The sequence below is a fragment of the Mobula hypostoma genome, chromosome 1 (genome assembly GCF_963921235.1).
Source record: "Mobula hypostoma chromosome 1, sMobHyp1.1, whole genome shotgun sequence".
Lineage (NCBI taxonomy): Eukaryota > Metazoa > Chordata > Chondrichthyes > Myliobatiformes > Myliobatidae > Mobula > Mobula hypostoma.
Genome location: NC_086097.1, coordinates 195,903,369 through 196,028,796, shown reverse-complemented (window position 1 = coordinate 196,028,796; position 125,428 = coordinate 195,903,369). Strand labels below are relative to the sequence as shown.

At 40.4% G+C, this 125,428-nt stretch overlaps 1 protein-coding gene across 2 annotated transcripts; it reads right to left on the bottom strand.

The window, feature by feature from the left end:
- Positions 1–15,859: 15,859 nt before the first annotated feature.
- On the bottom strand, positions 15,860–86,526 carry yes1 (YES proto-oncogene 1, Src family tyrosine kinase). Of its 2 annotated transcripts, XM_063062568.1 has the most exons (13): positions 86,175–86,526; positions 84,758–84,838; positions 58,190–58,462; positions 46,722–46,821; positions 43,629–43,727; positions 41,912–42,015; positions 34,070–34,219; positions 33,464–33,619; positions 30,332–30,511; positions 25,089–25,165; positions 24,313–24,466; positions 23,361–23,492; positions 15,860–19,465 (listed from the first exon to the last, which is right to left on the bottom strand). In XM_063062568.1, exons 3-13 carry the CDS (start codon positions 58,452–58,454, stop codon positions 19,257–19,259), a joined length of 1,626 nt encoding a protein of 541 aa, XP_062918638.1. In that variant the 5' UTR covers positions 58,455–58,462; positions 84,758–84,838; positions 86,175–86,526; the 3' UTR covers positions 15,860–19,256. The 2 variants fall into 2 exon arrangements, with proteins under 2 accessions (XP_062918638.1, XP_062918629.1); XM_063062559.1 differs by lacking the exon at positions 84,758–84,838.
- Between the last annotated feature and the right edge of the window lie 38,902 nt (positions 86,527–125,428).

The following is a 125,428-nucleotide window of genomic DNA, read 5'->3' as shown; positions in this document are numbered from 1 at the left end:
AAACCTTAACATACATAAAAATCCATTTGCTGTGTATGCCTATTATTATTTTTCTGTTTTCTGATATTGAAATTGTCCTCTGCACATCTAGTCAAAAATATCAATATATTCACTACCTATTCTGGGGGAACATTAGTTTTCTCTCAAGATTTGTTAATGACCTCCAGACATTTGGTATACACAGTATGGCTGACTATTGGTGCATGAAGTTAAATCGCATATAGAAAATTAGTTAACCACTCACAGAGAACCATGTTTCTACAGCATTCCATTCATCCTGGTTGTGCTCCTCAGCACACTGTTGGAACAGGGCAGGTTGGAGCCTGCTGCACAATCACCAACTTTGGTTAAGGTGCACTGTTGCTTGCCTCATTCGTATCCCTTCACAATGGGATTTTCTGTGCTGTAAAATGAGCAGAAACAAAGACTCACCAACATCTTGAACGGCAAGGATAGCTTGCCTCCAGACAGCCAGAGTATGCAGTATCATGCAGTTTAAATTTCTAACTTGTTTGGCTTGTTGAACTTTGATTACAAGTATCTGATTTTGTTAATATCAACACATTGCTGTTATTTCTACACGCATCTAGTTATTATGTCTAGAAATGCCAATTTTAAAAGTATACTTAGGTGTCTCGATCACTGTTGAAATTGGAGACCTCAGAAGATGACTAAAATCAAATCTCTTCCCATTACTTTCAGGAATCACAACAGCAGAAATTAGTCAGTTGCTGCATATAAATAATTATGCAAACAAGAAACCATTTTAGTGATTTTCACATTGAGCATTCCAATTTAACTCAGGTCTTGCAGCTGCATATATCTATTCTGAAGTAAAGTTTTTCTGAAATGGTTTAAATCTGAAAAGAATCATGTGATGTTTGATAATGTGTGTTACATATGAAATATGACTGGTGTGGTGTTGTCAGTCTTTGCCTACTGCATGCTAGCAGTTCAGAACCACTTAGTAGAGAGGTAAATCTGCAATGCCTCACATTTTTGTATATGTACCTTTCCATCACTTTGCAGATGATAAATGAGAAGTAACATTTTTGAGCCATTTTCTAACTTCACATTTACAATGGGCAGTTTCAGTAATTAAAACTACATTGGATGCTTGGTAATGCTTTTCAATTCCTAATTAAGGGTTGCAGTTGTCAAACTTTCCAGTTGGTACTATGGGTAGTTGAGGCACGACCAAAAGCACACAAACACCAATCATTATTGTGTTATTCCATTTCCATCTCACAAGATTTACAACTCATTCAGTCCATAGTGTTTATCTAGTTTCCTGACTCTCAGCCTATATTACCTTGTATTGTAATTAATGGCTTACAGATCAAGTAGAATGATCCCAGTGCAAACAAAGGCCGTTCCCAACTGGTCCCTTTTCAAGCATACTTTTTGACTGTGAGTGCATCATTTCAGTGACAATTGCAGATGAAAAAATAAATGTCAGTAATACTGCTTTGAATTTGAGCTGCTTTATGTGCAACTATCATCTGCTTTAAATTAGCAGATTTGGTCATCATTACCACCTGGTGTAGACAGTGCTGGAGGGTAGAAGAGATTCTCAAAAAGTAAACATTTTTCAAAATTATTTAAATTAATTGAAGAAAGACTATCCACTAGTAACAACACATGAATCCTTGCTGCTGTTTTAATTTTCATATTTTGTCATAGGGAGCCCTTGGGACTAGCAAACTTATACCAGTTCATACATATAAACGTGACTGGAAACTACAGCTGTCAAGTATCTGCATAATACTCAAATGCGATGTTAATAGTTATAAAGGATGTTAACTATAATCTGATTACAGTTTGTCTAATGCATTTGAAGGCAGTCACAGATGTCATTGTGTACTATTTTGTTTTTGAAAAAAACTCTGAACAATTAGGAGACTGGATTTCCAAATATCGCTTGGGGCATTAGGGATAAAACATACAATTTAACTACCTGTGAGTTCAGTTTTATCATTAATGTCAGAAATAGATAGTTAGATGAGGCTCCTATACTATTTATTTTGAAATGCATTTATAGTCATATTACAGTACAGCAGCATAATCATTGTTCATCACTTGATAAACGTAATAAAGAGTTGTACTTCTACAAAGCTCCATACCCTTGGATTGCCCCAATGCACTGTCATAACGTCACTGTCATAATATGTCCACATACAGCAAAATCCCACAAAGAGTAAAATGATAAATAAGTAGTTTGTATTTATGACAATGAACGAGGGATAAATGCTGACCAATGCAATGGGGACAACTTGGTTCTTCAAAACGGTGCCATGATTTCTTCTACAAGACCACCTAATAAGAGACAGACATAAGTTTAATATCTCCTTTTAAATACTCTTGCACTGCAGCACTTCTGTGTCAACCTAGATTGTGTTCAAATCTCTGGAGTGGGTGGGATTTGATCTCAGAGTCTTTCAACACATCGGCAAGAAATAACCAACATTTTATCTTCCACTCAATTATCCCAAAGCTTATTATGTAATTCACTGTAGCAATCATATTTTAAAATATTTAATTCACTGAAAATGTTTTGGAATACAAATAATAACAACAGTTTAAGGTTTAACTGTTTAGAGGCTAAAGACATGTATCAATATTAGAAGCTAAAATCAGACGCATCAGTATTACAGTGGAGTAATGGGAATTACAGAGGCATGACAGGAGTTAGCCAGAATTGATTGGAAAAGAATACATACTGGCAGAGATGACGGCAGAGCAGCAATGGCTGAAATTTCTGGAAGCAGTTTGGAAGGCATAGGATATATACATAGCTAAGACGAAGAAGTATTCTAAAGGCAAGCTGACACTACTGTGGCTAATGAGAAGTCAAAGCCAACATAAAAGCCAGAGAGTGCATATAATAGAGCAAAAAATTTGAGGCAAACTTAAAAACCAACAGAAGGCAACAAAAAAAAATTAAGGAAAAGATGGAATACAAAAGTAAGCTAGCTAATATTAAAGAGGATACTAAAAGTTTCTTCAGATACATAGTATAAGTGGGATATTGGATCTCTGGAAAATGATGGAGAGGTAGTAATGGGGGACAAGGAAATGGTGGATGAACTGACTAAGTATTTAGCATCAGTCTTCACTGTGGAAGACACTATAGTGGAAGTTCATAGTCAAAGTCATACTCTATTGATCCCGGGGGAAATTGGTTTTTGTTACAGTTGCACCATAAATAATTAAATAGTAATAAAACCATAAATAGTAATATGTAAATTATGCCAGGAAATATGTCCAGGACCAGCCTATTGGCTCAGGGTGTCTGACCCTCCAAGGGAGGAGTTGTGAAGTTTGATGGCCACAGGCAGGAATGACTTCCTATGACGCTCTGTGTTGCATCTTGGTGGAATGAGTCTCTGGCTGAATGTACTCCTGTGCCCACCCAGTACATTATGTAGTGGATGGGAGACATTGTCCAAGATGGCATGCAACTTGGACAGCATCCTCTTTTCAGACACCACCATCAGAGAGTCCAGTTCCATCCCCACAACATCACTGGCCTTATGAATGAGTTTGTTGATTCTGTTGGTGTCTGCTACCCTCAGCCTGCTGCCCCAGCACACAACAGCAAACATGATAGCACTGGCCACCACAGACTCGTAGAACATCCAAGTGTCGAGGGTCATGAAGTGTGTGAAGTTACCACTACCAAGGAGAATGTTCTTGGGAAACTGAAAGGTCTGAAGGTAGGTAAGTCACCTGGACCAGATTGTGTCCACCCCAAGAGGTGGTTGAAAGGATTGTTGAGGCATTAGTAATGATCTTTCAAGAATCACTAGATTCTGGAATGGTTCCGAAAGACTGAAAAATTGCAAATGTCACTCCACTCATCAAGAGAGAGAGGTAAAAGAAAGGAAATACTTGGAATATTGTGAATAGGCCAGTTAGTCTGACCTCAGTGGTTGGGAGCATGGAGTCGATTGTTAAAGATGTTGTTTCAGTTTACTTGGAGGCATATGATAAAATAAGCCATAGTCAGCATTGTTTCCTCAAAGTAAAATCTTGCCTGACAATTCTTTGAAGAAATTACAAGCAGGACAAACAAAGAACAATCTGTTGATATTGTGTACTTGGATTTTCAGAAGGTCTTTGACAAGGTGCCACATGAGACTGCTTAACAAGCTATGAGCCCATGGTATTAAGGGAAGGATTCTAGCATTGATAAAGTAGTGGCTGATTGGCAGGAGGCAAAGAGAGGGAATAATGGGAGCCTTTTCTGGTTGGCTGCCGGTGACTAATAATTTTCCACAGGGTCTGCGTTGGGACCGATTCTTTTTATGTTATGTGTCAATAATTTGGATGATAGAATTGATGGCTTTGCAAAGGTTGTAGACAATACAAAGATAGGTGTAAAAACAGGTAGTTCTGAGGAAGTAGAGAGGCTACAGAAGGATTTAGACAGATTAGGAGAATGGGCAAAGAAGTGGCAGATGGAATACAATGTTGGGAAGTACATGGTCACGCACTTTGGTAGAAGAAATGAGAGGGTTGACTATTTTCTCAATGGAGAGAAGATACAAAAACATGAAGCGCAAAGAGACTTGGGAGTCCTTGTGCAGGATTCCTTAGAGGTTAACTTGCAGAATGAGTCTTTGGTGAGTAAGGCAAATGCAATGTTAGCATTAACTTCAAGAGGAGTAGAACATAAAGCAAGGATGTAATGCTAGGACTTTATAAAGCTCTGGCGAGGACTCACTTGGAGTATTGCGAATAGTCTTGGGCCTCTTATCTGAGAAAGAATGTGCTGAAACTGGAGAGGGTTGGACCTGAACCTGAGAGGAGACAATATTCTCGCAGACAAGTTTGTTAGAGCTGTTGGGAAGGCTTTAAAACAAATTTGGCAGCAGGGTGGGAACCAGGATGAAGCGACACAGGATAAAATGGATGGTTAAAAAAAATAAAGGTAGTGTGCAGTCAGACTGTCAGGAAGGGCAGACAAGATGATAGGACGAAATTGCGGCCAGTGTGGTGAGTATCAGTGCATTAGGGATGCAAAATCAAAAAGGGTAGCACATACAGTACTCAAAGTGTTATATATCAATGCATAGAGTATAAGATAAGGTGGATGATCTTGTTGCACTATCACAGATTGTCAGGTATGATGATGTGACGATCACCGGATCATGGCTGAAGGACGGTTGTAGCTGGGAGCTGAATGTCCAAGGTTACAAGATGTATTGGAGTGATAGGTAGGTAGGCAGATGGGCTGGCGTGGCTCTGCTGGTAAAGAATGGCATCAAATCAATAGATAGATGTAACATAGGATGAGAAGATGTTGAATCCTTGTGGATTGAGTTAAGAAACCGCAAGGGCAAAAGGACCCTGATGGCAGCTACATACAGGTCTCTCAATGGTAGTTGGGATGTGGGCCACAGATTACAACAGAAAATAGAAAAGGTGCACCAGAAGGGCACTGTTATGATGGTCATGGATCTCATGAGAGTGAGTCTGTTGACTGCCTATAAGATGGCTTTTTAAAGCAGTTTGTCATTGAGCCTACTAGGAGACCAGCTATACTGGATTGGGTGTTATGTAATGGACCAGTGGATTAGGGAGCTTAAGGTAAAAGAGCCCTTAGGAGCCAGTGATCACAATATGATTGAAATTTGATAGAGAGAAAGTAAAGTCTGCTGTAGCAGTACTTCAGTGTTTCATGACACATATCAGTGATAATAAACCTGATTCTGATTCTGAGTAAAGGAAATTAGTGTTATGAGAGAGGAGTTGGCCAAAGTAAATTGGAAGATGTTGGCAGGGATGACAGCAGAGCAACAACGGTGTGAGTTTCTGGGAAAAATAAGGAATGTGCAGGACAGAGGTATTCCAAAAATGAAGAAATACTCAAATGGCAAAATAGTACAACTGTGGCTTACAAGGTAAGTCAAAGCGAACGTAAAAACAAAAGAGCGGGCATACAATAAAGCAAAAAATTAGCAGGAAGATAGAGGATAGGGAAGTTTTTAAAAATCTACAGACAGCAACTAAAAGAACCATTAGAAGGGAAATGATGAAATATGAAACCCAGCTAACAATATCAAAGTGGATAGTAAAAGCTGTTTTAAGTATGTAAAAAATAAAAGAGACATGAGAGTGGATATTGGACTGCTAGAAAATGAGGCCAGAGAAAGAATAATGGGGGATGAGGAGATAGCAGATGAACTAAATGAGTATTTTGCATCAGTCTTCACTGTGGAAGACAATAGCAGGGTGCCAGATGTTGTAGTGTGTGAAGGAAGAGAAGTGGGTGCAGTTACTATTACAAGGGAGGTGGTGCTCAAAAGCTAAAAGACTTAAGGGTACATAAGTCACCCAGACCAGATGAATTGCACCCTAGGGTTCTGAAAGAGTTGTGTTAGGAATTGTGGAGACATTAGCAATGATCTTTCAAAAATCATTGAATTCTGGCATGGTGCGAGATGACTGGAAAATTGCAAATGTCACTCCACTCTTTAAGAAAGGAGGAAGGCAATAGAAAGGAAATTATAGACCAGTTATCCTGATCTCAGTGGTTGGGAAGATGTTGGAGTCAATTGTCAAGGATGAGGTTATGGAGTACTTAGTGACACAAGACAAGATAGGACAAAGTCAGCACGGTTTCCTTCAGAGAAAATCTTGCCTGACGAATCTGTTGGAATTATTTGAGGAGATTACATGTAGGATAGATAAAGGGGATGAAGTGGATGTTGTATATTTGGAATTTTAGAAGGCCTTTGACAAGTTTAGAGCTCATGGTATTACAGAAAAGTTACTAACATGGTTATAGTGCTGGGTGATTGATAGGAGGCAGTGAGTGGGAATAAAAGGATCCTTGTCTGGTTGGCTGCCAGTGACTAGTGGTGTTCTGCAGGGGTTGGTGTTGGGACTGCTTCTTTTTATACTGTATATCAATGATTTAGATGATGGAATAGATGGCTTTGTTGCCAAGTTTGCAGATGATATGAAGATTAGTGGAGTGACAGGTAGTGTTGAGGAAACAGGAAGGCTGCAGAAGGACTTAGACAGATTAGGACAATGGACAAGAAAGTGGCAAATGAAGTACAAGTTGGGAAAAGCATGGCCATGCACTTTGATAGCAGAAATAAATCTGTAAACTATTTTCTAAATGGGAACAAAATCCAAAAATCTGAGATGCAAAGGAACTTGGGAGTCCTTGTGCAGAACACCCTAAAGGTTAACCTGCAGGTTTAGTTGGTGGTGAGGAAAGGCACACCTTGAGTATTGTGAAGAATTTTGGTCTCATCTCAGAAAAAATGTGCTGGCATTGGAGAGGGTCCAGAGGCGGTTTGCAAGGATGATTCCAGAAATAAAGGGGTTATACAAGGTATGTTTGATGGCTCTGGGTCTGTACTCACTGGCCAATGGGCATCTTACTGAAGCAGTTAAAAAAAAAAGGAAAATATATCAAAGTTGAGTATTCCTCAAGAAGAAACAAGGAGTGGTTTGATGAAAACGACATTGAAATCTGGAACCTGCTCTGGAAGAAACGCTCCTCCTACCAAGTGGTGCTGTCTAGACCTGACAACCATGCGCCCAAGGCAGAATACAAAACTACATGCAGCACCCTCCAAGCCAAGCTGAGATGCAAAATGATAGGTGGACTGCTCTAGCTGAATAAACGCAGCACTATGCACACTGGCAACACTTGAGCCCTCTACGTATTGCTCTGCATAGTGTATGGTCCAACTCATCAGGTTCAAGCCCCTCTATCCTCATCCGATGGCTCCAGCCTGCTGCCAGACAAGGAAGCCATCATGAGGTGATAGACATAGCATGGAAGAGCATTTTCAGAGATAATTGCAGGTACAAGAAGCATCCATTGAAATGATCCCCCAGCATGAGGTCAGGCTTAAGCCTAATGGGCTGCCAACTCTGGATGAAGTCGAAGCCACTATTTCCAAGCTAAAGCACCATAAAGCCCCAGGCATTGGTGGATTCCCAGTGGAAGCATACAAAATGGGTGGAGACATTCTCCTGAGTGAACTCACAAACCCATTCACACTCTGCTGGGAGAAAGCTTCAGTTAAAAATGACCTATGCAACACTGTAATTGTCTCCCTGTACAAGAACAAAAGGTAGAAATCGGATTGCTCAAACTACAGAGGTGTTACTCTGCTGTCCACCTCCAGGAATATCCTCCCCAGAATTCTCATGGACAGAAGCACATCCGACATGGTCTTTGTCCTGTGCCAGATACAGGAGTGTCATGAACAGAACATGAGATTCTAAGCGGTATTCATTAACCTGACCAAGGCTTTGCTACAGTCAGCCACGATGGTCTCTGGAAGATCCTGTCAAAGCTCAGCTTTCCCCTGAAATTCCTCACCATCTTGCAGCAGCTCCGTGAAGGCCAAAGTGGACAGATTAAACACGACAGTGACCTGTCTGACCCATTCCCCATCAGTGCCGGTGTAAAACAAGGCTGCGTTTTGGCACCAACACTCTTTGCCATCTTTTTCAGCATGATGCTATGGGATGCAACAAAGACCACTTGGAGAACATCTACATTCAGTTCTGCACTGATGGAAATACCTTCAACAAAAAATCATGCAAGAGCCCATTCTCGAGCTACTATATGTGGACGACTGTGCTCTTCTCACGCACAAAGAGGACATAGAACATAGAATAGTACAGCATAGTACAGGCCCTTTGGCCCACAATGTTGTGCCGACCCTTAAACCCTGCCTCCCATATAACCCCCCACCTTAAATTCCTCCATATACTTGTCTAGTAGTCTTTTAAATTTCACTAGTGTGTCTGCCTCCACCACTGACTCAGTGCATTCCAAGCACCAACCACTCTCTTGAGTAAAACACCTTACTCTTATATCCCCCTTGAACTTCCCACCCCTTACCTTAAAGCCATGTCCTCTTGTATTGAGCAGTGATGCCCTGGGGAAGAGGCGCTGGCTGTCCACTATCTATTCCTCTTAATATCTTGTATACCTCTATCATGTCTCCTGTCATCCTCCTTCTCTCCAAAGAGTAAAGTCCTAGCTCCCTTAATCTCTGATCATAATGCATACTCTCTAAACCAGGAAGCATCCTGGTAAACCTCCTCTGTACCCTTTCCAATGCTTCCACATCCTTCCTATAGTGAGGCGACCAGAAATGGACACAGTACTCCAAGTGCGGCCTAACCAGAGTTTTATAGAGCTGCATCATTACCTCGCGACTCTTAAACTTTATCCCTCGACTTATGAAGGCTAACACTCCATAAGCTTTCTTAACTACCCTATCTACCTGTGAGGCAACTTTCAGCAATCTGTGGACATGTACCCCCAGATCCCTCTGCTCCTCCACACTACCAAGTATCCTGCCATTTACTTTGTACTCTGCCCTGGAGTTCGTCCTTCCAAAGTGTACCACCTCACACTTCTCCAGGTTGAACTCCATCTGCCACTTCTCAGCCCACTTCTGTATCCCATCAATGTTTCTCTGCAATCTTCGACAATCCTCTACACCAGTGGTCCCCAACCTCTGGGCCGCGGACCGATACATTGCCGTGAAGAATGCAGTGGTGCAGCGGTAGTCAGAACACACACAGCACATCTTTAAGGAAAAAAGCCTAACTAAACAAGCTAATTAATTAGGTGCCGCCCAGCACGTAAATGTCCCCAGATCAGAGGTGATTGCTGATTGCGTCGCCTCCAATCTGGGCCAACATTTACGTGCCGGGCGGCACCTAAGTAATTAGCTTGTTTAGTTAGGCTTTTTTTCTTAAAGATGCGCTGGGTGCATTCCAACTACTGCTGCACCACTGCATTCTTCGTGACAGTGTATCAGTCCGCAGCCTGGAGGTTGGGGACCACTGCTCTACACTATCCATAACACCACCAACCTTTGTGTCATCTGCAAACTTGCCAACCCACCCTTCTACCCCCACATCCAGGTCATTAATAAAAATCATGAAAAGTAGAGGTCCCAGAACAGATCCTTGTGGGACACCACTAGTCACAACCCTCAATCTGAATGTACTCCCTCCACCACGACCCTTTGCTTTCTGCAGGCAAGCCAATTCTGAATCCACCTGGCCAAACTTCCCTGGATCCCATGCCTTCTGACTTACTGAATAAGCCTACCATGTGGAACCTTGTCAAATGCCTTACTAAAATCCATGCAGATCACATCCACTGCACTAGCCTCATCTATACGCCTGGTCTCCTCATCAAAGAACTCTAACAGGCTTGTTAGACACGATCTGCCCTTCACAAAGCCATGCTGACTGTCCCTGATCAGACCATGTTTCTCTAAATGCCCAGAGATCCTATCTCTAAGAATCTTTTCCAATAGCTTTCCCACCACAGACGTAAGGCTCACTGGTCTATAATTACCCAGACTATCCCTACTAACTTTTGAACAAGGGGACAACATTCGCCTCCCTCCAATCCTCCGGTACCATTTCCATGGACGAGGACAGAAAGATCCTAGCCAGAGGCTCAGCAATCTCTTCCCTCGCCTTGTGGAGCAGCCTGGGGAATATTCCATCAGGCCCCGGGGCTTAACAACTCCAACACCTCCTCTCCCTTAATATCAACATGCTCCAGAACATCAACCTCATTCATATTATCCGCACCGTTGTCAAGTTCCCTCTTATTGGTGAATACCAAAGAGAAGTATTCATTGAGGACCTCGCTCACTTCCACAGCCTCCAAGCACATCCTCCCTTTATCTTTAATTGGTCCTACCTTCACTCCTGTCATCCTTTTGTTCTTCACATAATTGAAGAATGCTGTGGGGTTTCTCTTTACTCTACTCGCCAAGGCCTTCTCATGCCCCCTTCTTGATCTCCTCAGTCCCTTCTTAAACTCCTTTCTTGCTACCCTATATTCCTCAATAGACCCATCCGATCCTTGCTTCCTAAACCTCATGTATGCTGCCTTCTTCCACCTGACTAGGTTTTCCACCTCACTTGTCACCCATGGTTCCTTCACTCTACCATTCTTCATCTTCCTCACCGGGACAAATTTATCCCTAACATCCTGCAAGAGATCCCTAAACATCGACCACATGTCCATGGTACATTTCCTTGCAAAAACATCCCAATTCACACCCGCAAATTCTAGCCTTATAGCCTCATAATTTGCCCTTCTCCAATTAAAAATTTTCCTGTCCTCTCTGATTCTATCCTTTTCCATGATAATGCTAAAGGCCAGGGAGCGGTGGTCTCTGTCCCCCAGATGCTCACCCACTAAGAGATCTGTGACCTGACCCGGTTCGTTATCTGCTAGATCTAGTATGGCATTCCCCCTATCGGCCTGTCAACATTCTGTGACAGGAATCCGTCCTGGACACACTGAACAAATCTGCCCCGTCTAAACCATTGGAACTAATCATGTGCCAATCAATATTAGGGAAGTTAAAGTCACCCATGATAATAACCCTGTTATTTTTGCACCTTTCCAAAATCTGCCTCCCAATCTGCTCCTCGGTATCTCTGCTGCTACCAGGGGGTCTATAGAATACTCCCAATAGAGTAACTGCTCCCTTCCTGTTCCTGACTTCCACCCATACTGACTCAAAAGAGGATCCTGCTACATTACCTACCTTTTCTGTAGCTGTAATAGTATCCCTGACCAGTAATGCCACCCCTCTATCCCTTTTAAAGCACTGAAATCCAGGAATATTGAGAATCCTTTCCTGCCCTGGTGCCAGGTAAGTCTCTGTAATGGCCACTACATCATAATTCCATGTATGTATCCAAGCTCTCAGTTCATCACCTTTGTTTCTGATGCTTCTTGCATTGATGTACACGCACTTTAGTCTTTCTACCTTACTACCTTTACACCCTTTAGTCTGCTTCTCTTTCCTCAAAGCCTCTCTGTATGTTAGATCTGGCTTTACTCCATGCATTTCTTCCACTGCTTTATCACTCCGAGTCTCAACCCCCTTGCAAATTAGTTTAAACCCTCCTGAACCATGCTAGCAAACCTACCTGCAAGGATATTGCTCCCCCTCGAGTTCTGGTGCAACCTATCCAATCTGTACAGGTCCCACCTTCCCCAGAAGAGATCCCAATGATCCAAAAATCTAAAACCCTGCCCCCTGCACCAACTCCTTAGCCACATATTCAACTGCCATCTCCTCCAATTCTTACCAGCACTGTCACACTACAGGTTACAGGACATGCTACAGGTTGCAGTCACTCAGTTCACCAAGGACGCAAGGGCTTCTGGGTTAACGGTCAGTCTGAAGAAAACAATGATCCTCCATTAGAAGTCCCCTTGTGCGTTTACAACCCACCTCAGATTGCCATTGATGATCACCCCCTCACTACAGTTGAACAGTTCGCCTACCTGGGCAGTGTCATCGCCAACGATGCTACGGTAGTAAGGGACATTGCCAATCAACTCACCACAGCTGCCAGAAACATGTGTGGAAGAACCACCAGTTGTGTCTGTCCACAAAAATCCAGGTGTACAGTGCTGCCATCGTCACAACACTGCTATACGGCTCCGAAGCCTAGGTTTTGTACTGCAAGCAAATCTGGTTATCCAAGCACTGCCTCCGCTCCAACATGGCTATCAGCTTGCAGGATCGTGTCTCCAACAAGAAGGACCTGGAGAAGGCTCAATTTCCAAGCATTGAAGTCAATTTGTTGCTCAAGCAGCTCCACTGGTCAGGCCATGTGTCTTGCATGGACAACTCCAGGTTAACAAAAACAATACTCCATGGAGAATTCTCTAGCAAGGCAAGAGAGATCATGGTGCCCCGCACTGGAGATACAAAGGCCAAGTTAAACAGCAGCCTTTTCCGGCAAGTAATGAGGTCAATGAGTGGCGGGGACTGGCTCATGACAGAGACCATTGGAAAACGCTGATCCGCGGAGCAGCCAATAATTTTGAGGAATCCAGAAGAGCAACTGCTGAAGAGGAGACGCAGGAAAGATCCTCCTACCCAAGCACCCCATTCAAGCTGTTCCCATGTCCCTACTGCTCTAGAGTCTGAAGATCCAGAATTGGCCTCTACAGTCACCAACGATTGTGCCTTCACTCCTGAGAACTCTTCTTCCCTCCTGATCTTCACAAGTGAAGAATCAGCCATCATCATAATCTTGTGGTCTTATAAATTTGTCAGAGATCAGACATCTACTAAATTGCTCAGATTATTGAAAATATCAACTAAAATTATAAGGAATAATTAGAAACATCAAAACAAGATATTAAATGACATACCTTTTTCTATCTTTATTTCTGTGCTAACTCCGGTTGCCAATTCCAACGATGAGTGTGTTTGTTGAATCTCATTCTGTTAGTCACCTGGCCTCTTTCTAGAGAACGGGGTGTGGCAATTAGTGAGGGCTATGTACCTAAATGATTTCAAAAACATAACTGAGTAGAAAATCTTTTTTTCCTCAGTGGATGGATCAGGTGGCTTTGGTGAGTCATCTTAATCAGTTTGAAATTGTGGCTTACAACGGTATGCAACCAGGAAACATGAGTATGCACTTTATGAATGAAATATCACCAAACTGGTCAACAGCAAGGGGAAAAACTCTGGGCAAGTTTCTAGCAAAAGTTGAGGCAGCGCAGATTAATCTCAGGATGTGATCACTTGTGCTTACCTTCTTTGAAAATAATGATGGCTGTGTATCTAAATAAATAACATCCAATCACAATGCATGATAAATTTCTCTGGAAGTGTGTCGTAATTTGGATTTCCCAGGCATTTGGGGTTCACAGGTTAAACAAATTTTCAGCACCCTGCATATGCAAATTTGGGTCTTGCTCCCAACTTTATACTGTAACTCTTATGCAACCAACAAAATTGGTGGTGCACGGACTAATTTTCCTGCGATCTGTTTGATGTACTATGTTACTGAACCACCAAAGCTTTCACTGATGCAGAACTCTGAATATTTTCTACCTTGTTGGAGAAGAAATTCTGTGTCATCCGTCCTGTATGGCGAATTCCAGTTCTCTTACTGTGACTGTGGGTTCACATTTCTCCATATTATATTCCATCGGTCATGTCCTAGGCGAGTCAATTAGCCTGCCTATATTCTGCGAAGCCTTTCTGCATTCTTTTCCCAGCTCATACTGCCACCTGGCTTTGCACAAAATTAAGGCTCTTTAATTACATGAGTAAGTTTTCTAATGGTTGGCACTTTTTACTTACACATAACACATAGAAGACCTTAATTTCATAATTTACTGTCTTACAATTTTAATCTCTGGGATTTATCATCAACTGTTCATGTTTAGTGGGTATCCTTACTGGTTGTAATATGATCCATTATTATCCTGGACAATGGCATAGGTACAATCACTTGGGTATGAACATGAAAAATGTTGACCATTCATCAACAGAACTCGGTTAAGAAATTCACTACACAACTCTTAATTAATTAAAGCTTGTACTTCATTGTCTGCATAGAAACAACAATGTACTATGTTGACCCCAGGCCAACGACTTAAAACATTTACTCTACTGTTCCCTTTGTACCAATACTCACTCAGACCACTTTTCCAATTTATACCAAAATAGAGAAACTCCTGTTGGCCAGACAATGGATGTTTTCTTCTCCTAGCCCCCGGCATGGCAGTTCTTTCTTGCGATGGTGAATCTCTGAAGATATTGTTACCTTTGTATTCAAAATGTGTTTTTATATTCATTCCTTACCAGTTCAAGATGTTGCATTTCAGTGTAATTGGCTATGGGTCAGTGGATGAGTCCAAGGACTGTACAACTTCATGCCTTAGGTGATTTGTTTTGTTCCCTTCAATTCTGCTTCAAACCAAACAAGGTCACTCAGACAATGGACCGACATAACAAGATTACTTTTGTGAACCTGCCATTGTCTGAGATAACAGCTTATCTGAGAATGATCTCAGGTTTAGCAGGTCCATTGCAAACCTCTTGTGTCCACGTTCAATTGCTCTAATTAGATTATCCCAGAGCAAGAAGCAGGTGCATCAAACAGTTCACAAGTAGGAGGTTACAAAACAGCTTCACAAAATGGCAGGTTCCATCTCCTTCAAGTACATGGTAAGAACAAAGACAATTAGAGTTTGCTTACTTCCACTGACCTTGAACCATTCGAGTTTGATGTTTTCTTCCATATTTTAATTGCTCTATGGCCAACAAAACAATAACATTTATTTAGATACATCAGAGTAAAATAACTGTCATTATTAAAAAGGCACAAGGGCATTTGGACAATCAGGTCCATACGAACTGCCATGAGAGCAATCCTATCAATCACCTTACACCTCACAGCAACTTATCCTCTCTGACATACCCATCAATGCCCTTTATTTTGTCCACTTACTGAAACTAAGCGACAACTTCGTGATCAAATAACATGCAAGCATCTTTAGATGTGGGAGCAAATCACATTATACTGTCACAGGGAGAAGCAACACGCAAACTCCATGTGGACAGCACCTGAGCTCCAGATCAAATCAAAGTTCCTGAGGTTCTGAGGCAGCAATGCTCCCTATTATGTCAAAATTCCCATGATGTATTTTAGAAAGTTATAAGTTGAGATGTGTTTCTACTAGACTTTCCCCCCTGAATTCTGAAACTGGGAAACTTGCAACCAGCTCAGAGGCAAGTTTAGCCAAATTAATGGGATGCTTATATTTCCATCCTGATGAAGGGCCTCAGTCCCAAACGCTGACTGTACTCTTTTCCATAGATACTGCCTGGCCTGTTAAGTTCCTCCAGCATTTTGTGTGTGTTGCTTGGATTTCCAGTATCTGCAGATTATCTTCTGCTTAGATTTCAATGTATATTTTAAACAAAACAGCAGTTTATCTGATTGAAGTAATCTCCAGCCAGGGAATCAACTGAATTGTTTCAATTTACAGTATTAAAATTTATTTTATTCTGCAAAATACATCCCACTCCCTTGGCAAGATCTAAGAGAAAATGTGGGAGATAATTGAAACCAAGAATAAGAGAAAGATCCAAATTTCTGATCAGATGTTTATAACAAGCTGACTGGAATGATGTTATTTAAACACAAGATTTAATCTAGATACACAAATCAAAACACAACAGTTCTTAATATCAGATTTGTTGAGACAAAAATTGCAGACAATTGACTGATACTAGTTTAAAACACTAATTACGGTTTACATCTCCACTTGCAAGCAATTACCAAAAGCCCTTTAAAATTTCCTCCACAATTGAAATCAATATTCCTCACAATTCTCAAAGTCTTCAATCTATCTTTTCATGAAAGCTAAAAAGATGCAACCTTATCCAGTATTCAAGCTAAGCAGTTTGAACAGTTCACTGTGAAACCAAATCAAATGCAAGCAGAAGAAAAAGGGTTGTTTTAATCAATAGAAGAGATTGCTTTGTCAGTTTCTGAATCAAGTCTCCTAAATGGCTCTCTGGGTGAACTGGTAGCTGTGATATTTAGACAATAGCTGGGAGGTTACAAGTACACAATTTGTGTTTATGTTTCCCCTCACATGAATTCCATAACGGTGAATTTCTATTTCATATCTCAGATAATTTAGTAATTTGTGAATTCCATGAGGGTGTATCTCCATTACCCAAATTGTTGTAACCCAATGGTGGGGTGATTTGTGTGCAGGGGTACAGAGTGATGCAGGTCAATGGGAAACAGCCATGGTGGTGCTACAGCACTGAAAGTCAATGTTTGCTGTGAGAGACTATTTTGGCTTTAGGATCAAATTGAAAACAAAACTGCACATATGTAGCTCAAGATTGAAGATAAGTAACGAGATAATGTCAATGCAATGGTATTGTAGTTTTTTTGGTGGGAAGTCCCTACATTAGATTTTCAGGAATTTAAGAAGCACCATAGAGTAAATATTGGCACCATCACATGCAGTATCCTCCAAGATTGAGACACAGGATTATATTGTTACTCCTTTCATTACTGGGCTGAAATCCTGTAATACTTTACACGTGAGTGCATCTTCAACAGAAGGTCAGTAGCAATCCATGGCACTGGCTTGCCACCATCACCACCTCATTAGAAGTAACAGCTGATCCAGCAATAAAAGAATAATCTGTGCCAAGTACAAACTCCTGGATGCATTTATACATTAGAACCATTCATATCTTGAAATCAAGTACTAGGATTGAGTAACATGCAGTTCAATCTGGCAGTAAAATTGGTTATTGCAATACTATGTCATCTCTTCATTACATATTGAAACTGATGAAAATTAATGTCTATCACTTTAAGATCAATTACTGGATTCATATTGAGTTTCATTGTTTTTAACATGCTTTATCTTTCAACACTCTGGAACATACGTTGTCTGTGTGACATTATTTCACAAACAATTATTTTCTTTTGTGGTTAATTAGAGATAACTGTACTGTAGAGCCACTCTTACTAAGGGTATCTTTCACCTGAACAGTCTAAGTCTAACATGAGGAGCTAATACCCAAACTACAACCAACACACAATCGTGTTGAATGTTAGCCAAAGTCCACATTTTTACAAAAGCTTCAATTCAAGTCTACCCTGTAAAAAAAAACAGTACTGATTAATTTGCAAGGACAATTTTCAAAATAAAAACATGGTTTTCTTAAATATTGCAAAAAGGTGGATTTACATGCAATGCATGAAAATACACCTTTTACATTATACCACAGTGGTTATGGAGTTGATTTTATGATTCCATATTCTTTTCCCTCTTCACCACCAGCTGCACAACTCCTATCTTTTGATGGCAATACTTCAAAACCTAGGAATATATATTCATGCACAGAAAATTATGAGTATGGCAGTTTCAGAAAAATCCTTTGAGCATATTTCCCCACAAATTTGGAAATTGCTTTAAGAGATGGAAAATCAATTAAGCAGATTTTACAAGTGCACACTATAAATGAAACAGAATAGAAAATCATGTATTGCATTATATTTTGTTTGAGGGTACAGGAAATCAAAAAGATAACTGGGAAATAAGTCAAAACAAGCCACTTTTCCTCTTTTAGCAAAGTGGTAACACAAATTTGTGTTTATTTACTGAACAATTGTTACAGGAATGATTCTGTCCATTAATGAAAATAATCACTAGAAAGCTTTCTGCCAAAGGAAATCTGAAATTAGTACAGAAAACAAACATCCAGGCTTGGCTATTTTCAAAAAGGTTATGAACAAAAATTAGATTCTATGATTTCATACAGATTTAAAACTATCACAAAATATATTGAAGGAAAAATGTACTATTGATGGCACTAATTAAGAAGATATGCTCCGTAGAAAAAATTTCCATGGATGGAACAAGTTCTGTAAACATTTGGAAATTAGACTACGCAGAATATGCTATTTGCCCACCTTCAAGGAATTGTGCTTCAGTGCTGATAAGGTCATGACTAAATTTCAGCATTCTTCCCACAGTATATATTAACCTTACTGAAATGCTAAGTAGTTCTAGCATTTTTTTATTTATCCTTAATAAACTTAGTGTTGCTGTTCACACATGATAGACATTTCTACCTTGGTCAATATCACATTGCAGCAATAACACTGCGTCAATTATTGCTTGATATGTCTGAAGCTTCAAGTTATGCTTACTTTCCTTGCTTATGATTTCTAATTTTCTTTAGCAAAATAGCGATATCATAAATACCAAGCCTTTTACAGTCACTAAAGGAAATTTATTCTTTAGAAACCAACTTTTGCCAAAAATCAAAAAGCACCCCAAACCTACTTCCAAGCTAATATTACATGATTTCAAGTTTAAAAGATTGTAGTTTAGTTCATAGTTACAAAATGTGTTCATTATTTTCCTGCATTTCTGAATTAAACTCAAACTATGTATAAAATTTAAAATCTCATGCTGTATTTCCAGTTACATCAGTAGAAGTATTGAACACAGTGCAATACTCATGCTTACAGTCATCTGATTACTGAGGTCTGCCAAACTAGATCAACTCCTGCACGCACCCTATATTTAAAAAAATCCTGGGTAAACTTAACCCAAAGAGGCTTATCAGACATTGAAAATTTACTCCTTTTCAAAAATAGTGGATTTTAGTTAATATTTAGATTAGTGTTTTACATGATTGTATCTCTTCACATTTAAAAACATGGGCTAAAAACAATTAGTGTTCATAAAAAATTCCTTAGTACCCTGAAGTGAAATGGCAAATGATGATACATGTTCAAGAAACAAAAAGTGGTTCTGTGCAACTGCATAGTGGCATTCCAAATGGGCTATTAGTGTTGATTGTGTCAAGAAGCAAGACACCTACAATCTTGGCAGACCAACAGCCTACTGCAGTTGACTTGGCTTATAGATTATCTCCAGGTTGATACTGGGGTTCTGTAGCAGTAAAGTAATCTTCTAGGAAGGATTGTATGTATTCAAATGTTGGTCTTTCATCAGGATCCTTCTTCCAACACTGTTTCATGAGCTCGTGCAGAGACTCTGGACATCCCTGAGGACAAGGCATTCTGTAGCCTCGCTCTACCTGCTCCAAAACTTCCCTATTCACCATACCTGAAAACAAGAAGAGTAATAATTCAGTTAGATCTATTTATTGAATTAAAAGCATTTGTAATCCGTTACTCAGATTAGAAATAGGCAAACAGTTCTGAATATCCCGTAACCATCACAAACATGTACAGTGAAACTGAATAGAAACTAACACCAAGCTGTACAGATTTTATTAAGTACATTCAAGATTTCAGAAATCGATTTTGAATATATAGATTGCATTTTAATTTCTGAAAACTGCTTTTCATTATCATGAATGTTTATGCAAGACAATAGTGATTGTAATTTCAACCAGTGGAACTGAATTATTTTTCCTCACATATTTCCAGTCTACATATTGGTGCCAAGATGCAAAACAGTAATTTTAGCAAATTACCCCAATTAGTTTCTGAAAACATTTAATGATCATTTCCATAACAGGGAACGCAAAATACTCAACTCCTAAAAATGTGAAACTAATTTACATTTCACTACATAACTCTGCTGAGACCTATGAATTTCCCTTGTAGTTCTGAAGTAGTACCACACTACTACTAAGTGTAACTTTTTGAATGCTTCGCTGAAGCTCCAGAGGGAAATACCAAAATTGAAAGCAATTGTCTAATATCTGTCTGTACAACTTAGTTTTTTAAAAAAATAATATTTTCGTTTTTCATTGAATTGTGGGATGTGGGTTCAGTTATCAGGGCAACTATTTATTTGTACTGTTAAGGACATGTCTATGAGTTGCCTACCTAACCTCTGCAGGTTTTGTGGCAATGAAATTATAATACCAAGTTAAGTTTGTGTATTTGGTGATGTCAAAATAGCCTTGGTGAGTTGCTGCAGCACCACTTATAGAGCATGCAAACACGCTGGAGACATGATGTACTGCTAGTATAAACAGAAAACACTTAGGTTATGGAAGATGTGTCAATTAAGTAGGCTGCTTTGTCCTGGGTGACCATGAAACTCAATCATTGCTGAAACTGCATTCAAACAGACAAGTGCAGGGTCTTCCATAACACTCCAGCCATGCCTTACAGATGCCAGAATGGTTGTTAAACCAGGAAATGAGTCACTTGCTGCAAACCACTTGTTCCTTGCCAGTTCTTAAAGTCACAGTATTTTGTACAGTTTCTCCAATTAAATAGCAATTACAGGATTTTTAGTAGTGGAAGATTTATTTATATTAATTACACTGAACATCAAGGGAAGGTGATCAGACTTCCTTGGAGTTTCTATTGCCTCATATGTTGATTTCTACTTATGACCTTAAGAATAAATGTTGCCTCGGCTTTGCCACAGAAGGGCAATGACTGCTTGTAATCCAATGAGTAGCCAATTTAAACGTGCACTCAGTCAGCAGCACACTTTCAGCTTTGTGACAGCAAGCAGCTCAATGATGAGGCAACTGAAAAACTGAAAGCAGATGTGTGTAAGAAATTCCACTGATGAGTTCATATAATGATACCTTGGCTATTTCCTCATAGTCATAGTCATACTTTATTGATCCCGGGGGAAATTGGTTCTCATTACAGTTGCACCATAAATAATAAATAGTAATAAAACTATAAATAGTTAAATAGTAATATGAAATAGTAATCCTCAACAACCCTAACCACATTTATGCTAGATATGATTCTAGCTAATTGGTCCGTTGAATTAAATGAAGATTTTTTCAAGTATTTACAGTGACCAAACCAAGATACCTTATCTGTGAAGAAACAGGTGATAGCAAAGGCTTTGCAAGGTGGTACATGAACTAATTTTTTCTACCATTTAAATTTTATTTGTGGGTCTAATTAGTGGCAATGAATAGTACTGGGGGACCAATAGTCACAATTATACCATAAACCAATCTGTAAGTCAAATAGAAAACTAAATGTTCTGATTGTGTCTTTAATGGCACATTTATAGAATCATTGTTGTACAGGAAACTGTACGAGTCTATATGAGTTTTCTGTGTAGCAGCCCTAATTAATCTACCCCCTTGCTCTTCCTCTATAAACTTGCACCTTTAGTTCAAGTGTCCATCAAGCTCCTTTAGAAAGTCCTTACTGACTTTTTTCACCACCCTAATAGGCATTGAGTTGTAGATCATAACCATCTCCAACATAAGCTTTTCTAAAAACTCTGCCATTATATTTCAAACTCATGTCCCTTAGCCAGAGATAATCACTGATGGGAACAGCTTATATTGATTTTATCTAAACCCACCATGACCTTTCATGTTTCTATGAACACTCTTCTCAAAATTTTTTTAATCCAAGGAGAACATCACCATTTTTTCCATTCTACTCTTCCACTTGAAAACCCTCATCCTTGGAACCAGCAAACCTTTACTGCATGCAACCTTTTTGGAATCTTGGCAACCTTCTCAGTAGTAGGCAGAATTGTTCAATATACTCCTTTTGTTGACTGACCAACATTTAACCAATTCTGACAGGTACTAATTCAGTACCTGGAATTTAAAATTGAATCAATCAGTTAGAAGAGTGGTTCCCACATGTCAGAGATCTTGAAATCTTCTCTTGATCCAAATTCCAGAATGGGTAATAAATCCATTCCTGAACACTTGTAACAAGGAATTAACAAGAAAGATAGAGGAACTGATCTCACTACAAAATGATTTTGAGCTGAAGCCGAGGTTCAAAAAATTATATCAAGACCTTTGGTTGCAGAAAGAAATCTCTGAACGATATCCTGCACTGTGGAAAAAGGTTGATATGTTATTAGCTTTCCAACATTAACACTTAGTGGAGTACGGTTTCAGTGCAGTCACACAACTTGTTTCAAAGCAACAAAACAGTTTGCAAATTACTGAACACAAGGATCTGAGACTCCTGAGTAACATTCAGCCTGCTGTTGAGAAGCTGATATCACTGCATCAAGCCCATCCATCTCATTGAAAGGTGAAAAAACAATGAAGTAGTGAGTAACAGGAATTCTGCAGATGCTGGAAATTCAAGCAACACACATCAAAGTTGCTGGTGAATGCAGCAGGCCAGGCAGCGTCTCTAGGAAGAGGTACAGTTGACGTTTCAGGCCGAGATCCTTCGTCAGGACTAACTGAAGGAAGAGTTAGTAAGAGAGTCTTCTCCTATCATTTTGGATCCCCCCTCCCCCTCCCACTTTCAAATCTCTTACTAACTCTTCTTTCAGTTAGTCCTGACGAAGGGTCTCGGCCTGAAATGTCGACTGTACCTCTTCCTAGAGATGCTGCCTGGCCTGCTGCGTTCACCAGCAACTTTGATGTGTGTTGCTTGAAGTAGTGAATAGTTGGACTATTAATGTACACTCTAAAATTGATTTTTACTGAAATTAAATGAAATAATTTTACTTGTAGCTTTAAATAGACTGTATGTTTTTTGCAATGATTTCACTGCTTTGAATTTGCAGCTCCTATTTTCTTCCACTGTGCATTGTAAATCAAAACTCTTTATAGTGTTTATGTAATGGCTGGAAAGGGAGGAGGCTGCTGGGGATGTGGTCTGGGAGGCAAGATGGTGGTAATCCCAAAAAATTTGGAAACCACTGAATTAGAATCAGTTAATCTAAGGCAATTGTTTTTGCAGATGCAGGAGATGGTATTGAGGTTTCTGAGCATGGCACCTATTTTCACAGTCAGAAGTGCTTGCAATTGCATCATTTTGGAAACTTTCTAATATTCATTCACTCTTATCTATAGCTTTCTGGTGACATCTTTGGGACTGTAAAAAGCCTAGGATATAAAATAGCAAAAGCATTTCTGGTCCTTAAATTAAGTCTAGAAAGAAACAGGTACGGACTTATAAGAGTCTGCTCGATGCATTCTCTCAGAATGAACATTCCTTTATAAAATTAAATATTCACCCAATTGTTTACCCAACACTTCTGTTTACAAAAAGCAGTGATCAAGAATGTCGCCTTTATTTACCTGGATATGGTACTCTTCCCTTTGTAACCAGCTCTATCAGCAGAATTCCAAACGACCACACATCAGATTTGATAGTAAACCGTCCATATAAAGCAGCCTCTGGAGCTGTCCATTTGATAGGAAATTTAGCTCCTATACAAGAAGCACATTAGTTTTTATTGGAACAGTGTGACCAGACAAAATTGTACTTATTTCTAATATAAGTAATTGACTTAAGTTAATCTCGAAACCAAGGTGAAGGCCTGTAACCTTTGTGTTTTCTGCAGGACCAACATTCACTTCATTAGTTCTTTAAATATCCATAGAACCCCTTTTCTGCTTTTACACTTAGTGTCACAGGGTTATACAGCATGGAAAGATGCTCTTGGGCCCAACTCATCCAAACCATCTGTATTGCTCAGTGAGCTAGTACAATCTGCCCACTGTTAGGGATTATTGCATAATTATGGATTGACAAGTGCAAAGGATATAAATCTGTTGGAAGCTGTTCAAAGACTATTTACTAGAAACGGGTCAGTTGGCTTATGAGAAAAGGTTGGACAAATTAGACTTATACGCGGTGAAATTTACAAGTATGAGAAGGGACTTGATTGAAACATAGGATCCCGAGCCATTTTGACGGAGTAGATATGGAGAGGGCATTTTCTTAAGAAAACATTTCAAATTTGCACCTACTGATTAAAAGTAAGGTGGTTCCCACTAAAGGAACATAAAAGTGATTTTTTTCCCCCTCAACTCTTAAGAATCTTGAGTCTTTGAATATTACTTAAGGCAGAACTAGATAGGCAAGGAGGAAAATGGTTCCTCTGGGTTGATGGGAAACTGGTTTTGAAGTTAAAATCAGATTAGCCATGATCTTGTTGAATGGCAGAGTAAGCTCAAGAGCTCAGTGGCATACTTCAGTTCCAAACTTGTATGCGGAAATATTTGTATATAGAACTATAAGTTTTACCTTGTCTTGCTGTATATTCATTGTCTTCAATCAACCGTGCCAAGCCAAAATCCGCTATTTTACATACAAGATTGTCACCCACAAGGATGTTGGCTGCTCTTAGGTCTCTGTGGATGTAGTTCATTCGTTCAATATACGCCATGCCATCAGCAATCTTGTTAAACATAAGAGTTTTACACAATTAAGAAAATATTTTTTATGATCTTAACCAATTAAGAAAAATCAATGTCCTTCAGTAAAACTCAAAATGCATTAATGATTATTTGCTACTTATAAACTATATAAAATACCATGAGCATAAAGATTAATTACATGGTAACTTGAAAAAAAAAGCTAAGAAAGTTGAAATTCCCACTTTTAATTTACCACATTTAGAACAAGCATGGCACAAACAATAATGTGCATCTCGTGAAAGTACGGCCATCCATTTTAGAACCACAGGCTTTCCGGATAGTCAAAATAGGTGTCAGAATTGCAAAATCTAAAATTACACTGATTACTATCTGTAGGATAAAGCAAAAATAACAGAAAATCTCAAATTATATCTATTATTGTAACTGTATAATGCACATCAAAATCAACATCTTACTCAAAGAAGTTCAATTTACTTGCAGACTGAAAATACTTTCAGATGACTTGCAATCATACTGCATGGTCAGGGTGTTCTATTACTTTATAAGTATCCATCTAACAGAAAACTATCATTAGCACCAACAGTCCTATGTAATCTCAATTATGTGCTCTATTACATAATTAGATATTTTTTAAAAACTTACCTGTGCAGCCATATCAACAAGTTGCGGAAGTTTCAGGGACTTCCCATCGCCTTCCTTTACAAAATCCAATAAACTCCCTGTGGCAGGAAAATCAGTACTGTTCATTTGTATCATTATATTATTTTAGGACTGATTCTTTAATCTCCAGCACTACTCAGTGGTATTCCCTGCCAAAACACCTATTTCCTTCTTTGAGGATGATAAACCAACTTTTGATCTGCCCTACAAGGCTCAATGAATTTTACTTAATAACACTCATGTGAAATGCCTCAGAAAATTTGCTGTATTAAAAGGTGCTATGTGCAAGCTATTGATAACAAGAGACAATATAATGATCATAACCTCATGGACACAATTAGGACAGAGCAGTACTTTAGAAGCAATGAAGTTAGCAGCTAAGCAGTCAGCTGGCCATCAAAAGCTCTGCTGGAATTGCAGAAAACATACACAATCAGACATATTGCGTAAGCTACATTCCACATGCAGATGATTAAATGCAAATGCTTTAAATCTATTAGTTATTAGCATAAACCACCCCTATAGTGTTAGGCATCATTGAACAACAAAATAGGCTAGAAATCCTTGAGATAAAAAGAAATCAAAAGGTTTAAAAGGGGTGCAATCTGATTGTAAAATGAGATGGGGGTTGGTGGTTTCAGAATGAAACGTCAATATCTTACAACCTCTTCAGATAGAGGGGAAAATTAGAAGATGGTTGTTGCAGCAACTCCTTTCATTAAAAAAAGAGGTCAAGATTACCACTAGCTTTAGGAAAGCTTTAGAAATATAACAGGGGACATACAATTAGGTGCTTAGAGAATTTTTATTTGATGAAGGAAAGAAAGCCGGCATGGATCTGTTAAAAATCACATTAAACTACTCTAATTGTTTTTCTTTTGTTGAGGTACGCATTAAGTTAATGAAGGCATTACAATGGATTTCAGAAGAGGTTTGATATTATCCCACATAAAAACTCATTTGCAAATCTGAGGAAGTAAGGAGTCATCAGTAACAGTGAAAAGAAATCTGCTTTAAAGGGAAAACATAGCATGCAGGCAAGCATTTACTCTTCAGACAGGAGGATAAAATATAGTTGTCAGTGGAGGAACACTGTCTTTTCTTAAATTATTTTAATTAACATAGTAATGAACATGTAAGGTAAAGTTTCCAAATCTGTACAGGACACACACCTCACATAGAGAACAAGTAATAGGATGCCAGAAGACAGATGACTGGGTTGATTGGGCAAGCAAGAGGCAAGTGAAATCTAATACACAGAGTGTGAAGTGCTATACTTTAGCATAGTGGTCGCCAAACTTTTTAAGCCCAAGATCCCCTACCTCGGCCTTAGTGAAAGGCAAGATCGACCTACTAAATCGTTTAGACACACGCATGCGCACCAGGCAGAAGGGACCGGAAGTGGAGCCCCGCAGCCCCGGAAGCAGTCTCTTTTTGCAGGCAGCTTTCCGTAGCTGGAGTGTTGCTGTGTTACCAATATCTTAATTGGTATTACTTACTTTTATAATGCTCACATTACAACACCTCTAATTCTATGTTTCGTTATTTAATTTTATTTCAACACGAAAAATAAATGAATCAAAATTGGCTGTCGCACTTAGTGTGATGACTGGGGCTGAATACTTTCTGCTAGTTCCCTGAAATTTGGCTCGTAACTACAGACAGCCAGTCTGAGACAGTCTGTGAGCTGTCTGTCAGTAAGACAGCTCCTGTATTTAGATTTAATAATTTTCAACTGTTGCAGCACAGCGCCCTCGCAAACCTCCTGACAGACTGAATATTTGAATGGACAGTTTCCTTTGTTAGACTGAATGTTGAATCTGCCACGATTTCAGGTGTTTTGTATTGGTAAACTGTTACTGAGACACTAGTATAAGTTTCAGAGGTATGCAAGCTAATGACACCACTGTTTTTTGTTTCCCAGTTCTTTTACATTTGGGGAACGTTGGAATTTAAAGGGGGAGAAGTGTTGTAATGTGAGCATTATAAAGATAGCTTGATGTTGATTAGGATAATGGTGATGTAGTAATGCTCCTGCTGCTGACAGCTGTTTGTGGGGAGAGGTTGTTTCTGGGGTTGCGGGGTTTTGCTTCCGGTCTTTTCTGCCCGGTGTGCATTTTTCTTTTTTTTTCGGGATCTACTGGAAAAGTCTCAAAGATCAACTGGTCGATCACGATCGACTGGTTGGTGACCACTACTTTAGCAGAACAAGTAGGAGACAATGCAGTCTAGTAGGCACATGTCTAAAGGGTGTGCAAGACAGAAGGGAATTAGTATTTTTAAATACTCCTCAGTGGCACAGCACATCAAGAGAGTAGTTAGGAAAGCATAATAATTCACAAACAGTACAAGAACAAGGTTATGTTGAACATTCTCAGAACACAGTTTGAGAACAATGTTCACCTCTGATTACAGGATATTAAGAGCAATTGGAGAAGTGGACTGTTCTCTTTGGAAGCACAAAATGTTGAGGGGAGATTTAACAAGAACATGACTGATATGAATACAAAGATTATTTCCATTATTAGATGTTAGAATAGAAGGAATTCCCATTAGAATAGACATGAGGAGGAATTTCTTAAGCCAGAGAGTGGTTGAATCTGTGGAATTCATTGCCACAGAAAACAAGTAGTAAATCATTGCTGTGGAAGCCAAGTCATTAGATATAATTTAAAAAGGAGGTGATAAATTTAGTAAGAACATCAAAGGTTATGGGAAGAAGGCAAGAAAATGGGATTGAAAGAGATAACTCAACCATGATAGAATGGTGCAGCAGTCTCAATGGGCTGAATGTCATAATTCTGCACCTATGTCTCATAGTTACATAGTCTTATGTTTTAAGAATTAATGGCATTGATATAAAATTTAAAATAATGTATGTAATATAAAATTGATATAAAATAAATTGTGAGAAAACAGTGAAATTCACAGTCTCTAGGGACGATGGAAGCATAACCAATCAATAGATGTTTCAAATAGGAACTGGATGGGGAGAAAAATTAATTTATAGCACCATAGGTAAAAGAACAGCGGAATTGAATTGCTCTTCTCAGAGCCAGTACAGATTCAGTGGGCTGCTTCTTGTACTGTAACGATTCTAACATTAAAACAAATTTTCACACAGTACTGCAAAGTAGTGTCATGTATGCTGGGTATTAAATAAATTTTCAACTTATCACAATAAGAGCATGCTACTGATTGTTGAATTAGGTAAAATGAAAACTGAAGCACTGTTAACAGGTACGTTATAAGGGAATGGAAGTTATGTTGAACTTCTCTAAATGCAAGGGAATTCATAGCCATACAGAAAATGATCATCCTCCAAGGGAATACTCCGTCTAGAACCTAGAATCAACCTTATTAGCCATATTCTATACATTTACATGTATTAGGAATTTGCTGTGATGTGTTGGTCAGGCTGTGACATGCAATACAAAAAAAATCAACAATTATAAAGAATAAAGAATTATTTTTAAAAAGTTAGAGGTTAAGGTATGAATATGGAACAGAATGTGCATAAATACCAGCATGTATTTACAATGTAGTGTTGTGATGGGGACAGACAGATGGAGGGGGTGGGGTGCTAACTAGAAAGGTCAATCAGATTAACTACCTCAGGGAAGACATTTTTGAGATGAAGTTTCTCTTTTAATAGCCCCTGTCTAGGGATGAAGTAGATCAGTAGGATGATAACAATCAATTCAAGAAACAGAACCAGCAAAAAAGCAGCCAACAGTTAAAATGCTGGAGGAACTCAGCAGGCCAGGTAGCATCTATGAAAAACAGTAAGCAGTTGACGTTTCAGGCAGAGACCCTCCATCAGGACTGGAGAAAAATGATGAGAAGTCAGAATAAGATGTGGAGGGAGGGGAGGAAGAAATACACGGTGGTAGGTGATAGGTGAAATGGGGGACAGGATGAAGTAAAGAGCTGTGGTTGATTGGTTAAAGAAATAAAGGGCTGGAGGAGGGGGAATCTGCTAGGAGAGAACAGAAGGTCATGGAAGAAAGGGAAGGGGGAGGAGCACTAGAGGGAGGTCATAGGCAGATAAGGAGAGAGAGGAAAATGGGAATGGGGAATGGTGAAGGAAAGGGGGTCCCCCTTCACTTTCTTCCATGGCTTTCTATCCTCTCCTATCAGATTCCCTCTTCACCAGACCTTTAGCTCTTTCACCAGTCGACCTCAGTTCTTTACTTCATCTTACTCTGACCTCATCTTTTTTCTTTAGTCCTGGTGAATTGTCTCCGCCCGAAACATCGACTGTTTACTCTTTTCCATCAGTGCTGAGCTCCTCCACCATTTTGTGTGCATTGCTTGGATTTCCAGCATCTGCAGATTTTCTCTTGTTTGTAACACACAAACCGTTTAGATGAATTCTTCCATCTTTTACATCGTCTGAAATTCAGGAATCATGCCTATGGCAGTTATGATGAAGGCACCTCAACTTGAAACACCAACTCCTTTTCTCTTTCCACAGATGCTGCCTCACCTGCTGAATTTTTCTAGCATTTCAGATTTATAGCAATTGCAATGTTTTGAATAATATAACTCTTATACTTGAAATGAAAAGTAACACTCCAAATCATAACATGCATACATGTGTGCCTATATAAATATAGCACTCTAACCAATATCAGGAATGTTTAAGCTAACGAAATTGATGTTTTCTCTAAAATCTAATTTTGTGCAGGTTTATTCTGTGCAACACAATTGAATGAAAAGAAAACTTTTATACTTTTTCTTTATTTCATGATCTTTTTGTCACTCCCTCTACTTTGATGCATCACTGATTTAGACAACTCTTGTAAGGTTCTTCTTATTAAACTCTTGTTCCAGTGAAAAGAACATTATCAAAAGCAGGTTATTCAATGTACACCTTATACAATGAACCGTTCTATAAATAAAAGTTCTTGCCTTTAACCTTTGATGTTTGTTACAAAATTAGTTAATTGCCTTGTTTGCAAGTCAAAAAATATTTTTATCCAGAAATACTGTTTTTGTCAACTTCAGATTCTATTCCCCCTCAAATAATTCTTCTTTACTAGGTGACTGGAAAACTTCAATTAAACATTTAAAAAACCGTAACTATGTAAACATTGTAAAAAAAAAGACCTGTACAAGAAATTAAAGTGCTCAACTCAGTCTCCAAAAAATCAAGTACATAGGGCATGTACAATATAGTTACCACAGATATTTTACAAGAAAATTGTTTCATACAGTCTAACCTTTAGCCATGTATTCTGTTACAATGTAAATTGGCTCTTCTGAAACAACAGCATACAGTGGTACGAGTTTATCATGACGTAACTTCTTCATAATTTGAGCTTCCTGCAAAAATGCTTCTGGAGACATGGTACCAGGTTTTAGTGTTTTAATTGCCACTTTTGTGGTACCATTCCACGTTCCTGAAAAGAAAAGAACGATAATATGTTGGAATCATCTTCATAACTCTGTTGCAATTTTTTAAAACTTTTCCAACCTTACCATATCTTTAATTAATAACCACAAACTAATATTTCTGTTGAAAATTTAGCAACACTACATACAAATTTACACATTTTCTAAAGCAGGTTTTTGAACTAAGATAAAATTCCTACTGAACAGTCCTCTAACAAAAATTAATGAAATTACTTGAAAACAAGTATTTTGTGATATTTTTGCAAAAACCTACTGGGAGATCTAAATCATTTGCATGATAAACAATAGAAAATATATAAAACCACAGACATTAGCAAAGTCTGAATTGCCTTCAATGTATTGTATTCTTTTACAACTTGAAACAGTGCAGTCAGTTGTAAAGTTGTAAAGTGATTGCATTGGAAATATCACTGAATCCTGATGAGTTTCTCTTGGATCTGTTACTTAAGTGAAATCAATGCAAGTAATAGGAGAATGAGGAACTCTGGAAACTTGTTAAGTTTAACTGCAGTATAATAGGATTTTATAAAGGTAGAACACAATCTCACTTCTAAATTCAAGTAGCCAGTTTATCATATGCCTTCCAAACACACATTATATACCAGTGATTCCATTTTCAATATTCTCTGCACACAATGCTCTCCTCCAGTCAGCTTGTGAATAGGGTGGAGAATGTCTGATTCAACTAAAGGCTTTCCTTTCTCAGTGGTGGCAAATTCTCTCCCTCAGCATGCTAGTATCTTTTACTTTATTAGATAAAGGTGGCCTCAATTTCACTATTCTGGTAGACAAAACTGAGCTTTGCCAGTTAACGAGTCTCAAACCCATCACTCAATCAAGAGAAAATGTTTTTCTCTCCCAGATGCTCTCAATCTTTGAAGGGTTGTCCTGGAATGTATCAAAATACTAGCATAGTCTGTTATGAAAGCTCTCCTTTTTTTGGGGGGGGGCTCTAATTATTCATCTAATTGAATCTGAAAATTCTTCACGTCTTATTGGTGAATCTCAGGATAATGGTTTAGTTACTATGAGGAGGAAAAATGATAATATTCTTTGGAATTTTTTACCCTGAAGGGCTGTGGATGCTGATTCGAGTGCTAGTTAAGTGATGTCAACAGATTTTTGTATGCCAAATAAATCAAGAGATTCACAGTACTGTGCAAAAGTCTTAAGCACCCTAGGTTTTTAATATAAATTTTGTTCTACATTTTTTTAATGTCTTCTGCAAGTGTGTGTCAGTAGAAAGGAGCAAATTTTAGATTTCCAAACATTCATTTTCCAAAAAATTAAATGTTTAAGAGAAATTTTAGGATTTCATTAAAGACAGCAACATATTAAGTAACGGACCACTTTTCAAATAAAAACTTGATTACCTTGTAGCCCAGTCCATGATTGAACAAAAATAACGAACAGGTGCTAATGATTGAGAAATGGGAGTAAAAGGAATCAAACGGGGTGAAGGGCAACCAAACTAAAAGGTGAGGGTGTGGCAAATGAGGCAGTCTAACTTTCAAAATCATCAATTCTTACATCATGGCACAGCAACAAAACACAAGTTGGTCATTCTGCATCAGCTAGGTCTGTCCCATGCAGGAATTTCACGGCAGACAGGAGCTTCAAGAAGTGCTGTCCAAGCTCTTCTGAAGAAGCACAAAGGAGCAGGCAGGGTTCAGGAAGGACCAGAACCGCAGTGTTCGGCCATGGAAATTGAGTGAGTAGATGAGAGATACTTCAAACTGATGTTCCTGCTAAAAAGGCAGAAGTCCAGCACTGCTGTCATCTCTGAACTCACAGAAACCACTGGAACCCAAGTACACCTCTCTACAGTCCAGAGAAGTCTTGTCATAAGTGGTCTTCATATAAGATTTGCTGGCAAAAATTCATTTCTTCGAAGTGAAAACAAAGCCAAGAGACTCAGCTACGCACTAAACCACGAGGGTGCTGAACAATAGCAGCGAACTGACGAGTCAAAATTTGAATATCTTGGCTCAAGCAGGAGGAAGTTTGTCAGTTGGAGAGCTGGAGAGCGCTGCATGGATGAATGTCTGCAGCCAACAGTGAACCACAACAGAAGCTTGGGGCTGTAATTCTGCAAAAGGAATTGGTGATCTGGTCAGAATTAATGGAATTCTCAATGCTATACTCATCCATCATGCTATACAACCAGGGATGTGTTTGATTTTTTCCAACTTCAGTTTGCAGGACAATGATCCCAAACACACATGCAGAGTCATAAAGAAACATGACCAGCAAAAAGAAAAACAAGGAGTTCAGCAGCAGATGGTATGACCTCCATAGAGCCCTGATTCCAACATTATTGAGGCTGTCTGGGATTACCTGGAGAGACAAACAAATGAGACAGCCGAAGTCTGCAGAACCGTGGCAAGTTCTTGAACATGCTTGTAACAACCTAACAGCCGATTTTCTTATAAAACTGCATGACAGAGTATATAAGAGAATTGATGCAGTTTTAAAAGGAAAAAAGGTGGTCACACCAAATATTGATTTCATTTAGTGCTCTTTATAGTAATTCTTTTGCTATTTAGAAACTATTTTCAAAAATATGTTTGCTTTACAGAATATTTTTACACATGCCTAAGACTTATGCACAGTATTGCAGGTATAGTGAGGAAGTGTGTTGATCTTATTGAATAGCGGAACAGGCTTAAGACCAGTGTGAACTACTGGTGCACCTGTTTTTTCTGTTCGTATGCATACATATATATCTGTTACTCAGGGACAGGGATTCCAGGCATTTGGTATTGATTAAGAGGATATTAAACTTTGTTGAGATTCTGTTTAAATTATGAATAATGACTACTGGGATTTGGACATGTTTAAAATAAAGATAACTGATGAGTATCCTGATAGAACCTGTAATTTACAGATTTCACTAATTTAAACACCCCTTTGGTTCCCTCTTCTCCATATAAACTTACCCATCCAAACTTCACCAAAACAACCTTGTCCAAGTTTAACTTCCAGACGCAAGGAATCCCGAGGAATTTCCCATGCATCTTTAGCTAGTCCCTGGGTTTGTGGTTTCACAGTAGGACACACAGTAGTTAATCTATGGCATAAGCCATCTGCATGATCTGAAGAAATTGAGAATTTAATAAATTTCCGGAACAGTCAACATACTGAAGTGTGAAAGACATTAAAAACATGGAATATAAAATACTTCACAATGCTACAATCCATAAAGTCTTTCATAAGAGTGAGTTTGAAGGAACATTAATTGCTGTCTGTCAATTTTTCGTAATGCAGCATCGCATGGCTACAGTGGAAAATCAGATTAAAATAGTTTCTTTCTTCCTAGGTAATTTTAGGATAATGTTCCCCATTTAAACAATCACCAATTTTCTATATACACTTTTTAATATATACTTATTGTAATCTAAAGTTTTTATTATGTATTGCAAGTTAATTTTACCATAAAACAATACAATTCATGATATACGCCAATGATGTTAAACATCATTCTGATTTTTCAAACAAGGCATATATTTCTGAAATTCTAATTATCTGATTCTTTTAGAAAGTACCTGTGTAGTGTTTCACCAGCTTCTGTAGTGACTCGAACTGTGCTCTCGTTGTAATATAATAACCACCACTGTCGAGTTTTCTAATCTTGTAGTGTTTGACATTATCAGCTTTTACTTCATCCCAATCCCTTATTGAAAGGGAATACGCACCTGAAAGTAATTTAAACCATTTGGAAATATATCATTTTTATAAGCTAGTGTTTTTTATTTGTTAATCAACTAGATAAATATTTTGAACTTTCCTTCAAATGGTTCCTTTCTAATGTCAACACCAATTCAAAAGTACACAAGAACATAGAACAAAGATATATTTCTTTGCAATTATTCATCTTCCTATCCTGCTGCCACAGCATTGCTTTGAACAATTTGAGATTTATTTTCCAGGCATGCTGTTAACCGCACCACAAGCCTTCACTTCGTGCATTGTTGTTCTCGTCATTGAGTGCATAAACCCCCTGCTCATTTTATAAATCATAATCAAAAACATATTTTATCTTGTTAACAGTGTTTACACAGTACAAATTCAAATTTTGTGATAACATTGCTCAGTTCAAAAAAAGCCAAAATATTACATGGATACATATTATTAGTGCAAACTGGGAACCCCTTGTACTCATTTTATATTTTTAAAAAATATTTCAAAAATATACTTGCTGTTGTTTCCCATCATGTTTTTCCAAAAAGTGTTGGCAAAGCTCAGAAATTATATGCTGAAATAATATTTAAAGATTGTTACAGGGAATATTTTGTGAAGCCAGAATTGATATTACATGACCTTCATAAATTTAGAAAATCCCTACTTCTGTCAGAAACATCTCAAAAATGGGATGAGATTATGGAGTACCTGGAGGCACATGACAAGATAGGCCAAAGCCAACATGGTTTCTTAAAAGGAAAATCCCACCTGACTAACCTACTGTAATTTTTTTGAGGAAATTACAAGCAGGGTAGACAAAGGAGATGCAATAGACGTGGTGAATTTGGATTTTCAGAAGGCCTTTGACAAGGTGCCGCACATGAGGCTGCTTAGCAAGATAAAAGCCCATGGAATTACAGGGAAGTTACTAGCATGGGTGGAGGATTGGCTGATCGGCCGAACAGAGAGTGGGAATAAAGGAATCCTATTCTGGCTGGCTGCTGGTTACCAGTAGAGTTCCCCAAGGACCAGTGTTGGGACCGCTGCTTTTTACGATGTATGTCAATAATTTGGATTATGGGATTATGGGAATTCCTCGTGTTGGTGGATTATGAGGTTAATGGATTTGTGGCTAAATATGCCGATGATAGAAAGATAGGTGGAGGAGTGGGTAGTGTTGAGGAAACAGAGAGCCTGCAGAGAGACATAGATAGTTTAGGGGAATGGGCAAAGAAGTGGCAAATGAAATACTATGTTGGAAAGTGTATGGTCATGCACTTTGGTGGAAGAAATAAACAGGCAGACTATTATTTAGATGGGGAGAGAATTCAAAATGCAGAGATGCAAAAGGACTTGGGAGTCCTTGTGCAAGATACACTAAAGGTTAACCTCCAGGTTAAGTCAGTTGTGAAGAAGGCGAATCCATCGTGGGCATTAATTTCCAGAGGTATAGAATATTAGAGCAGGGATGTGATGTTGAGGCTCTATAAAGCCCTCGTGAGACCATACTTGGAGTAGTGTGTGCCGTTTTGGGCTCCTTATTTTAGAAAGGATATAATGACACTGGAGAGGGTTCAGAGAAGATTCACAAGAATGATTCCAGGAATGAAAGGGTTACCGTATGAGGAATGTTTGGTAGCTGTTGGGTTGTATTCTCTGGAGTTCAGGAGAATGGGGGGGGGGGGGGGGAATCTCAGTGAACCAAGGCCTGAACAGATTAGATATGGCAAAGGTATTTCCCATGGTAGAGGTGTCCAGGACAAGAGGGCACGACTTCAGGATTGAAGGACGTCCATTTAGAACAGAGATCTGGAGAAATTACTTTAGTCAGAGGGTGGTAAATCTGTGGAATTTGTTGCCACGAGCGGCTGTGGAGGCCAAGTCATTGGGTGCATTTAAGGCAGAGATAGATAAGTTCTTGATTAGCCAAGGCATCAAAGGGTATGGGGAGAAAGCAGGGGAGTGGGGATGACTGGAAGAATTGGATCAGCCCATGATTGAATGGTGGAGCAGACTCGATGGGCCAAATGGCCTACTTCTGCTGCTATATCTTATGGTCTAAATATGGAGAAAGAGAACAGAAACAGATTCAAATGTTGGACTTCAGTGATAGATCAACTGAAAGGACAAGAAGACTGCTAACTGAATGTAAAAACACACTCCTAACTTTATTTAAACATGTATTTTACCCCATTTTCAAAAGAACCAGATTTAAAAGGAAAACCAGGATTCAAATTGCAAACAACACACATCAAAGTTGCTGGTGAACGCAGCAGGCCAGGCAGCATCGCTAGGAAGAGGTATAGTCGATGTTTCAGGCCGAGACCCTTAGTCAGGACTAACTGAAGGAAGAGTTAGTAAGAGATTTGAAAGTGGGAGGGGGAGGGGGAGATCCAAAGTGCTAGGAGAAGACAGGAGTGGGAGGGATGGAGCCAAGAGCTGGACAGGTGATTGGCAAAGGGGATATGAGAGGATCATAGGACAGGAGGTCCGGAGAGAAAGACGGGGGGGGGGGGGGACCCAGAGGATGGGCAAGGAGTATAGTCAGAGGGACAGAGGGAGAAGAAGGAGAGTGAGAGAAAGAATGTGTGTATAAAAATAAATAACGGATGGGGTACAAGGGGGAGGTGTGGCATTAGCGGAAGTTAGAGAAGTTGATGTTCATGCCATCAGGTTGGAGGCTACCCAGATGGAATATAAGGTGTCGTTCCTCCAACCTGAGTGTGGCTTCACCTTTACAGTAGAGGAGGCCATGGATAGACATGTCAGAATGGGAATGGGATGTGGAATTAAAATGTGTGGCCACTGGGAGATCCTGCTTTGACTTCTCTAACTTCCGCTAATGCCCCACCTCCCCCTCGTACCCCATCCGGTCTTATGGTCATCAATGACAGGCAATTTGAAGAATTTCTAGTGGAACCGGAGAAAATCACATGGAAAGCATTCAAGGAAGTTGTTGAAATTTTTCTTGGCATCTACAGAGCACCAAAGTACATGCAGCTGGTTGAAAGCATGCTTCAAGTATATAAAACCATAAAATGCAACATGTCACTAAAGATTCATTTTCTGCATTCCCATTTAGACTTCTTCCCTGCAAATTTTGCTGCTGTTAGTGACGAGCGTGGTGAAAGGTTTCACCAGGACATTGCGGTCATGGAGAAAAGATACCAGGGCAACTGGAATCCATCAATGCTGACAAATAATTGCTGGACACTTAAGCAAGAAGCCTCAGACACTGAGTACAAATGAAAATCATTAACAAAGTATTTTTAATTTAGTTGAATTATTGCAAAGCATCAGCACCATTATGCAATTAAACACATATTCAGTAAAAGTTAATTTGTCGTTTCTCCAAATTCCTACGTGATACAAGTAGTCTGAAATTACATTTGTGTTCATCTTCAAGCAGTCTATCATAAACAAAAAAAAATTCTGAGGAAGCAACACTTTTGAAAAAATTTGTTGTCCAGTGTTATTATGAATACTACGTAGCAACAAGGAAAATCCACGAGTCCAACACCAAAGTCCTATAGGTGCCAAATAATAATTTTACTGTACTTTTGTCCCTCAGTTCATAATCACACAATTCTTATTTTTATCTATTTATTTGAACATACAAGATAGAAGATGAATTGGCACAAGGTACATTAATTCTGCCCTTTTGTTCAATGAGTTCATTGCAGAACTTCAAAAAGCTTGTTTTTAGTCCTATCTGTACATAGTAGAAGCAACAGTGGGCAAGTAAATGTAGCAGTCTATGTAAACAGTCAATATGCCATGGACAGTGTATAGAATGTAATCATATCTCATTGGAATGGTGACTGATAATTTGATAAAATTAGACAACACATGGCAGAAGTTATATTACAGTTATAAAAGCATTGATTGATCATACTTGAGTGACGTGACAAGCTCTGTGCATCAAACCATAGGAAAGGTATTGGCTTTCTTAAGAATGTGGCATAAATTCAGCAGAATTTGGAAAATGGCTGTTAAAAATGCTGACAAAAAAGGACAAGATTGGAAGTGTGCAATTTCATTCATTGCCCGGGATCTGGGCACTGCCTATTCTAAATCCTCATGAATTGACCAGTGTGTTCAATCATGGTGGAACACAATGGTGGACCTGGAGTCACACACAGGCAGATCAGATTAAATTCCTTTTCTAAAGGACATCAGTGAATCAGGGGTCTAATCCAGAGGCTTTAGGTCTTCATTACTATTCAACAATTTTCTTTAAATTTCACATTAAATGAATTTAAGTTAGTATTTGAAATCATGAAATGACTCTCTTTGACAGAAAGAATAAGGCAGTAAAAGAACTTAAAAGATAGTAAAATAAGTATTAAATGAGTAAAGGTTTCTTATCTGCAAATCAGAAGCTCAATAAGCAGTAGCGAGGGAAGGAGAAGGGGGAAAATGTTGTAAGATCTTTCAATGCAAGGATGTTGAATCACGATAGAGGAAGTCTTGCGCCAGGTATATAAGGTTTAGACAGGATGTACTTGAAGAACTGGGTATAATTATGGCCTATGGGAAGGCATTTGCCTTAGAAGCGGGTACATCAAAGTTGTACCTAATACGATACAGCAGCGGTCCCCAACCACCGGGCCGCAAAGCATGTGATACCGGGCCGTGAGGAAACGATATGAGTCCTAGAACATAGAATAGTACAGCACAGTACAGGCCCTTCGGCCCACAATGTTGTGCTGACCCTCAAACCCTGCCTCCCATATAAGCCCCCACCTTAGATTCCTCCATATACCTGTCTAGTAGTCTCTTAAACTTCACGAGTGTATCTGCCTCCACCACTGACTCAGGCAGTGCATTCCACGCACCAACCACTCTCTGAGTAAAAAACCTTCCACTAATATCCCCCTTGAACTTCCCACCCCTTACCTTAAGGCCATGTCCTCTTGTATTGAGCAGTGGTGCCCTGGGGAAGAGGCGCTGGCTATCCACTCTATCTATTCCTCTTATTACCTTGTACACCTCTACCATGTTTCCTCTCATCCTCCTTCTCTCCAAAGAGTAAAGCCCTAGCTCACTTAATCTCTGATCATAATGCATACTTTCTAAACCAGGCAGCATCCTGGTAAATCTCCTCTGTACCCTTTCCAATGCTTCCACATCCTTCCTATAGTGAGGTGACCAGAACTGGACACAGTACTCCAAGTGTGGCCTAACCAGAGTCAGCTGCACCTTTCCTCATTCCCTATCATGCACTGTTGAACTTGAACATAGGGTTGCCAACTGTCCCGTATTTGCCGGGACATCCTGTATATTGGGCTAAATTGGTTTGTCCTGTATTTCCCTTGCTAAGGTAGAACGTTCCTATGAAACCTTTCGTGCCGAAATGGCATGAAGCGAAGAAGCAATTACTATTAATTTATATGGGAAAATTTTTTGAGCGTTCCCAGACCCAAAAAATAACCTAACAAATCATACCAAATAACCAAAAAACAGTTGAGGCCAGTTCATTGGCTACATTTAAGAGGGAGTTAGATATGGCCCTTGTGGCTAAAGGGATCAGGGGGTATGGCGAGAAGGCAGGTACAGGGTTCTGAGTTGGATGATCAGCCATGATCGTACTGAATGGCGGTGCAGGCTCGAAGGGCCGAATGGCCTACTACTGCACCTATTTTCTATATTTCTAACACATAAAACCGAAAATAAATAACTCTAACATACAGCAAAAGCAGAAATGATATGATAAATACACAGCCTGTATAAAGTAGAAATAATGTATGTACAGTGTAGTTGGGAAGATGAAGGCAAAATCAATTTGTGGGAAAAAAAAATCGGCACGTACGCGCATGCGCACATAGGTGTCTGCGCAAGGCTTCATGGTCATGGTAGTCTCCTGGGGCAAAGTGTCCCGGGATTTGACTGCAACTTTTGTCCCAATATTTGGGAGTGAGAAAGCTGGCAACCCTAACTGTAAAAGACATGTTGAGGTGAGTTTAACCCTACTTGAACACCACCCCCCACTCCCGCCAGTCAGCAAGAATATTGACAATATTAAACCGGTCCGTGGTGCAAAAATGTTGGGGACCCCTGCGATACAGAATACAAGAGATAAATTATCATGTTACATAAACTAAGGTCTATTAACAGGAATTTAAATGGCGAAGGCAACTTGATCAAAGTTTACAATATTTAAGATATTAAGGGGAACTAAAAGATAGAGAGAAAGTATCTATGCTAACCGGGGAGATCTCTGTGCTCTCCATTAGCTATACTCTGTGGAACTTCGGCTAATTTCTGCCAACCAACGTGAATCACTTATTTCTACTATTTCCTTACATTTGTTTTATAAACTTACTAATTAAGTTCATAACTCCCATTAGACCCCAATTCCTTCCACTGAGAACAGATGCAAATTATTTAACATTTCTTCAATTTCCTTTAATTATAATTTTGTTTGTCTCTGCTTCTATCTTTGCTAATTTCTTCATATTTGTAGAAACTCTTAATCATCTTTTTTATTTAGTCACATATCCTACTTTTCCTTTCCATCAATTTTCTGGTTGTTTATTGCTAATTTTTAAAGCTCACAATCATAGGGCTTCCTTATAGACTCCTAACAGAAACAGGTCCTTCATCCCATTTAGCCTTTACCAACTTGATCTTCTGCCTAGAATCTACCTGCACCCGAACCATATCCCTCCAAACCCTTCCTATCTTAAATGTTACAACTGAACGCACACCTACCATTTCTGCTGGCAGCTCGTTCCACTGATACTACCCTCTGATGAATAAGTTCCCCCTCGGACTTCCCTTCAGTACTTCACCTCTCACCTAAAACCTATGACTTCTAGTTCTAGTCTCATCCAACCTGAGGGACAAAAGCCTGCAAGCATTCACCCTATCTACACCAATCAATTTTGTATATTTCTTTAAGATTATTTTGTAAATACTGTAAAGTTCTTTCAAAAACAGGTAACTTATGTAGTTAGCTACTTCTGGCAGAATTGGGGAGAAGTATATCTTCTAAAGTAAGTTTATCACTAAAAATTGTGAATTATCTAAATGTTTGCCATTGGTTCCTTAAATCTACCTTTTAATCTAATTTTTCACTCTACCTCAGATACATACCATGCCTCCCTATCTGATACACAATTTCAGACCTATCCCATCCCTTTCAAGTTTAATATGACATTCTTTCAATATTGATACTTTCCATAAAGAATTCTTTCCACTAATATAAACTTTTGTACTATTCCCCAGTTGGTTTCCACCGTATCAATTAGCTTGGGATAACTTGGCTCCATTTCATGAATTTGAAACTACATTTGCCAATTACATTTCCCCACAGAATTTAGCTGTCTCATTATTACTGGCATCTCTTATGACCCAATTTATTCACTACTTGTTTTGCTAAAGCTCCTGCATAATTATTAGGACCTCTGAATTATTTAGTGCCTTACTGGAGTAAAGTATGGGGGGGGGCGGGGTGGGCGGGGATGTCAGAGGTAATTTCTTCAGACAGAGTTGTAGATGTGAGGAACAAGCTGCCAGGAGTGGTGGTAGAGGCAGATACATTAGGGACATTTAAGAAACTCTTAGATAGACACATGGATGACAGAAAAACAGAGGGCTCTGTGGGAGGGTAGGGTTAGATTGATCTTAAAAGTTAGGCAACACATTGTGGGCCGAATGATACGTACTGTGCTGTCATGTTCTATGTTCCAAATTGTTCCTACCTTTCGTGGTTTCACTCTCTCGAACCAAGAATGTGCCACGTGGATTTCCTGCATGTAATAGCAATCGCTCAGCATCCTTGCGGCCCATTTTACCAAAATACCATCTATAAACATATCAGGAATAAAGAGCATTGCTGATTTAACACTATTGACATGAAAAATATACATCCTTTAACCAAACAGGAATCCAAAACAGGAAATTAATGTTGCTGATGTAAAATAGATGATACAAAAATATGCTATTGTTAAGCTTTTTATGAAAAAGACTTTGCAGTGTCGCTTGAAAGAGTGAATTGTTCATTCGAGGGCTAGTAACATTTTCCGCTTAGGTAGCTTACAACTCAACTGGCATAAATATTAGGTTCTCCTAATTCAGCTAACTTGCATGCAATTTTCCTTTCCCCAGTTCCACCTGCTCATCATTCCCCAACTTCTTGTAGTTCCACCCTCACCTAGTTCCTATCCTATCCACCCCATATACCTATATACCAACTATCCTTTTCTTCCACACCTTTCCCCCACATTCCTGGTGCAGGATTTCAACACAAAATGTCAGCACACTGCTTTTGCCTACACAGATACGGCTTGACCTATTAAATTTTTCCAACATTTTTTCTGCCTACAGAGAGGTGGAAGAGCTCGAGGCCTGGTACCAGGCAAACAACCTCTTCCTCAATGTCATCAAGACTTCAGGAGAACTTGCATCACTCACGTCCCTCTTTACATCAATGGCAGAGCAGTGGAAACTACAAGCACATCGCCCACAACCTCTCATTTTCCCAGAACACGCAATATACACAATCAGGAAAGCTCACAAATACCTCCACTTTCAGAAGTCTGAAGAGAAAGACTATGCACATCTATGCAGAAAGGCTGATCACCACCTTCACTCCCCCTCTACACATCCCAAACCACCATTTTATCATTTCCTGTCAGTCAACTTATGCACTCTTGTGCCTAGCGTCACTTTATGGACATACAGTCAATCTATGTATATAAGCTATCTTATGTAATTATACACATTGTATTTTTTCTATTATTATATTTTTATCTTATTGTGTTTTATTTTGTTACACTAAGAAATAACTTTGAGCTATGACTTTACTGCACTTGACTTCAGGAATCTAAACAAAATTATAGAACAACTTAGGTTATCATCCTGGTCTGCTCCAAGTTGGATATTAGAAGGCCCTGCAAGCATTCTGGGACAAGGCAGGCAAAAGTGAATTACTAAATAATAATATCTGATTGAAACGTATAAGATCCTAAAGGGATTGGACAGGCTAGATGCAGGAAGATTGTTCCTGATGTTGGGGAAGTCCAGAACGAGGGGTCACAGTTTGAGGATAGAGGGGAAGCCTTTTAGGACCGAGATTAGGAAAAACTTCTTCACACAGAGAGTGGTGAATCTGTGGAATTCTCTGCCACAGCAAACTGTTGAGGCCAGTTCATTGGCTATGTTTAAGAGGGAGTTAGATATGGCCCTTGTGGCTACAGGGGTCAGGGGGTATGGAGGGAAGGCTGGGGCGGGGTTCTGAGTTGGATGATCAGCCATATCATAATAAATGGCGGTGCAGGCTCGAAGGGCCGAATGGCCTACTCCTGCACCTATTTTCTATATGAGGTACATTAGCAAGATGTATTGTGTCAGCAAGCAGCTGAAATTTCAGACAGCTGTATCAACTTCCTGTAAGACTCGAAACATAAAAGCACTTACTCTTCTGCTTGGATGGAGTCAGCAGGAGCCACATAATTACTAGGAATGTAGCCTTTCTTTCCTGTAGTGATAGATCGGGCTTCCCACCAGTCACCTTCTCTGTGGGTCAGAACAGCAATAAGCACTCTGAATTATTAAACTTGTTTACAGTTGCACATTCAGGGAAACATTTTACATTAAACTAAACTGAATGATTAAAACTGGATTTTTAAATAATGCTAAAAAAAATTGACAAGCAAAGCAACATAGATTTCATTCAAACCAGTGATTGCAAGAAATATAGCACCAATTTATACTTGTGGATGTTTGTTGATACGTAGATGATGACAAGGAAACAGTTTTTTTCCTTAAAATAATTCTGCCAGTCAGCATAAGGTCCTTGACCATAGCCCATTCCAGACCCCAAGGTCTTGAATGACAGGCACAATTCATATTTGCAGCTATAAGCATTCCACTAGGATGGACTTCAGCATGTTACTGTAACCACCAACAACCCCCAGTGTTAGAATTTTAGGTGATCATATTCAAAGTCCAAACTGCTAGCATTCAAGCGAGATTTGTTGCGTAACATTTGCAAAATAACCAAATATATAACTGATACAGTCTTGATGCATGGTTTCAATACAAACATCATTTTCTTCACCCAACAGATGCTGCTTATTTCCTCTACCAGATTATCTTGACAGTACTTATTCCCACTGTCACTTGCAAAAAATGCTAATTTTTTTGCAAGTGACATGTTTGCTGTTGTGTGCTGGGGCAGCAGACAACAACAGAATCAATAAACTCATTCGTAAGGCCAGTGATGTTGTGGAGATGGAACTAGACTCTCTCACGGTGGTGTCTGAAAAGAGGATGCTGTCCAAGTTGCATACCATCTTGGACAATGTCTCCCATCCACTACATAATGTACTGGTTGGGCACACGAGTACATTCAGCCAGAGACTCATCCCACCGAGATGCAACACAGAGCGTCATAGGAAGTCATTCCTGTCTGTGGCCATCAAACTTAACCACTCCTCCCTTGGAGGGTCAGACACACTGAGCCAATAGGCTGGTCCTGGACTTATTTCCTGGCATAATTTACATATTACTATTTAATTATTTATGGTGCAACTGTAACGAAAACCAATTTCCCTCAGGATCAATAAAGTATGACTATGACTAATCCTGTTTCCCTGCCACATCTGTTCTTAGGATAAGGTTTACCTTTCTAAAATAGCCAAGATGTCGTCTTTTCTTTCAGAAAACAGTGTTTCCCTTGAACCACTAGTGATGCTATCCTAATCAGCACCCCCTCCATTTCCTGCATGTCTGCTCTCAGCCCTAGCCCCTCCCGGGATATAATAGGGATAGGGTTCCTCCTGTCCTACCACCTTACGAGCCTCCGTATCCAGCACAACATTCTCTGCACCTTCCATCATCTCCAATAGAATTCTACCATCAGGCACATCCTTCCTTCTGCGCACCCCTGCTTTCTGCAGGAACGCTCTCCTCCCTCCCAGCATTTATCCCTGCAACTGTGATAACTGCTGCACCTACACTTCCTTGCCCACCACTATCAGGAACCTAGATGCTGCTGAACTACTGAGTTTCTCCAGCATTTTGTGCGTGTTGCTCATGATTTCCAGAATCATGCAACACATTATTTTAAATTTCTTGTTGATTAATTCACCCCCATTCATTTGCCATATTTTCCATTTAAAGACTACAAATCTTGTAATAAAGACTACGAGTTAACTAATAGTATTAGGTAACGTAAGTACTTAGACGTAAAGAGGACACGGCAGGGTGTGACTATGAAAAATCTTCACAGAACTTAAAGAGCCTGATCAATTAAAATATGATCAATTTTTTGAACTATATAATGGGAACCAATCATGTTGATAACTTAAACAACAGGAATTCTGCAGATGCTAGAAATTCAAGCGACACACATCAAAGTTGCTGGTGAACGCACCAGGCCAGGCAGCATCTCTACGAAGAGGTGTAGTCGATGTTTCAGGCCGAGACCCTTCGTCAGGACTAACTGAAGGAAGAGTTAGTAAGAGATCTGAAAGTGGGAGGGGGAGGGGGAGATCCAAAATGATAGGAGAAGACAGGAGGGGGAGGAATGGAGCCAAGAGCTGGACAGGTGATTGGCAAAGGGGATATGAGAGGATCATGGGACAGAAGGTCCGGGGAGAAAGACGGGAGGGGGGGGGGGAACCAGAGGATGGGCAAGGGGTATAGTCAGAGGGACAGAGGGAGAAAAAGGAGAGTGAGAGAAAGAATGTGTGTATAAAAATAAATAACGGATGGGGTACAAGGGGAAGGTGGGGCATTAGCGTAAGTTAGAGAAGTCGATTTTCGTGCCATCAGGTTGGAGACTACCCAGACGGAATATAAGATGTTGTTCCTCCAACCTGAGTGTGGCTTCATCTTTACAGTAGAGGAGGCCGTGGACAGACATGTCAGAATGGGAATGGGATGTGGAATTAAAATGTGTGGCCACTGGGAGATCCTGCTTTCTCTGGCGCACAGAGCGTAGATGTTCAGCAAAGCGGTCTCCCAGTCTGCGTCGGGTCTCGCCAATATATAGAAGGCCACATCGGGAGCACCGGACGCAGTATATCACCCCAGCCGACTCACAGGTGAAGTGTCACCTCACCTGGAAGGACTGTTTGGGGCCCTGAATGGTGGTAAGGGAGGAAGTGTAAGGGCATATGTAGCACTTGTTCCGCTTACAAGGATAAGTGCCAGGAGGGAGATCAGTGGGGGGGGGGGATGGGGAGGATGAATGGACAAGGGAGTCGCCTAGGGAGCGATCCCTGCGGAAAGCGGGGGGGGGGGGAGGGAAAGACGTGCTTAGTGGTGGGATCCCGTTGGAGGTGGCGGAAGTTATGGAGAATAATATGTTGGACCTGGAGGCTGGTGGGGTGGTAGGTGAGGACCAGTGTTGATAACTTATTAGTTTCTGTGCACTGGAGCAAACTTAGAAAAATCATTTCAGTTTGACTGTCCTAACTTGTAAGAAGAAAACCTTTAAACATACACAGGAAAAAAAAACAAACTGAAAGCTTTTAAAAAACACTATTTTTCAAAAGTACTCACGTATTGTTTATGATCTGAAATCTTTCACCCTTTTTAAAAGACAGATCTTCTGTTGTTCTTGCTTCATAATCATACAAAGCCACAAAAATTGTTACACCACCTTCAATAAAACATATACTAGAGTTACTACTAAGCTCCAATTTTCCCATTTTTAACAATAATTGATAGAACTAAAATTCTTGGTACCTTTCTGAAAAATTAAATAATTTGATTTGAAGAATATCCCAATTTATGGAAAAAAATCTCCAGGAAGAACCACAAATTACTATTTTTTATAATGACATGTGAAAGCAAAATACAGAACGTCTCTGGGTTACCAATGGGATCCACTTTTACAAATGTTCATAATTTGATTTTGTCCTAAGTAGGAAAATACACAAAATCATTCAGTATGATAACTGTAGCTCCACAGTATTGACTGTTGTTGATGAGAATCAATTAGCATTAACTACCCCTGCCGAGCTACAGTTGTACAGAATCAGCATGCCCCACATTCAATGGTTGGTTTTGATGGATATAAAGCACCAGTTCATGTTACAGTGTGTAATATAGTATCATTGTAATATAGTATCAAGTTCAAAGTAAATTTTATTATCAAAGTACATATATGTTACCACATACAACCTTAAAATGTGGGCACAATTAATAAATCTAAAAAATAATAGCCATAAGAGAATTAATGAAAAACCAGTCAACTAGAGTGTTCAACCAGAGTGCAGAAAACAACCAACTGAGCAAATACAAAAATAAAATAATAATAAGTAATGAGCAATAAATAGAGAACATGAGATGAAGAATTATCAAAAGTGAGTCCATTGGCTGTCAGAACATTTCAATGATGGGGCAAGAGAAGTTGAGTGAAGTTATTCCCCTTGGTTCAAGAACCTGATGGTTGAAAGCTAGTAACTGTTCCTGAACCTGGTACTGAGGCAGCAGCAAGAAGAGAGCATGTCCTGGGTGGTGGGGGTCTCTGATGATGAACGCTGCTTTCCTACAACAGCGTTTCATATGCATGTGCTTAATGATTAGGAGGGCTTTGCCCATGATGGATGGGGCTGTATCCACCTCTTTCTGTAGGATTTTCCGTTCAAAATTACGTTTCCAGGCTGTTATGCAGCCAGTCAATATACTCTCCACTATACATCTGTAGAAGTTAGTCAAAATTTTAAACATCATGCTCGATCTCCACAAGATCCTAAGGAAGTAGCGGCGCTGCCATGTTTTCTTTGTTATTGTACTTACATACTGGGCCCAGAACAGGTTCTCCAAAATAAAACACTTTGGAACTTAAAATTGTTAAACCTCCTCAACACCTCTGATCCTCCGACAAGGACTGGCTCATAGACCTCTGGTCTCCTTCTCTTAAAGTCTATAATCAGCTCCTTGGTCTTGCTGACATTGAGCAAATTGTTGTTACAGCATCACTCAGCCAGATTTTCAATCTCCCTCCTATATGCTGCTTCATCACCACCTTTAATTTGGCCTACAACAGTGGTGTCATTGGCAAACTTGAATATGGCATTGAAGCCGTGCTTAGCCGCACAGACATAAGTGTAGAGAATTGAGCAGGGGACTAAGCACACAGCCTTGTGGTGTACCTGTGCTGATGGATATTGTGGAGGAGATGATGTTGCTAATCCAGACTGACTGGGGTCTGCAAGTGAGGAAATCCATGATCCAAATGCACAAGGAGGATTAGAGGCCAAGGTCTTGAAGCTTATTTATTGATTAGTTTTGAGGGGAAGATGGAATTGAATGCTGAGCTGTAGTTTATGAAGAGCATCCTGATACTTGCATCTTTTATTTCCAGATGTTCCAGGGTTGAGTGAAGAGCCAATGAGATGGCATCTTCTGTGGTCCTGTTGCTCCGGTAGGCAAATCAGTTCATATCTAGATCTCTTATGCAGGAGTTGACTGGTTTCATCACCAGCCTCTCAAAACACTTCATCACTGTGAATGTAAGTGCTACTGGATGATAGTCATTGAAGCAGGTCACTACGATCTTCTTGGGCGCCAATATAACTGAAGCCTGCTTGAAGAAGGGTGGTACTTCTGAAGCAAGAGGTTAAAGATCTTGGTGAACACACCAGCTAGCTGATGAGCACAGGTATTTAGTACTTGGCCAGGTACCCCAATTGGGCTGGATGCTTTTTGTGGGTTCACCTGGCTGAAGGTTGCTCACACATCGGCTTCGGTCTGAAATCCCAGGATGTGCAAGTTTGTGATGGTTCCTTCATGTTTTGATGGTCAGAGTGAGCACAAAAGGCACTGAGCTCACCTAGAAGTGAAGCTCTGCTGTCTCCTATGTTGTTTAACTATAAGAGGTGATAGTATTCAAGCACTGCTTGAATGGTCCAGAATTGCCACTTCACTTGTGGAATAGCTTTCCAGAGATCGTACCTAAACCTCTTGTAATTTTCTTGATCACCAGATTTGAATGTCTCTGATTTGGCTCTCAGCAGACTGCAGATCTCATGGTTCAGAGGGCTGCTGATCAGAGAAGACTTTGAATGATACAGTTGGGACACACTCATCTACAGTTATTTTAATAAAGTCTTTTACAACCATGGTGTGTATTCATTCAGACCCCTAAATGAGTCCTTGAATACAGTTCAGTCCACTGACTTGAAGCAATCCCACAGCCACTCCTTTGCCTCCCACGACCACCTCTTTTGTCCTAATCTCTGGAATTTTGCTGTTTAGCCTCTGTCTGTATTCAGGTAGGAGAAGGACAGCCAAGTGATCAGATTTCCGTGTGGTCTGGGCATGGAATGGTAGGTGTTCCTATTCTTAGTGGTCTAGTATGCTGGAACCGCTGGCGCTACAGATTTCGTGCTGATGGTAACAGGGCAAGGTTTTCTTCAAACAAGCCTGGTTGAAATGTGTTGGGATGGACTGCTTCTTGTTTGGAGATGGCATCATGCAGTATAGCGAGTGCACAATTATAATTGGTCGCTGGTGGTATGTAAACCAAGATCAGAATCATGGATGAGAACTCCATAGGTAAAGAGCAGTTGATCCTGAGTTTATCATGAAGAATCAGAAAAAGGTGATTGTTAGTCAATTTCCAAGCCAACATTAACAGCCTCCTGAGGTGAAGCTAGCTGCTTGGATTCCTAACAGGCAATGGTATCTGATTACAGGCCACCCCACCACCCAGCCTAGCCCTCCCAAGGACTGTTTCTTGTTAGAATTTCATATTTATGGAAGCCTGTTTCTATGTACGGGTGTCTGCAAGTCGGGTGTTTGTAACCCAGGGAAGATCTGTACATCGCCTTGACAAAAAAAAATGATAATTCATTTACTTAAAGTATTAGATTTTGCTCATGCTGATACAGATGATTATCAAGAGCATAGAACAAGAGAAAAAACAAAAGTCACATTTGAAAAAAAAACCTTGAAAGAGCAGCAGGACAGCTTGATAATTCCTGCGATTCTGGGCCAGAAATTTCTGCATCTCCTTTCCTTCTATTCATTCTTCTAAAAAGCTACCAGTTTCAGCTCCATTAATTTTTTGGCAGGATATTCTATAATTTAATCCCATTCCTATGAAAGGTGCAACTGTTGCCTAATCATCTACTTCAGCATTGTTAATATTTAATTGTGTTCCCTATTTTTCGAACTCTATATCAAACAAAACTGTTCAAGTGCAGTCGTAAAGGAGCATGAGCTTCCTCCTCCTTGGAGGATATTTCTATCTTGTATAATGATGGGAGCAATCATTGCAATTTTTAAACCAAAACTGAATATACAGTCCCCGATGCAGCTCTTTAAGAAGAGGTGCATTTTCAAAATTGACTTGTAACTTGAAAATGACAACCTTAGAAAAGAATCCATGTATTTTACTTGCTTTCTCACCACTTATGAGTATTGATTGCTAGTTTAAAGACCTATGCTTTATCTAATGTCTGACATCATATTTGTTTTGTTCTGTCTTCCATTATCTATCTTACTGGGCTTGCCTGTGTATATTAAAATATTAATTTTTAATAGCAATAGCACTGACATGGGAATGGTGACCACTTCTGATCTGCACTTTACACTTGTGATTCTAGCCTAAAACTTTGCCATTTTTGCATGGAATAGAATCTAAAGGTTAATCATTTTGATTATGATAGATCAAGAAAATGTATGAAATCTAGGTGGGCAACATTCACATGATCCTTAATCATTTGCAACATTAATTACTCCAATATAAATTACTCCACTAAATTGTAGCCCTATTAGAACTCATCCTAAATTAGTGCTGGCCTTCCATAAGACCTAGAAATTGATGTGGCTCCCAAAAGGCAAGAACACACCTGATACAGTAGGAATAGTTCCATTCCTGTGAACCCTGGATGTCTGCTGAGAATATACTCTTGAAAGTGCAGGTAGTCTGTTTGGTTGACAAGCCTATCGGTGAATATCTGACAGGAAAGGAGCTGGAAATCCCACCCTTACACTTCCTGTGAATACTCAAGAATATAGGAGAAAAAAGACAAAAATGGATAGACAATAAGGTTTTAAAGTGGGAGATGCAAAATGCAGTTCTCTACCCTGAGTTGCAAGCTAAAATAATATTTTTTGCCATAAGCAGTTGTACAAAAATACCACATCTGCTGGCATGTAGTATCATTGACTATATTATTCTGCATGTGTTCAGACATTATATGTGAATAAAGTGGAATGTGCCTTCACCAATTTGTACATTCACTTAAAACACAATGAAACAAACTATTTACATCAGGCCTTGACTCAGTTATAATTTGAAATCTACACAATGAACATTTGAAACAGGACACATAAACACTATTATCTGCAGTTCAAATTACATTCCTGCACAATGTAATCACAAAATTATTAGTCACTAAAGACTGTCATGAAGTATATTTTCTCTAACAGCATTCTGCTTTACTGCTTCAATTTACGCCATTCACCATTTTAAAATAAGCTTATTAAGTTTGGCAAAGGTAATTTTGTAATCTGAACATATACCAACAATAATTAAGGAACAATGGTGACCAGAAACGGCAGCAGTTTCTTGAAAGGACAGGGGTCTAGAACTTCTATTGCACCCAAACTAATTCACTAAACAATTTTCAGTGTGGCCTCCTGCAGCAAATCACTTGTTTTCAGTTGCACCAAGGGCAAGAAAGACTGGGACTTGTGCAGCAACTTGGGAAGTCGATCAGGATGTGATCTGAGTGGAGGGCAGGTGTAGGAGGATTGTGCTCCAGTTGGTGAGGGATGGTGGGAAGAAGGAGAATCATGGCCAAAGACTGGCAAAGGTACCAAAAATCACATCCATGAACGGAGGCCCAGAAACAAAGCCTATGATCGGAAAAGGGATTTCTTGGGTATGCTAGATCAGAGGAGCCTTGTGAAATTGAATAAAATGGAGGTTAAAGTAGGGGGGTAGGTAGGTAGTTTAGAAGGAACATCTCCCATAGGGGTCCCAGTACAGGAAGTTCTGGCTACCCCAGGAAAACCTATTCTATGTTCCCCTGCAATGTTCCAAAAGGAGCATTGCAAATGGGAATATCATCCCATGTGGCCTTTTCACACAGGGAAACAAAAATCAAATTTATTTATTTATTTATATTTACTTAGAGACGCTGCACAGAATAAGCCCTTCTGATCTTTCGAGCTGCATCACCCAGGAACCCCTGATTTAACCCAGCTTAATCATGGGACCAATTAACCTATTGGTACATCTTTGGACTGTGAGAGGAAACTGGAGGACATGCAGAAAACCTCATTCCACAGAGAAAAAGTACAAACACTTTACAGAGGATGATGGGATTGAATTCCAAACTTCGACACCTTAAACTGTAATAGCATTGTGCAAACTGCTACACTGCCATGGTGCCATGACACAGTATTACATGAATTGCCAGCATACTTAAATTTTTTCCTTCCGTTCTATAGCTTTTATACTTCAATTTTTATCCCTTGACATCATGCACATGTTACATCATGAAGGGCCCACTAAAGAGTCTTTAACTCAAAACATTAATTCTATTTCTCTTTCTGTGTTGAAGCCTGAATCACTCAAGAATCAATGATCAACATTATTCGCTGAATATATTTAGATGTATTAAGAATTTGCTCTGGTGTGTTGGCGTGACATGCAACAAAAAACATTCAACAATTATAAAGAATAAAGAATTATATAAAAATAAGAGGTTAAAGTACAGATGTGGAATAAAATGTGCACAAATACATACATACCAACATTTATTATGATGTAAACAGCATTATTAAAAAGTGGTTAAAGTGTATACAGTGCAGTATTAATGACTAAGATAATAGTAGGGATGGGGGCTAACGAGAATGGTTAATCAGATTAACTGCCTAGGGAAGAAACTTTTAAGATGGCCTGAGGTTTTATTTTAATAGCATTATAGCGCTTTCCAGAAAGAAGCTAGTGGAAAAGCTGGGCGAGTAGTGCCCACAATGATATTTCTGCCCACTGTTTTTTTCCTGGACACATGATGGGAACTGCAGCCAATGACTTTTCTGTTGACCTGAGAGTTCATTGTAGCTTTTGCATGTTGTGAGAGGATGTTGCACCAAACCAGACAGTAATGGCTGATGTGAGGATGCTCTCCACGATGGCAGTGTAGAATTGCAGTGGTATGCTCAGAGGAAGTTAAAATTTTATCAACTACCACAAGAAGTACATCTTCCACCAAGCCTTTTTGTTGATGGAGGAGCTAAGGTTTTCACACATTTCTTTTATGATTTTCAGACTCCATAATTGTTTAATTTTCAATGACTTATCTTGAGGCGCATAGACAATTATTGGCATGTGTAGGAACTGTAGTCAGAAAAAATTGATCTAACAGTTTCAGATTCTCAAGATTGTTCCACACTGGGAATCTGAAAAAAAGTACAAACATAATCTGCAAAATTTGCCGGTAGAAAACAGAATGGAGTCTAATGTAAATAATACCACAGATTTACCTCAGGAGCCAACATGCTGCAACTGAGTTGTTAACAAACAATCTGGGCCTTCCAACTTAACTAGTAATTCATTTTTGTCAAAACTGAATTGGTTGTAATGGGGAAGAAATTGCTAGCTTTTTGATTTTATTGCTTCTCTAGAAGTTCACTGTAAATTTATCAAACAATAACAACAATCTAAATAAGTTGCCTTTATTTGTAACATTGCAGCAAAAAAGAGATGTGGTCAATCCAATGTTTGCCTGCAAGATAAAACTCAATTATGTAAAATACCATGATGAATAATGGAATTCCATATTGAGAGGATGGAACAAATCCATGCTGGCATATATTTTAACTTGAGCCAGATCTTTCTTTGTTCATTGAAATTTAATAATGCAACTAATTAATTCCTTCTTCATTTGATTGTCAGTCTATCCTTAACTATACTACACTTGAATCACTTTCCTGTTAAAGCAAGTTCCACATTTAATATCACTTTTTGGGCAAACCTACGCCCATTTACACTACATTTGAACTGAAGATAATATTAAATATACTATAGGACAACCCTCCACAGAAGTGCTCTTAGTTGTTTTATATATTCATTCAAGGGATGAGGGCTTTGCAGACTGAGCCACCATTTTATTTTCCATCCCCAAATGCCCTTGAGAAGATGGTGGGTAACTACTGCAAGGATTGGGTATACCAGCCCAGTCAATATAGTATGGAAAACTAACTACCATTAGAATGAGAAAATGAATTCAATTTTATTTTGTTTCTATTGTAAAAAAAAATAAAAATGTGTTTTGGCAACGCTTTGTTAAAAAGGGAAAGGGATACAAATTTCACAAAAAGTGACAGCCTCTAGATGTCCTCTAAAGACAGCTCCTATTTAAATATCAAATATCGCTGTGATGATGGTATGATCTACTGTCTGGCGACAATAAAATATAAAGTTAAGTAAAGTATTCGCACGGAATTGTGAAGCCACTTTAGGAGTCTCTTAATGTCAGCAAAATATAGCACAACTAATGTAAAGTGCAGCTTTGAATATGAAAGTATGGATTCTAGGTGATTTTGGGTTCTAACACTTCATAAAATGCAAGAAATGTTAGCAAATGAAGATCGATTGCCCAAAAGACTGGTTGTTATCACAAGATAATTTTCTTTATTCCATTCAAATGCTTCACAATTTTGTTTTGTTACTTTTGTTTTAAGTATCAGTATTCAATGTTAGAAGCTCACTTTGACAACAATGCATGCTTTATCATCTGACTCTAAGTCATAGAGTCATAAAGCACTACAGCCCAGAAACAGGCTCTTCGGCCGATCTAGTCTGTGCCGAACTATAATTCTGCCTAGTCCTATTGACCTGTACCTAGGCCACAGACTTTCATATCTCTCCCATTCATGTAAGTACTTATGCAAATATTTCCTAAATGTGGAAATCAAACCCATTTCCACTACATACACTGGCAGCTTGTTCTACACACTTGTGGAAGTTGCGGTAAGGCAAGTTCACTATAAATCTCATGTTTAACATTACCTGGCTCATGTGGCCCACTTGTGACCAGTAACCTTTATCTTAAACAATGCAGTTGATTGGATAATACTATTCTAAAATGTATGGGTTTTAGAGTTCTTTGACCTAAGAAACATGGAAATGGGATGATGGAATCGGTAGGGGTAAACATGGGGATGCCCACAAGGGGTATATTTTTGCTTGCTGACAGCCTTGCCACTGGGCTCAAAGATGTGCTCGAGTCAAGGCAACTTTGATAACAGTTTTCCAATCTCCACCATAGAATACACAGTTTACTTTAAATAATCCATTCCTGAACTGTACTTAAGAATTTGTATGATCTTCATTCTGCCTGTTGTAAAATGCCACCCAACATAAGCAGGCATGTAATTTTTTCTCCATTGAAGACCTTTCCTCCTGATGATACTGAAAGAAAAATTAGTGGAATATTTTGGTGCATGTGCAGTGTATGCATATCATGTAACAGCTGAGGTGGCGCAGCTACCTTCTCTCCTGTTCTGCACTCGCAGCTGAACCGTTTTGCCTTAACAAAAGCCCGCATCCTTGTAGCCAATGTACTGAATCTTATTATGCCTTAGGAATAGCACATGATAAGGGACAATTATGAAAATTACATGGGTTTTTCACTGCTTCAGAACTCCAATAAAACATAGTGAACTATGGACCTTTTCCTGCTTTAAATAGTTACTGCAATTGCTGTTATAAACTATGCGGCTCATATTAACAGGAAAGATGAAATAACTAGAGGGAACAAATGAACTGACTCTTTTGCTAAGGAAGCAACAGCACATCATTTGGCCACATAGCACTCGAGTGTGATCAGGCTGCCTATTCTTTCCAGCTTCTTTTATGAACTAGCACAATTACAGCATGATACATCTGTGGCGGAACAGACTTTAAAAACTATGAAGGCTGACTGGTATAATTGAAAATGAAAGATTCTCGACCATAGCAAAAAATGTAGCAGCAACTGTATGATCTGCCAGAGATATAATCCCAAATGACATCACTGGTATTTGCACCGCCATAAGGCGGCAAACATCTGGCTGCTAACACAGCTTTAGTACCACTGGGGTGTATGGGGTGTCAGGGAGGGGTAGCACCTCTGGTGGGGTAACATGTCGCGTCCTTTTCAAGGCGGTTAGTCCACCGTTGGTCCCCACCTGGCACTCAGCTCTCACCTGTGGCTCCCCGTAGCTGTTTGCATGTGACAGCGGCCACACCCCAGGCAACGGCTTCGACAAGCCGGCTAAACCAGGTGAGGGTAGCTGACGGGTCTCAAACCCTCGGTGAGAAAGGGAGTTGTCTATCCCAGCATGTGAAGACAGACTCCGGCAGATTGAGCCGATGAGACCAATGGAAGGTCCAACGGTCAAGAAGGCGGTCTTTGCAAGCGTCGTGGAACGTGTAGAGCAGGACAAGACACAGAAGACGTCCTGGTCATCCACTGCGCCTAGTCCCATCTCCAGCCATCTTGACTCTGTCTTGCCACTGGATCCAGATGGGAATTGGGAAGAGAGAGTGAGGCTGACGCTGCGCAACTCTCCCTCACTTAAATCCAAATCATCCGCTAGTCTCAACACCATCAATAATGGTGTTGAGGTCCTCATCGACATACGATGGACGAACAACAAACAACAACTACACAACATGAGCCAGGACACCCAAAATCGACTAGCACCAGCCTTTCTGTTGTCTGAGAGAAGCGGTACTTGTGTCAATATTAGCCAGGAGTACTGCACGCACTTCCCTGATATCAACAGCCAACTGTCCCTGATGAAACTGTCATGGAGTTTCAGAGACTCTGCATTACTAAAATTTAATCAGATTTTTATTGTTTTCTATAGGACAAAGAGGAAGGAGTGTGAAAGTTGTGGTAAGGCAAGGTTAGCCTGAAGCAGTTGCAGTCAAGCAAGACCTTTGAAGTGAGACCACCAGAGTCACCTCTACTTACTAAAGATGAGATAGGCTGGAGTCACTTATGACCTCTAGTTCTGGTTTTACCTAAGTTTGGCAGAAAAAGTCTGCTTACATAAACCTTATCTATACCCCTCATAATTTTGCATACCTCTATCAAATCTCCAGTCTTTCCCCTGCACTCATTTTCAGGAAATGAAGTCCTAACCTATTCAACCTTTCCTATAACTCAGGTCTTGGCAACATCCTTGTAATTTTTTTTCTGTGCTCTTTCAATTTCATTGATATCATTCCTGTATGTAGTAACCAAAACTGCACAAAATACTCCAAACTAGGTCTCACGAACATTTTGTATAACTTCAATGTAATATTCTAACTCCTGTACACAATAAGTACTGCCGTACTTTGACTTATGAAGGCCCTATCTACCGGTGATGCTACTTTCAAGGAATAATAGATGTGTATCCCAGATCCCTCTGTTCTACTGCAGTCCTAGATGCCCTATCATCACTGTTTAAGTCGTACTCTGGTTTGTCCACCCAAAATGCCACATCTCACACTTGTCTGCATGAAATTCCACCTGCAATTTCTCTGTCCTTTTTTCAAGCTGAACAAATCCCTCTGCAAGCTTTGATAGCTTTCCTTGTCCCCCACTACACCCCCAATCTTGGTATCATCCGCAAATTTACATTATCATCCGCAGTTTTCATTATCATCCAGGTCATTGGTATGAATGACAAATAACAATGAACCCGGCACTGATCCTTGCTACACACTACTTGTCACAGGTCTCCAGTCAGAACGGCAACCATCTACAACTACTCTCTGGCTTCTCCTGCAAAGCCAACATCTAATCCAATTTACCACCCCATCCTGAATGCCAAGTGACTGAACCTCCTTAACCAATCTCTCATATAAGACCTTGTCAAAGTGATACATCTCAAGGTAACTTTAGAAGATAGGTATAAAAAATTAGGTCTTAAAATATTCCTGCAATGTAAAGATCCACAACAGTTGGACATTTAGAATCAATATAGAAGAGGAGACTGTATACTCTAAGGCTGGTGCTGCTACTCACCTGTAACACCACTTGTGTATTGGGTGGGAACAACAGTAAATGATGAAGAAGCACCTCCAAATGGTGCCATTCCAGCTGATCCACCAAACGGTGTTATGGAATGTTTGTTGAAGTTCCCAGATTGTCCCTTTAATGCTGGTGATTGTGTCATTTGGGTGGGATCAGGACCATACTGAGTAATATTTGCAGCAACAGTTCCAGCAGCGTCGCCTGGTTTATACTTCATAGCTGGCTCTTTGTCCTCCTTGCTCTTTATGCAACCCATAACTGAAGCTGCAAACAGGAGAGAACTGTAAGTAACTGTAACTGTAAAAATTAAACTGGCTTTAAACATGAAATAAAACAAAGCATATAACAGCAGGGTATAAACAGTGCATCTGTGCTCATACATGGTTACAAAAACAGAATGAGATCCTTCAACGAGATTAACTGGATTTGGGCTAAAGAGTTGTACGTCAGACAACAAAGGAATTATTTGTCATGCTTTTCTCCCAGTTACCTCCTCATGCCCCCCACTAACCCTGAAGATGGAAAAACTGAGGATCAGCTCTCAAAATGAAGGTTATCAAGCATGGACACAAGTGATCTTCAAAAAAAGCAACAATGATAACCATAGCAAGAGTGAACAACAGTGAGAATACAGCTGGTGACTGAGGTTTAGGTCAACAAGTTGAAGAATACGCTTAGTAGAGCATAATCACCTGGCCAAATTTTGAAGAATCTTTTTGTGTACAGATATTTAGTGTTTTAAGAAGAAAGGAATATGTTTTTAGTGTTGTGAATATTTTTGCACAAGCCTTGTGCTTTTGCAGGGTAGTGGAGAATCCACATGTGAAGTCTTAATGTAGAAGTACTTTTCTTCACATGAGAATTTAAATTAGAAAATCAAATGGTATGATGAGACAATGTCCAATCAGATTATCCCATCAGCAAAGAATTTGCTTTATAAAACTGCATCAGGACTTAAACCTAAATCATTTTTAAGGAATAAAGAATTAAAAGGAAATAAAACTAAAGAAATCTCTTGCAATGGATTTCGATATTTCCCCGACCCATTCTCAGGAATCTTGATTCCTGCAGAAACCTAACAGGCCAAAACAGCATGTTAATTCAGATGCATTTCAAGATGTAACACTTTATAGTAAATTCAATGAAAGGACTTGGATTACAGAAGAAACAAACAATCTGCAGGTGGATCTCAACACAAGCCCAGCAGCATTTGTGGGGTGGGGGGTGGGTGGAGGGTGGAGTGGTGGTGTGAAAGGAATTGTAAATGTTTCAGGTGAAAACCTTGTACATAAAAACTTTAAACCATTTTGAAAGAAACAGGTATGAGATGAATGCATGATTATCAAAATCATTCATACACTTAATGGCTCTAATGGCAAATCCCAACGGGGTGAGCCTGGTGGTTTATTAGCTGTCATAGCTGTTCTGTGCTTTGACAGCCCCTATTCTGCACTCAGTTATAATGCTTCGAGTAATTAGTAATGAAACCTTATTGCCTGCCATTTGTTTTGCATATTACCTGTGAGGTTTATACTTGCATCTGCATGTAGGCATGGACTGCTTCACTAAGAGCAGTTGTGAATGCAATAGAACACTGTCCAATCAGACACAATCACTTTTCTGCATTTATAACAGAAGGTTGTTGATGGAGATGATTGGAATAATGGACACCATCCTGAGAAATTATTATAGTGGCACCTGGGTTGAGATGATTGGTTCACACTTCCCTTCATGTTACAACTACAGAAAATATTAGAAAAACTCAACTCAGCTAAAAACTAAATTCCAGGTCTGTTGACCCCCTTTTCATCAGTACTGATTTAAATTGTTTTTCATTTACTTTTATCTTATTTTGTGCTATGTACTCTATCTGAAATATTACACAAACAGATGGATTATGAGCAAAAGCAGACAACTTGACTGCTCCCATTTGTACCATCATTTAATAAGGCTATGATTAATCTTATGTGCAACCTCAATTTTGCATTCCTGTACATAGAGTAACCTTTCAATTCCTCCTTGAAAGATTCCCTTTTAAAAGAGTCTGCTTCTATGACCCTTTAAGGATAGTTCCAAAGACTCAGATAAAATGAATGATATTCAATATAACCAGTGGTCACTAGTCTAAATTCTCTCAAGGAAAAAAACATTCTCACATCCACGCAATAAAGGCGACCCAAATTTTTTGTTTCCTATAAGGCCCAACTCACTCTTCCACACACCAGAGAACAGCCTCACCACTCCAATCTTTCCTAGTGAGATCAAGGATCTATGTCAGATATTCATTGAAAAACATCTCTCTGAAATGTTTCCAATGCATTAATATCTTGCCTTAAATAAACATTTACAATACTTCAGATGTGGTCTCACTAATGTCCTTCATAAATGAAGCATAATCTCCCTTGTTTTGCATTCAGTTCCCCTACCAATCAATACACAACCGGATTGTAAGTGTTTTCCTAACTTATTTCCATAACTGAATAATGAACTTTTGCAAATCACACGCCAGAATTCAATACTTTCTCAGTTAAAAGGCTTCTATAGCTTTTCAAATTATAACTTCTAGCATTGTCCTTATGACAAATCAAAGTTTTCTCCTTAATGACCATTAACCTTAGTTTTACTGAGTCTCTTGGTACCGCATTTGGTTCAATCCTGTTTCCTAAGAAAACTGACAAGTTCACATTTTCCCACATATACCCAATTTGCCAGAACTTTTCTCACTCAATTTATGTACAATCTTCATGGCTTCACAACATACGTTCTTACCTATCCTTGTGTCATCAGCAAATTTACATCTTTGGCACCTTTATCAGCCATTAACAAATGATGTAGAGGCCCCACCACCAATCCCTATAGCACACCACTTACAACATAGAATCTGGAAGTTGTTACAGTTTGCCAACCAGATAAAGACCCATTAATGTTCACTGTTTCCTATTTGCCATCCAACTTTCTATCACAACTATGTTACTGCCTGTACCATTAGGTTTTATTTTCCACAGTACCATTTAAGAATGCCTGCTGAGAGGCTTAGTATAGCCAGTGGTTTCTCTTTATTCACATCACATCGCTGTTTCAAAGTACACCAATAAATTGGGAAAACATAATTTCTCTTCAACAAAATTGACTTGACTTGAAGTTACAGCTCCAGCCATGTGATGAATTGGTTAAGAACTGATCCTGGACATACTTCCCACAGGCAGAGTAGCAGGGACATTGGATGCTTCCCTTTACTCGTAAACACTGCAGGAGCAGCATTTGACTGTTGTAATTGCCACCTCAAAACCTCCAACACTACAGAGGAGAGCAGAAAACCTTAACTTCCACCACTCAGTTTCCTTGCTGAAGCCTCTTGAGACAGAAGTTCAGCTTTTTATCTTTTAAAAACAGCACCTCTATCTCAACACAATGACCACTCCAAAATGGCTACTCTTCCCTACCTCCGCTTCTCTTTAATCCTAATTTTGGACAAAGACTAATGAGGCTAAGAATCAATTCACTCTGATGGAACCACCACTGAACAGGTTATAAATATGTGCCACTTGACAACAGGCAAGACCCCCAACCCTTACTCTGCTGATAACCGAGAGCAGATTAATCGGTGACAATTGCATACATCTTACTTTCAGTTAGTAGATCATAATTGGAGATATTTCAATACACCAGCTTGTTGACAGTTTGCAACTGTATGGAGCAGTTCTCTAGCAGTTTAGTATTACAATTAGAATATTTTCAAGACATACACTACTGTGTAAAAGTCTTGGCCACATGTAAAAAAATTCTGTAAAATGACAATGCTTCTAAAAATGAAAAGTTTCTAAATGTTAAAAAATTACTATAAATAGCAGTAAATGGTAAAAAACTAAATCAAATCAGTATTTGGTGTGATAACTCTTTGACTTTAAAACTGCATCAATTCTCTTAGATTTTATATGAAAATGCAGTTTTTTAAGAAAATCAGCTGAGTTGTTCCAAGCACCTTGGAGAACTTGCCACAGTTCTTCTGCAGACTTCGGCTGTCTCATTTGCTTGTCTCTCTAGGTAATTCCCGACAGCCTTGATAATGTCGAGATCAGGGCTCTGTGGAGGTCATACCATCTGTTGCGGAACTCCTTGGTCTTCTTTTCGCTCAGCATGTTTCTTTATGACCCTGGATGTTGTTTGGGGTCATTGTCCTCCTGCAGAATGAAGTTAGGACCAATCAAATGCCTCCCTGATTGTATAGCGTGATGGATAAGTATCTACTTGTACTTCTTAGCATTGAGGATTCCATTAATTCTGACCAGATCACCAACTTCCTTGGCAGAAATACAGCCCAAAATCTTTGTCGTGCTTCACTGTCGGCTGCAGACATTCATCCATGTAGCACTTTCCAGCTCTTATATCGACAAACTGCCTTCTGTTGAGCAAAAAATTTCAAATTTTGACCCGTTATTCCAGAGCATTTGCTGCCATTGTTCAGCACCCTAGTCCTTGTGTTTTCAATGCTTAAAATAAATATTATCAAAGTGCATATATATCACCACATACAACCCTAAGATCTATTTTCTTGCGGGCATACTCAATAAATCGAGAATAGGAGCTATAACAGAATCAATTAATGACTGTCAAACTAAGGTTTTCAACAGAGTGCAGAAGACAACAAACTGTGCAAATGCAAAATGAAGATACAATAATAAAAATAAATAAGCACTAAGTATCAAGAACATGAAATGAAGAGGCCCTGAAAGTGAGTCCATTGGTTGTGGGAACATTTTAATGATGGGGCACAAGTGAAGCAGAGAAAGGTTATCCCCTTTGTTCAAGAGCCTGGTTGAGGGGTGATAACTGTTCCTAAAACTGGTGGTACAAGTCCTGAGGCTCTTGTACCTTCTTCCTGATGGCAGCAGTGAGAAAAGAGCATGCTCTGGATGGTGGGGGTCCTTGATGATGGATTGTTGTGACAGCGTTTCATGTAGATATGTTCAATAATTGGGAGGGCTTTACCCGTGATGGACAGGGAGGAGACAACCTCTCCTCCTCCACTCTCACCCTGAACATTGGCGTGCCTCAAGGCTGTGTGCTGAGCCCTCTTCTGTACTCCCTTTTCACCTATGATTGCATTCCTGTACATGGTTCTAACTCCATAAACAAGTTCGCAGACAACACCATGGTGGTTGGCCTGATCAGAGGGGATGACGAGACGGCCTACAGGGACGAGGTCCAGCACCTGGCCGCGTGGTGTGCCAACAACAACCTGGCCCTCAACACCCAGAAGACCAAGGAGATCATTGTGGACTTCAGGCATGCTAGGAGCCACACTCACGTCCCCATCTACATCAACGGAGCTGTAGTGGAGCGTGTATCAAGCTTCAAATTCCTTGGTGTCCACATTTCTGAGGATCTCACCTGGTCGCTGAACTCCTCCATCCTGATCAAAAAGGTGCAACAGCGCCTTTATTTCCTATGGAGAATCAAGAAAACTCACCTCTGTCCCAAGATACTGACGGACTTTTACCGCTGTACCATTGAGAGCATACTCACCAACTGCATCTCAGTGTGGTATGGCAATTGTCCCGTGTCAGACCGCAAAGCACTCCATCGTGTGGTGAAAACTGCCCAGCGGATTATCTGCACCCAATTCCCAACTACTGAGAACGGCTACCATAAACGCTGCCTGGGCAGGGTGAAAAGCATTATCAAGGATGCATCTCACCCTAACCATGGACTTTTTACTTTCCTCCCATCTGGTAGGCGCTACAGGAGCCTCTGCTCCCGCACCAGCAGGCACAGGAACAGCTTCTTCCCTGAGGCTGCGACCCTGCTGAACCTCACATCACAGTGCTAAGCAGTATTGCACCCATACTGTACTGTCTCAGTACTTCTGTATTTGTGTGTTGTAGCACTTACTTTTTATTTGCAGTTATTTTGTAAATAGCACTATTCTTTGCATTTCTGATCAGATGCTAATTGCATTTCATTAGCTTTGTATCTGTACTCGGCACAATGACAATAAAGCTGAATCTAATCTAATCAAGCAACACATATCAAAGTTGCTGGTCTAATCTAATCAATCTAATTTTAGTAGGATTTTCCATTCAAGGGCATTGGTATTTCCAACCCATAAGACCGTAAGACATAGGAGCAGAATTAGGCCATTCAGCCCATTGAGTCTACTCAATCATTCCATCATGGCTGATCCCGTAACGCACTCAACTCCAAACACCTGCCCTCTAGCTATATCCTTTAAGACCATAAGACCTAGAAGCAGAATTAGGCCATTAAGTTACTCCCCAGTTGTCCAGATGGTCCAGGGTTGAGTGGACCAATGAGATGACATCCATTGGGGTCTGCAGTGGACCTGTTGCTACTGTAAGTAAATTGGAATGGATCCAAGTTGCTTCTCAGGCAGGAGTTGATATGTTTTATCATCAACCTCTCAAAAGACTTCTTGAGGACAAGGTCTTGGAGCTTATCAATTAATTTTGTGGGGATGATATTGAAAGCTCAAATGTAGTTGATAAAGAAAAATCCAGATTTATCCACTGTGAAGGCAAGTGCTATTGGGCGATAGTCATTGAGGTAGGTCACCAGGCTCTTCTTGGGCACTCGTATAATTGAAGCCTGCTTGAAGCAGCAGGTACCACACACTGCCGAAGCAAGCAGTTAACGACCTGAGTGAACACATCAGCCAGTTGATCAACATAAGTCTTTAGTACGTGGTCAGGTAACCCGTCTGAGCTGGATGCTTATCGTGGGTTCACCCTCCTGAAGGCAGCTCACATGTTGGCTTCAGAGACTGAAATCAGAGGATCATCAAAGGACGTGGGAGTTCATGTTGTTTCCACAGAAACATAGAAAACATACAGTACAATACAGGCCCTTCGGCCCACAAAGCTGTGCTGAACATGTCCCTACCTTAGAACTACCTAGGCTTTACCCACAGCCCTCTATTTTTCTAAGCTCTATGTAGCCATCCAGAAGTCTCTTAAAAGACCCTATTGTTTCCACATCCATCACCGTGGCCGGCAGCCTATTCCACGCACTCATCTCTGTATAAAAAATTATCCCTGACATCTCCTTCATACCTACTTCCAAGCACCTTAAAACTATACCCTCTCCTAGCCATTTCAGCCCTGGGGAAAAGCCTCTGACTTCCACACGATCAATGCCTCTCATTATCTTGTACACCTCTATCAAATCACCTCTCATCCTCCGTCACTCCAAGGAGAAAAGGCTGAGTTCACTCGACCTATTCTCATAAGGCATGCTCCCCAATCCAGGCATCATTCTTGTAAATCTCCTCTGCACCCTTTCTATGCTTTCCACGTCCTTCCTATAGTGAGGCAACCAGAATTGAGCACAGTACTCCAAGTGGGGTCTGACCAGGGTCCTATATAGCTGCAATATTACTTCTCGGCTCTTAAACTCAATCCCATGATTGACGAAGGCCAATGCACCATATGCCTTCTTAACCACAGTCAACCTGCGTAGCAGCTTTGAGTGTCCTATGGATTTGGACCCCAAGATCCTCCACGCTGCCAAGAGTCTTACCATTAATACTATATTCTGCAATCATGTTTAACCTACCAAAATGAACCACTTCACACTTATCTGGGTTGAACTCCATCTGCCACTTCTCAGCCCGGTTTTGCATCCTATCAATGTCCCGTTGCAACCTCTGACAGCCCTCCACACTATCCACAACCACCACCCCCCCCAACCTTTGTGTCATCAGCAAATTTACTAACCCATCCCTCCACTTCCTCATTCAGGTCATTTATAAAAATCACCAAGAGTAGGGGTCCCAGAACAGATCCCTGAGGCACACCACTGGTCACTGGCTTCCATGAAGAATATGATCCATCTACAACCACTCTTTGCCTTCTGTGGGCAAGCCAGTTCTGGATCTACAAAGCAATGTCCCGTTAGATCCCATGCCTCCTTACTTTCTCAATAAGCCTTGCATGGGGTACCTTATCAAATGCCTTGCTAAAATCCATATATACTACATCTACTGCTCTACCTTCATCAATGTGCTCAGTCACATCCTCAAAAAATTCAATCAGGCTCGTAAGGCACGACCTGCCTTTGACAAAGCCATGCTGACTATTCCTAATCATATTATGCCTCTCCAAATGTTCATAAATCCTGCTTCTCAGGATCTTCTCCATCAACTTATCAACCACTGAAGTAAGACTCACTGGCCTATAATTTCATGGGCTACCCTTACTCTCTTTCTTGAATAAGTGAACAACATCCGCATCTCTCCATTCCTCCGAAACCTCTCCTGTCCTCATTAATGATGCAAAGATCATTGCCAGAAGCTCAGCAATCTCCTCCCTCGCTTCCTACAGTAGCTTGGGGTACATCCAGTCCCGGTGACTTATCCATCTTGATGCTTTCCAAAAGCTCTAGCACATCCTCTTTCTTAATATCTACATTCCCAAGCTTTTTAGTCCACTGCAAGTCATCCCTACAATCGCCAAGATCATTTTCCGTGATGAATACTGAAGCAAAGTATTCATTAAGTACCTCCGCTATTTCCTCTAGTTCCATACACACTTTTCCATTGTCACATTTGATTGGTCCTATTCTCTCATGTCTTATCCTCTTGCTCTTCACATACTTGTAGACTTGGGGGTTTCCTTAATCCTGTCCGCCAAGGCCTTCTCGTGGCCCCTTCTGGCTCTCCTAATTTCATTCTTTAAGCTCCTTCCTGCTAGCCTTATAATCTTTTAGATTCATATCATTACCTAGTTTTTTAGCCTTTCGTAAGCTCTCCTTTTCTTCTTGACTAGATTTACAACAGCCTTTGTGCACCACAGATCTTGTACCCTACCATCCTTTCCATGTCTCATTGGAACGTATCTACTCAGAACCCCATGTAAGTATCCCCTGAACATTTGCCACATTTCTTCGGTACGTTTCCCTGAGAACATCTGTTTCCAAATTATGCTTCCAAGTTCCTGCCTGATAGCCTTACTCCAATTAAACGTTTCCCTAACTTGTCCGTTCCTATCCCTACCTAATGCTATGGTAAAGGAGACAGAATTGTGATCACTATCTCCAAAATGCTCTCCCACTGAGAGACCTGACACCTGACCAGGTTCATTTCCCAATATCAGATCAAGTACAGTCTCTTTCCTCTTGTAGGCTTATCTACATATTGTGTTAAGAAACCTTCCTGAACACACCTAACAAACTCTACCCCATCTAAACCCCTCACTGTAGGGAGATGCTAATCAATATTTGGAAAATTAAGATCCAACAACCCTGTTATTACTACTTCTTTTCAGAATTTGTCTCCCTATCTGCTCTTCGATGTCCCTGTTACTATTGGGTGGTCTATAAAAAACACCCAGTGGAGTTATTGACCACTTTTTATTCCCCACTTCCACCCACAGAGAATCCGTGGACAACTCCTCCATGACTTCCTCCTTTTCTGCAGCCATGATACTATCTCCACAACAGTTCAACAGTTCTGTGCCCCCATCTCTTTTGCCTCCCTCCCTATCCTTTCTGAAACATTTAAAGCCTGGCACTTGAAGTAGCCATTCCTGTCCCTGCACCATCCAAGTCTCTGTAATGGGCACAACATCATAGCTCCAAGTGCTGATCCATGTTCTAAGCTCATCTGCTTTATTCATGACACTCCTCCCATTATTTTGATCAGTCAAACTGAACATAGAAGGCATTAAGCTCATCCGGAAGCGAAGCCTTGCTGTCTCCCATATTGCTTGATTTAACTTTAAAGAGGTGATAGTATTCAAGCCACAACACAATTGTCGAGCGTCCTTTGTTGATTCAATTTTGGTCTCGAATTTCCACTTTGGCCGTGAGATGGTTTTCCAGAGATCATTCCTGGTCCTCTTGTAACTTTCTTGATCACCAGACTTTAATGCCTCTGATTTGGTTCTCAGCAGATTTCAGATCTCATGGTTCATCCAGGGCTTCTGAGTGGGGTCAACTCTGAACGATTCAGTGGGGACATACTTGTTAAAGCTGTATTAATGAAGTCCATTACAACCATGGTGTATTCATTCAGATCGCTGAATGATCCTTGAACATGGCCCAGTCCAATGATTGGAAGCAATCCCATAGCCACTCCTCTGCATCTCATGACCACCTCCTTGTCCTAATCCCTAGAGCTTTGCTCTTTATCCTGTGCCTGTATGCAGGTAGGAGGACAACCAAGTGATCCAATTTACCAAAATGCAGTCTGGGCAAGGAACAATTTGAGACATTTCTGATTTTAGTATAACAACGGTCATATGTTGGGACCTCTGGTGCTACAGGTTAAATGCTGATAGTAATTGGACAGGGCTTTCTTCAGACAAGCTTGGCTGTAGTGTCTGACTATGAATTGAAATGCGTCGGGATGGGCTGCTTCTTGTTTGGAGACTGCATCATGCAGTATCAGAGCATTTGATTGTAGTTGGCTACTGGTGGTATGTAAACTACGGTCAGGATAATGGAGAACTCCCTAGGTAAATAGAATGGACAGCATTTGACCATTAGGAGTTTGAGGTCGGGGGAACATGAGTTTGACAAAATTGCCACATTGGAGTACCAAACAAGGGTTTATCATAAAACACACACCTCCTCCTTTTGCCTTTCCCAACTCAGCAGTTCAGTGCATTCGGTAAATCAAGAAGCCTTTGGGTCTGATTGCTGTATCTGGCATACCCGGAGAAAGCTACATTTCAATCAAGCATATAATAGACAACAACAGACTCTCAGTTCTCTTCGACACAGCAGCCTTGCCCCAAGGTCCTTAATCTTGTTGTCCAGCTACTGCACATTTGCCATCAAGATGCTGGGTAGAGGAGGCCTCATCTTGCCTGTTTCTTTATGCTTCTTCTGAAGAGCTTGGACAGTCCACCTTGAAACTCCTGTCTGCTGCAAAATTTTCGCTTGGGAGACCTTGCTGATGCAGGATGACCACCTATGTCTTGTTGCTATACTCACTCTTGCCATGGTGTAAGAATTGATGATTTGAAGTTTAACCTATCACATTTGCCACACTCTCACTCTTTAGTTTGTTTGTCCTTTGTCTTCGCCCAGTTTGATTTCTTCCACACCTGTTTTTGTTTCAGCTAATCAGTTTAGTTCATCCACCTCATTATGTCATTGATCATTAGCACCTGTTTATTTTGTTTAATCAGGCACTGAGCTATATACCTACAAAGTAATCAAGTATTTATTTGAACAGTGGTCTATCACTTAATGTGTTATGTTAACGAAATATACAATTCTCTGTAACATTGAATTTTTTGGAAAATGAACATTTGGAAATCTAAAATTTGCTCTTTTCTACGATATATTAATGCACAAGACATTAAAAAATAAACATCTAAAACCCTTTCACCTTATTTTATTATTCCCCACAGTGGCAGAGTTATGGAACATCTGTGAGCCTGTGGGTTTCGTTTCTGGGCTCCAGTTTCCTCTCACATTCCAAGGCATGCCACTGCTGGTAAGATGATTGAGTTAACTGTCAAAGAGGAAGTAATTAATTTAGGAAAGGTGAACATTGAAATGAGTCAATAAGGCAATCATATTTGTTAAATTTGCTTGAAACCTTCAAGGATGTGACAGCGAAAATTGATCAAAGAGAATTTGCAGATCTCGTGTGTTTAGATTTCCAAAAAGATTTGACAAGGTGCCACATAAGAGGATTGTGCATCCTCTCTGATCCCAGCTGTATATGAAAGAAAAACCCATTGGTTATGGGATTGTTTAGTTGCAAAATAGATGCTGCTAATTGCATCAAATTCAACAGTTTTGACTCCTCAGTTTTAGATATATTTATTCTTCTTTTCCAAATGCTCTTCAGATAACAAGGGTTGTTTCCCTGGCTCATTGGTATATTGAATATGATACACCAGGAGGCCACAGATTATGATGGAATACCAAAGTTGCTGTGGACATACCGATGTATGTTGTCTTCTGCCTAGTTTCTATTCTGCAACCTTGCTATTTTGATGTTTCTCTTCAACATTCAGAAGTAAGAATTTTTCAGCTGTGGGTGAGTCAATGATGCTTATACTTGACATGGTGCCACAAGATTAATGAGGGCTGGTGGCCATGTTGAGGACTGCCAGGTTTACATCCTCTAAATTAAATATCAAGTTGGCACATCTTGACAGTGGATGGTTAGTTCGATTTCTTTTTACCAAATACCAACAATAAAGGAATAAACATAAGGATATCTAAGAATTTTCAACAAAATGAACATGGAGTTTGGAATGTACAACCTAAAAGTGCGGCAAATACACATTACACATGCTGTAGAGAATTAGGCTATGATCCAATAGCAAGAAAATGGGATTAGATCAGTTAATATTATTTGAATAACATTGGCAGAATGAAAACTCTGGACAGGATACAAAATTCTGGTTAGACCACACCTGAATTATTGCGTTCACTTCTGGTTGCCTCATTAGAGGAAAGATGTGGAAGCTTTAGAGAGGGTGCAGAGGAGTTTTACCAAGATGCTGCCTGGATAGAGAACATGTCTTATGAGGCAAGGTTGAGCGAGCTCCGGCTTTCTTTTTTTGGAGCAAAGGAAGATGAAGAAACTGATGGAGATGTTTTAGATGATAAGATGTACTATAGAGTGGATGGCCAGTGCTTGTTTTCCAGGGTGGTAAGACATACTTTTAAAGTGATTGGAATAATATATGGAGAGATGTCATAGGTATTTTTTAAAAATACACTGAGTGGTAAATGCATGGAATTGCCAGAGATTGTGGTTGAGGTGGATACGTTCAAGACATTTAAGATACTCAGGCACACGGGTGGAAGAAAAAAGGGCTATGTGGGAGGGAAAGGTTAGATTGATCTTAGAGTAGGTCAAAAGGTCGGCACAACCTTGTCGACCAAAGACCCTGTACTGTTCTGTACACCAAAACACCTGATTAAGATCCCTTTAAAATTCATTGTAACCTGCTTCACTATCAACAAGATCCCCTAATTTAGCATAATCAAACTGGGTAACCATGTCATCTACATTTATATCCAAATCATTTAAACAAATGATGAATACAGGCCCCAGCACTGACCCCCAGGGCACTCCAATATTGAAAGGCCTCCAGTCAAAGAATCGATCTTCAACCATCACTCTCTGCTTCCTATCATTAAACCAATTCTGAACCCACTTTACTAGCTTCTCCTGAATCAAATGAAACCTAATCTTTGAAATCAGCCTGCCATGTAGGACTTTGTCAAAGGCCTTGCATGTAGACATAAACTGCCCTACCCTCATCTATCCCCTTAATTGCCTCTTCGAAAACACTTGGAGTTCAGATAGGATCGCCCGCACACAAAATCATGCTGACTATTCCTAACCAGGCCTTGACAATCCAAGTGATGATGGTAGCTCTTGTCCCTCAGAATACCCTCCAAAACCTTTCCCTACAAATGAAGTCAGGCTCACCTGTCTTTGCTACCCTTCTTGAATAATGAAACATCAGTCTCTCTCCAGTCTTCTGGAACATCACCAGAGGTTAACAGTAAAGCAAGCATCCCACAAGGTCCGTGGGTATACTTGGTCAGGATCTGGGGATTTTACTTCAAGCTGCAAATATTTCCTTTCTCATAATATGCATATATTCCAAGACCTCACTCCTTGTTGCCCTTTTTCTTCATCATCCATGATATTCCCTTAGAGATGAGAAATTGACAATAAAAATCTCAGTCATCTTCCACATAAGCAGCTCTGATGGTCTTTAAGAGCATCTTGTCTCTGCCTAATCATCCTTTTATTGTTAATATAACTGAAGAGCTTCTTGGCATTATCTCTAACCCTGCCTGACAAAACCATCTCATGCCCTCTTTTTGCCCTACTGATTTCCCTCTTAAAATTGGCTCTTAAACTTCTTATATTCATATAAAAAGCTTTGAATATGGAAAAGGTTTGTAGTCAATCAACTTCATTCTTTGCTGCAGGAAGTTAGATGGTAAAAAAAAATTATGGCTCTATTTGACGTCATTAATTGACGTGTTTCTTTGCCATAATAAGCATCATGCTAGGAGTTAAATTCTTTGGACGCTATCATTTCCAATTCCACTTTCAGTTATGAAGAAAGCTTATAATAATTATACTTCAATGAATGTCCTCTTTTCAAGGTCATCAGATGTATAATCTAAATTAACTTTTGTTACACATTCTCTAATGAATTGGGGAGGATCAGATGAGCATTTGAATAACTTTTCCCAGAATGTATTGACAGCTATTAAGTATCAAGTTCCACCCAACAGTAATTTAGCTCACTGGTGTGTACTTCTGCAAATGTGCACAAGTTTATGTTTTTTCCTATTATGACATTATAATTTTTTTCCAAAGAAAAGCTTGAAAAAGCTAATTACCTACAACAGCAGATATCAAGCTAAGGACTTTTTGATCAGGGAAAATAAGAGAGTTTGCCAAAACCATTGTCGAGTTCAGAAAAGAAAGATGCTGACCCAGAAATAATTAATGTTTAACATTTTACTTTAATCCATCCTTTGAATACTGGAAAAATACAGTAACAATTTCCAATGAACATCTTGTACTGTCTCACTACACATTACTGTGGCTACATAGTAAACACAATTCAACTCCATACAAAGTTACTTGCAAGGTCAGCCGACTCTTTCAAGAAGTTTATATACTGTACTTACAGAACTTAATAACATTTAAATGATTGAAATATTTACAGAATTTTACAAAGCTCACGAAGTGCAGATTCCTACTATTCATCCACCTAATTCTAATAATTAAAGTTCAAGCATATATACTAGTTTTCCTTTTGAAAATGAAGACATTTCACCAAAACCTGTTAAACTGTACATAGATCATTTCAGCTTGGAAACTGCTTATAGGCCTGATTAATGCTTCCATCATTGCTTTGCATTGTTCATGGTGGGAAACAACAAAGCAAATGATCTATTGGAAGGATTTGAAACTTTTTGAATTTATCAGAAAAATACAACTGTTTTCACCACATAGTTGTATTTAAATCAAAAAGCAAAACATTGGCAAAGTGCAAATTTTCGAATGTATGAATTGTAGCTATCCTACAAATCAGCAATTTGCTTTGAACTTAACTATAGTGACTTCCTATGGCTCGAAGTATTATAAATACAAAATCAAACGTCTATTGTCAAATGTTGAAATCACTGGATTGAAAAATCAAAAGTTATGGGCATTTATAAGCTTGTACCTTTATATTGTGGCACTAAAGAGTAATTAAAACAACAGTGTGAAGGATGGCCTCGATGCGAAGAAACTTTGAGACGGGACGTGAGCCGATGTTCAAATCCATTTCACTGATTAAAGTGCCAAGGAAGATTGAGGCGTTAGGGTGAATGCAGAAGGCGAGCCAGAGTTTCAGCGCCAGCAGCCTACCTTTTGATTGCTGCCGGAGACAGAGTCTATGAGCAACCTATCACTGTGTGGCTCGCTGTGGCAGGTGGGTACGCCTCTCTGCCTCGTGTGATGCCTCTCTTTTGATGTTGATGATATTGCAGGATAGTATCGTGGTTCTGTGTTTATGGATTGGACTATTGTGTTTATGGACTGTGGACTTTTTCAGACTTACGGATTTGATATATTTTTTTAAATTGCCCATTCCTTTTCCATTCTGTTGTGCGAGGGGAGGATGTTTGGGGGATGATGTTCTGTTAGTATTTTGTGGGGTGGGGTTGTTTTTTCTGGGGGTCGATGCTCCTGTTCTGTTTTGTGCACGGGGAGAGAGGGGGTTGATGATCGGGATGCTGTTCTTAATTGTACGGGGGAGGGGCAGGGGTGGTATTTCTTTCCAAATGACTTTAATGTTCTTTCTTTGTTTGGTGGCTACCTGGAGAATACAAATTCCAGAGTTGTAAAGGGACACATGGCATGATAATACATGAATCTCTGAACTTGCCATTTCAGTTGTTTACAAGCAGGACAATAATATCCAGAAGTAACGGAGCACTAGTGTGGGAATTCAGGTATATGCTGAAATATATCATAACTTCGATATAAATAGGCCAAATTTGATGATGAAGAAATTGGGATCATCCTTTCAATTCAGAAAAACACATCTTTTACAACCTTAGCTTTCCAAAACATTTTACAACCACTTAGGTGGGTATGATGGTGTAGCACTTAGCACTGTTGCCTGTCAGCTCCAAGGATTTGAATCCAATCCTGTCCTTGGACATTCTGTGTGAAGCCTGTAAATTCTCTGGGTGCTCCTGTTCCCTTCCATATACCTGAGACATGACAATAGGTTAATTGACTACAGTTAAGAGACTGCACAGTATATATCAATGGTTAAAAAAAAAAGAAAATCAAAGCAAGTTGCTGGGCGTGAGAGAATAAGTTGCAATAGCAATTAGGAAGAACAGTAGTAATACCACTTGATATTGGTGACATATATGAACTTTGACAATAAATTTATTTTGTACTTGTTTTAAATACAGAGGATTCTGGTTAACTGGCACACATCCGGACTAATACATCTTAGCCCAATTAAGCAGCGGCTTCAATTAGCTGTCAGGTAGAGGTTTAATTATGGCGGTGTGGTTGAAGCCAACCAAGAGCAAGAAACAACTCAATATTTGGATAATTTATGTGCCGGGCCACATTGAAAAAGTCAGGGTGTTGGGACCGGAGGCGAGGCAAGGACTGGTTCTGTTTGCTGCTCCGCGATGTTTACTCAGCTCTGTGCTGTACTGAGGCTATGGCCCACTCTGGCTGCAGTAATGTCTGGCTTTGCACCTACGGTCTCACAATGTTTACTTGCTCTATGCTGAACTAAGGCTGTGGCTTGCCCTAGTTGCAGTGATGCCTGGCTTCTTGTCTTTTGTAAAACTTTAGTTCTGAAACTATTTGCTTACTTTTATTGTTTGCACAATGTGTTTTGTTTCTGCCCTCTGCACGGTGTTTAAAGATCTTCATTTTTTAAAAAAGGGTTCTATTGGATTTCTTTGTTTTGTAGATGCCTGAAAGAAGATGAACCTCAAGGCTGTATAATGTATACATACTTTGATAATAAATGTACTTTGAACTTTGAATAAAGGTAAAGATTTACTGTGAGCTCCTCATTGTACATCTAACCAGAAGTGTTATAAACCACAGGGTTCTTAAAAATTTCTAATCACTGATATATTAACCTCCCAAACAATGTCTCTCTACAATTTTACATTTTCAAATCTGCTAATTAATAGTGGATAATGAAAGAGATTCAAATTCTACTATTTTCAAACAAGAATCTGATTTCACTGGATACATATAGAGAAAACACTGCCACTTGATACAATAATTGTAATTTGCTGTAATAATGATAGAACTAGAAAAAAGTTGTCAATCTGAGAATTTTGAAAAAATGATTTGCTTCAACTACACTTAATACAAGCACCTAATAAGATTGCTTACGTTAGTGAAATTCAGAGCGGATTAAAAAATTCAATCAAATTACTGAAATAGGGCACCAATAAATCCCAAACTACAGCAACAATTTTGCACAACACCCAATTATAGTATCAGAGATGAGCAAAATAGATGTTTCTGCTCTTTGATACAGGATAATTAAAGATGTTGGGTCAGGTAGGACGACAGCATAATCACAGTGCTAGTGATCACCAATCAGGGTTCAATTCCTGCTGCAGTCTACAAGGTGTTTGTACATTCTCTCTGAGATCATGTGGGCTTTCAAACACATTCCGAAGACGTACAGGTTAAGGTTAGTAAGTTGTGGGCATGCGATGATGGCGCAGGAAGCACTGCGAGACTTGTGGGCTGCCCTCAGCACAATCCTTGGACTGTGTTGATCGCTGATGCAAAACACTTTAAATGCACGTGTAATGAATAAAGCTAATCTTAATTTTATCTTAAATTCAGCATTTACCAGTTTATAGGCAATTCAATGGCAACAATTCCAAGAACAGTTAATACAAATAAATATACAGCTTTTAACTTGCGAGAATATATTTGACATAAAACAGATTCAAAACTAGCAATTACTGGCCAGAATTATGGTTAAGTATAATAGTAAAACATTACTTCATGGATTGATGTAACCCAACACTTTACTCCAATTACTCTCAAGGCCATTAATCTGCAATTTAAAAAAATCTTGAAGAATCTCAAAGTGACCCCTTCCTGAGATAATTTCACCTCGATTAATACACAAAACACGTTACATTTTGAAAGAAATTACAAACATTTGTGGATTATAAAGTGCTCATGCAGCTTCATTAAAATTGAATTATCATACTGCCATTATTCCCCATCTGAGGTAAAAAAAAATTAGCACTTCCTCAACTGCATAGTTTTGAATTCCCTGAGCATGGCCACTTTCTTCCCTGCACAAATCGTTTCCACTTAAGTTTCTTGAATTCTGAGATGGTCAATGAGATCCAAGTTTTGACCAGCAGTCACTAACAAAGTTAGTATGCAGGATGGGGCTGACTGTCAATACCACCAAGACAGAAGTGGAGTACCAATGGACAGCCAATGGAGTACCAGTGTCCCACCCACTATATCTGCCTTCACTGTTGGTGATGAAAAGCTGTCAGTAGCGCCATCTTTCAAATATCTGGGGAGCATTCTCTCTGAGGATAGTGGTATTGACAACGACACCCAGAGCCGCATTAAACAGGCATCAGCTGCTTTTGGGAGACTTCGGCGTAGTGTCTTTCAGAACAGGAGCCTTCGTCCCTCCACAAAGGTTGCTGTATACCAAGAGGTCTGTGTCACCACCCTCCTTTATATCTGTGAAGCTTGGGTAACCTACAGCCGTCACATCAAATTCTTGGAGCGCTTCCACTTAAGCTGCCTCCAGCGCATTCTGGGAATTACCTGGTGTGAGCGGATGCCTCACACGAAATACTTGTAAAGATCAACTGCAGAAGTATTGAGGCCATGATCACCCAGCTGCAGTGGCTGGGGCACGTGATAAGGATGCCCCCATGTCGGCTAACCCGCTGAGTGTTATACGGCCAGCTACATCATGGTCGACGCTCAGCTGGAGGGCCGAAGAAGCGCTATAAGGATCAGATGAAGAATGCTTTAAGGAAGTGCAAGATCAGACCTGAGGACCTGGAGGATGTTGCTGCTGACTGTACCACTTGGCGACAGCTGTGTAGGGATGGGGTTCGTATTCTGGAGATGGAAAGAACAACCAGAAGACAGCAGAAGAGAGCCAGGAGAAATGCAGCCATGGTTGCCACCACTACCACATATACATGTCCCATCTGCAATTGAGCTTGTGGGTCCAGGAAAGGACTGTATAGTCAACAAAGATCTCGCTGTTAAAGGAGTGGACGTCGTCATCGGATTTCGGCGGACAACTGAAGAGCCGAAAAGAGTAGTATGCTACTTCCACCATTGTTTATGCTTTGGACTCAGGTCCTCAATATCATCGTAAAACCTCCTCCTTCCTTTTTAAGAGTTATAGACAGGCATTTCCTTAAGTCAAGGGGGATGATTTTTTTTTCCAATGAGGCTTGAGAAGAACCTTAAATCTTTCTCTCCATTCATCCAGTAACAACTTCTCATGACAAAGTTTGGAACAGTGTCTTTTTTTTAGAAAAGAAGTTTGGCATTTGGCATGTGAATGATGTGGCCTAACCACCAGAGCACAATGCGTGTAATTTAGGCCTCCAGAGCTGGGGATGCTGGCCTGGGAATAGGATACAGGCATCAATGGATTTTGTGGAGATAGTCTTGGTGGTATCAACAAGGCTTTGAGATGCTGATGCAAGGAGTACATATTGCCAATGCATGGAAGGGGATAGAAATCACTGCTGCCTGTTTGACCACAAGCTTTGTGCTGGATCTGACAACTTGATTTTCTAACATTCTTTTCTTCAGATTACTAAAGAGTCTGCTGGCGTACCAGAAGGTGATGTGAACTTCGATATCCATGTTATTCATGATTGACGATTCCTCAGTTTTGATCCATGTATTGTTTCACAATAGTAAAATATCATTCAGCTGATATCAACAATTTTGACGCTTCATTGTAAAATGGAATATTGTTGACATTACATCTTTAAGAGGAAAGAGTAAGAATCATGCTAGTTGGACAAAAATGGTGTTGAATAAATTCCATTTTAATAGAAGTAAATAAAGGACAAATCAGCAGGGGTGAACTAGAGAAAGGTTGTAGATAATCAATTTGAATAAACTGTGAGATAGTAACAAGGCCAAAGATGAAAGTAGAGCATTTAAAATAGTATATGTACATTTTATCAAAATCTCATTTGGTTGATGCCTTCAGAAATTATAACACCATGAGTTACTAGGAGAAGCAACAAGTTGGATTAAAAAAGGCTCGATGGAAGAAGACAATAATAGTTGATGTATTGTCAACCAGAGAGCTCTATGTAATAGGGTCTGAAAGGTCTCAGTATAATATCCATTACCTTTGCCTGGTGTACAGAAATGATTCAGGATAACTGTATGGGATACAATTAATAAATTTGCCAATTATAGCAAAATTATCAGTGGCTGATAAAGAAAGAAATACTGGGGTACATCAGAATACCAAAAGACTGTCCTGGTGATAACATCAGCACGAAATGGAATTCAATCTGGAGAGGTGTGAGGCAATACATCTGGGAGGGCAAAAATGACAAATAAAGGGCAGAATGAGAAGAAATCTAGAGAAACAAAATCTAGAGGTGTACTCTTGCAGAGGTCTTTGAAAGTAACATATCAGATGCATAATATAGTTACGAAAGTAAATGAGACACTTGTCTTTAATCACTGAAGTAAAGAATGCAAGAGTAAGGTAGTCAAGCTGGAAATGCATAAACACAGGATATTCTGCAGATGTAAATCCAGTGCAACATACACAAAATACTGGAGGAATTCAGTAGGTCAAGCAGTACCAATGAAGAAGAATAGACAATCGTTTCTGGCCAAGACCATCCATCTCAGCCTGAAATGTCTGTTTATTCCTCTCCATAGATGCTGCGTGACCTGATGAGTTCCTCCAGGATTTTGTGGGTGTTGCTCTAGAAATACATAAAACACGAGTTAGTCCAAAGCCAAAGTATTATGTACTATTCTGATCATGACACTACAAGAATGTGAAAACAAAAAGGAAACAGGGAAGATAATAAAGGGCACTGTGAGGACTATGAATTAAGAGTTATGTGGAAGAGCTGGTTAGGTAGAGTAACTTCCTTGACATAAAAGGACAATTTATTAAACTGATGACTAACATGGGACGCCTAGTCAGATAAAATGAAATGAACCTACTTTCCTTAGCAGAGCACGGATTTAAGGTAGGATTAGAGAGGAGGTGAAGAAAATGTCCTTCGTTCAACAAGTATCTGGGGCCTGGAACCCACCATTTTATATAACAGAATGCAGAAGCCCTCACCTTAACAAAACGTAATCTCTTCTTTCTGACAAACATCTCCCAATCTGTGTTTTTAAATAGTATCAATGTTCAGACAAGCAGGCAACACTTTGCTATGTATGTATATGCCAACATTACTCCAGCGTGTTTGAACAAGTATGTACATAGGCACACATATCAAATTCCACACAAACTAAAATGCTTACCTTATTAGCAGAGATGCCCAGTAATTTCTAGAAAGCTACATGTAGAAATTTCAAACACTAACATTCAATAGTAACATTCCATGGGGTTACAAATGATTCATACCAGCTTATATAAATTTGCATTTATCCTTTGATTGAAATATTTAAAGCATATTACAATACACCTTGGTCATAATGGTCAACTTAAGTAAATGAGCTATATCAATAATCTGGTTTGATTGGTACACAAACTTCCCCCAAATGTTCATTCCTTTCATCAACTGCACCCAGTGGCTACTATTTCCATCAGGAACAGAACAGATTCCAGCAACTTGTCAAAGGATTATAAATGCCTAATTATTTTTCTCATGGAGGGGTTCTGGGTACATTGCAAGCATTTACCATCACCTACATGATCCTAGCCAATACTCATTTTATCCTGATTTGGAAAAAAATATCTAATGGATCAAAGACCACTTGCTTCCACTTCAGTTCTTTTGCCACAGGAGGAGAAGGCAAGGGTGGATGGTTGTTTCTTTGAGAGCTGGTGCATTCTATCCACATTAATACTTGTTCTTATTGCATGGACTTGGGGTTCCAAATGTTATCTTCCTCTATTCAGAGTGGTCATAGGCCAAGGATTCCCAAGAGCTAGTGGAATTGTTACATTTTCTTCTATGAGGTTCTGAGGGCATCCTTAAAATTTTTTCCACTTGGTAATTCCTTTGGTAACAAAGCTCAAAATAGAAAGGCTGTTTCAGTCGATTCTCAGGTGTGACCTCTCAAATTGTGCAAACTGAGTTCAATTGGGCTTCAATGTTGGGATTGTTGGTGTGAGAAGGACGTTAACATTAACTCATTTATCTGCAAGTGAATGTGAAGGATTTTGCATGGATAGCACCAATGTGATCCTCCAATCTTTTCAAGTATGTGTAATAGGTTTGGCATAGGAGGGAGAGATTTGAGACTTTGATCGTCAAATACCCATTTTCTGAGAAAACCAAAGGTTGCGCTGAATTTCATCACTGATTCTGCCTTCCTTCTGATATGGCCCTTAAGAAATGAAGAATTATGGAATGTGCATTAAAAAAGTAATTCCAAAGGAAGCAAAGATACGGAGAAACAAAACAGCATCAAACCTTGTTGAAAAATTTCCTAATAAATATACTCTTTTGGACTTTTATTCCCTCAAAAGCTACGCAGCACAATTTAAAGAAAAAATACACCCTTGTTCTAAAATATACAGTGCACACAAAAAATTATTTTAAATTATCAGCTTCAATACCATTCTTTATTAAAAGGTGACAATAATCCACTTCAATGCAAAACAGCTATTTGCTTACATATTAAATTCATATAAATATCATTTTACACAGGGTCATGTAAGCAATACACATTGGTATCCATTTCAGGATTAGGGGTTTGTTGCTTACTTACAGCCAGCAATGGCTGTCATTTTTAAGTAGTTTGAGTGCCTCACATTTGGAACTACATCTGAATGATCCTCTTTCATCCTACTGTATAACCATAAAATAACAGAATGAAGAAATTTAACACTATCAATGAAACCAGAGCTAGAAATTCAAGCCTTCCACAAATACATATGAATTTTAGCCAAGAAAACAGATATGAATGAAAAGTCTGCTTTATTTCACACATACTGTGCCAAGCAAACATTTTCTTACGAACTGGGCACGTGTCCTGAAGAAGCACTGGTAAAAGAAAGCTCTTTGTCAGATTCTCTAATATATCACTGCATAGAAAATTGCTATTTTGATAAAACTGTCCAATTCCTTAAAAAAAGAATGTACTGTATTTTATTGCAAAAAAAAAGTTTTTGTGGTTTCTGAGGTGGCTGATGAAGCCAATGAGGAGAGCACACTGTTTCACAAGACGGACAGGTGATGGGTGAATAGTCCAGGAGTGGGGTGTGTTCCTTTTGCCACCTAGGCAGGGCTCTGTCGGCTCCCAGTATGTGGGTTCAAGGTTCTTAGTACCACCATAAAAGTTTCATTTCCACTTTAAGTTATGGGCTAAGAATTCGCAAGAATCAGTGGGAACATTGCAATTTTTCCCACGTAGGCTTTGAGCACACTTCCTTTAAAATTTTTGTTTACTTGGCAATCTCTTGGAAGAGTAAAACCCAAAAGAGAGCATTGTCCTGTATGTGAACAACATGCAACAGAGCCAAATGAGGGTAATCAGGGGCTAAAGAGCTGGGGGATGTTGGCTTGGATAAAACCCTGATATCAGTTGATGCATCCTGCAAAGAAAGTTTTGGTAGTACCATCTAAATGCCTTGAAGTATCTTTTGTAAGTAGTCTAGATCTAAAACATATATAAAAGCAAGGAATATTTCTTCACAGTAAACCAAGAGTTTTGCGCTAGATGAGGTCTACATCTTGTAATACCCTTTTACTCAAATAACCACAAGCTGTGTTAGGTTTATTGAAAGTTACTTTTATTTTCATCACCAATGGCATTACTTAAGTTATGGGAAGTAGTCAGTGTTTCCACCAGCTTCACAGTAAACATTTATCGTTAGAAGCCAGTTATGAGATGGGCCAGGTCACTAGAGCACCCTTGTGCTTCAGATATTGACCGCAATGCTCACCTACTATATACCTCTGTAAGTTTACATGATTTGAAACTTGGCCTATAAATGCATGCAAAGGAGAATCTCATCAGGATACAGTAGGCTGACTATTGAGCTTTGGCTGCCCTTGCTTCTTGTGCGTGGTTGCTGTAGGTTGAACAGTTTAGCATCAGTTCTGAGATTTAACTGCAATCCACAGGAAACTTTTTGGAAAACAAATACAACTTTGCAACAAGAGACCGAGAAAAATGTTCGTGCAATAATGCAGCCCTGTTCAACACTGCATTCCACTGAGATTGGTTCAGTAGATCTACCTGTTAAGATTATGGTTTGCATGCATCATGATGCAAATGTAAAATGGTGATGTTATGGGGAACACTGAATTTGAAAAGTATTCCACAGTCTCTCCTGATAACAGGCCAAGGGTTTAGGTGAGGTCAATAAAACTTCAGATAACATTTGGTGCTGTTACCTGCACTTGTCTTCGTCAGCTGGTAAAGATCAAGTCTATAGCATCTTCAGGTGGATAGAATTCACAGTGGAATCAGTTCCTCAGCAATTGAGAGACAACTGGCAATGACTTTCCCTGTGGGAGACTCCAGGAAGACTCCTTCGTGGTTGCCATAATTGGATTTGAAGATGCCATGACCACACCATCTGAGATTCCCTGACATAGCTTCCTCTTCTCAAATGTGGACAGTGAGATTGTGAATTTGTGACTCTTCATCATGCAGTTTTAAAACTTCAACTGAGGTGCTGTCATCTTTCAAGGCCTTGTTTTTTTTTGGTTGAGAGATGGCCTTTGTGTTATTATCTGGAGGCAAAGCCCGAATTGAACACATACATTTAATCAGAATCATGTTTAGTATTGCTGGTGTATGTCATGAAATTTGTTGTTTTGTGGCTGCAGTACCTTGCAATACATAATAAAAGTATATACAAATTGCAATAAGTATATATATAAAAAATTAAATGAGTAGTGCAAAAAGGGGAAAATAATGAGGTAGTGTCCATGGATTCATTGCCCACCCATTCAGAAATTTGATTGCGGAGGATGGATGCCGCCTTTTTGAGGTATCACCATTTGAAGGTGGGGATGCTGGGGATAGCAGGAGCGGGCCACTCAACTCCTCCAGGTTTCTTCCCCCATTCATTATAGCTGACCTAATTGTCATCTCATCTCTACAATGCCACCTACACCTGGCAGCAGTTCATCCTCTTACCAAGACCCAATCTATCTGCTTTAAAAATATTCAAAGATTCTGCTCTCTGGCTCATGACTCAGAAAAAAATACTCCATCTGACATAAATGGTAACTGCTAGCTCTGCATTCTCCCATAAAAGGAAATATATTTTCTACATCCTACTCTGCCTTGAGCTTCCATGTTCTTGCATACTTTATTCACAACAACTCACACTCACCAAAACTATAGCAGTTACCTATTCAACCTTTCTCTCCAAGAAAATCTGTCCATACCTGTTATTGGACAAGGAAACCCTGTTTTGAACTGCTTTCGCTTCCTTAAAGAGATCATTAACAATACAACACTTCAGATAAGGTCACACCAATGCCCTGACACTATGTATAGCCTCCTTATCATATTCAATCCCCTAGCAATAAATGATAACATTCTATTTGCTTCACTGATTAACCATTGAACCTGCAAAGAAGCCATTTGCCAATAATCCATTAGGAAAACCACAATAGAAAAGTGAACTGCACAATCAAACAAAAAGAAATGCTGGAAACACTCAGCAGATTTGGTAGCAACTGAGAGAGAAAAAGTAAAATATCATTTGGTTGACTTGTCATTGTAACCATTTTAAATACTTTTTAGTTCAGATAATTTGTAGCATTTTGATTTGACTGAAATATAAAAGTTTTACGTTGTGCTGCGTGAATTATTTACGGCTTTCAGAACTGGCACTTTCAGTGCCCACAATAAATGTGAGAAATTTAGAGTATGCACATGTGCAGTTACACTCAGAAGTCCAAAAGTTTCTACACAGGGACTATGCTTGACTCACAAGATATACTGCTCCAGGATGTGTGGACAGGCATGACTCTGATCGTGAGCAGCACACACAAAATGTTGGAGGAACTCAGCAAGTCAGATAATATCTATGAAGGGGAATAAACAGTCAACATTTTGTGCAGAGACCCTTCAGCAGGACTCTGAATGTGATGCACTTTTGTTCAAGTTCTGTCTAAATGGTTGAACTTTTCAGGATACTTGCAAAGGTAAGTGAATTTAAAAATAAAACGCTGTTATAAATTATTACTACCATTGTAAAACCTTGCAATACCTAAATAAATTACGATTTCGCATTCCATAAGTTGTCACATGGGTTTATCATAGCATCTTAAATGCTGGACTAACAATAATGTTAACTGCCTCATTAACCCACATAATTCCTGAGGTAGGGGATCAGACATGACCCTTCTTACCTGAATTACTGACATTCAGCAAATGACTCTAGGTAATAGGTAGAGAAGTCCATATTCCTGCTGTCAGGATACTTGCTGGACCTGAGAGAGGGGAGGATGGATGTAAGTTGTGTTGCTAGTTCAGTGATAATGTGGCATTAAGGGGGGAGAGAAGCAGCGCTACTTTCAATGCATTTCAGAACTAAGAGTGTTTGTCATGAAACAATTAAGATGTTACTGGCCTTTTGGAAATCAGATAAAAAAAATTCAAACACAAAAATGATTGATAAATATTTCATATTCTGTTAGTCTCAATGAGATCATCCAAATGAAATGTTAATTTTTTCTTTCTAAAGTTGCTACCAATTCTGCTAAGTATTATGGAATTACTATACAGTGGCTATACATCAGCATTAAATATTAAAATTATACCATGAAAGATAATTTAAAAATATTAAGGCTTTGTGTAATTCAAACAAGCATTACATGGTGAATATTAACCTGTTAAAACATGTAGGTTTCCAATGTATACTTATTAGTTATCAAATAAAAATACTCAGAAAAAGGATGCAAAGAAAACTTTCACTGCACGCCAGCAATAATTTTAAAACTTCAGGCAAGGCTGTACAAACCTGCAGTACTTTAACAATGTTTCTACAGAATGTATGCAGAAATTTGGGTAGACAACAATTAATGCACATAATCCACACAATTAGGATGGAATTCCACCACAACAAATCTGATATTGCCTAAACTGGTATGTTGCACAAGATTCAAATAGGATGATGCATCAAAGTTAGGTTAACCATTCTAAGTACAGTCTCAAAATTGTTTTTAAAGAGTTGAACGTTGCTCTTAGAGCACATCAAAAGGATAAAACACAAAATATCAGAACATTTAATATGTAACACCACTGATTTTGCATCAACATGTAATTTTGGAAGTGTTCACGTGGTGGAATGAAATCCAAAAGACTCAACAACTGGAGGGGACAACCGAAGTCTACTCAGGACTGTGGAGAGGGAGGCATAGAACCGTGGGGAGGAATAAGTTCAAAAACAGTGGGCTGGTAGGGAAGGAAGGAAAATAGGATTGGAATTGTGAGAGTTGGAAGGAAAGGCTATGGTGGCGTTATGGGAATCGGGATGGAAAGTTTGGATGGAAGAGTGTCGGAATGAGAGAGAGGAGGAAGGGTCAGGTGGTGCTGGAGGGTAGAAAGCCTCGGACGATGCTTGGCCGGGCGGGGGGCGCGGTGGGTTTCGGGGAGATAAGGCTGGGTGGGGGGGGGAGGAAACAATTTAAGTGGTGCTTTGAGGGGGCGGAGGAGAGGAGGTGGTGGGGAGAAGTTCACAGGACCCTTCCGAGCTCCGTCCACCCGCCACCCTCATCGCTTCCCGGAACTGACCAGGCCCAGGGCCCACGCTCCGTTTCCTCTCACCTTCTCTCAGCTCGGGCGTTCGACGTCTGCTCACAGCCGCATCGCTTCAAGGGTGGCGGGCAGTCGCCCGAGGGCCAAGTGGGGTCTCACCGGGGATCGGCGCCCGGCCAGGACGGGAGCGGACTCAGTGCGCGGCACTGCCGGGCATTGTTTTCCTCCTCGCCAGCCCCACGCAGTCAGGTAGAGTCGTCACCTAGCCGAGGCCCAGAACTTGAATTACACACCGAGCTCCGGGCCTCGAAACTACATCATTCTCGGACTGGCACCGCCCGGACTGTAAACGCCGCTTCTCCGCTCGGAGGAAGCCAAGATGGCGTCACCTGCAAGGGCAAGGACAAGAAAACCGCCCTCTGCCGGCCTGGCACCGCAGTGACAGCGCTCCACATCGACCCCTGCCGGCCAGGCACCGCAGTGACAGCGCTCCGCCCTCCCTCTGCCGACGTGAGACAAAATGTTCGGTCAAAGTTTAAAGTAAAATTTATTATCATAGTACATACATGACACCACATAACACCCTGAGGTTCTTTTTTTCTCTGCGGGCATAGCAAATCCATAGAACAGTAACTGTAAACAGGATCAATGAACAACAAACCATAAATACAAATATCAATAAATAATGAGAACACGTGATAACAAGATACAAGTCCTTACAGTGAGACCATTGGTTGTGGGAACACCAGAAATAGAATGTATACTTATCCCCTTATGTTCAAGAGCCTGATGGTTGATGGTAGTCCATGGCCTCCTCTACTGTTGCAATGAGGCTACACTCAGGTTGAAGGAGCAACACCTTATATTTCTCCTGGGTAGCCTCCAACCCAATGGCATGATTATCACTTTCTTGAACTTCCAGTAATGTCCACCCCTTCACCATTTCTCATTTCTATTTTCCTTTCTTGCCTTATCTCCTCCCTCTGGTGCTCCTTCCCCTTCCCTTTCTTACATGACCTTCTGTCCTCACCTATTAAATTTCCCCTTCTCCAGCCTTTTAACTCTTTCACCAATCAAATTCCCAGCTCTTTACTTCAGCTCCTCCTCTGCTATCATCTACCACCTTATTTTTCTTCCTCCCCTCCTCCACCTTCTTACTCTGACTTCTCATCTTTTTTCTCCTGTCCCAATGAAGGGTCTCAGCCCAAAATATGACTGTTCACTCTCTTCCATAGATACTGCCCGGCCTGCTGAGTTCCTCCAGCATTTTGTGTGCGTCGAGGGGAAGTAACTGTTCTTGAACTTGGTTGTGTGAATCCTGAGGCACTTGAACCTTGTATCCTGAACGCTAAAAAGAGGGCGTTTAGAGATGGAAATAGGGAGGAGCTGAGGGCAATACAGAGTGACCTGAAAGCCAGGATCAGGGAGGCGAAAGACAAGTACTGGAGGAAGCTTGAGTGGAAACTCCAGCAGAACAACATGAGAGAGGTCTGGAGTGGGATGAGGACCATCACTGGGTTCCGGCAAACTAGCAACAGAGGAGCTGAAGGCAGTGTGGACAGGGCCAATGAACTTAACCTGTTCTTTAACAGATTTGACGTTGTGGCCCCTGCCCATCCCCCACATGAGCCATCTGTTGTCGGCCCCCAACCAACACATATTCCACTCTCCCCTCCTACCCCTCCTCACAGTCCCCCACCCTGCTCTCATGGCTATACCCCTTCCCCACACAAAACCACCATGGTAGGCTTCACAGCTGAACAGATGAGACGACAGCTGAAACGTCTCATCCCAAGCAAGGCTGCAGGACCGGATTGTGTCAGTACCAGGGTGCTCAAAGCCTGTGCCCCTCAGCTATGTGGAATACTTCGCCATGTCTTCAACCTGAGCCTGAGGCTCCAGAGGGTTCCTGTGCTGTGGAAGACGTCCTGCCTTGTCCCTGTGCCGAAGACGCCGCGCCCCAGCGGACTCAATGACTACAGACCAGTGGCTTGACCTCCCACATCATGAAGACCCTGGAGAGACTTGTTTTGGAGTTGCTCTGATCTATGGTCAGGCCACACTTAGATCCCCTCCAGTTCGCCTACCAGTCCTGACTAGGAGTTGAGGATGCCATCGTCTACCTGCTGAACCATGTCTACGCCCACCTGGACAAGCCAGCGAGCACTGTGAGGGTCATGTTTTTTGACTTCTCCAGTGCGTTCAACACCATCCGCTCTGCTCTGCTGGGGGAGAAGCTGACAGCGATGCAGGTGGATGTTTTCCTGGTGTCATGGATTCTTGATTACCTGACTGGCAGACCACAGTACATGTTTTTGCAACACTGTGTGTCCGACAGAGTGATCAGCAGCACTGGGGCTCCACAGGGGACTGTCTTGTCTCCCTTTCTCTTCACCATTTACACCTCGGACTTCAACTACTGCACAGAGTCTTGTCATCTTCAGAAGTTTTCTGATGACTCTGCCATAGTTGGATGCATCAGCAAGGGAGATGAGGCTGAGTACAGGGCTACAGTAGGAAACTTTGTCACATGGTGTGAGCAGAATTATCTGCAGCTTAATGTGAAAAAGACTAAGGAGCTGGTGGTAGACCTGAGGAGAGCTAAGGTACCGGTGACCCCTGTTTCCATCCAGGGGGTCAATGTGGACATGATGGAGGATTACAAATACCTGGGGATATGAACTGACAATAAACTGGACTGGTTAAAGAACACTGAGGCTGTCTACAAGAAGGGTCAGAGCCATCTCTATTGCCTGAGGAGACTGAGGTCCTTTAACATCTGCCAGATGATGCTGAGGATGTTCTACGAGTCTGTGGTGGCCAATGCGATCATGTTTGCTGTTGTGTGCTGGGGCAGCAGGCTGAGGGTAGCAGACACCAACAGAATCAACAAACTCATTCGTAAGGCCAGTGATGTTGTGGGGATGGAACTGGATTCTCTGACGGTGGTGTCTGAAAAGAGGATGCTGTCTAAGTTGCATGCCATCTTGGACAATGTCTCCCATCCACTACATAATGTACTGGTTGGGCACAGGAGTACATTCTGCCAGAGACTCATTCCACCGAGATACAACACAGAGCGTCATACGAAGTCATTCCTGCCTGTGGCCATCAAACTTTACAACTCCTCCCTTGGAGGGTCAGACACCCTGAGCCAATAGGCTGGTCCTGCACTTATTTCCTGGCATAATTTACATATTACTATTTAACTATTTATGGTTTTATTACTATTTAATTATTTATGGTGCAACTGTAATGAAAACCAATTTCCCTTGGGATCAATAAAGTATGACTATGAATATGACCTCTACCTGATGGTAGCAGCGAGAAAAGAGCATGGTACTGAGGATCTTTGATGATGGATGCTGCTTTTCTATGGCATCGTTTCATGTAGATGTGTTCGATGGTTGGGAGGGCTTTACTCATGATGTACTGGGCTGAATCCACTGCCTTTTGTAGGATTTTCTGCTCAAAGGCATTGGTGTTCCCATGCCAGGCTGTAATGCAGCCAGTCAGCACACTTTCCACTACCCATCTGTCGAAGTTTGCCAAGGTTTTTGATGACATGCTGAATCTCTGCAGATTCCTGAAGAAGTAGAGATGCTGTTGTGCTTTCTTTTGCTGGACAGGTCTTCTGAGATAGTGACACCCAGGAATTATTACATCACTCAGCTAAGTTTTCATCCTCTTCCTGTACGCTGATTCATCACCCCCTTTGATACAGCCCACAACAGTGGTGTCGTCAGCAAACTTGTATATGCTGTTGGAGCTGTACTTAGCCATAGAGTCACAGGTGTAAAGTGAGTAGAGCAGGGGACTAAGCACCTGTGGTGCTCCTGTGATGGTGGAGATTGTGGAGAAGATGTTTTTGCCAGTTAAAACTGACTGGGGTCTGCAAGTGAGGAAATCCAGGATCCAATGGCACAAGGAAAACACTAAAGTGTAGGTTTTGGTGTTTACTGATCAGTTTTGAGAGGACGATGGTTTTGAATGCTGAGCTGTAGTTGATAAAGAGCATCCTGATGCTTGCATCTTTGCTGTCCGGATGGTCCAGGGTTGAGTGAAGAGCCAATGAGATGGCGTCCACTGTAGTCTCGTGCTGTCACTGGGACCCACACTGCTCTCTGTAATCTGAGGATGCACTTACACGGTGCCAAGCCTCCTTGCACTCCAAAGTGCACCTGGACACAGTGGTTAGTATTGATATGCAGATGCAGCAAATGTTGAAGAGGGCAAATGCTTTGTTAGACTTTATTGCAGAATACAGGGGAAAAGTTCAAAAGGTAAGTCTATATGCAATTGCACAGGACTTTGTGAAGACCGCACCTGGAGCTTTTGTCTCCTTACCTAAGAAAGGATGTACTTGCTGTTACAGTGAGTTTTTGGGTAGATGATTGATTTACACCTAAATGACCCTGGCCACCAGTCTTCTATTTGACAAAGTACTGTGCATTGACTTCACAACAATGCATTTCCTAAAAGCTGTGAATATGGCAATACTAGCCAGACGCTGCGGATGGAAGTGTGAAGCTTACAGGTACTTCGATCATTGTTGACTTCAGGAGGACACGGAGTGACCACTCTCCGTTGAACATCGACGACTCCTCCGTAGAGATCGTTAAGAGCACCAAATTTCTTGGTATTCGCCTAGTGGAGAATCTCACCTGGTCCCTCAACACCAGCTCCATAGCAAAGAAAGCCCATCAGCATCTCTACTTCCTGTGAAGGCTGAGAAAAGTCTATCTCCCACCCCCTCATCCTTAGCACATTCTACAGAGGTTGTATTGAGAGCATCCTGAGCAGCTGCATCACTGCCTGGTTCAGAAATTGTACCATCTCGGATCGCAAGGCCCTGCATCGGATAGTGAGGTCAGCTGAGAAAATCATTGGGGTCTCTCTTCCCGCCATCACAGATATTTACACCACACACTGCATCCGCAAAGTAACCAGCATTATGAAGGACCCCACACACCCCTCATATAAACTCTTCTCCCTCCTGCCATCTGGAAAAAGGCACTGAAGCATTCGGGCTCCTATGACCAGACTATGTAACAGTTTCCTCCCCCAAGCCATCAGATTCCTCAATACCCAGAGCCTGGCTTGACACCAACCTACTATACCCTCTACTGTGCCTATTGTCTTGTTTATTATTTATTATTATTTATTGTAGTGCCTGCACTGTTTTGTGCACTTTATGCAGTCCTGGATAGGTCAGTAGTCTAGTGTAGTTTTTGAGTTTTTTCTTACGTAGTTCAGTGTAGTTTTTGTATTGTTTCATGTAGCACCATGGTCCTGGAAAACGTTGTCTCATTTTTACTATGTTCTGTACCAGCAGTTATGGTTGAAATGACAATAAAAAGTGACTTGACTTGACTTGATCTATACTTTATAATATTAATTGTCCTCTAAGTTAGCACGTAAAATACCAAATAAATGTATTGTGGATTTGACTTGCACTCCTAAAGGCTGTAAGTACCAACCCAGGCATGTTGGCGTTGGGAGGAAAGGATGAAGTCAGAAGGTGTGATGTTTTGTATGTAGCTTCAAAAGGAAGTGTTATTTATGCGTTGTCTATAACTTGGTAAATAGGAATTGCCCTTTGTGTTTAGCAAATAATTATTGAGCCCACATTAGGCTAGCAGACCTTTCTACCGAAAGCATCTCAGTCCGTATAATGCCTGCAGTACCTTGCTGTGTTGAATAAAGAAGCTGCTTTGTATATACCAGCAACTCTGTCTCTCCGTTGATTTCATCCACACTACAACATTCACGCCACAACACTTGCCATGCAGGGACTGTATTGATTCAGAAGACTGGTTGTATGGATGCCAAATTATGACAGTTTGAATAGACTGAAATTGTCTTCTCTTGTTTCGAAGAATGGGAGGAGATCTCATTAAAGCATACACAGAGCCTGGACAAGCTGAATGCAAAGAAGGTGTTTCCCCCAACCAGGGATTTAGTACCTGGGTGGGGGCACAATCAGAATAATAACGAGCTGGTGAGGACTGAGATGAGGTAAAATTTCAGCGGTACATAGGCAATGAATCTCAACGATTGAATCTCTAGCTGGAGAGCTGTGGAGACTCAGCTGGTTTGCTCACACAGAATACAGGTGGACATACTTCTTGTCGATTAATGGAAATGGAGATGTTGCTGGAAATGCCACTGAGGTAGAAGGACAGCTAGATGGCCAACTCATTTTCCTGTTTTCCCATTTTATGCCACACAGCTTTAGATCACTTGGACAACACAAACACCTACATATGGATGTTGTTCATCGACTATAGCTCAGTATTTAATACCATCATACCCACAATCCTGATTGAGAAGTTACAGAACCTGGGTCTCTGTACCTCCCTCTGCAAATGGATCCTCGACTTCCTAACAGGAAGACCACAATCTGTGTGGATTGTTGACAACATCTCCTCCTCACTGACGATCAACACTGGTGCGCCTCAGGGGTGTGTGCTTAGCCCACTGCTCTACTCTCTATATACCATGACTGTGTGGCTGGGCATAGCTCAAATATTATCTATAACTTGCTGATGATACAACCATTGTTAGTAGAATCTCAGGTGGTGACGAGAGGGCATACAGGAGTGAGATATGCCAACTAGTGGAATGGTGCCGCAGCAACAACCTGGCACTCAACGTCAGTAAGACGAAAGAGCTGATTGTGAACTAAAGGAAAGGTAATATGAAGGAACACGTACCAATCCTCGTAGAGGGATCAGAAGTGAAGAGAGTGAGCAGCTTTAAGTTCCTGGGTGTCAAGATCTCTGAGGATCTAACCTGGTCTCAACATATCGATGTAGCGGCTATACTTTATTAGGAGTTTGAAGAGATTTGGCATGTCAACAAATACACTCAAAAACTTCTATAGTTGTACTGTGGAGAGCATTCTGACAGGCTGCATCAGTGTCTGGTATGGAGGGGCTACTGCGCAGGACTGAAAGAATCTGCAGAAGGTTGTAAATCTATTCAGCTCCATCTTGGGTACTAGCCTACAAAGTACCTCGGACAAATTCAGGGAGCAGTGTCTCAGAAAGGCAGCATCCATTATTAAGGACCTCCAGCACCCAGGGCATGCCCTTTTCTCACTGTTACCATAAGGTAGGAGGTACAGAAGCCTGAAGGCACACACTCAGCAATTTGGGGACAGCTTCTTCCCCTCTGCCATCCGATTCCTAAATGGACATTGAACATCCTCCCACAGGCAGTCAGATTGCTAAATAGCTGCTCTACCTGACTCTGCTTTGGACACTTTTAACTTGCACTGGACACTTATAACTTGATTTTAACTGACATGTGGCTGTTTTGTTTTACTATTTACTGTTATGTTTATTATTTAGTTTTTGTCTGTTATGATTGCACTGCTCCTGAGAAACGCTGTCTCATTCTGCCTTGCAGAGCTGATGTACGGTTAGAATGACAATAAAGTTTTTTGAATCTTGGATCTTTGAATCTTGACTCTCTGGACGCTACATCACTTTTTTTTAATATACAGTATTTCTGTTTTTGCACATTTTTTGGTAATCTGTTCAATATATGTCATTGATTTACTTGTTTATTTATTATTATTATTTTTATTTTATTTATTATTTTTTTCCTCTGCTAGATTATGAATTGTATTGAACTGCTGCTGCTAAGTGAACAAATTTCACGTCACATGCCGGTGATAATAAACCTGATTCTGATTCTGATTCTGACCTTTACGAGGAATAGAACACTGTCATTAGCAGGATTAGGCTCAGTGACAGGGCAGAGCTAGCCATCTTTGGCTGAATCAGTTTCACAGTGATTGGGTTCCCAACACGAACCCCTGCAGTAACAAGGTTCACATTTGCACTGTGCACTACATAGGCAGCGCAGATCCAGGATAACTATGGTATTACCTCCTGTACACCCATTTCACACTCAAGTGATGCATTAGGAGTTTGAAGCGATTTGGCATGTCAACAAGTACACACAAAAACTTCTCTAGTTGTACTGTGGGGAGCATTCTGACAGGCTGCATCACTATCTGGTATGGAGGGGCTACTGCACAGGACTGAAAAAAGCTGCAGAAGTTTGTAAATCTAGTCAGCTCCATCTTGGGGACTAGCCTACAAAGTACCCAGGACATCTTTTGGAAGCGATGTCTCAGAAAGGCAGTGTCCATTATTAAAGACCTCCAGCACCCAGGGCATGCCCTTTTCTCACTGTCACTATCAGGTAGGAGATACAGAAGCCTGAAGGCTCACACTTTGATTCAGGAACAGCTTCTTCCCCTCTGCCATTCAATTCCTAAATGGACTTTGAAGCTTTGGACACTACCTCACTTTTTTTTAATATAGAGTATTTCTGTTTTTTGCACATTTTTAATAATCTATTTAATATATGTAATTGATTTACTTGTTTATTTTGTTTTATTTATTATTATTTTTCTCCCTCTTTCTGTAGCTTATGTATTGCATTGAACTGCTGCTGCTAAGTTAACAAATTTCACGTCACATGCCAGTGATAATAAACCTGTTTCTGATTCTGATTCTGCACCATCTCTTGCTGTTCTGAACTTACTGTGACAGTGTGCACCACATTGCCTCCTGCTCCCACAGCAACCCCTCCATCCCTGCACAGACATAAAACTTACATCAATGGGATGCTGTGATTACACACTGTTCCTCTGCAGGCCCAGGCTGATAGTGTCCATTCACTGCCCACTGCTGCCTGCAGAATTAAATCTTGCAGTGTAGTCCCTCACTGCAAGTGACATACGTAACAGTCCTTCTGTCATAAGGTAATAATATTTACTGATGATTGCACAATGTTCAATTCTATTTACATCTCCTCATGGAATGACACCTCCGTGCAGAAAAAGCTGGACAATATTTAGGCATGGACGAATTTTTGGCAAATGACAATTGTGTCAGAAATGCAGGGCTTTGTTACCTCCAAGAACAGCTCTAAGAACCTATCCTTGACATTCAATGATATTGTCATTCCAAATACTCCTACCAATGATATCCAGGAGGTCAACATTGGCCAAATACTTGGATCAACTACATAAATATGTGGCGACAGGATCTGTCAGAGATTGGTATCCAATGGCAACTGACCACCTCTTGATTCCATAATCTCTTTCCACCATCCAAGAGGCACAAATAAGGAGTAAGATGCTCATTTATCCAGATGAGTTCAGCTCCAACAACGAAGTTGCAAATTCAAAGTAAGTTTATTATCAAAGTGTGCCTATGTCTCCATATACTACCCTGAGATTCATTTTCTTCAAACAATTCACAATTGAACAAATAAATACAATAGAATCAAAACTACACACAAAGACCGACAAGCAATCAATGTGCAAAAAAAAACTGCAAATGAAAAATAAATAAATACTGAAAACATGAGTTTTCTTGAACATGTAGAGTTCTTGAAAGTGAATCGATATGTTGTGGAATCAGTTTCAGTGCTGAGGTGAGTGAAATTACCCACAGTGGTTCAGGAGCCTGATGGTTGAAGGGTAATAACTATTCCTGAACCTGGTTGTATGGGACCTAAGGCTCCCATACTTCCTTCTCGATGGCAGCAGTGAGCAGTGAGCAAGGTGGGGATCCTCAACAATGAATGCCACTTTCTTGTGGCAGCACCCCTTGCAGATGCCAATGGTCGGGAGGGCTTTTCCTGTGATGGACTGGGCTGTATCCACTACTTTCCCATTCTTAGGTATTGATGTTTCCATACCAGGCTGTGATGCAACCAGTCAGCAAACTCTCCACTGTGCATCTATAGAAGTCTGTCAAAGTTTTAGATGACATGCTGATTCTGCACAAACTTCTCTGAAAGTAGAGGCATTGCCTTGCCTTCTTTGTAATAACAATTACATGCTGGTCCCAGGACAGATCAGCTGAAATGATAACTCCAAGAAATTTAAAGTTAGTGACCCCCTCCACCTCTGATCCCCCAATGAGGACTGACTGGTGCACCTCCAGTTTCCTCTTCCTATAGTCAATAATCAGCTCTTTGGATTTGCTGACGTTGAGTGAGAGGTTGTTGTTCTGGAACCTTTCAACTGCATTTTCAATCTCAGTCCTACATGCAATCCAGATCAAAGTAGCCTCCTCAATTGGCATCTCATTCATTCCACCCAGCGCCAGTACACTGTGGCAACTGTATGTACAGTACATTGACCAAATTCTATGTAGTTACCTGTTCAGGTTACCTTCATGTCTTTTCCCAAATCCTCGACCTCTACTAAAAAAGACAAGTGTAGCAAGCACATGGATTTCACATGCATTTTGCCCTCCATGGCACATACTGCACTCAACCCTTGCCATCTTCTATCCAGCACTATGGGAGCACTTTCACAAGAAGGACAGCATTATTTTGAGATGGCAAATGCAACGTGGGTTAAGGAATAAAGTTCGGCATTGTCGAAGGTGCTCACATTTCGGGTATGGGGCCAAGATCATGCCAGCAGTGACTGAACACTAGATTTAGGAAATCAGGTTTAATTCACTGGCACATGTCGTGAAATTTGTTGTCTTTGCGGCAGCAGTACAACACAATACATAATATAGAAGAAAAAAGATAAATAAATAAATAGTTACAGTATACATATATTGAATAGATTAAAACAGAAATAATATACATTAAAAAAGTGAGCTAGTGTTCAAGGGTTCAATATCCTTTTAGGAATTGGCAGAGGAGAAGAAGTTGTTCCTGAATCACTGAGTGTGTGCTTTCAGGCTTTTGTACCTCCTAGCTGATCGCAACAATGAGAAAAGGGCATGCCTTGGGTGCTGGAGGTCCTTAATGGATGCTGCCTTTCTGAGGCACAGCTCCTTGAAGATGTCCTGGGTACTTTGTAGGCTAGTGCCTAAGATGGAGCCGACTACATTTACAACCCTCTGCAGCTTCTTTTGGTCCCGTGCAGTAGCCCCCCCCACCCCCACACCCAAAACCAGACAGTGATGTGGCCTGTCAGAATGCTCTCCACAGTACATCTATAGAAGTTTTTGAGTGCATTTGTTGACATCCTAAATCTCTTCAAACTCCTAATGAGGTATAGTCACTGTCTTGCTTTCTTTATAACTGCATTGATATGTAGGGACCAGGTTAGATCCTCAGAGATCTTGACACCATAGAACTTGAAACTGCTCACTCCCTCCACTTCTAATCCCTCTATGAGGATTGATGTGTGTTCCTTTGTCTAACCCTTCCTGAAGTCCACAATCAGCTCTTCCATCTTACTGACATTGAGTGCCAGGTTGTTGCTGTGACACGACTCCACTAGTTGGCATATCTCGTTCCTGTACGCCCTCTCGCCACCATCTGAGATTCTACCAACACTGGTTGTATCGTCAGCAAATTTATAGATGGCATTTGAGTTACATCTGGCCACACAGTCATGGGTATATAGAGAGTAGTGCCCTTCCCTTGGACAACATCGGTGGCGTGGAGAGGGGAGACTTGCAGCATGGGCAACTGCCAGTCTTCCATACAATCTTGACCAGGCCTGCGCCCTGGAAACCTTCCAAGGCGCAAATCCATGGTCTCACGAGACTAACGGATGCCTATAATATAAAGTAGTTGCATTATGTAAGTAGTGCAAAAACAAAAATGGAAATTAAAAAAGAAGTAGTGAGATAGTGTTGATGGGTTCAATGTCCATTCAGAAATCTGATGGCAGAGAGGTAGAAGCTCTTCCTGAAATGCTGAGTGTGTGCCTTCAGGATTCTGTACTTCGTTCCTGATGATAGCAATGGGAACAAGACATGACCTGGGTGATAGGGTCCTTAATGATGGATTCTGCCTTTTTGAGGCATCCCTCCTTGAACCTGTCCTGGATACTACAGATGCTAGTACCCATGAAGGAGCTGACTAAGTTAACAACTCTCTGTAGTTTATTTCAATCCTGTGCAGTAGCACCCCTCCATACCAGATGGTGATGCTGCCAGTTAGAATGCTCTGCATGGTACATGTGCAGAAATACAAACATAGAAACACAGAAAACCTACAGCACAATACAGGCTCTTTGGCCCACAATGCTGTGCCGAACATGTGCTTACTTTAGAAATTAACTAGTGTTACCCGTAGCCCTCTAGTTTTCTGAGCTCCATGTACCTGTCCAGGAGTCTCTTAAAAGACCTTATCGTATCCACCTCCACCACCGTTGCTGGCAGGCCATTCCACACACTCACCACTCCCTGCGTAAAACATTTACCCCTGACTTCTCCTCTGTATCTACTTCCAAGCACCTTAAAACTGTGCCCTCTTGTGTTAGTGATTTCAGCCCTGAGAAGAAGCCTCTGACTATCCACACGATCAATGCCTCTCATCATCTTATACACCTCTGTCAAATCGCCTCTCATCCTCCGCCGCTCCAAGGACAAAAGGTCAAGTTCACTCAACCTATTCTCCTAAGGCATGCTCCCCAATCCAGGCAACATCCTTGTAAATCTCCTTTGCACACTTTCTATGGTTTCCACATCCTTCCTGTAGTGAGGTGACCAGAAATGAGTGCAGTACTCCAAGTGGGGTCTGACCAGGGTCCTATATAGCCGTGAGTGTCTTTGGTGGCATACAAAATCTCCTCAAACTCCAAATGAAATATAGCCACTGTGTTGCCTTCTTTGTAGCTGCATTGATATTTTGGCTACAGGATATATCCTTAGAGATATTGACACACAGAAACTTACAATTGCTCACTCTTTCCACTTTGGATCTCTGCATGAGGACTGATGTGTGTTCCCCTGTCTTACCCTTTGAGAGCTGAAGGTGATGTCAGCATCACATACACTGCTGTATGTTTGAAAACATTTTAGTGGCATGACAAAATATTAAATTGCCAACAACTTTGGTAAAGTTATCCAAAACTTTTGGCAAACATTTAAGTGGAATTGTAGGTTGGAGCTGTGAGATACTCTAAGAGCCGATCAGGTGAATAAGTACCAGTCATAGATGCGGTAGAACTCTAGAGTCTGTTGCTGGGGAATACAGACCATAATTTCGAGGTGAGAGGGACGTGCATTAACGTAGATCTAAGGGGTAAATTTTTCACACAATGAGAAGTTAATGTCTGGAATGAGCTATAAGGGGAGATGGTGGAAGCAGGAAAAGGATGTGAAGCATCTTTACATTACTTGAATGAGCAAGGAATACAGGGATATATAATTAATATAGACAAGTATGATTAGTAAAGATAAGCATAATTGTCAGCATAGACATAGTGGGCTGAAGAGCCTATTTCTAGAGGACTATTTCTATGCTCGTGTTGTTTTATCAAGCAATTTTTAAAATATCCAGGTATGTCTGAGTGAAAGGGCCATATCATATCTTCGGCATCCACGCTGAGTGAAACTGTTTGGAATCTATAATTACCTCTCCATGCACTGAAGTGCTTTAACAGAACATGATAGTGTCCAAGAGGTATGAGTAGACTCCTATATCTCTTCTGGAAATGTCTTTCATTAGCATAAACATTCTTTAGCAGAACACAATGTAGTGTGCAGAATCTGGACAACTTGGGAGTCTATACAAAGAGAGGGAGTTAGATACAGGCTTACTTCAACTCTGCTAATACTGTTGTAGTAGCAGGACTTGCATGTATGCTTTCTATGTGTTAAAATACAGAGGGAAATTGAATCGCAGAAGCTGAAGGGCTCAGAGGGGAGAATGCTTCTCTTTGCCATTTTCTATTGTATTCTTACATTAATTTTCTGCTTTCCCTTAAGATGCTATGATAAGAGATACAATATGTCTAGGTACCTAATATTGGATTTTCCAGTGAATCATCATGACATGCTCAAATTCAGCTACTGGGTGATCGATCCTATGCAGTGACGCAGCTGTTGTTGCAATTTATCCTCCATGATCAGAAGTAACTTAATTCATCAGGGAAGTGCAAAGATGTATTTTAGAATGACTCAGTGGATAAATAAGGGATGCATATTAGAAGTACAGAACTATTCCTCAGGGAGGAATTACTTGTTTTAATCACAACAATTCAAAATGTAGAGCTGGGTAAGAATATAATTTGCAGGAGCACATACTTTGTAATAGAATGCATATTCTGATCAACGCAGGAGAAGTATTGTGAAAAATAATGGAAATCAAATCTGATCACAATGAAATCTCTCATAAATAGGAGAAAACATGATAATTAGCATTAAGGTCAGAAATAATTAACTAAGACAGATAACGGTTTGGAAGCTAGTTAAGGGTGGAAGATTGATGGATGTTGAAAACATGGACAGGGAAAGGAAAGAACAGGGAAAGTTTAACTGGCTTTTATTATGAGAAAATCAGCTTATCATTTGTACCTTGGCTTAGTTCAGTAGTGACCTTTCTTGCTTGGCATAAATAAATCATGGAAAGTTGCAAAATTGAATTTGGTCATATATGATCTAAATCTCTGTAAAGGAGCATATGGAACACCATGAATCATTTCTTTCCTATTTAAGAACATACTCATTATCCCTCTTTTGTTTCCTACTACCTAATCAATCTTTTAACCAAGTCAATACCTTGTCTTCAATTATTTCTTCAGAAATTCAATTAGGTTCATTAAACTTGAACTACCTATGACAAATTTATCTTGGCTCGTTCTAATCAGTTCAGTCTTCCCTAAGTGTTTAATCATTCTTTCCTTAACTTGAGGTTCTAACAACTTTTCATAGCAGATGTAACACTGACAGATTTATAACTTCCTTAATTCCCTCCTCTATCTTACCTTTAATAAACAATAATATTTTGAATTTGGAGAATTGTTATTCTCTAATGTGAAGAGACAGTTCTCAAATTGTAAGAACAAATCTAGTTCGATCACCTGCAGTTTTCTTATCTCCTTGCTTTAAAACCCTCAGGTAAGAACCGTCATGTTGTGCAGATTTATCTGCTAACTTTTCTAATATTGTTTTCTTGTTTAGATTAACTTTGATGAATTTCTAACCATAATTCACTATTTTTTTCTCCAGAATGCTCGTCCCACTGCTGTGAAGACTGAAACCACAATAGTGCAATTTCCTTTCATTTATGATATTTCCCACATTTGTTTTATAGGCCCATTTTGTCCTTCCTCATCTTTTTTTCCCTACTATGATTTAAAAAGAAACATTATCTGAATAAACCTGTTTGTATTTCTTTTTGAAATACTTATAATCTTTTCTTTTGGTTTCCCTTTGTAGTCCCCTACTAATCTTCAAAGTATTAGTCTTTTCTCTTTTAAAGGAACTTTGCTTCCTCTTTTCTAAACTATTTTTTTTTCCAGGTAATTGTTTTTGTCATTTGGGGCAATATATTGGTTCTGTCTTAAACTAAGATTGTTTTTCCTAGGTTAACATGACGCCATTACAGCTTGGAGCATTCCGGAGTTCAAAGTTCAATTTCAGCGCCATCTGTAAGGAGAAGTCTAAACCTCCCCAAATACCTGCAATCATAATGACATCTTCAATCAAACTAGCCAGATACACATTAGATGCTACTTCCCCTGTTTCCTCTAAAACCATGATAGTAAGGACCCATAATCGGATTCGTTTGGAGATTGAAATATAGTCTTCAGGAGCTGGAAACCTGAAAATGCCCCAAGTATCGAACAGAAGTACACCTACATTGTATGGAGAGAGAAACAAGAGTTAATGGTTCAAATCTCAAAAGTTCAAAGTGCATTTATTATCGAAGTATGTAAACATTGTACAACCTTGGGATTTGTCTCCTAACTGGCAGCCACGAAACAAAGAAACCCAAAAAAACCCATTAAAAAAAAGATTGTCAAACACCCAATGTGTAGAGAAAAAAAACAAATCACGCAAACAATAACTGCAAGCAAAATGGTGTTCTGAACTAAAGTCCACAAAGCAAGTCCGCTCACAAGACCCTTGGTTCAGTGCAGAGCGGAGCAATGATCTAAACCAGCCCGTCGGCCGACACCCTGACCGTTCCAATCTGGCCTGATGTCCAAACATTGGGTTCAGTCTCTTCGATACACTCTGGGACCTGTACTCTGCCACCTCAATTTGACCTGTACCTGACCTTTCCAATTTGGCCCCGTACTTAAATCAATCGAACCTCAGGTCATCCTTGCTCTCGGCGATGGGGATGCTGCCTCGCCTCAGTTCTGCCACGTCGAATTGTCTCCATATCCAAAGGGAAATTACAGGCTATTGCTTGTGATGATCATTTACCAGAAGAAGACTGATGAAAAAAGCATTTAGTTATTTTCCTTGTTTTATTGGCCAGCAGCCATAAGCTGAGATTCACCAGCGCCATCTGAAACTAGAAACTGTTTCTAGTAAAACCTCAATCTGTATCGTTTTTTCTAACTCCTAGGATCTCAAATATTAACCTTTTGCATGTGCTTTGACTGCTTTCTTTGTGGAGATAAATGTCACAGTCATTCCATGATTATTCCCAACACTGGTGTCTCACAACTCTGCACACTCAGCCCCTTACTCTACTCCCTGTACACTCATGACTGTGCGGCCATATCCTGCTCTTATTCCATCTACAAGTTTGTAGGTGATACCATCATAGTGGGCCATCTAGCAGATAACGATGAGTCAATGTGTGGGAGGGAGACAGAGAGTCTAGTGACATGGTGTAATGACAACAACCTTACCCTCCACAAAACTGACTTCAGAAAGCAAAGCGCTGTACAAATTTCTGTCTATTTCTGCAGTGCTAAGGTCATGAGGGTTTTAGAGCTTTAAGTTCCTAGGAGTAAACACCACCAATAGCCTATCCTGGTCCAACAATAAATGTGCCACAGCCAAGAAAATTCACCAGTGCCTCGATTTCCTCAGGAGGCTAAAGGAATTTGGCATGTCCTCTTTAACCTTCATGATCCACTATGGAAAGCAACCTATCTGGATGCATCGTGGCTGGAATGGCAGCTGCTCTGCCCGCGAGAGAGCTGGAGACATAGCTCAGCACATCACAGACACCAGCCTCTCTTCCATGGACTCTGTCTGTACTTTTTGCTGCCGCAGTAAAACAGCTGGTATAATCAGACCCCACACACCTGACGCTTTCTCTCTTCTCCCCCTTCCCACTGGGCAGAAGCAGGGGCAGCGCTAAGGTGGTGCTAGCTGGGGCTATAGCCCCAGCAGAAATTGCAATAGCGCCACCATAGCACCAACAAGAAATTAGCTGCAGCTGCTTTGCTTTCTCTGTATAGTTTTGAATACAGCTTGTTTCTCCAGTTGATCTAGTGAAACAGCGCCCCCAGTTACCATAGCACCCACGCAGCAATAAAGTTATAAACTCTGTCAGATCCACTCTACACTTCTGCTTATTCGTTCGTTGTCAATGTCTTGCCGTTGCTGTCCTCAGATCAGTTAAGCTGATCTAAGATCACTTAAGGTGGTGATGTCACTCACTCTCACTCATGCGAGAGGTTGATAGTATACATCCAGGCGCAGATCCGTGGTCTCGCGAGACTAATGGAAGCCACACGCGCACATTGTGCTTTTACAAGCGAGCATGGGCCTGGCACGTGAATTATTTTGGCCGGCATGAAAAATGGATCGATTTTTAGTCAGAAAACGACCTCATCCAGAGGAATCAGTGGTGTCTCAGCCTGAACCTGTCTTAATTGAAAGTGACATACAGAAAGAAGTAAGTGGGGATGAGGACGACAGCAGTTCATCGAAGGAGTATGAGGGCGAAATAGAGGAACAAGAAATGGGGCGGGATTCGGAAGAGAACGTGGATGAAGCTGCTCTTAGTGCTAGTGGGAATACTGTTAGCGATGTTAGCCAGCAGCCTGAGGAAGGACCCCGTCGGCCAGCATTAAAAAAGTACCCTTCGCAACAGTTTAGCAATCAGCAAAGGAGTATTCATGGCTGGTTTGACCTATACTCCTGGCTGGAATATTCAATCACAAAAGATGCTACATTCTGCTTCGCATGCAGGCAATTCCTGTGTGGAAGACATGGGTTCCATTCTGAGTCTACTTTCACTGTCACTGGTTACCACAACTGGCGGAAAGCTACAACAGCTTTCAAAACCCACCATGTAAGTGCAGCTCATAAGTTTGTTATGGAGGCATAGGCCGAATTCAGATTGAGAAAACAAGACGGTTCAAGGTTGGGAAATATGCTTGATAAAGGACATGCAAAGATTGTCCAAGAAAATCGTGAGTATATGAGAGCAGTGGTTGAATCTGCACGCTATACTGCGTGCCAAGGCATTGCTCAGCGAGGACACTGGGAGAATGATGGATCTGGCAATAGGGGAAACTTTGTTGAGTTGCTCAGTGTAATTGGGAAGTTTGATAAGACTGTAGCTAAAAAAATAGAGGACAATCCTGGAAATGAAAAAACACGTATCACGATATCCAAAATGAAATTATGGGTATTATGGCAGATATGGTCAGACGTCAAATAAGTGCAGAAATCAAGGAGGCTGGACATTTGGCCATCATGGTGGATGAAAGTAAAAACTTGAGTAAAAAGGAGCAAATATCAGTGGTGGTGCGGTATTTGAATAACGAAACAGTGCTTGAAGAATTCTTGCACTTCACTCCAGCAGAAGGGTTGGATGCAGAGTCGCTTCTTAAAAGCATTGAACAGACACTCGCCCAGTGTGTTATTGATAAGAACGTGTGTATAGGCCAGTGTTATGATGGGGTGGCAGTGATGTCCGGGTGCAATAACGGGTTACAAGAGAGGTTCAGGAAAGAGGTCCCACAGGCATTATATATGCACTGCCATGCTCACAGACTTAACCTTGTTTTAGTGGATGTTGTGAGCAATGTACCACAAGCAGGTGAGTTTTTTGAAACTGTGTAGCTGCTTTACAACTTCTTTTCAAACTCTGTTGCCCATGATCTTTTCATGAAGAAACAGAGAGAACTGAAATCAACTGCACAGCCCGTGGAGTTGAAGAAATTGTCAGATACACGCTGAGCATGGCAGTATACAGCTTTGTGGGCTATAAGAAAATCACTCCCTGCCATTCTAGCTACACTACAGGATATTATGGGTCAACCAAATGCACGGAGGAAAATGGAGGCCAGAGCTGTAAATGGATTGATTGACGAGCAGTTTGCTTTACTTCTCACTCTGTTTGAGGATTTATTCCGAGTCACCAAGTTCATGTCAGACCAGCTACAATCTCCCAGTTTGGAGCTTTCATCCGCTGTGGACTTGACTCAGTCTGTTATCGATGCACTCTCAGCAAAACGGGGAGAGGAATCATGGAGTGAAATTCAGACAAGAGCTAGGGACCTGTGCGTCAAGGCCGGTATACAGAGTAGAACACATGAAAAGAGACAGGCCCAGCCACCCCGCCGCCTACATGATTTTGTTGTTGAGGCCCAAACTGAACGCACACCTGTCACATCCTCTGATGACCTTCGCAACCACTGTTCCTATCCAGTTATAAACAGACTTCTGACTGAAATGAAAAGACGGTTCTCAATTGAGACTGGGGGTGTTTTGACTGGAGTCTCAGCATTGAGTCCCAAACACAAGTTCTTCCTAGACAAGAATTGTCTTTGGCCAATGGCCCAATACTATGGAGTGACTGAAGTGAACCTGACTGCTGAGCTACATCAGGTTCGGTGTCTGCTGGAAATAAAACAAAAGCAAGGACAGACAGTGAATGACACAGTGGAATTTCTAGCTCTAATGAGACCCAACCGTGATGCTTTTATAGATTTATACAAACTAACCTGCATATCACTGACTCTGCCTGTTACATCTGCCTCATGCGAAGGGAGTTTCTCTTGCCTCAGACGTGTCAAAAACTACTTAAGGAATAGCAGCGGCGATGCTCGGAACAACAACTTGGCTCTGTTGGCCATAAACAACCGGAGGACCAAAGCACTTGACATCCAGATAATCATTGATGCTTTCGCCACCAATCACAACAACTGACGGATTGTGCTTCTCTGAAAATATTAATGGTGTGTGCAGTTGATTTTTAAAAAATCTGGGCCAAGACTAATGCTGATTAATACTATTATTTTGTGGTGGATACCCCATAGTCCTTATGTTTCCTGCAAATCCTAAAATATTAGATTTACTGCTATTAAGCCTACTGGTTTTGCTTAGACTTCCAAGCAGTGATTCTGTTGATTTTTGTTTCAAATTCAATAGCCGAATTAATTGAAGTATTGCATGGTCAGAGTACGATTTGTCCAACTCCTGGTAAAGCCTTGCATCTGTTGTTTGCCTTATTTGACTTTAATAACGGTGTATCTTTTGGCATTGCTGTCTACGTAATGTGAATAGCAGTGGGTTTGTTTTGTGTTTTTCAGTTGAAAAGCACGCATTTGACGCAGATTGCGGGATTGGTGCGTGATTCACGTTGTCCGCTGTTCCTCGGTTGCTCTGTTTGTTTTTTTTGTTTATGCTCCATGTAGCCCAGGTTGTCTCCGATGCTGTTGACACTGTAACAGTTCACTTCTATATTAGATCTATCAATTGCTGTTGCTTGTGAATCAACAGAGGCATTTATAGTAGGCACATAATGCTTGAAACTGACTTTTTAACGCCACGCGTCTGGCCTTGTGAATACATATTACCATACAGTGCATCCCTCAGCACCATCAATGAATCATTCAGCCCCTCCATAGCAGCAGCGAGATAAAATCTCTGGCGCCGCCACTGGGCAGAAAAGATGAAAGCCTGAAGGTATGCACCACCAGGTTCAAGGACAGGTTCCATCAAACTGTTATAAAAATAGCAAACAGTTCCCTCATTCCCTTGACCTCACAAACTGTCTATTGTGGCCTTGAACCTTTCTGTCAGCCTGCGCTGCACTTTCTCTGTGGCTTTTAGACTTTATTCTGCATTCTGTACTGTTTGAATACCTCAATGCTCTCTGTAATAGATAGATCTGTACAAACAGTATGCAAGACAAGTTTTTCACTCCATCTCAGTATGCGTGACAATAATAAACCAATTCCAAATTCCTGACTACAGCCTGATCTCTGCTGGATTCCACAGTTTGCTGAAATGTTAAATTCAAGCTCTATATTTAAATAACAGGGAGAATGGGGAAGGGTATTTGCTTTTCTTGTAAGCTTCCCCTGTGTTTGGTACCTAAAGCCTACACTTAACTCCTTCCAAGAACCCCTGTTTATAGGACTGCAAGATCTCTATAACTTCCTCCAATATGTAGGCCCCTCCATCTCTCTGGGACACTCTCTGAATCCCTTCCCTTCAATGCAGCATCCATTCTTTCAGAAGCAATACTTCTCTGAAACTTAGGGAGTATCACTGGTATTGTAGTTTGCCCCATAAGAGTTGACTGCAAAGATTACACCTGCTGGATTAAATGCATATATGTGCGAGATTTTGCAATTTGAATAATGAATGCCAACCTGACACCAACAAAGGCAGTTTTGGCACAGCATTACACTAGGAAACCCAACAATGCTAACTGAGAACTCACTGATGAAGCTCTTTCTCTTTACGTGACTCTCATGAACCTGACCTTATCCTGACCTTATATTGTTTAATGTAATTAAAATACAGAAATACAATTTCCAGTCCTATGTTTCTCCTTTTCAAAAAAAAAACAATGAATTGCTGATGGATTACTAGTCCTTGAATAAATTGAATGCAGCTAAATAAATTTTCTAATATGTTTTCAATAAAAGACTTCATAAAAATAAAATCGCCTTTTAAAACAGCTTTGCTTTTGCTATAACTACATTACCAAAGATGTCATTAACAAGGGAATAGATTTAAGATAATTGACAGAAAGATTACAGGAGAAATGAGGAAGGATTTTTTTTTACTCAGAACATGGTGGGAACCTGAAATTCACTGTCTAAAAGGCTGTTGAAGACAGATAACCTCAGAACATTTTAAAAGGGACATGCACTTTAAATGATGTAACCACTATGTACTGGGAGCTAGGATGTGGGAATGGATTCAATAAATCATTTTTATAATCACCTAACAGGGATATAATAAACCAAATTGCTCCTTTTATATATAAATCCAAGGTTTCCTATATTGTACCCCTACTTTGCTAACGTGAGGTGTGTAGGTACACACTGCTGCAATTGTAACCACGGAGAGTTTTCATTCTTTCATCTAGATCCCCTTTTACTAATGTTGTAGTGATCTCCTTAAAACAGTAGATGTCACTCCTCCTCATTGTTCAGCTTCACAATTCTCTCAAATGATCTTTAAACCTGGAATATTTAATGCTCAATCACAACCAGTGATTGACGCTATGCCAGCCTTTCTAAACTCTGTCTGATCCTCACAACTGGTGTCCTTTGCTCTTTAATTTGTTGCATGAAATATTTATTTGAAAAACAGATCCATAGCTGCCTTTTTACTGGGGTTGCTGTCTTTCTGGAATCAGTGAGCCTTTAAAAAAAGTATGTCTTCTGTAGTCATGCTAATTAGCCTTGGATTCCCTTCATCAATAGTATCATTATCATTGCTACTGACTTAAACTCTGCTCGCCACAACAGTCATGCTCTTTGCTTCCTGACCTATCGTTTCAATTGGCTTTTGGTCTGATTGATAATATCAGGAGTATCATTTTTGAGGTTTTGTTTTTATTAATTCAGCAACTGATTCCTGAAACTCAACAGGATACCCTCCCTTTTCTTCCACATGCCTGGATATGGATTATAAGTTTTCCTCCCCATTTCCAATTTCTTCCCAGCAGTACCAATATTTTTCTGATCCTCACAGTAGAGAGGCAAAGTACTCTTTGGGACCCTCAGCCATAGATGATGCCATTTATCTTATATATAACTAACAGCTTAAATTTACTCCATTTTTATTTTTCACTACATCCTCTTGCACAGTTTTCTGTTCCACTTTCTCTTTAACTTGGGCACTTTCAGCATCTGGACATTGTTGGCAAAACCAGCATTTATTGTCCTTCCATGACCGGCCTTAAGAAAGTGATCATGAGCAACCTCCCTGAACTGGTGCTGTTGATCTGGGGAAGGTACTCCCACCGTACTGTGGGGAGGAATCGCAGGATTTCATCCCAGCACTGACGAATGAATGGTGATATATTTTCCAAGTCATGATGCTATGCGACATAGGGGAAAGAAGCGCAGAATTTGCAATCATTATTTTTCGTTGCTGGTGTGGTTAACTGGTAGTCAGTTAAACTAATATTTTGTCAGACTGAAATGGACAAGGGTTAATTTGCTCATTTTTTTTGAATTTCACATGTACCTACTGCACAGATATAGCTATTTATTGCCAGTTAGGCAACTACTACTTTGAAAAATTAATAGAGAAGTCGCATATCCTAGACAACTGCAGCACTTAGTTTCCTGTACTGAATCACACATTTGCTCTGGTTTGATTTTGCTCTTGCAATTGTGTATAAATAAAGGTGATCAACTTTGAACCTCCTGTCAGTTTTGACAGCAAATTTTGAGAAGAATAATTGTATGCCCATATTTTTTTCAATGCTCAGTAACAATGTTCTCTTTAAGAGCGATGGTGCTGTATTCCACTCTGCATTGTGTATTGTAATTTAGTACAGCAGCTTCTAATTAGATAGACCGCTTGTCAATCATCTGGGTTCATGTAACACAAGGCCTGCTGAGCATTTTAAATGGACAAAACCGTGGATGCCAGGAATCTAAAATCAAAACAGAAAGTAGCAGGCATTAAAGACAAAAGAAACTTCTGGAAATAATCAGCAGGTGACACTTTATCAAAGAAGAGGGAACAGAGTTAGTTTTTCAGGCTGGTGATTTTACATTATTGCTCATTGATCTGAATTCATTGTACATTTCACTCATGCTGTTTGACTTGTCTTATTTTTTTATAAACCAAACTTTGCACCATAAAATCTACCTGTCTTTATGTATTTAAATGAAAGAATGCTCTGTAATTTTGAGTAATTCTTATATAAATCTGCTATTAAGAATGAGGAAGTCATGACTAAGATAGCTCCTGGTTAAAAGTGGTCCATTTTAGCAGGCTTTATCACAATCATTCATAAATATTCACACATCTTATGGAGCAAATATAAAGCATAAAGATGCCAGTTAATAGTGAACATGTAGAACAGCAGACATTTCCCAAACATGACTACAATAAAATTATTAGTTCTGAAAGGCATTGGTTGTGAAACCCAAATTCTAAGCTCCAATATGAGGAACTCACTCACTTTTCTCCAGTAATGTAGTGCGTAAGCTCTGAATAAACCATAAGGAATTTTGCATAATATCATACCATGTAACAAAGCTTGTTTACTTTCCAGGAAATAGATTCATATCTGGGAAAAGCCAATAAGCTCATCTGTCAATCCTACCCACCAATTTGATACTGTAACTCCAGAAGGCCACCAAGTGAATTGTGGAATTTATGTTATGAGCTTACTCAACACCTTATATTAATTAATAGAGAAATGAGCATCTTGATAGTTTAAGGAAACTTTTCATCCAGGTTTAAATTGACCAATCTGTTCTGAACTGGTGGGAAAGTGCCAGTTTATGTGGTACAAGCAACTGAGATGAAAATAAAATACTGTATATGCTGAAAATCTGAAATAAAAACAGAAGATATTGTAAATAATCAGCAAGTCAGACTGAATTTGAAGAGAGGATATTTGAAGTCCATTTCTTTGCAGCAACATTGGGAAAACTAAGAGGTGAGCAGACCTGTAGATGCACAGGGAGTAGGGAGAGCAGAAGAAAGCAAGAGCTTTGTAATGGGTAGGAGAGTCAGATTAAATGCTGAAAATACAAAGCAAAAGAGGATGGTAATATGGTACATTCCTGAGTGGACATTGTCCACATGTACATCCTAACAGTTTGCATCACTGAATCTACAATTATGGTAGAATTTTAAGCCCAGTCAATTTATTTTCCACTTCATCTGCATACATGCAAAATTCTAAAGTGCTGGTAGATGCCAAATCTCAGCTGCTTTCAATCTCCTGCGTAATCAGATGCAGCAAGAAACATTTTATTCTTCCCATAAGTTATGCTCAGCTGACATTACATCAAATATGAGGAACTTGCTGGTCTGTATGATCAGTCTGTTCTGTGGATAGACCAATGAGCTATCAGGCAGATGTCATTTAAATGCAACCAAGCTTTAAGCACATTATTAACGTAAGCTTTATTAGTTTTAGTGTTACCGCATTTCCTCAATGATTCAGACATCCTTTGCTTGTGTATTACTTCACTTAGTTCATCTACTGTATCATTACACTGATGCTCCCTCTGCTTTTGGGAACACACGTGCTTCCCTTATTTATGTCATCAAAATGCATGGCTTTTCAAACATGATTTTGTTTTATTTCTGATTTCCAGTATCTGCAGTGCTTTATAATTTCCCAGTGAACTGTTTTTAATAAAATCAATGACTTTCAGTTTGTGATGAAAGCTTGATCTACATCTCTAGGTTATTTTTCAGTGCACCATCCACTCATTCTTATGACACAACTTCATAGAACATGGAACAGAGAGCAGTATAGATCAGTACAACTCCAAAATCAATCTAAACCTTCTCTTCCATATCGCCCTCCATTTTTCTTTTAACCATATGCCTATCTAAGAGTCTTTTAGCTATCCCTAATGTATCTGCCTCTACCACCAGCCGTTGCCATGCATTCCATGCACTTACTACCCTGTGTAAAAAAAATCCTACCCTTAATACCCCCTTAGAGTTTCCTCCAATGGTGAACGTCCACTCACATTAGCCTTTGTCACCCTGGGAAAGGAGGGTGTTGGCTGTTCAGTTTGGCGTTTCTCTTATCATCTTATACATCTCTATCAAGTCACCTCTCTTCCTCCTCACTCCAAAGAAAAATGCTCCTGCTCTCTCAATCTTTCAAAGCCTCATTATGTTTTTATTTCCACTCTTATAGTCAGTACCAGTTTCAGTAGTAGAGGTCATGTGACCTATATTATCGCATTATCATCAACAGTATCAGCAATGGTTAATTGCTGGTGCAGAGGCAAGAAAGAACATGAGGTGAAATTGAAAGAATTGTGGATCATACCTCAAACATCCCTTTCCTGCCTCATCTTCATGATTTTTGATTCCTTTAATATCCTTTAATATATTATTCCTTAAATAATAAAAGATATTAATCTTTGTCTTGAAGGCAATTAGCAACTGAGTTATCACTACCTTCCAGGGTAGATAATTCTAAAGACTTATTACTTTATGTATAAATATCTCCTTATTTCATGTCAACCCCTTAGTTCTTGATCTATGATCCTTAATACTGAACTCACTAGCTAGGGGAAGAATAATCCTCTTATCTAGATTAGTAGTCCCTTATAAATGGATGCTGCCGTGCAGATGTTTGATAGGGCAGATGGGCAATTTAATGTTTCATCTGAAAGGTAGCACCTTGGCCAGGTCCTTGGTGCACTAAGGTCCCAAAAACAGTTTTAGAAAAACATACAGAGTAAAAGAAATGAGATGAATAGAATAGAGCCTGCTGGGGAGCAAAATGGTTTTCTGTGGGCGGAGAACAATGGTGTGGATATGATTCTCAAGAAATCTTCTGTCCCTGCATTCACAAAAGAATACAATATGGACATTGTAGCTGTGTAGGATTAGTGTGAAATATTTGATGAGATAACACAAAAAGAGAGGAAATTAATCACTTTGCATTGGTGTAATAGATTCTATCATGTTAAGAGATGCAATCTTCCTTGGCTACCAGAAATTGAAAGAAAGCAAAGGTGATAAGCATATTTAAGAAGAGCTTGAATAAATAATCAAGGACCACCCTAACTTTGGTGGTGGGCAAATTAACGCAGACAGTTGTGAGGGAAAATATGATCTGTCTTTTAGAAGGGCACAGTTTAAGTCATAGTCATAGTCATAGTCATACTTTATTGATCCCAGGGGGAAATTGGTTTTCGTTACAGTTGCACCATAAATAATAAATAGTAATAGAACCATAAATAGTTAAATAGTAATATGTAAATTATACCAGTAAATTATGAAATAAGTCCAGGACTAGCCTATCGGCTCAGAGTGTCTGACCTTCCAAGGGAGGAGTTGTAAAGTTTGATGGCCACAGGCAGGAATGACTTCCTATGATGCTCTGTGCTGCACCTCGGTGGAATGAATCCCTGGCTGAATGTACTCCTGTGCCCACCCAGTACATTATGTAGTGGATGGGAGACATTGACCAAGATGGCATGAAACTTAGACAACATCCTCTTTTCAGACACCACCGTGAGAGAGTCCAGTTCCATCCCTACAACATCACTGGCCTTACGAATGAGTTTGTTGATTCTGTTGGTGTCTGCTACCCTCAGCCTGCTGCCCCAGCACACAACAGCAAACATGATAGCACTGGCCACCACAGACTCGTAGAACATCCTCAGCTTCGTCTGGCAGATGTTAAAGGACATCAGTCTCCTCAGGAAGTAGAGACGGCTCTGACCCTTCTTGTAGACAGCCTCAGTGTTCTTTGACCAGTCCAGTTTATTGTCAATTCATATCCCCAGGTATTTGTAATCCTTCACCATGTCCACACTGACCCCCTGGATGGAAACAGGGGTCACCGGTACCTTAGCTCTCCTCAGGTCTACCACCAGCTCCTTAGTCTTTTTCACATTAAGCTGCAGATGATTCTGCTCACACCATGTGACAAAGTTTCCTATTGTAGCCCTGTACTCAGCCTCATCTCCCTTGCTGATGCATCCAACTATGGCAGAGTTATCCGAAAACTTCTGAAGATGACAAGACGCTGTGCAGTTGTTGAAGTCCGAGGTGTAAATGGTGAAGAGAAAGGGAGACAAGACAGTCCCCTGTGGAGCCCCAGTGCTGCTGATCACTCTGTCGGACACACAGTGTTGCAAGCACACGTACTGTGGTCTGCCAGTCAGGTAATCAAGAATCCATGATACCAGGGAAGCATCCACCTGCATTGCTGTCAGCTTCTCCCCCAGCAGAGCGGGGCGGATGGTGTTGAACATACTGGAGAAGTCAAAAAACATGACCCTCACAGTGCTCGCTGGCTTGTCCAGGTGGGCGTAGACACGGTTCAGCAGGAAGACGATGGCATCCTCAACTCCTAGTCGGGGCTGGTAGGCGAACTGGAGGGGATCTAAGTGTGGGCTAACTATAGGCCGGAGCAGCTCCAGAACAAGTCTTTCCAGGGTCTTCATGATGTGGGAGGTCAATGCCACCGGTCTGTAGTCATTGAGGCCGCTGGGGCATGGCGTCCTTGGCACAGGGACGAGGCAGGACTATAGACAGTATAGTCCAGATAAATTTCTTAAAGTAAGAATAATTGAATTTTGATAAAATAACAGATGGGTTGGTAAGAACAGTATGTTTAATGTAGCCCATGAGGACTTTGGCAAAACTTTCGACAGGATATCACATAGCACATTGTTCAGAAAAGTAAATGCACACAGGATTGAAGACAATGTGAAAAGCTGGATCTAAATTGGCTCCGTGCAGAATGCAAAAGTTATTTTGTTTAATGGATGTTTTAGTGACTGAAAGCCTGCTTGTAGTTTTACAGCTTTCATAGCACTCACTGCTAGTTTCTTGAGAAGAAAGCAGAATTCTGCAGGAAGACATAAATTGATGGCTTAGGTGGACAGAGCTTGACAAATGGAATTTAGCTTTGGTGTCAGATGGGGAAGGCATTTAAGAAAAGGGAATGCACGATATGTAGTGTAATACTGAGAAATGGAGGGGGTACAAAAGTGGATCTATATCCGCAGATATTTATGGAGTGCATAGCAAGTAGATGAGGTGGCAAGGAAGACATATAAAACATTTGCCTTTACTGGCAGGGGGATAGAGTGTAAGAACAAGAAGACTGTACTTGAACTGTGTGAAACACTATTTATGCCACAACTAGAATACTGCAAACTGTTTCCTTCCTTACATTACAACTTTGAATCAAACGCATGCAATTAGCAACCTTATTAGATGAGGGAATCACCAGCAGCTGCAAACCATGGTGACTTAGCTTTAGATATAAAGAGATCCTATGAGTTCATTAAGAAAAGTAAACGAAATACGACATGTATTGTGAATAATACTTACAATTAAAATGATATCAAGTAGTAAGAAACATTAAGGGAAACTCTACAGGTTGAGCTGGATCTGGCATGGGGGGGATAGGAATCGTCAATGTTTTGGGCTGAAACCTGGCAACAGGAAACATATAATACTTTATTTTAGGTTCATAACTGAATCACTGGTGCTTTATGGATTGTTCCTTGCTATGGCAATCTTAGTAGAATTGCTCCTGCAGTTGTTCCTTTGTTGATATGGCCTCTTGCTGGGGCCCTTCTATTTCCTTTACCAACTTCTAACATGGTCTGTTTTCAATCTCCGTAACCTGTTGCATTCTGAGAAGAATGGTTTCTAAAGCTCTTATTGGGTTTTGCAGGAAATGTTAAGTTTACATTTAAAAAATCTACCACTTAAATTCAATCAGCATTCTAAGAATGCTTTAGGTTATAGTGAAGATTCTGCAAACATTATACTTCAAGTGTATCTCTGCTAAACCCTTGTTTAAGCTGAGCCAGGTAGAGTACAGCAACAATAGAACAAATCTAATCAGTTTCAATGTTTTCTAAATTCTCCAAGCATGTCTACCCACACTCTCTCCACCAAAGACTGGTTCTGAACTGCTCACGTGGAGAAATATCAAGTCTGAGTATAACGTACAAAGATAGGCAGGAGGTGTTCAGAGTGAAAATGAAGAGGCAACCATAGTACACATGAGCTCGGTAATGTTTAATTTAATCTCAGTGTCCAAAATTGTGCTGGAGTCTATGATTCATCTGAGTGAGTCCCTCAGCCATAGTTAACAGCAACATGTTTACTATAGCATCAACTAGAGATCGACAGTAATTCCCACCCCCCAAATGAATCCAGTCACACCTTTTTTACATGTTGACTACAATTATACACTAAGATCTTCCACCATCTTGCACTACCCAGTCTTCCATGATCATAGATATTAGAAAGCTTATGAGACGCCTCTACTTTCCTTGGTAATCATAAAATAACTTTGGCCAGATTACACTTTGTATAGTATATATATTTTTAATGTCCCTTTAGAGTTTCTGCCCTATTCAGTTCTTTTCCCCTGGCGTTTCCTGCTTTTGCTTCCTATTTCATCACTTTTAGTAATGCTTTGGTCCAGAACTCCGCTGCAGCACCTGCTTATATTCAGCTAAATACAAGTGCCAGTAAATGTTTTATGAAACACAGTTAACTTCAGGTATATTATGAATACAACCATCATGAATGAAATACAGCTATGAGGAAAATATATTATTTTTGTATTGTGCTGTTAATGTAGTAAAATGACTAAGGAATAAAAATGGACGACCGCCAAAGAAGGGAATGTTTGGAGAATACAATGCACACAGAGAAAAATATTTTATATTTATAATTTAATAAGTCTGGAGTGAAAATCCAGAAAAATTGAGATTAGAACCCATCAGAGCAATTTGAAAATTTGAACAACACTTTACAGTACAGTATAAGTGACCCAGGACCAGTTCCCATTTCTGGCTGTAAGGAGTTTGTACGTTCTCCCTGTAACTGTGTGGGTTTCCTCCCACAATCCAAAGATGTACCTGTTGTCTGGATAATTGGTCATTGTAAGTTGTCCTGTGATTAGGCTAGGATTAAATCGGGGGACTGCTGGGTGGTGTGGGACAAAGGGCCAAGAAGGGACTATTCTGCACTGTATATCTATCAATCAATCAATCAATCAATCAATCAACAAATAAATAAATTGATAAAATGTTTGGAAAAGTTCTGCAACTGGAATTGCATTTGGTTGGGATTACAATTTGAGTGATAAGAAATTGCCAGTTCAGTAATGTGAAGCAATGAAAATTAAAATAAAACAAGCTTAGAATGAATGGCTAAATTCTTATTGTCCATTTTAAAGTGTCATTTAAAGCCAATTACATTCTCCTATGTTTAATAAAACAGACCGGGAAACTGACTGACTGTCATAATAAGTCAACTGATTCACCTGTATACTTAAGGAAGAAATACTGACCTACAATTTTAAGCCCATGTTACCAGATCATCAATTCATATCTTTTAACCATGAAATTTAAAGGTGTTACCATGACATTTAAAATAAGAGTAGTAAAGACATAGGTTTTTTCAGGGACATCATATTCTCATTATATCTGAATTTAAGTGCATGAGACAGAGGACTGACTCATCTGGAAAGATGTGCTAAAGAAGATCTTTCAAAATCTCATGGACAGTAAAAGAAACAAGTCATTCAGTCCTTAGACAAATAAAGCCGGCTTGTTCCATTCAGACTGCCACCTAAAGTAAATCTGTCACATGTTGGACAGGTTATGTGAATAAACAATGGATTGTGATTGTGGCTGTATACATTACCCTCTCTGCCACTGCTGTGGAAGCAGTGCGTAAGCTCTATGGCACCATCGGTGACTTAACAAACCACACACTCTGTTGGTTTAAAAACGCAAACACGAGGTTTCTTTATTCTTGCGGGCAACTTCAACCATGTGAGCTTAAAAACCCCTGACAAATTTCTGCAAGAGGTGACAACACATTAGATTAGGTTTTTACCAACATCACTGCTGCATACAAAACTGCTCCTCACCCTCACCTCAGATTCTCTGACACTTATCTGTTAGGTTAATTCCTGCATACCAACCATTGACCGAGGTAAAAGAGTTCAAAGACCTGCATACCGACCATTGACTGAGGTAAAAGAGTTCAAAGACCTCCATACTGACTACTGAGCGAGGTAAAAGAGTTCAAAGACCTGCATACTGACTACTGACCGAGGTAAAAGAGTTCAAAGACCTACATACCGACCATTGACGGAGATAAAACAGTTCAAAGACCTGCATACCGACCATTGACTGAGGTAAAAGAGTTCAAAGACCTGCATACCGACCATTGACTGAGGTAAAAGAGTTCAAAGACCTGCATACCGACCATTGACTGAGGTAAAAGAGTTCAAAGACCTGCATACCGACCATTGACTGAGGTAAAAGAGTTCAAAGACCTGCATACCGACCATTGACTGAGGTAAAAGAGTTCAAAGGCCTGCATACCGACCATTGAATGAGGTGAAAGAGTTCAAAGACCTCCATACTGACTACTGAGCGAGGTAAAAGAGTTCAAAGGCCTACATACCGACCATTGACTGAGGTAAAACAGTTCAAAGACCCGGCCAGAAGGAGCAACCTCAGCATTACAGGATTGTTTTGAAAACAAGGACTGAAACAGTTCAGGAAGGCTGCTAGCTATGACCATCATATTAACATCGATGAACATTCGAGATCTGTGACTGGCTAAATAGAGAAGTGCTCTAAGGTCATCACTGTTAGTAACACATCTATGTGACGGCAAAACCATAGCCATGGTTAACAGCAGAGGCCCAAGTGTGGCTGAGGGATCAGGATACTGCCTTCAGGTCGGAGGATATGATAGCTCTCAGGTCTGCAAGAGCTGCGCTTTTTGCACCATCAGGAAGGCAAAATTGGATTATTCACAGAGAATACATAGCCATTTCTGTGACACCAGAGACATGAGCCACATGTGGTAGGGCACTCAGACCATAACAGACTACAAATCCACCCTACACGTCGACAACAGTGACACTTCTATTCCTGATAGGCCGAATGTCTTTTATACTCAGTTTGATGCATGGAATGATATGCCGGTGAGGAAGGACCCCACTTTCACCCACCCCCCAAAGGCCACAGCTGATCTGAGGAAGACCTTCAGGCTTCAAGGCAGCCACCATCACCCAGTGCCCAAAGGGGTGACAGAACCTGCCTCAATGACTACGGTACAGTGACACTGACTTCAATAATAATGACGTGCTTTGAGCATCTGATTATGGATCACATTAAATCCCACATTCATGCTACTTTGGACCCTTGCCAGTTCGTTTATCACTCAGATCAGTCCGCTGATGATTGCATAACCTCTGCTCTGCACTCTGTCATGTTCCACCTGGAAAATGGTACCTCATAGGCCAGGATGCTGTTTATTGACATAAGTTCAGCGTTCAATACAATCATACCACAGAAGCTGGTGTTTAACTGCCCTTGTTGGGTCTCAACACCTCTCTCTGTAACTGGATCCTGAACTACTTGACAGAAAGGCCACAGTCAGTCTGTGTTGACAGAAACATCTCTAACTCCTGTAATGGTGTGCACTGACAGATGACTGAACCCAGGTGCGGAGGAGCAGCGCACTCCCATGCAGACACAAACAAACGTTAATTCATCGGAATTCCAACAGACTGTCGGTGGCCTGAACAAGCGACGCTGCCTGACGAATCATTCTTGAAACACAAGGACCCCTTGATAAACACTAATTGGGAGTCCACAGCACAGCACGAGGAAAATCAAAATAAACTTGAAAAGATTAAATAGAAACTACAATGGCTTAACAACTTCAGATAAGACAACAATTAACAAATACAAGAGCACAGGCCCACAGGGCTCATGACAGTACCTCCCTTCCTAAGACCAACACCTGATGGCCCAGGGACCCCTGGGGAACTCGATACAGGGCTGTTAAACTCGAGACAGACCTACTGCTTTTGAGAAGGACTGGTAAACTCAAGACAGATCTGATGGTCTCAAGTCACGGCTGGTAAACTTGAGACAGACCTGATGCTCTTAAGACAGGGCTGGTAAACTTGGGACCATCACATATAACTCAGAAACATGGAATCAAACTCTGGAACATGGAAAATGCCAATGAAACCTGGAAGGGAATGCGAGACTCTGGAAACCTTGACAACCTTGAACATAGACTAGAGAAGCTCAGAACATGCACTTGAGAAACTCAGAAGGTAGCCTCAGGAAACTCGGAATGTAGTCTTGGGAACTTCAGAAAGCAGCCTCGGGAATAGGAAGTACCTTTGCCTCCAGATGACAGAAGTCCATGCTGCTGCTGAACCTCTGCTGGGTCCATTTACCATTTGTACGTTGAGATCTTACTGTCATGATGTGCACTGACAGGCAACTGAATTCAGGTGCAGTGGAATGACAGACTCCCATGTAGAGACAGAAACAAGAGTTTATTAAAAAGAATTCCAACAGAATGTCAGTGGTTTGACTCAGTGATACCATGAGACAAATCATTCTTGAAAAACAAGGACCCCGTGACATGCGCTAATTGGGAGTCCATTTACTTAATCACAGTAGGTGGAAAACTTGTGCAAGGCCTATGACAAACTCCATCACACTGAGCACCAGTGCCTTCTAGGACTGAGTGGTGAGCCCGCTGTTGTTCATGCTGCTGATGCATGACTGCACAGCTAGATCCAGTTCAAACCGAATTACCAAGCTCTCTGATGACACAAACGTGATTGGCCTCATCAACAATGACAATGAGAGAGGAAGTAGAGTGGCTGATGGAATGGTGCGAGCACAACAACTTGCGTCTCAATGCGGACAAGACCAAAGAGATGATTTTGGACTTTAGGAAGGTGATGGCTGACTATTCCTCACTGCACATACATGACTCCTGCATGGAGAGAATTAGGAGCATCAAGTGAACATAATGGACGATCTCACCTGGTCCCTGAATACCACGTGGTTGGTAAAAAAAAAAGCATAGTATCACCTCCTATTAAGTATCAGCCTATTAAGTCTACTGTGCTCTCTGCCACCACCCAGGTCTCATCATGTATAAAGCACCTGTAGCGTTATATGGTTCAATTTTGAATTTGTATCATATATGCACCTTATTATTTGTTAATTTATTTGTGGTAATATTACTTTATTGTACTGTGTGTGAGCTATATGTACTGTGTTGTGCACCTTGGTCTCGGGGAACAATGTCTTGTTTGGCAGTATGCATGTGTACGGATGAATGACAATACACTTGAACTTGAAAAGAGAAAACAATCACCTTAGTAAAATGCAAGGAAAATCAGAGAAAAACAATTTGCTGACTCCTCTCTCTCCCCTCCCCTTCTCCCTTCCCGTTTTCCTCTCCCTCTTCCATGCTCTCCCCCTCTCTTATTTTCTCCCATCTCTCTGGGATGTAATTATATTACTATATTCCCTGTAGCATCCACAATTGTCATATTAAAAAAATGTTAGTTTGTGATCATGCTAATCATGCAATTGGCAGCTCTGGAGAGGATTAACATGTGACCTCATCAACACCAGTCAATTAATTGTAGATGCTTCTGTCCAAAGCAGTAAAAATAGAAGTTACTACTGGATAGTTCTTGTAGGGACTAGGTCCTGTCTTAGAAATGAGTACTCCTTCCATTATATTTTGTAGCACTTCTACTGTGTAAAATGAGATGGACACAGAACAGATTTAGTGCCTCAAACCAAGCATCTCTGAGGTATCGTGTGGCATCGGCAGCAACTTAACTGTATTCTACCTTAATCTGTAGCTGTCATGACCTGGTGTATCCATTATTGTAGCTGCTGATCAACTTTATCTCAATGGAAAGTATAGAAGACCATGCCAAGAACCAGGTGTACTGTACTAAAACAAGGTATTAACCAATTAATCTAGTAAAAGTTAAAACAGACATGAATACAAATTGCAACAACAAAGTATAAGTAATTATCTGCAAGCAGCAGTGCTGAGTATATGATTCGACCCAATTTCTTCAGAAGCCTGCCATTAGCCAATATCTACATGAGAACAAGAAATGGTTGTATGAATTGCACTGAGCTAAGGATATGGCCAACCAATACCTGCTGGTGTTAAAGAAAAGTAACTCAAGCCAAGTTGTTCCAGAACAGTTATAATATTGGCATCCACCCAACACTGCAAGAATTTTTAAGGATATCTTGTCTGCAAAAATATGGGACATCTGCTATTCAGCCAATCATCAGCCACTTGTTTCTTTTCAGTTCTCACTATAAACTACACATTGATGCTCAGCTTCAATTCCACCAGGACCACATGACTTCAGATGTTACTACTGTCTTCGCCTGAACTTGGACAAAAGAGCTGTTTGCCTAATGTGAAATGAGTGTGACTGGCTTGATGCTAATGGGGAGAAGAAGAAAACTATTGACAGAAACAAAGGTGACTGGAAACGATGGAGGTCAGTCATCTCACCTCTTTTGTTATAGAAGTCTCTCAGCTTAGCAAAATCATTTTCTGCAGCTTCATCAATGCGTTCACCTCTGTCATAAAATCAGAAATGGGACATTTTCAGTGCTCATTTGCTTTGTCCATCTTAGCTAATGAGGAACAAGCATCAAAACTTGGATATTATCATGCCTGAATTGATAAGTGGGAAGAAACACTCAGTTATTTCCAAAAGTAAGAATTTAGCATCTGTGTTAATAGCCTGGGAGTCACCACTGAAAGTTAACTTAACTGGAGCAAGCAGTTGGAAAGGATGGTTATGCAGCACTGCATCATAGGAAGTCATTCCTGCCTGTGGCCATCAAACTTTACAACTCCTCCCTTGGAGGGTCAGACATCCTGAGCTAATAGGCTGGTCCTGGACTTATTTCATAATTTACTGGCATAATTTACATATTACTATTTAACTATTTTTGGTTCTATTACTATTTATTATTTATGGAGCAACTGTAACGAAAACCAATTTCCCCCGGGATTAATAAAGTATGACTATGACTATGAGTATGACTAAAGAGCAGATAAGAGATGGAGCATTTACCTGGATAAGTACAGTTCCTGCATCACCAAAGAACATAGAACATAGAAACCTACAGCACATGACAGGCCCTTGAGTCACAATGTTGTGCTGACCGTGTAACCTACTCTAGAATCTGCCTAGAACTTCCCTGGCGCATAGCCTTCTATTTTTCTAAGCTCCATGTACCTATCTAAGAGTCTCTTAAAAGACCCTATTGTATCCACTTCCACCACCATTGCCGGCAGTGCATTCCACACACCCATCATTCTCTGTGTGAAAAACTTACTCCTGACATCCCCTTGGTACCTATTTCCAAGCACCTTAAAACTATGCCCCCTCGTGTTAGCCACTTCAGCCCTGGGAAAAAGTCTCTGGCTATCCACATGATCAATGCCTCTCATCATCTTATACACCTGAAGTTGAACATCATCCAGGATAAAACAGCCCATGTTTAGATTAGATTGGATTAGATCATGAGGACACGCAGTCCTCTTTTATTGTCATTTAGTAATGCATGCATTAAGAAATGATACAATGTTCCTCCAGAATGATATCACAGAAACACAAGACAAACCATGCCTGAAAAACTGACATCTGCCATCCTTCCATCTACACCTGTGTACTTTGGCTGCGAGGTGGACCAACTACAGGATACTCTACAGTTACTCACTTGGGCTACTCCTGCAGCAGCTCATAGACCTGCAGCTGATACCACCAAGAAGGATAAAGGCTTTGGATCTATGGGAACACCATCACCTACATTTCCCCCTTCAAATTGTATCCATTCTTATTTAGGATTATGTCTTTGTTCCTTCATCGTTGCTAGTTCTGAATAGTGGAATCCTCCTATCCAACAGAACTGTGAAACTGCTCAAGGGAAAGTTGGCAAACACAAAGAAATCTGCAGATGCTGGAAATTCAAGCAACACACACAAAAAATGCTGGGGGATGCAGCAGGCCAGGCAGCATCTATAGGAAGAGGTACAGTCGACGTTTCGGGCCGAGACCATTTGTCAGGACTGTTGCGTCCACCAGCATTTTTTGTGTGTGTTGCAAGGGAAATTAGGGATGGGGAATAAAAATAAAGCCCAGTTCTGGGAAAAAAAGAAGTCTCATTGACACCCCTGAATAACAAGAAGAGAAAAAGGTTATAAATCAACTGCAAAACAATAGGGTCTCAGGAACAGATGATTATACCTACTGAAGTACCAGTGCTTGCTAGAGAGGAAATTCATAAGCAAATACACAGTCCTGTCTCCCACTGCCATCATGTAGCATGGAGGGAAATTTCTGATGGCAACCAAATTTTAGAGAGATTCTTCGGTGATGCATTCCATTGACACAGAGGATTTAAAATGGTAGTGAAAAAGCATGTAGATTTGTTTCCTGTGTTTCTCTTGGAGTTTACACATGGTGAAAATCCTGCCCATTTCATCTCTCTCAGTTGTCTGTCATAAGGAAAGATATGGTGAGGGTCTTCTTCAGCTGCTTCCTATCAGTGATTCAAGGGTTGCTTCTCAGATTGTAGAGTGGATGTTATCCACCTTGATGCATTTTACTGGATCTCATGACAGGAAATGTAGTGGAGGCCTAACCCAAATGCAGAGCAGCAGAGACAATTTAGCGGTGAATGATAACTTTAATAATACATCAAAAAATAACAAGCTATGAGGGGACCACTAAAAGCAAGAGAGAATGGAAACTAAATACAGCAGGCAACAAGGAAAATTTAGGCGGGGAGAGTGAAAGCTAGGAGTGGCTGTTTTGATGAATGAGTGAGGACTGTGAATGAGAAGTGGGGTTAAATAGGCCGCAGGTGATGAGTCTGGAATGAGCAGCAGGCAAATCCCATTAGCTGGGTGGTGACAGGGAGGTGCCCCCCCCCCACCACTGTTGGCTCAAGATGACCCACCATGATCCGCTTGGGTTCAGTGGAACTCATTGATGAGTAATGGATCCAAGATGTAGGTGGATGGCACCCAGGATCTCCTTTCCAGGCCATATCCTTCCCAGATGACCAGGTACTACACACCCCATCCATGGTGACAAGAACGCAGCAACCAGTGAACCATAGATACTGGAACACACTCCACCATCCTAGGTGCTAGAGGTGCAGGTTCAGGCCGGTTGAATAGTCCATTGACAACAAACTTGAGGCAGGACATGTGGAGCATAGTTGTGACCCTGAGGGATGGTGGCAGCTGCAGATGGTAAGTGACTAGAGTGATGCCATGGGTGACCTTGAAGGGACCAATGAAATCGGATGAGAGCTTGCAGGAGTGGGTGCACAGGGGCAGATTTTGGGTGGACAGCCAAGCACAGTTTCCATGTTGGAGTAGTCTGGCTGGTTGGCCTGGCAGCAGCAAGCATGCTTGGTGAATAGGATGGCCCTCCGTGTCCTCCTCTAGGTATTCCGGCAGCAGGGCGCTGATGAATGGGACCTCCCCCATGGGCAACAATGGGGGTTTGTAGCCACGAGGCACTTCGAAGCATGACATACCCACGGCAGAGGAAGTCTGTAAATTGTGGGACAGCTTGGCACAGAGCAGATACTTAATCCATGGTTAGAGGTGGTAAAGCATTGCAGAAACTTCTCCACTGGCTGATTGGCTCCTTTTATCTGAGCGCGGATGATAACTAGTGGATAATTGGATAACCAGTGGAGGAAGGAGCAGAAGGCTTGCCTGAAGTTGGAGACAAATTGTGGACCCTGGTCTGACACAGTGTCCTGAGGGAAACTGTGCAGGTCAACTATATGTTGAAGAACCAGGTTCGCT

Excerpts from the sequence above, each read along its gene's own strand:
- yes1 (XM_063062568.1), bottom strand. The coding sequence starts at position 58,454 with ATGGGTTGCATAAAGAGCAAGGAGGACAAAGAGCCAGCTATGAAGTAT. Across the intron at positions 43,728-46,721 it reads TTTCAGATCATAAACAATAC|AGAAGGTGACTGGTGGGAAG; the intron begins GTGAGTACTTTT and ends TCTGACCCACAG. Across the intron at positions 25,166-30,331 it reads AACAGAATACATGGCTAAAG|GGAGTTTATTGGATTTTGTA; the intron begins GTTAGACTGTAT and ends TTCCTGCCACAG.